General features: G+C 38.3%; 1 protein-coding gene across 2 annotated transcripts; it reads right to left on the minus strand.

Moving 5' to 3' along the window:
• Positions 1-23,701: 23,701 nt before the first annotated feature.
• VCAN (versican) lies at positions 23,702-121,652 on the minus strand (the record flags this gene model as incomplete). 2 transcript variants are annotated; one of them, XM_080805046.1, is made up of 14 exons in its annotated part: positions 23,702-25,671; positions 25,817-25,999; positions 33,349-33,493; positions 49,600-49,682; positions 50,951-51,109; positions 56,212-56,325; positions 57,880-57,993; positions 61,328-66,547; positions 84,192-87,209; positions 94,184-94,477; positions 111,493-111,620; positions 111,705-111,879; positions 115,485-115,862; positions 121,583-121,652. In XM_080805046.1, the coding sequence occupies 14 exons, from the start codon at positions 121,650-121,652 to the stop codon at positions 25,544-25,546; spliced, it is 10,209 nt and encodes a 3,402-aa protein (XP_080661172.1). In that variant the 3' UTR covers positions 23,702-25,543. The 2 variants fall into 2 exon arrangements, with proteins under 2 accessions (XP_080661172.1, XP_080661173.1); XM_080805047.1 differs by lacking the exon at positions 61,328-66,547.
• Between the last annotated feature and the right edge of the window lie 244 nt (positions 121,653-121,896).

Consider the following 121,896-nt stretch of genomic DNA (forward strand, 5'->3'; position numbering starts at 1 on the left):
GCGCCGAGAAAGCAGGAGGCATCTGAGTGCCCTGGCCAGGAGCTTTGAGTTCTGGAATCAGAAAGGCTGCCTGGGGCCATGTTTACTAGCTGTGTGGCTTCAGGCAAGTTATCGTCTTCTCTAAGCCTCAGACAAAATAAAGATTATTATCCTACAGTCTATCTAGGTGTGCAGTTGTGACACGATGTAGGTCAAGTGCTTCATAGAAGCATAAAGGAAGTAGCCAGTTAGTGTTATTATGTTCCAGACGCAGAACAGGATACTAAAAATTAAGTGTACAAGGCCACAAGGCTAAACATATACTTCCAAGGTGAGAATCCAGGGCTGCCGACTCCTTAGTTCGTCCACAAAATAATACAGAAATGAAAAAGGAAAAGCCAGGCACACTTTATTTACTAGTTATCATCATGTTTACCCTGTGCCAGGTGCTATTTTAGGCACTTTATAAATACTAAGTCACGTAAGCCTCATAACAATGGATGTAGGCACGATTATTGCCAAGTTATAAATGAGGACAATAAAAACAGAGAAGGTGAGTGACTTGCCCAAGGTCACCCAGGGTCAGTGGGTACTGTGCTGTATCTCAGGGATCTGAGGCAAATTAAAAAAAAATAAATAAGAGTGTCATTATATTTAGATCATCTCTCTAGAAACTCATTAACTAAAACATACTCTTCTTTTTTAAAAGTATTTTAATTTTTTTGAGACATTTAGTAAACTTGATGGCATGCATAAATCTGAAATTCCCAGTTATCCATGAGTAAAAATAAGCCTAAAATTTCAGCCTGTGGAACATAAATTGATAGTCCACCCAGCTGGTAGAAGTTCCACAAATTGCAAATGCATTTCTGTAAGACAGCTTGTCTTCCGTTAAACAAGCCTTACAGAATTTACCTTATAAACCATATTGCTAGGCTCCAAATTTCTAAGTTCCTTAGAAGTTATTTAAAAATTAATCTCAAATGTTCTAGACATCTAACACAAGTCATAGCACACATAAATTCATCTATATTTGATGACTTTGGTCTTGCCTATGACTTTCTGTATCTGTCCTACACCGTGATTTCAAGGCTCACAGCACCTGAAACCTCAAACACCCTAACGAAAAAGACCCTGATGGGCTCCATAACTGTGCACTTGGCCCGGGGCAGAGCAAAGTAAGGTCGTCATCCAGCAAAGAGATGGACTCTCGTAAAGCTGAAAGACTAAGCAAAAGGTGAGCTATGGTACCCTGGTGTAATGTGAGGGAAGAATTCAGGTTATGCCCAAGTGCCTGGCAAGAACTACCCGGCGGAGCAGGGAGGCTGGGGAGAACCATGTCCTTTACTGAGACACAGAACCCGGGAAGAGGGGGAGGTCAGCACACAGCACAAAAATAATTCAGCTTTAGACATACTAAATTTGGAAACCCTGTGAGTCATCCAAGTGGAGATTTTTAGTAGACCGTTCGATCTAAGTTGTGAAGCTTAGAAATGGGGCCTGGCCTGAGAATAGAGACTGAAAGTTTCCAGGATATCGTGGCAGTCGTCAGATTTCAATGAGATCACCTACAAAGGGGTTATGGAGTGAGGAGGAGAGAGCACCTATCAGAGGGCGTGAGGGGCCCCAACACGGAAACGTTGGATAAGGAAAATTAAGTCAACATATAAGACTAAGGAAAAACGGTCACAGAGGTAGCAGGAATTCCAAGAGTGTATGGCAAGAAAGCCAAAGACAGGAATCGGTCAACTGTGTCAAATGTTACTAAGAGAGAGAGTCGAATAAGGACTGAGAGTACCCACAGGAGAAACACCTTGGAAGCCATGGGTGATCCCAGCAGGAAGCATCCCAGGAGGAGTGGAATGGAAATTACGTGACAGGGAGTTGAAGAGTAATGGGGAGCTTGTTCCCGCCATGGCAGCGTCTGTCGTATGGGATTCTATGACGGGAGCAGTCGTGAGAACTGGATAAAAGGTACAAAACAACGGCTTGGGGGAGCCGGCAATATAGGTACTGTAAGCCTTGAGAAGAAAGCATAATATGTGAGCTCCACATTTCTCTGAGGTAGTTTTCCACATTCAAGCATGGGGGAAATAGGGCCCGCGTAGAAAGTGGCTGTCTTGCGGGGGTGAGGCGGGCCAGAAGCAATTTCTGGACAGTGAGAGAAATTCAAAAAAGGGGCCCAGAAACTGATGTACGTTATTTCTCACAAGCTGTTGGGCTGTGTCTAAGCTGTGCAGGAGTCCAGCGAGATTTCTGCCAAACCAGATGAAAACAACAGCTGGAAAGATAAAAATCTGATCACAGATTTCAGCAGCATGCCGTACAGAGAAAACAGAGGTTAGAATTTAAGCCTTACCAAGGAGGACATGCATTAGTAAACATTATAAAATTTTAGTCAAGGCTTCAGAAGGGGCATGCCTTAGTAGCAAAGGGAACCCGCAAGAAATAAGGTCAAATAAGGTAAAAAAAAATTTAACAGTCTAGCCCTATGAAAGCCTAAAATCACACCTCAGCAGGATCTGTCTGCCTGCCAAAAACAAACAAAAAAAAACCCCAGCTCTTTTTGAAAGAAATCACAGAGCCTCGACAGTTCTTTTTTTGATCCACGATATCCAAACTTATGAGGCGTGCTAATACATGGGACACGTTAGGTTTGCTAAAAACCAAGAGAGGGCAAAGAAGATCCACAGGTAATTCACATATTAGAGGAAAAAGTTGGTCAAAGAATAGAAAAGACTGAGCATTAAGCAAAAAAAATTGGAATACCTAAAAAAATCAAATGGACATTTTAGAATCATGGAAAAATACACTATTTGAAATTGGAAAACTGAATAGGTTTTACAGCAGACAGAACACAATATGAGCCAGGGTTGGAGAACTAGAAGACAGGTAGATAAGAATATGTGAAACAGGGGTGCCTGGGTGGCTCAGTGGGTTAAGCCTCTGCCTTCGGCTCAGGTCATGGTCTCGGGGTCCTGGGATCAAACCCCGCATCGGGCTCCCTGCTGATCAGAGAGCCTGCTTCCCCCTCTCTCTCTGCCTGTCTCTCTGCCTACTTGTGATCTCTCTGTCAAATAAATAAATAAAATCTTTAAAAAAAAAAAGAATATGTGAAACAGAGGCATAAAAAGAAAAAAGAAGACAGAAAGTAAGAGACATGTACGGCATAGGCAAAAGGGATAAATCTGTGTAACTGGTGAATGGGAAGACAGGAGTAAGGGAAGGGGACAAAGGCGAAATTCAGAGAGAATAGTCTATCCTACCATCTTTGCTGCCTTACTTCCAAAGTCATCATTGTATCCTGAAGTGACAAGTTTTGCTCGAAGCCTGATATCTGGTAAATAGTCTCTTGTATTTTTGAACACCTGCTCTCTTAGTCAGCATGGGTTGCTCTAAAAAAATGTCATGATTGAGAGGCTTAAACAACACTCATTTATTTCTCACAGTTCTGGAGGCTGGAAAGTCCAAAATCAAGGTGCCCGCAGATTCAGTTCCTACTAATGATCCTTTCCCTGGTTTGTAATGGCTGTCCTCTTGCTGTGTGCTCATCTGGTAAAGAGGAAAAAAGAAAGCTCTGGGTTCTCTTTCTCTTCTTAAAAGGACACTAACCCCATTCTGGGGCCCCATCCTCATGACCTCATCTAAACCTAATTACCTCCCAAAGGCCCCACCTTTATATACTATTGCACTGAGAGTTAGGCTTCAGCATATGAATTTGAGGTGGGGCAGGGGGGAGGGCACAAACATTCAGCCCATAACACCTGCTGTGTGCACTGTGCACATAGAGTTGAGACTGAAGTACAGGTCCATCTGATGCCAGAGTTTAGTAATTGCTCTTTGCCAGGACCACGCTGTACCCCTCCTCATCCACTTGTCCCCACTCCAAAGCTAATATATCCTCCATATTCTGTCATAAAGGCAAGCAAACTAGAGCCTGTGTCCCAAATCTAGCCTGCCACTGGGTTTTGTAAATAAATTTTTACTGGAGCCGAGCAGTGCCTCTGTGTTTCTGCCCCATGTCTTGCTGCTCTCATACCACACAGCGGTGCTGAGTATTTCCAAGAGACTGCCTATGGCCAGAGAGGCTAACGATATTTACTCTCTGCTCCTTCACAGAAGAAATGCTTGTTGACTCATGCCCTAGCTCACTGTAAAAAGGAATTTGACTGTGGCAATGTATGAAACTATTACTGCTATTAATTTCTTCATTAACTAAGTACCATCAACTTATCCCTCCTTAATATAAAGTGAGTGATGCTGCTGATTCTCTGGGAGAGAAGAAAGTGGTCGGTGCTCAGGATAGGAAGTGGTACAACGTTGGCCATAATGACCAACGCGCATAATTAATTTTCGACCGAGAGGGCAAAAAAGGTCTCGGAGGATAGAACCCTTTAAGAATGCGGAGGTGATTCGACAGACATCATCATGTCTCCACATTGTGGATCCACTATCTCTCTCAGGTCTACCTCTGTATTATCTCTATCTTTTTCCTCTTTCCCTGCTCTCTCCCACTGCCGTGCACATGGTCTTGCTGTTGTCTGCTCGCAAGGAATCACCCATCTTTGAGCCTTTGGGCTGACCACTCCCTCAGCATGCAACACCATTTCTTCTGATATCACTGGAGTGAATGCCTCGTCTCCTTCAAGCTTTTGATCAAACCATTCTTTTTCCATGTGATCTACCCAGATCCATTAACAGGGCTGGCAGCTTGCCTGCCCCCACCACACTCCCTATTATTTTCCCCCAAAGTTTTATCACTTTCTCTACCTTGTCATATACTCAGTTATTATGTTTATTTGTACTGTGTGTCTACCCATTAATAGGACCTAAGCTCTATCAAGGCAGGAATTATAGGCATTCTTGGTTTTGTCTACTGATACTTCCAAAAATCACCTAGAACAGTGATTGAAACATTGTTCCTGCCTATCGTATATTTACATATATTTTGAATGAATGAGTGTACATTCACATTTTGTTCTAGGGTCCCAGAAAAACTTTTAAGTCGATTTTTAAAAATAAGTTCATTTATTAATTAATTTATTTTTCAAGTGGGAGGGAGAGTGAGAGAGTGAGAGAGGACGGAAAGAGGGAGAGAGAGAATCTTAAGTAGGCTCCATCCCCAACACAGAGCCCAATGTGGGGCTCGATCTCAGGACCTAGAGTCCATGACCTGAGCCGAAATCAAGAGATGCTGAACCAAACGAACCATTCAGGAGCCCCTAAGTGAACTAGAACTAATAATTTAGGATTGGCCCATGTAAGCTTGACTGAGAAAATGATTTTTTCCTTTTCTTTCTTGTCATAATTCTCCCTTTGTTTCCTGCCCAATGATAGCAAGTATCTCCCAGAGATTTCTGATGAATGAGATTTTCACAAGTCAAGCTTTCTAAGCAGCTTATTAACCAAAATACTTTAATGAAGCTTTTAATCCAATTTACTACCTAAATGCTGGATGCCAATGCCAGGCCATTGTGGTTAACCTAGCAGTATGGAAGAGTAAATTTTGTATTCTGTTTACATCTTTTTTTTAAATGAAGATTTTTATTTTTATATATTTGAGAGAGAGAGACAGAGATAGCAAGAAAGAGCAGCAGCTGGGAGGAAAAGCAGGGAAGAGATGTGGGGCTCTTTCCCAGGACCCTGGGATCATGACCTGACCCAAAGGCAGATGCTTAACTGACTGGGCCACCCAGGCACCCTGATATTCTGTTTACACCTAAAATTCATATTACGTTATAAAAAAATCAATAGTTGATATCCTCCACTTGTATTAGAACTAGTTGTTCAGTCTAAATTAGATTTTTTCCCCTCCTTCCAGGGTATTATTATGTTCTTTATGCCTTACAAATATAATATTATAAACATAATAAAAAATACATTAAAAGTATCTAACACAACTTCTTGGAGCCAGATTAGGTCTGAATGCAGAAACTGGCATCACATACTAGAACAATTACCAACAGCAAGTTCTTTTTGTTCTTTATTTTGATGACACAAAGGATTAAATAACAAATAATTTTCTAGGCTATAATAATATTATCCATTTTCAGCCTTTTAACTGATGGAGAAAATTTTTTTGTTCTAAATGAAAATAGAAAGTCTAACGGCTAGTGGATGACTTCATATCTAATTATCCACATCTTAGTTGTAGAAAGGCAATTCCAGGTTATTTAAGTTGAAATATTTTGCCTAGAAATCAATGTAATAGAAGCCTGATTTTTCTATAAAAAATACTTTTTTTTTTTTTTTTTTTTAGTTTTGAACCATATTCCACACTCTAAGCACAGATTTATGGGATAAATTTCCACATCCATTCAATTTTAGCATTTAAATATATTTCCAGGGTGAGAGATAGGGGCACTCTTTTTACAACAAAAACTTTAGTATTGACTGTCAGAACAATTAAATTCTTACTGAGATTACCTTAGCATGTTTCATTTCTAGCACTGTCTGGTTTAGGGAAAGATTAACAAGAATTGTTCAAAGCACCATGTAGGGTCTAGACACATGTTGGATTTGTGGTCTCCCAGAAGCATCTACTCTGGGATCTGCCCTAATTCTCCAACCAACTAGATCTGAAATAACAAAGATGAGTGCTAGGAAAAGAGCAAGGAAATGCTAAATAGACCCTTCTAAGTTTGCATCCGTATAACATCATGCACGGTATCCCAAGATGGGAGCATATTGACTTGGGTATCAAGGATCTGGGATACAAATGGAGAGAAAACAAAATAATCTGAATGAATTGCCTTTATCGAGATGCTCTCCATTTGTTAAAATCCATACAGAGAACAGTCATTTGGAGCCATAAGGGTCACATATGTGGAATTATTTCGTTTCCACCAAGACAGAGAAATGAGGACCAGATTTACTCTATAGTTTTAAACAACAACAAAACAGAGAGAATCTATAAAACAAGGGTTTCCAGATACTGAATGACAGGCAGCACCTGACAAGAGCCCCTGAGAAAGGAGAGACAAATGAGACAACTAAAATGATGCCTTTGCACCTGTATGGCTGAAAGTGGAAATAATTCACAACCTCTGGGAAAACATCTTCAATCATTCTTCTTTCATTTTTCAGAATATGTAAAAGAATCCATTTATTCTACAATAGGCATTGAGTCCCTTATAATCCCTATAGGCTGTCACAGCCAGTAAAGAAGACAAACAAGAAACAAGTAAACAATGAAATAAGTAACACAATTTCAGCTGAGAAAGAGCCTAAAGCAAACAATAAAACAGTAAATGATTCGTTGGGACTGAGGACAGAGTATGTGCCTGTTTAGGCATGATAATCCTGAAAGTCATTTTTCTAAAAAAAGATTTTATTTATTTACTTGACAGAGACATAAAGAGAGAGCACAAGTAAGCAGAGTGGCAGGCAGAGGGAGAGAGAGAAGCAGACCCTCCACCAAGCAGGGAGCCCAATGCGGGGCTCCAGCCCAAGACCCTGGAATCATGATCTGAGCTGAAGGTAGCAATCAAGACCTGAGCTGCCTAACTGACTGAGCCACCCAGGCACCCCCTAAAAGTCATTTTTAAGAGGCATTTGAGCTGAGAGACCTGAGAAGTGATGAGCAGAGAGCTATAGAACAAACATTCTGGATATGAAAAACATGACATCAAAAGACCGTGAGATGAGACTGAGACTGAGACAGAAGAGCATAGTAATGACAGGAACCTGGTAGAAAATGATTCCAGAATGGCAGGCAAAAGCCAGATCATGGAAGGCCTTAAGGCCCATGGAAAAAACTTGGTATTTTATTCTAAGTGGATTTAATTTAAATCTAAGAACGTTTAAAGCAAGTGAATGACATGATTAAATTTCAACAAAAAACAATTTACCCTGACTTCTGGGTGGAGAATGGATTATACTGGGTTTGGAGTGAATACTAAGAGCCAACATAGAAGGCAATTTGAGGAACAGGGCGAGAAACAATGGTGGACCCGAGTGGCAGCTGTAGACGTGGTGAGAAGCAATTAAATTCGGAATACGTGTTCAAATTTATATTAAAATATTTCCTACGCTGCAGATATTGTTCTAAGTACTATCATGCAATAGCTCATTTGATACTACAACGACCGTATAATGTGGGCACTATAAATATCCCAATTTTACAGAAGAGCAAACTAAGGCACAGAGTAGTTAAGTAACTTGTCAGATATTACAGGTTAAGTAAGAGGTGAAGCCTCTCACAGGGGTCTGGCTCTAGAGTTCCAATCTCTTTACCATTACACAATGTTGTAGAACCCACAGGAACTGCCAATCTCTCACCTAAATCACACTGGCTTTCTTTTGGTTTCACAAAGTTGTCATAGTCTTTTTATTCCCCCGGGGACTTCATACGGGTTTGTTTTCTTTCCCTGAAGTACACCCCACCAGACTTTATGTCCTGTTTTACTCATTCCTTCTCATCCTTCACACCTTCTCTCCGCTTCAGTGTCACCTCCCTACGGTGGACTGTTCATCCTGTCTGGAGTTCCCTCCCTACACTGTTTTCCTTTTTATTACACTACTCCATTTCTGCCCTCGTAATCTTTTAGTACAATCTCTGGTTTACTTGTATTTGTGTCCTTTTTCTTCCAGTGTCTTTCTCCAGCATCCGTATGATAGTCTCCATGACACCAGGGACAGTGTGTGTTTCATTACAGTATTTTTCGGCACCCAACACAGTGTTGGAAACATAGCCATCACTCAGTAAGCAATGAATGAGAAAACCTGAAAATGGAAGCCTAGTTTTTGATAAAGATAACAGACAGATAACGAGGAATAGGGAGAAAGAGCATATTAAGAAACAGTTCTGTAAACCAGGTCACACATTGCTCAAAAGTTCAGAAGAACCGCATATAAGAAGACAGTTGTTCTTTCATTCAACGGGTATTATTGGCTACTTCATAAAGGCCAGGTGTACTTGGGTCACTGCAGTACTAAACAAAACAGACAAAAATACCTGCCCTCATGGACCATACAATCTAGAGGGAGGTAATAAACAAAATCGATAAACAAATGATAGGCTAAAAATGAAAAATAAATCAAAGAAAGGAGCCAAGGAGTGTTGAACAAGGGAGCTGGGATTTTCAGTAGATGTTCAGTGAAGTCTTCACTGAAAAGGTGACATTTTAATACAGATCTGAAGGAGATGGAAGAACAAGCCAAGCAAGTATCTGGAGGCAGAGGGGTCCAGACAAACAGAAGAGCAAGTGTAGAGTGCTAAGGTGGGAGTGGACACAGTATGCTTTAAGGAACAGCAAGAAGATCAGTACGGCTGGAGCCGACTGAACGTGAGGGAGAGCAGTAGAAAAAGGAATTAGAGAGGTATAACTGAGGCAGGTGTACAAAGACGCTCCACAAATTTGGCCCATTTGTGGCCTCCTTTCCAAGAGATATGGGGAGCCACTGGAGGATATTCAACAGTGGAAGAACATACTCTGACTTAGGTTTTCGCTGCTCTGATAAGATTAAACCAAAGTGGAGTCAGGATGGACCCGTGAATCCAGATAGTAAGTTACTGCTTCATCCTGACAAGAGATAACAGCGGCTTGGACCAGTATGTAGCAATGGAGGTGCTGAGATAGGAAAGATGGTGGAAATATGAGACAGAAGGGAAGGGAAGGAGTTTGTATTCAAACATGCTACATTTGAGATGCCTAGTAACATTCAAGTGGAGATGTAAGATGGGCAATGGTCTTTGTGAGTCTGGAGTTCCAGGAAGGCATCCGGGCTGAGTCATAAGTATAAACCTGACATTTACAGACACAAGAGTCTGTATGAGATTAACAAAAGAAAGAATATAAGCAGGAAAGGTGTAGATAAACCAACAAGGAAGGAAAATACCCAAGGAGTAGAAGATAAAAGAGGAGAATGTGATTCCTGGAAGTGAAATGCAGACAGTGTTTACAGGTGAAGTTTCAATGAATAATCAATTGGGTCAAATGTTACTGGCATAAAACACAACCATTGTGTCCTTCTTGGCTGGGGTTCCTTTGGAAAGCCTTGTCTTTATCAATTTTTTGTTTGTTTGTTTTTAAGTACTAGAATTATTATCTATCTATCTACCTACCTATCTATCTAGGATAGCCAACAAGAAGGTCTGGGGGCAGAAAGATACATTGCTTCTTTTTAAAAAAAAGATACATTGTTTCTTTGCATAGTTATAGCTACAAATCTTTACAACTCTGGTAGGTTTATTTTCATTACAATTATAACTAGCCTTATAGACTGTTGCTCTTATAGGAAATGAAATACCAGAGGTTGGGGTTCTAAAGCCTCCATAAGGATGTCAATGGTCTAATTGGATTTTGCTACCAATCCCCCAATGCAGATAGATGTCAGAGGAAGTTAGAGCTGTTATTTTCACTGCAGCATGGTGAATTTTACTGGAGAAGTGCACACTACAGAATCTGGAATCTTTTCTGTAATTCATGGACATATGTTTAGCAATAGTGATTACTTGGACTATACTTTTAGAAATCTGCACATTTTTTTCTGCTCTTCTACAAGATGCATCATCATAAATGATGCCATGCAGGGTCCAAGTTTTCAGATGGACAATTTCAGAAGCAAAAATCCAGGATGAAAATTTATGGATACAGATATAGACATAGACAAATAATTTATATGATATGCAAATATTTATTTTACAGTATCTATTTTTATAGTTATATTTTTATTATATTTACTTTAGTGTGTACATCTCACTGTTCTAATTAGACATTTTTGCATTTAGAAAACAATCAAGTGTGGGGTACCTGGGTGACTCAGTCAGTTAAGCATCTGACTCTTGATTTCAGCTCAGGTCATGATCTCAGAGTTATGAGATCCAGCCCCGTGTTGGGCTTCTCACTGGGCATGGAGCCTGCTTAAGATTCTCTCTCCCTCTGCTGCTTCCCCCCGCCCTCCAAAATTTTAGAAAATAATCAAGCGATCACATTTTGTAAGATAATAACATCCCATTTGAAACTAAAATGTAATTTCATATTCTTTTGAAAGAGTCACCATTTCCACGGAGGTTTGCATTGGCAACATCAGAGTATTAATTCAGTAAAGAAAATTAAATATTAATAAAAGTATGTGATAGATCATGTTCTTTATTTCTTGGATTCAGAGCTTTGTTCTGCTTTTTATTTCAAGTACATGAGGTGAGTGCAGATAAAATAAAATGAAACATAATTTTAAATAAAATTAATTTTAAATAAATGAAAATAGATATATTAGCATGCTCTAGTTAATGCCAAATGACAAAAAATAATTTTTGCAGGCTAACTTGAAATGAGCTTTTTTGGACCCATGTAATTATCTGCAGTTTCAATTTTATTTTTAAACACTAACTGCTGGGGCTGACTTCAATTGGCTTCATTTGTGTTTTAAATAATTAGTATTTAATAATGTATTATGCATTACAGGGATAGTCGCAGAGAACCCAAGTTTCAATTACCTGCCACTTCAAATTATAGACTCTCAGTAATTAGCTTCTGCCACATAACCCATAATGGAACAGACCAAAGTTAATAGAAAGCAGGAACAAAACTACATAGCCAGTTTGGCATGAGTAGATTTCAAAATAAACCAATTTGTGTACCTTTTAATGTATTTCTCTGCAGGAATTAAAAAGCTGTCTGGCTAACCTTCCTGAGTCTCCCTCATTTGTAATAAAAGAGATAATAATGAAGATAGTGTCTGCCTCGTAGGGATGACTTGTTCACCATGAGAGAGGCGTATAGTTTAGATGTCAGGATTTCATCAACTCCAGTACACAGTATTATATTTAGAATAAAGTCCGAAGTCCTCGAGTGACCTAGGAGACCTTTTATCCAGGGTTCTCACAGCCAACTGGACAACAGGATCAGTGGGGCGGGGGGAGGGGATCAGATCAGATTCTGTGAGAGCAGGGTATGGGGAGGCGGCAAGGCTGGAGAGGGCTGGAGGTGCCTAGTCTCAGTATGCTTTGTAAGTGTACCCAATGGGCAGGTTTGAGAACCCTTGTCCTACAAGATCGTGTCCGGAGCTCCACTGCCTGCCAGCTTATAAGAAATGCAAGTCATCAGGCCCCACACCACACCAAGTGAATCAGAAGCTGAGAGTAGGACACAATGCTTTAATAAACACTGGCAGATTTTGATATCCCCTAAAGGATGAAAACCAGCGCTCTACGCTCTTGCCATTCCAAGTGTGTTTTACCTTCTTTCCAGCAACATCAGCACCACCTGGGGGCTTGTTGGACTTGCAGAATCTCAGACCTATCCCAGACCTCCTGAAGCAGAGTCTGCATTAGAACAAAACCCCCAGGTGACAGAAGCACTACTCTGACATAATGGTTCTCAACCTTGGCTACAAATTGGAAGCATTTGGAGGAGCTATAAAAATTACAGATGCCTGGTAGGCTGAGCAGGGAGCTCCTGGCTCTCCTATTTCAACACAGAAAGCTCTACCTTCATCATTTTGCCATAAGCTCTCATTGTAAGAAGGGCTCTACTACAACTAAATGCTTTGGGCTTCATCTACCCCATTTTCACAAGAACAGCCTCACAATGGCTGAAATAACTCACTTAGTACAACTCTTGCTTCTGTCTATGCTCAGAGGGCCTCGCAGTATCCCTAGTTCCCAAAGCAGCCTCTGGTTCTTTCTGGGAGTCTCGACACTCCCACGGACACTGTGATATGTTCCCTAAAGCCCACACTCTCCCAGAGCCACTAGATTTGCTCTGCTCTTCTCCCCCTAACTATGGGTCACACGTCATCCCTTTTAGCCCAAAGCCACAGCACTGCCAAAGCCTTGGTTTCAGAGTCTCTAAAAAAAAAAAAAAAGAAAAGAAAAGTCCTTCAGCTTCAGTGGTAAGCATAGATGGGGTAGATCCTTGTCCTCCCACTTCCTCACCAGGAACAGAAAAGAAAAACCTTTCCCTTTAGTTTTCAGCAAAATGAGAATCCCCCATAGCAAGGTACATGATTGCCCAGAACTATCCCTTTGAATGTATCAGACACCACCAGATCCTAAACACCAGCTTAGGTCGTGGTAGGAGCAGTTATACTTTGGGAGCAAACTGAGTCCTATCGGAACCAAGGCTCAAGAAGCCCCTTCCAGAATTGATGGAGATGCTGGAGTCCACGTTTCCACAGGTGCTGATCTCAGGGAGATCTGCTTCCTGCCATGCCTAACCTGCCACTATTGCCTGTGGTCTGACAATCCCTCCTCCCCCGCACCCTTTGGGGAGTTAACTTAGGATCTTTCCGTGGTGTTCCAGACACAAAGGGGGTTTTCCCATCCACTTGGAGCGTTGAGAACACAGTTTCCAACTCCCAAGCAAGGAACTGGCAGACGTAAATACATCAAGTTGGGCCAAAACATTGTTTGGCACCATGTCAGTATACTGTAAATCAACTTACAAGATGGCAGAAGACATGACTTTAAGAGAAATATTTGAGACAGTGTTTTCAAGAAGATTCTTATTTACCACAGAATTATCACAAACTACATGCTGCTTGAAAACAAATCTTCCTTTCCACACTCAAACATTTATTTTCGTTCTGAACTCCCAGGCTATTTCTAGTTTCCAGCAAAGTCTGTTTTGTCCCAAAATGTCTTTAATCCTGAAGGAGATAATATATATTTTCAGTGTGTCACTGTAGATGTAGGATGTTCTCAAATCGTTTCTGGAATGCTGAAAACTTTCAAACTTTTCAGGAGCAACTACTGAAAAGCCAGAGGTACCTTGTTATGTTGGCATAACCTTGTAATAGAGACCGAAATGAATCAAAGAAAGTCAGTAGAATCGTTCCTGGGTTATAGTTTCAGCTCAAAAAATATTTGTTGAATGAATGAAAAAACTGGTGTACAAATGGATCAATTTCTGCTTTTACATTTTAGCCTAAACCTAAAGAGATTTCTAAGGGTTATGAAAACTTGGAGCACATTACTTCCCTCATTATTTTCGTTATCTTTTCTTTGAAAGTAAAAAGTTGGATATTTTATTTGACCTCTATTTTCACTTCAAAAATTCGCATATTCACATACTTACATAAACATTCTCAGGACACGTGGTAAAAGTATATCAGGATTTCACTATTGTGCATGCTATGATGTGGGCTATACTTGCAAATTTCCCCCAATACTTTCTTGATCTCTGGGATCAAGTTAAATGGCTATATGGAGATTTGCCCACATCTTTCTGGAAAGCAAATTCTGGTTCAGTTCTAATGACAAATATTTCCTTAGGTTAAACAGGCAAGAGTGAACGTCACGACGTACTGACCTCCAGCAAGAAAGGACACTGATATTTACTCTGACAATGTAGGCTTATAGAGACATGAACTGCACCTGTATTTTTCAAAACATTCATTTCTGTGATAGCCTACAAATCCCAATAGTCCATATATCCTCATCTGCTAAACCATTCAGCCACTTACCTTAGGTGGCTGACAACCGTGGATGGCATATTCCTGGAGCAGAATGGTGAGAGACAGAGAGACAAACAGCTTCACGTTTTTCTTCTTTTGTCCTCAGCTTCTGAAGCTACTGGTTAGTAGAACTGCTCAGTGAATAAAACATAAGTTCTTGATGGTACCTGTGGCAAAGAGGTAAAAAGTTTCTGTCTTAGTTTTGGTGTGGTGTTATTAACATCATCCCACTGACCTTAATTTCAACAGGCTCCCCCCTCTACTCCCACACCTAAGGAGTACAAACCAAGAGTATTAATGAGCTCCAGAGTCCAACTTCCTGGGTATACATCCTATCTCATGCACTAAGTGACTTGGGGCTGTCACTGTAACCTCCCTGCTCCTGTTCCCCTGTCAGTAAATAGGAATGACGGTAACGTCAATGTGAATCTTAAGGAAGGTGGTTTAGTCATCCATTGAACAGATGTTTACCGAGCGCCCACTGCATGCCAGGCACTATGCAGGTGTTTGGGACAGAGTGATGATCAAGACAGAAAAGAAAGTCCCTGTGTTCATGGAGCTCACGTTCTTGTGAGAAGAAACAGTTGGAAATACACTTAGGAGAGTGACAGGCTCCCAATAAATAGTCCTTCCGCGCTTAGTTACTGAGCGCTCTTTGGAGCCATGAGGGTTAAAAATAGTGATCTCAAGCAAATACGCTCTTGAACATTTTCTTTCCTGGTTATGCTTTTCTGTATTTTCCAACACGTTTACAATGAGCGCTGGTTACTTAGATAGTAAATTAACAACAACAACAAAAAGAGCAATGACATAATTTAACAAATACCTCATGGTGTCTACTGGAGAGAGTGATGGTTCTGGTAATGATTCCATGAACATCCACTGCCCAGGCTCTTTTCAGCCCTGCGTGCTTTTCTGTTATTTCAGTATCTCTCATCCTTTGGTCTAGTCTCTATCCTGAACCTCCTCCTTTGTGGATGGACAAAAGTGTTATTTTTGTGTTTTCAATCCTGCATTTAATAAAAAAAAAAAAATCACTCCAAATTTTTTTCATCGTTATACAACGAGAAAATCCCAGGCAACTATTTGCCCTATTGCTAGTGAGCTTCAACTATTTCTTGTTTTTTTCAGAGAAACTGTCTTGTATCTTTAGCATGAATGCTTTGTAGTATTTGTCTTCCTTAACTATGGACGCTAAATGTTATAATCAATATTTTTCTTCTTTCAGCCTTTCATTAGAGCCTCACCAAACCACAACACCTTCTTTTTAATGACACGTTTTGGCTCTACCTAAATTAGTACAACCTCTAACAATCCCAGCAAATGATCTTCCTTTCCTAAATCCTTTTCCAAAACCATGATATTGTTGTGTTACTCTCATTCTGCGGAAATTACTTGGCTATTTATTTTCCTGGGTTACCTTTCTGCTTTGCTCATGACGTTCCTTTTTAAATTCCCAAAGTACTCTTTTGTTCTACACATCCTTATGCAAAATAAAAGTATCTGTTAATTTCCACAACACTCTCAGGAGAAAAGATTCAAAGTTAAAAGTCAAAAGTATTGCCACGTAGTAAGCATTGAAGATATTACTTATAAGAAACCCTATGTCATACAGATGTTTTTAAATTTAGGTTTAAAAAAATTGCACCTCCTTTTAGCGCTGAAACAATATTCCTAAGACCACATGGTACTTGAAAAAATTACAGAAAAATTTTAGCAGTCTCCTTTCCCCCAACATTCATGGCACACCGGTATGTTTCATAAATCCACCTTGCATGTCACTTTGACCCCAGCAAGTCTGATACCATGCATATGATGGCAAAGCACATCATACCATCCCTAGGTGGCGAACTAGGACTGGAGCTGATTTCTCCCTCTTCTTCCCCAGTGAGGGAATGGCCCAACTTTTACTTCTGAGGTCCGTTAAGCCTTAACAAAATTATGCCGAGGACTTGAGGGAACATGAAGATTTCTGACCCAGTCAGGCAACACTTAAAACTGTGTATTTTATTGGACTACTTCCAGAGTTTATAGGCTATTCCACTGAACTCTCTTCCTTTCAGTACATCTATCACCTCTGTTGAAGAGGGAAGCCCTTCTACTAATAATTTTCCAGTCCTTGGAATCAAGACCTCAGAGAAAATGAACAGAATATTTCTTGGGGTTCCTGGTTCAGTTAGTTAAGTAGCTGCCTTCAGCTCAGATCATGATCCCGAGATCCTGGGATGGAGCCCCGGATTGGACTCCCTCCTCGGTGGGAAATCTGCTTCTCCTTCTCCCTCTGCCTGCCACACCCCATGCTTGTGCTCATTTACTCTCTCTTTGACAAGTAAAGGAATAAAATCTTTAAAAAAAAAAAAAAGAATATTTCTTAAAATAAAAATTTACTCTAAAAACACAACATTTTTAGAAGAAAGTAACATCAACTTCTTTTTTTTTAATATTTTATTTATTTATTTGACAGAGAGAGATCACAAGTAGGCAGAGAGGCAGGCAGAGAGAGAGAGAGGAGGAAGCAGGTTTTCCACTGAGCAGAAAGCCTGATGTGGGACTCGATCCCAGGACCCTGAGATCATAACCTGAGCCGAAGGCAGAGGCTTAACCCACTGAGCCACCCAGGTGCCCTAACATCAACTTCTTAATGGAGACCACCTCAGCTTTTCTTTTTTACCAATTCATTCCAAAGTAGGTGCTTATCCTTCAACTTGTAGAACTCAAAGTCTTACTGAAATGGGTGTTCCAACAACAAAGGGGAAGAAGTCTTCTCTGAAGGATAAAGGCATGCCTCTATCCAGAGAAACAAGAGGGGCTGACAGCTTTAAAATAACCTCCCTTCCCTACTCTTCACACTTTCCCCATATATGGCCATAACACTTTCAAAAATATTGGGGTTTAGCCTCAGAGAAAGTTGTTATGCACATGTGTAACTTGACTCCTACTCTTTTCTTCACTCCTAATTGTAAGACAAGCATTGAAAACCAAACCTGCTTATGATTTCAAGCTAAGGAGTGTCATACTTTATTTTGGAAATTTAAGGCAGAGAATACAACCTCAGGACCAATCAGTTGCCGTGTGGCTATGTTTATGCACAACTGGGGCACAACTGAGAAGACTGGCAGTTGCAACAATTGCGTGGTTAGTGTTTAGTGGTTGTAAGGAAGGAACTAAAGATAACTGCATAAAAGCACACAATAGGAAGAAACCAAGAGGAACTGACATATAGTCTTCCAGACTGTAATGTAGTATGTCCATCCTATGATTGATATGAACTGGGTTACTGCCATAATTTCTCTAAAGAAATCTAAAACACTCTGCCAGGGGCGCCTGGGTGGCTCAGTGGGTTAAGCCTCTGCCTTCGGCTCGGGTCATGGTCTCAGGGTCCTGGGATCAAGCCCCGCGTCGGGCTCTCTGCTCGGCGGGGAGCCTGCTTCCTCCTCTCTCTCTCTGCCTACTTGTGATCTCTCTCTCTGTCAAATAAATAAATAAAATCTTAAAAAAAAAAAAAAAAACAAAACACTCTGCCAGTCAGGAATCCAGTAGGAAACAGATGGCATAATCAAATTGGATAAGTTAAAGATAGTTTAATAAAGGAACTATTTATAATGGTGGGCAGCTTAAGGAAACCACAGTTGGTAGTGCAGTACTAGTGGGCCAATAGTGGTGAGGTCTTACTGCCTCAGTCCTGAAGGGTCAAGAAGAGAGAACAGTTGGGAACCAGGAGGCAGAGAAGGCTATCTGGAGATGGGTGCCTTGTAGAAGCTAATGACATTATTGCAGGGATAGGGCAGCCTATGAAAATCCCACAGTGTCGGGAAGAAGCCAAGAAGAAACACACGCTAATGTCAGCCTTCTCTCTCTGTGATCACCCACCATTGGTTCCCATGGCTGAACCTGATAGGAACAGTCTCACAGAGTCTCACAGGGCACAAAGCAGGAGGAGAAGGGTATAGAGCATATCTGGAGGGGTAAACGTATGTCTCTCTAAGTCAGATAGCTTTTCTGGTTTTCCATTTCTGCCTTGTACACAACTGGTACAAAGGGAGTCTGACTTTGATCAGAGAATGAACAGGAAGCCACACTGATCTAATAGAAAGAAAAAAAATAAATTTAATGATTGATTTACTTACGATTTTTTAAAATTAATTCCTCCATTCTTCTTAGGCACATAATACCTAGAACAGGGTTTTTGGTTTTGTTTCTCCTAAAACATTTTGGTATGCATATGAAATTCGATTTCATTTTGTAGGTCATAGGTTCTGAAGAATTTTGAGCTGGAGAATGCCAAGCTCTATTTGCATATTTTAAAGAATGCCTATAGTATTGAAAAGCTGATTTTGAAAGTGGTGCATCTAGAGATAGTAATACTCTCTGTGATATTGAGGACAGTTGGGAGAAAGAGAAGGCGAGGGATATGAGAAATTTGCAGAGGTAACATTAATAGGATTCCATCCCTAATTGAATATGAGCATTAAATTATGAGTGCAGACTGACTCTTAGACTCCTACTTTAAAAAACAACAAACGTGTAGATGGTTATTGGGAGAGGTGGATACTGATTCAATTTGGGACATATGCAGCTAATGTGCCTACAAAATCCAACCAACTGGATACATACCCATCACACACAAGAAAGAGATATGGAAGTTATCATAATGTAGGAAGTTGTTAAGGCAAAGACGATGGTAGAATCAGGTACAGATGGAGGGGAGCACAAAGAGATGGCCAAGAATGGAGGCTTTGGCCAACAACATTTTGAGAAATCGACCTCTTCCTGTTTTAGTGCCATTGCAAATCTTTCCCATAACTGTAAGCCCCATCAGGGACAGAGACTTGGCCTGTTTTGTTTCTCCTCAAGATCTAGCACAGTGCCTGGTATATGGTTAAGCCCTCGCTACATATTATTGAACAACTGGTGGGTTCAGTTAGGCTAATGGGCACAGGAGAGGGTGATCTGATTTGGAACTGGAGTTATTCCGAGTTCCAATTCACTCCTAAGGATTCTCCCACTTCTGCCTTTTTTGGGGCTCCCCACTGAATCTGAAGTTCTTTTCCTCAACTCAGTTGCTGGGAAGTTACAATATATCTTCTTTGCTTCTATTTTTCAATTTTTAACTTTGTCATCAGAATGATTCATTGAATAACGTAGTTTTTAATTCCTGCATTTCAGGCTTCGTTTCAGGCCTATCCTTAAAGAAATAAATATTTTTAATCATGCTGCTTTATTCAGTTCTTTTTGTTTTTGTTTTTTTGTTTTCTGTAGAGAAAGATTATCTCACTTTTTTCTTGTAAAACCAGAGGTCCATTCAAAGTTTGAATAGTAATCATCGCCAGACTGATAGGACACATGCTCATAAATATGGAAAGATCATGTACCAAAAATCACAAGTACTTTAAGGACTGTGTATCTTAAAGCAGAGGTCTCCAAACCAGGGTTGCCTACCCTGGGAGTACCCCCAACACCCCCCAAAGGGTATATGGGCACAAGAGGGAAGCAATTTCCAAAACTCCCAGTTTTACTTGGCCTCTTGCCTAAGACTCATCTCTCTAAGAAGGTGTCTGTGGTAGAGGCTGTTTGTTCTCTTTTTGCATCTTCTTTACCAGTTCTCATAAACTTCAGTATGGATCCAAAACATCTGGAATTCTTGTGGAAACCCGGTTGCTCTCCCATTACCAGAATTTCTCTCATTACCAAAAAGTAGGGTAGGGCAGGGTCTTGCATTTCTTTTAAGTTTCTAGGTGGTGCTAAAGGTGTTTTTTCAGGAACAAACTTTGAGAGTCAAAGGTTTCAGACAATTAGCCTTTTCCCACTTTACAAAAAACAACCACCACATCAAACACACTTCTAATCCATCCTGAATCTTAGGATGCATTTCCATGGAACGTGAAAAACTATGAGCAAACAGGACAAACCAAAATTAATTATCCTGATGATAGTGTACAAATCAAATCATTTTTTAAGGCAGGTGTTTGCAAAAATATTAAGAATGACTTCACTGAGCGGTCAGCTGAAAGATAATTGAAAACAACTTTCAGTAGAATGCTATGGGATTTTTGGCACATAATTCAGAAAGAGGTAAAAAAGCTGAGTAGCATTGCACAATAAAACTATGATTTCCATCATTTCCTTGTATGTGAATAAGTTGTCTCAGTGTTTAAATCTGTAAAAACAAAATAGGAACAGAACTGAAGCTAAGCCTGATATATTTCTAGTTCTCAAATAATATTTACTCACAGAAATCTGAATTGGGAAAAACAGTTCCAATCATCTCACTGAGATGTATTTCTCTTTTTTTAAAGATTTTATGTATTTATTTGAGAGAGAGTGAGAACAGGAGAACATGAGCAGGGGGATGGGTAAGGGGAGAGGGAGAGGGAGACGCAGACTCCCTCCTGAGCAGGGAGCCAGAAACATCTCTATCACAGGACCCTGAGCCAAAGGCAGACGCTTAACCCATTGAGCCACACAAGCACCCCCTGAGATACATTTCTAATAAAATTTTACAATTTGTATAATTATCTTTCAAGTTCTGTAATAGCGTAATATTGTTTTGATCAATTATATAATCAGTAAATTGCAATGATAATTCAATATGAGAGAAGATTTTAAACTTTTGCACTTTACGTTCATAAGAAAAATTAATTTTCAACTTTTAAATCTAAGTTTTGATCTATATATGTTTGATACCTAAATCAGTAGAAGACTTTCAGGCATATAAATGTATAGTATTTGTATAAAATTCCATGGGGAAAACTGAAATTAAAAAACAAGTCTAGGGGCACCTGGGTGGTTCAGTGGGTTAAGCCTCTGCCTTCGGCTCAGGTCATGATCTCAGGGTCCTGGGATCAAGCCCCGCATCGGTCTCTCTGCTCAGTGGGGAGCCTGCTTCCCCCTCTCTCTCTACCTGCCTCTCTGCCTACTTGTGATCTCTGTCTGTCAAATAAACAAAATCTTTAAAAAAAAAAAAAGTCTAAAAAAAGAAAAGAAAAATATAAAATGTCTGACTGTTAAAAGTCTTTTTCTTCAAGCATTTTAAAAATGGATAATAGTAGGTATGAAACCACTATGGTATTTAGATTCCACTGAATATACTTAAGAGTAATGTTACTTGTTTATTTTAGAATGGCAATATTTAAAATATGCCAAATATATCATCCTTCACAACCGTTTGACTTTATGATGAAAAATGTTTTTGTTGACAACTTAAAATGTGATGGGCATATAAACTTTAAAATTTTATTTTAGAAGCAACACTACCAAAAATCATTTCAGACTTCCTGCTTTCAGGCAGTAAACTTTTAATCTTTGGCAGGGATCATTTGATAGGCTCAGACAGAACTCTGAATTAAACTTTAATTAAAATCCAAGCTTTGCTTATTCTGTAAACACCTCAACAAAAACCATTTCTGTTCTTATTTGGCATTCGCTCTTTCTTGTCCAGCTGGGATCCAAACATACAGAAATGAGTAATAATGGGAAAAGATTATACAATCTTGAATGACTCACTCAAAGACCTTTATAAACTTCCTATTTAGACTTGTTTTAGAAAAGAATCACTTTCCCGAAGTTTGGTTTGTTTAGCAAATGTAAATTGCACAAAAAAAAAAAAAAAAAAAGCCCAGATATCAGTACAAAAACATTGCTGTGGGCATTTTTCTTCAAAAACCATTTCACTGCATTTGTAATGTTAGGAAACACAAAAAGAAACGCATTAAAATACATTGACATCATCAAGTCTGTAGCCACTTGATAATAACATATTTCTTTTTCTAATATATATGTTCTTTGTAGATTATTTTCTTGGGAGACATTCATGCTCAGGTTAGGCACAAAATCTACTCTGGACTTTTTGCAAGCTATTACATCTTTTCTGTCCAATTTCCCAACTCCCTAACTTTATTGTACATGATATATGACTTCTGGACAATTAGCCCAAGGCTAACCCAGTTCCTATTTCCTGTACTGTATTGAAAATTCACTTAAGATTAGCAAAGGTCTACCGTCTATCACATTAAAATGATATATCCCTCCCTGTACAATCTCTTACCTCTTTTTGATTTTAGCTACTCTGGAAGATTACCTCTTCTCAATAGCCCTCAGTGGTAGGGACACATTCTTCTTCCTGATACGCAGTCTAGCCTTTAGAAACAGAAAACCACCTCTGGCTGACTTTGAGTGCTACAAGCCTCCTTAAACTTCTCACTCTGTCCCAGTATTCTGAGTACTAGAACATCCCACAGATTGCATTATTTGCACCTAGATCAATAAAAACTTATGTGATGGGCTTATAAACATCTAATAAGAGTACATATGCACAAGTAATGAAAATTCTTGTCCACTCCCTGGGGTAATTTCTGTTTAAAGCTGTGGGTAAAAGGTATGACAGACTGGATTGCACATTGTAAGGACAAGCTCAGCAAGGAAAAGAATCTCTTCTGCATCTATTCATGCCCGACTTTCCACATATATTTGACATTCCAAGAAAAAAACCTCAAAATAATTTTCAACTCACCTTTGTCCTTTCTGATTTCTTCTATACAACCTTAGAACATATCATGGATGTGTTCTTCCAAATTATCGGTAAACATATTGAAAAGAATGGGCTGTAAAATAATCCCCATGGGATGCATGCAATATAAAAACTTCCTGTGGGCAGAGACCTGTCTAACTCATTCATTGCTGGATCTCCAGGGCCTAGGACAGTGCCTGACGTAGCAAGTACTCAATAAGTACTGAAAGAATCCAACATGAAGGAATGGACGGAAATCTGGGTGGACAGAAACTTGATGATATTTTGGACATCTTCTGCTCACTTTTTAGATAGAACCTTCTAGCCAGTAAATCAATCTCTTAAATGTATAACAACTGGAACATAAAATTTTGTATTTTTCTTGAGGATATCTGCAAGCTCTGGAGATTACTTACATTGACTACAAACTAATTATGTGACTTTGGACCAAGAACTTGAGTTTTCTACAGCTGGTCTCTCATTAATCAGACAGTAACAACAGCTGTCTGATAGGCCTGTCGGGAGATGATACACATAAAGCACTTGGTGCGGTTCACAGGAAACACTCTGTAAATCTGTATCACTTCCCCTACTGCATGTTTCTTTCACATTTGAGATTAATGTCTAACCGCGTAGATGTAAACACTATCGGAATTACTCTCTCAGTTTTCGCAGGTATGTATATAATCACTTCTCTCTTAGCCACAAAAATCATTTCATCCAAGCCATCAGCTTGAACTTTGTGATGGAACTAGAACGTAAAAATGTCGGTGCACATTAGCATTTACAGTTGTAAATAACCAGACCAGTCACAGTATAGTAAAAGAAGGACTTTAGGTTTCTTTGGTGAAACAAAAGCAGGTATAAAAAGTTACAAAGGTTTTAGATTTTCATTCACAAAGGAAAAAAAAAAAAACAGTCATTCACATTTTACACTATACACGTTATAATATAAATACAGGAACGTATTATGTGCATTGTAATGAAGGAGAAACATTGAAACCTAAGAGGTCAACACAGTATTGTTCTGTGCTCTGGAACACTCAGAGGTGGGTTATACTCGGTGCAGCAACCAAGGGAACTTGCTCAAAGATGCGGAGGATAATGGGAGCCACTGTTGCTCCTTCCAAGCCAAAGGAGGTTTCATGAAAACGAATCCGTGTTGGGTCTGCTCTTTTTGCGTTTTATTTGTTGTCTACTCTTCTCAAGGTTGTTCTAACTGAAACTGGGGAAAGACTCGTAAATGCCTTCTTTCCATTACAGGGTTTTCCTTAAACGTTAAGTGGATAATGATTCGAATTCATCTTCAGCAGTCACTTTATTCAAATAAAGGGGAGAAAACACAGTAGGAAGAGATAGAGAGAAATGTCAACACGTACACTCCACCTAACAGGAAGAAATACCCACACTCCATGCATAGCTCCTTGCTCAGAAGGGGCAAACACCATTTGCTGAAAGCTATACATTTTCCACTCTTCTCAGAATAAACACTGGATGCGTTCTATCCAACACATTATTTAATCAAGGGCAAAATACCTAGATTATATGGTCCCAAACGGTGTGGGGGAAGCAAAAGGCTAACACTGAAAAATAACTAGCATACTAGGTCAATTTTCAGGTTTGGGGGAAAATAACATCCAATAAATTAAATCAGTATGGCTTACTTCATTTATTTATGTATGCTTCACAGCTGCAGCATTCATACATGAACATTCAAAACTTTATAAAAGATTAAAATGGTTATATATACAAAATTTCTTTCTTTGAATGTGTGTGGTTGTTTTAACAATCCCCCACCCTCCAGAACCCTTAGGTCTATAGCCACTTGAAATGTGTTGATCTGTAACCTTGCAAGTTAGTGTTATGAAAGCCATTAAAAAGGAGACCTGGTTGAGTTAATAATTAGCACTTTGACCCCTAAAAAAATGCTCCTGGTCCTAGAAAAGTCCTCCATTCAGGCCTTTCTTGTAAGTGAAGAAAAAGGAATGCAGCAAAGAAGAGTTCCACGGTGCAGTCCCTAGTTCTGTGGGGATCCCGTCAGCCAGGCTTCGGCGTCACATGGAAGCAAATTGCCCTTATGGCTGACATGGCGCAGTGACCTACGAGACCTTGCGTTTTTGTTAGCTGTCCAGAAAAAGCCGTCCTCAGTCTTGCTGACAAAGGGCAAGTGAAACCGTTTCCAGCCTAAACAAACTACAAAAAGCAGCCGAACCAATGATTAAAGACCTCTGAGGCTCCATAATCATCATTAAATACGCCCAAACTCTGTGTGACTTTTTATTTTATATACAGGATTAAAATCAACATTAAATCATCTTATTTACATTGCCATTGGTGCTGAAATGGAGCTTTTTAAATAGTACAGTAGGCTGGTATACATTATAAAATGCTCTGCACTGGAGGCAAATAGAAAACTAAAGAAATTAGATAGGCTGGAAACGGTTACTTTCTGCCCTCATTTTCTTTCATTTTGTTAGCTTTCCTTCTGAATGCCGATACTTTCATTTAAAACGTTTTGGGAGCACAGCAACCCCAAATAACTGTATGGTGGTCCAAAAATCCAAACCAACTGATAATACTTCTCGAGGTGATAGGAAAGGCACAGGAAGTTAGGACTTTGGCTGAAATGATGAAAACACATGTTCGCCATTTTAGGGATCAGCGCCTGGACTCCTGCCACCTCCGGCTCCAACGGTGATCATGTTTTGATGTATTTATTGAATTGTCCTTTGCTGATGAGGAATTTTTAAAGTATTTCTTAGAGTAAGTCCTTTGGTATGCAGACGCTACATGGAAGGAAAGAAAGAAAGAAAGAAAACACAACAATATTACTTGCTCCATACCCTAAACTACCAATACCGTAGTCGTAAAATGAGGGTGTCTAGTGGTTGTTATAGCACGGTTGTCCATTCTTTCTAAAGGACCACTTACGGTTCATGCAGGTAATTTTAGGCATAGCCCATCTTCCATTTCCTAGGCAACGGATAGTTGGAAGGTGGCGTTGAATGAAACCATCTTTGCAGTGATATCTAATCAGGGAGTTGATTTCATAACGAGGTTTCATCTTTCCAAAGGTCTTGGCGTTTTCTACAACAGGGGGCTGGCCGCAAGCAACTAAAGAAAAGTAAGTTAGGTTATTGCCAAATAATCTAAATATTTCTATTAGTATGGATCTTTATTTTTTTTCTTTTTCCCTTTTTCTGCTACCCAACCAAGCACCCTCATCAAAGGCAATCATTTAGAATTAAAAACCAGAAATTTTTCAAGAGAAATACGAAATACTAAATACTCTGGGCCTAGTTTAAATCTCAGATTATATCACCTTCAGCTGTGTTTTATTAAAGAAACTTTGGGCTAAATGACCATATATGCATCTATCCATCTGGAAGGGTTACTTTGCCGAAAAATTCCAAATTAAAAAGCACCTGTCTCATGCCAACATGTGGCTTGTTGGTATTGTCTCCATCAAGCATCTTAAAGTTTGCATTTACTACCCATCTTCAATTGGAACAATAATGGATTTGTGACAATTAACTATCACAGTCATCTCCCTTAAAAGACTTATAATCTATAATAACATGCAGTTTTGTAATATGGATAAATATGGACAAAACATGGATTCCTAAGTAGAAAGAAAAAATATTTGGTTCCCTTTATGCTTATTTTCTCTGTCTGTCTTCTGCCTGGAAGCAGGGGGAAAGTCAGGACACAGCATTCATGTCTCAGTTTTATAACTCACTTATAAATTCCAACTCTTCAGGAGGGTAAAATAAAGGTAAATCTTGGAATATATAACCATCATTTAAATTTACAATGAAAAATTCTGAATATCAATAAATGTATCAATGTAGAAATAACAAAAAAGAAATAGCAGTAAAAGAAACCTTGTAATTTTGAAACTCAAAAAGCTGGGAAAATTGATTCAACTGAATTTGTATTAAACTTACAGTTTTATTCAATATTAGTGCATTTGTTTTAAATGATATACTTCAATAATTAACTTTTATTAAGTTATTGTGTTTTGCTATATGTCTCTAATAAAATATAACTTAACTTCAATATAATTTCCCTAAATGGCACTTCCTTTCCAGTTTACTTTGAGAATTCTGATATCACAAAGCCCATGTCATATGCTCTCACGAAATAATGAAAGTCTTCTAAGGGAGAATGATTACCGGAAACCTTCGTACTAAGATGTTTGGAAGTCAACATCCTAATATCAAAAGTTTACAAACATTAAATTTATTTACATATTCAGAAGGCTGTTTACAACCATATTCTTTTGCAATGACAAATGTGGTTTCACTTAAATATTTTTTCCTCTGATTTACTTCTCCCTGGCAAAACAGCTTGGAACATACTGACCTCCTGACAAAGTTATCTTTAAAGAAACACAATCCAGGGGTGCCTGGGTGGCTCAGTGGTTTAAAGCCTCTGTCTTTGGCTCAGGTCATGATCCCAGGGTCCTGGGATCGAGCCCTGTATAGGGCTCTCTGCTCAGCAGGAAGCCTGCTTACCCCCCTCTCTCTGCCTGCCTCTCTGCCTACTTGTGACCTCTGTCTATCAAATGGATAAATAAAATTTAAAAAAAAAAAAAGAAACACAATCCGAGGGTATCTTTTTATTCACATAAGATACTGTCACTCAGATAGAATCTAAAAGTAGATTATGAAGTCATACTACCTATAACAAAGAAATTAAAAATATTTGTGCATGTGAATATTTGATCTTCACAAACTCCTATAGGATAAACTGCAATGTCTATAAAAATATGTCATTTTCAGTTAGTAAACAACACTATGTATATGGATCAACGATAACTCCAATCTGGAATATCTATAGCTGGTCGAGATACTAGCAAGCATCAGATAGAATGAAACCAAAGAGATAAAAAAGGTTAAAAACTATCAATTAGATAACTCATTTATACTTGATTCTGTGCTATGCCAACAAATTAAAAGTTGTCCTTATCAATGTATAGATTTCTTCCAAAACTATATATGAAGATTTATGATGAAGCTAAAATAATTCAGCGAGTGCAGTATTGGGAAGGACAGGCAAATAGACCAGAAATAGATCCACACATATATGCTCGATACTTGACAGAAGCAACATGGTAGAAAAGTGGGGGAAAGGTAGTTTTTTCACTTGGACAACTGGGTATTATTATGGATAAAAATGTACTTGGTTTCCTACCTCAAAGAATATATGGGAAATGAATTCTAGATTATTTAAATATAAAAATAAAGAAGGCAAAAACTATAAAACATTTATAAAACAACATAGAAGATCTTTCTGACTTTAGGGTGGTAAAAATTTCTTAAGACACAAAAAGATTTGAACCATAAAGGAAATTGCAACAAAATGGAGAATCTGTTCATCAAAAAATACCACAGGGTAAAAGTAAAAACAATGTACAAGTTGTGAGAAGATATATACAACATATATAATTGTCAAAGGATTACTAACTCGGATATAAAAAGGATGATATATGATATGTGATAAATCATCATATAAAAGAGAAGCAATCAATTTTTAAAAATAAGGAATATACATGAACAGAAACTTCACTAAAGAGCTATAAATGAAAGACATGTAAGTATATGAAATGATATTCAGGGAAAAGCATCCAAGAAAATGCAAAATAAATCACAAGAGATAACATTTTATACCCACTAGATTGGCAAAAATCTCAAAGTCCAATAATATCAAATGTTAGAGATGATGTGGAGTAACAGGACCTCTCACATATTGCTGGTGGGACTGCAAATTGGTACAACCACTTTGGAAAACAATCTGGCATTTTCTAGTAAATTTGATGGTACATATATCCCATGACTCAGCAACGCCACTCCTGGAAAAATATACTACGGAAGCTCACAAAGGGCTTCTAGGATCAAGTTCAAGAATGTGGATAGAAATAGTGTTCAGGGGCGTCTGGGTGGTTCAGTGGGTTAAAGCCTCTGTCTTCGGCTCAGGTCATGATCCCAGGGTCCTGGGATTGAGCCCCATGTCGGGTGCTCTGCTCAGCAGGGAGCCTGCTTCCCCCCCCCCTCTCTGCCTGCCTCCCTGCCTACTTGTGATCTCTGTCTGTCAAGTAAATAAATAAATAAAATCTTAAAAAAAAAAAAAAAAGAAATAGTGTTTATAGTAGCAAAAACACTCAAAATAACCCAGTGTCTACTGACAAGAGAACAGGTAAATAAAGCATTGTATAGTTAGTTATACATAAAATACTGTAAGCAGCAAAATGAAGAAATATAGCTAAAAATATCAATATTGATAAATCTCACAAATGATGCTGAAAAAAAAAGCAAGTCACAAAATACATATAGGATGATTCTACTTGAAATTCAAAAGTGTGCAAAACGAAACAATTTGTTGTTTACAAATGCAAGTATGTATGATAATACTAAAGAGAAAAGTGAGGGAATTAATAAGTCATTATCTATGGTTGGAATTGGAATGGGATTGTAAGGGACCTGCAGGGTGCTCCAAAGATGTGTGGACAGCATGCACTGTGTTCTTTAATGAATACACACACACACACACACACACGCACTTTGAGGGTGATGTTACCAAGAACAACTAGCATCTATTCAAGAACAAGACACCACTGAGAGATTCTTAGTACTGGGAGGTGAGGCTGAAACCCCTGCACCACAGAGACCAAGACAGACTACATTAGCAGATAACAGAGGGGTTAAACGTTGACCACTCTGCCCTTTCCCCAGGACTGTGCAGCACCATGTACAGAGGTCTTCCCTGAGCTGCTTGTTCCCACAGTTGCAAAAAAGAACCCCCAGAAGATAATCAGCCTGCCCCAGCACTATGGGATGCTTTGTGGGAGCCCTACTCTGCTCTTAAACCGCAGGGCTTACAGGGGGATTTTGGGGGCCCAGCCACTGGGAATCCAACTGTGACTGCTAAGGGGGAGGGGCTTGAAACAACCAGCACTTATGAAACTTTGGCAGACTAAATTCATACCTGTACTGCGTAAGTAGTAGCCCCAGGCAGCAGTTTTGGTTACCTGCTGAGGCCAGGCAGAGGCACACTCTGATCATGGATCTTGGCCGGATACAGATCTGCCTCATTCAGATCCTCACATGAGTTTTGCCAGGCTAGAGGCTGGCTTGCCCGCATCCAGGCAAGGTGCTGAGTCACAGTGCCACCTGCTATGGAGAGTGTCTTCCAACTCCTCTGACCAGGAGGGCTGATGACAACTCCAAACAACCAAGTTTAAAAAAATGAACAAAGGGCCTGAAGAGACATTTCTCCAAAGATCTATGAAAGGCCAAGAGGTCCGTGAAAAGATGCTCAACAGACTGGTCATGAGGGAAATGCAAATTAAAACCATAATGACATCACCTCGTGCCTATTTGAAAGGCTATCATCAAAAAGACAAGAGATAACAGATACTGGACAGGATACAGAGAAAAGGGAACCCTTGTGAGATTGTAAATTGGTACAGGTACTAGGAACGTAGGGAGGAGGTTTGGGGGATCCTCAAAAAATTAAAATAGAATTGTCATATATCCAGCAATTCTGCTTCTGGGAATATACCCAAAAGTTACAAAAGCACTAACACTAAAAGATATCTGCACCCCCATGTCTACTGCAGCATTATTTACACTAGTCAAGATGTGGAAAAAACCTAAGGTCCATCAATGGATGACTGGATAAAAAAGCTGTGGTAGATGTACATACATGTACAATAGAATATTATTCAGCCATAAAGACTGAGGAAATCCTGCTATTTAGGACAACATGAATGGGCCTTGAGGGCATTACGCTAAGCGAGGTATGTCAGACAGAGAAAGACAAATACTGTACGATCTCCCTTACATGTGGAAGCTAAAGCAAATCTAAAATCTAATTCTAAATATGTGAAATCTAAAACAAACCAAAAAACAGGAAGAAGAGGAAAAAAAAAAACCAAACAGACTCATAGAAAAGGAGATCAGACACGTGGTTACCAGAGTTGGGGGTAGGAGGTGGGGGAATTGGAGGAAAGTGTCAAAAGGTACAAACTCCCAGTTGTAAGATAAATAAATAGTAAGGATTTAATGTAACGTGTGACTTCAGTTAACACTGCTGTATGATACATAGGAAAGTGGATGAGAGTAAATCCTGAGTTCTCATCACAAGTAGAAAATTTTTTCCCCTTTATTCTTCTTTCTTTTCTTTTTATTTTATCTATGTGAGAGGACAGATGTTAGCCGAACTGTGGTAATCATTTCATAATATACGTAAATCAAACCGTCACATGGTACGCCTTGAATTTATACAGTGATGTCTGTCAATTACCTCTCAGTAAAACTAGGAAATGTAATCTTCTTTACAAGTATTTAATTCAAGTAAAATTACTTGATTCTGTATGTTTAAAGATGCATAAGATCATCCGAAAGGAGAAATGAGCCTTTTATTAAAGTCTATAGACATTAATAAAATTCCCCAGAGTACTGATTAATAAAGAGTTAAGTCTCTATGACTAAAATGATAGTAGGATGATAAAATACAAGAGTCATTTTTGTTTTGTTTTGTTTTCCCTTTGATGAAGTGGAGCCCCTATTTTACAAATCTCTTTCCCCCTCAGAAAATGCAAACCAGAGTGCTGTTTTTGTGAAACATTTGTAGCTATAGGGCTGTGGTGGTCAACCCGGGGCAGCTCTTTTCCTCCCCCTCCCTCCCTGGAGATAGGGGGTAAAGCCTAGAGACACTCATGGTTATTACACAGCAAAGGAGGAGGGTCTGGAGGGGAGGAGACTGTTACTGGCATTCAGTGCACTGAGGGCAAAAATACTGCAAAACCTTCTGCAACGCACAGGACCGCCCCAACAGCGAAGAATTATCTGGACCAAAGGATGAACAGTGATGCTGTTGAGAAATCCTGCTCTAGGAAAAAATAACAGGGGAAATAGAAGAACGCTCTCAGATCACAAAGGGAAAAGCATGACTCCAGGGAACATCTAGATATGGAAAAAGACAAACATGACATTCAGATTAAGGCGAACAGTTCATCAAAGACTTCTTAGACTAGGAACAGGGAAAACAGCAAACATTTGGTTTGCTATCTTCATGAGTCCCATTGCAAAGGTGCGGAAGTAATGCACGTAGCCGGGGAGGCTGCTCATACAGAAAGGATATTTAGAGTTGGTTCTGCTATAGGTAAGAGAAGAGCAGAGAGAGTGACAAGCCAGTAGCTGAGTTTCATCCGAGCTCTGTGTATCTCACTGTTTTCTTTCTTCTGATGGAATTTCTTACTATTAGAGTTGAAGTCTTTCCTAAAATATCTACAGAGTGTATATTTTTAGTTGATTATTTTTTATCCAGAGACAAATAAATCGAATGGATTTCATTTTTCGCATTTGTATTCTCACTCAATGAAAAAGTCTGGGTAAAGTTAGAGGCAAAATTTCATGTTTTAAGACCATTATCAATTATAAGCAGGTTAAAAAAAATGTGATGGAATTCTCATTTGTTAAATGAAGAAGTCTGGACAGTGTGCCTTAGAAATTCAAACATATTGGTCAATAATAAAGACTTTTTAAAATCAGCATTTGTAATTTTATCTATTTAATGTCAACTGAGTAATTTTTATTACAGAACTTACATTTCAAGTGTTATTATTTTATCATATGTTGAAGGTATTCAGCCAGAGAGAGAGCAATGCTGTTTTGGGCTATTGTTTACACCCAAGGAACTCCTAAGGCAATGATGAAAAAATTCAAATGCCTGCCTACAAAGACCAGGCACTTAACCACAGTGAGGGAAGGAGCAAAGAGCTGGAGACTGTAGTCCCCACGGAAGGAGGATGGTGGTTTTGAGCACTCATAAATTTGCACATGGACCAAATGGTAACAGTTCTAATTTTTTTACAAAAGTAAAAAATCCAGATTATTTTATAATATATCCCAATTTTTTTGTTGTTCTTTGTTTTTATTTAACAGAGAGAGAGATCACAAGTAGGCAGAGAGGCAGGCAGAGAGGGGGGCAGGAAGCAGGCTCCCTGCTGAGCAGAGCGATCCCAGGACCCTGAGATCATGACCTGAGCCAAAGGCAGTGGTTTAACCCACTGAGCAACCCAAGTGCCCCAATATATCCCAATTTTTAAATGTCGACAGTTAATTTTTCTTAATGTTCTCCTCATCAGAATAAGCAGGTGGATAGTCTCTTGGACAGCACTTTGTTTTTCTGAGAGATATTGCCAGGTAGGGTTTTTTTTTCTTTCTTTTTTTTTTTTAATATAAATGCTACATTGTTATCTTAGCATGTCGCTTCTAAAGTAAAGACATTACCGAAAATAAACTTTTCAAAGGTACTGGAAGAGTGGAACATTCCAGAGGCAGCAAGAGATGCCATACATGACATCCAGTTCGTGTCTTGAAGTGACGAAGTTTATTCTTCCTGAGTTCACTCGATAACTAAAATGCAGATCAAGTACATTATTAATTAATCATTACCTGTTCCTTTTTTGCAGGTATAGGTGAGATGATAATTGCAGGGAACATCATTCCACTGGCCGTTCTCATGCCAAATGATTACGACACAGTCTTCTCCAGCAGAGAAGAAGCTGTCTGGCTGGTTGGGCCTCCAGTTCTCATATTGCTGTGAAAATGGAGGAAGAACAGAACTAACTACTTGATAGTTAAAAAGTAGCAAATGATAAGACTGACAGAGACACGACATCACAACGGAATTAGAAAGACTCAACTTTGAAACTACCTAACTGAAATTATTTTAATGGTAAAGAAAAAGACTTCTATGCTCCAAGTGGAAAACATCTGTATCTCAGTCTCTCTTCAACAAATATGTAATTTTTTTTCCTTTGACAGTAAGATAGGTCTGAGAAATTTTGTTCTAGTTATCTTAGATGTTTAAATATATAATCAATGCTCGGCTTTAGAAATGTAATCATGTTATTATTATTAGATGTAACAATATTAATGGAAGTGGAAATAGAAGAAAATCCATCACTCGTCACTCTGTTGTGCTTTCTCTCGGGCCTTATGTCCAGGTATAATTTTATGTAGTTGTGATTATAGTGTAATAGGATTTTTATTCTTCCTTTTACATCTTTATCACTATAAAATATGTTTTCTTGCCTTATTTAATGTTATTGTTTTTATCTAACAATGAATTACTAGAATATATTTGGAAAGATAAAGTCAGAGAAGAAAGAACTCTATGTAAGGGTAAGGCAATTGTTTCCAATTCAGGGCATGTCAAAAAACCAACCAAGCAACCAACCAACCAACCAAACAAACAAAAAAGCACAATGGCTACTTTGATGTCTTTTAAAAAGTATAATAAATAGATTAGAGAATATCTATATTTTTTTCTTTCTTCTCAGAAAAACAAATAGCTTTTAAGACCATTAAGTATGGTAAAAACCTTGATCTTTGATAAAATAATTTGTGAGAAGATCTAAAGTTTGAAAGCCTCCAGATTAAGAGACCTTCTACTTTTCCTTCAATCTCTTTGCCTAGCTTTGCTTTAAAATCCTCCTCAATCATGCCAAAATTAAGATAGGAGATAAGAGATTCCTGCTATGTAAAAAAGAATCTTTGGAAAGTAATAAAATTGGAAAGAACCAAGATAAGCTTAATAAAGGTACTGTGGTGTTTTAATTTTTGTTTTGTATTTTTGTGGGTTTTTTGGTTTGTTTGTTTCTACCAAAACACAGAATGAAGGGTGTTTTTATTTTTCTGGTGAAAATCCACAAATTATATGGACTGAAATCCAATTCTAGTAGTCTGAATGGTACCACTGAGTTGGCCTTGGAAAGGATGCCCACAGGACCATACTCGCCAAAGCGTCTTTGACTGACAGGTCGCCCTGCAACCAGGAACTGACATTTGCTCTAAAATGGGTTTCCAATTATTTCTCCATTTTCCTTCTCTTTGCTAACTGACCTCCCTTATCATCCCTCACCCTCCACCTATGTTTGTTTTTGTTTGTTTTTTTGCTACTCTTTTTAAGTAGATAATAGAAAAGAAAGCAGAGAAATAAGTCATATTCAGCCTATTGCTGGTCTATATAACTAAGTGGCCTTTAGCAGATAAATCAAAGCAGGATCAAAATAAAAATTCTTACACTAAATGAAATTAATAAATAAAGGAATAGGAATGCCTTGAAACTAACAAAGATCTGTATTTAATACTTTCTAATGGCCAAAGGTTCCAGAGTTCCTGAGATACTTACAGATTTTGGAGCTCAATAATTTCTAGGTAACTTTCTAATTAACCTCTTACATGAAACAAGTAAAAGTCCTCAAAGGTGGAACATTTTTGAAGATCTCAGTAGAATGTGCAAACTATGCAATGCTCCCTGCTTCCTTGTCCCTACCACACTGCTCATGTCTCTTCCTTGCTTTGTCTTCATAACAACTATTAACTTCTCATGTCCCATATAATTTATGCATTGTATTGTTTTCTCCTTAGTAGAATGTAAGCTCATTGAAGACATGAATTTGGGGGGCGCCTGGGTGGCTCAGTGGGTTAAAGCCTCTGCCTTCGGCTCAGGTCATGATCTCAGGATCCTGGGATTGAGATCCGCATCGGGCTCTCTGCTCAGCGGGGAGCCTGCTTCCTCCTCTCTCTCTCTGCCTGTCTCTCTGCCTACTTGTGATCTCTGTCTGTCAAATAAATAAATAAAAATCTTAAAAAAAAAAAGAGAGATGAATTTGGGGTTCTTCTGTTTACTACTGTATCCTCAGTGCTGGGAATTATGCCTGCACACACCGGTACTGTTTAATAAATAATTTGATATTTAGGAATAATGAACAACAGCGTGTGTTGCCTTCTTCCTTATTCATATCAACTTGTAATTGAAGATGTTGCTTGCTGCTACCAAATGCTGGGTGAGACAGGCAGTACCATTCAGGAAAAAAGTTGGTAATACATATCAAGAGCCTCAAAAAGTTCCAACCCTTAGACCCCCTAATTCCACTTCTAAAATTCTATCCTAAAAAGTAATCAGAGGTGTGAACAATAGTTTATCCAAAATATTATTTATACTAGCAGTAAATGGGTAAAAATCTATAGAGTGAATATGTATTCAATAAACTATGGTCAGACAAGTAATATGTTATATAACCATTAAATTACTTGTCTGTGAAAAATATATAAGGAGACAGAAAATATTAAAAGATGTGTTAAGTTAAAATTAAAAAGCAAAATACTAAAAATACACAATGATCCAAATTTTACACATACTCTCAGATATAGCTGTGTGTATATGTGTGTGTGCACTCATGCACCCATGTGCATGTCTGTGAAAGACCAAAAGGAAATGCAGCAAAATGTGACAAAGTTTATATCTGAGTTATATGAGACAGAGATAATATTTTATTCCATATATTCTTATATATTTTTCATTTCCCTAGAGTGAGCATAAATTATTTTTCAAATCGGTGAAAATGAACATTGTAAAATGATCTATACAGCAATCAGAAAGAACTTGTAAAATTCTTAGCTAAACTTTTTCTGATCTAACCTCAAAAAATATCACTTCAAGTTACCAGTTACTTGACTGCCATGGATTTTGCAGCTGACATTTCCTCCTGATCTGAACAATGACCGTCTCATTTTCACACTGAAGTGAGATTCAGATTCCATGCCACTGAAGTGATTCTCAGGGCTTAAGCTGCCCAGACTCAGACCTCTGGTAAAAGATTTAATTGTTTTTGGTAGGAATTACATTTGGCTTGCAATAGTGATTTAAAACCTGTGTTCTGTGTCATTGCTTGGGCAGAACTGTGGCTTAATGGTGCAGGACCAAACTTTGGGTCTGTGGTTTTTACAAGAATGTCTGATACCCACAGGCATGTCACACTATTACCTCATATCTGATAGCTCCATTGTGCAGATTTATTTTGGCTAGGATGCTTTGATTTTGCTCCATGTTATTGCCTAACTAACTTAGCAAAGGAAACTTCACTTTTCTGAATAACTTTCTTTGTTTCCCCCTGAATTCTTTATAGCTTTATTTTTAATATCACTTGCAGGGGAAAGGGTATAAAAAATAAATCGTTGACTTCAGGTTTAATAATGTATTTTTTTCACTAAAGTTAAATGTTAGATAGAGATCTCTGCTCAGGAAATCAATTCTGAGTTATAAGAATGTAATAGAGCCTCTCTCATATAGGCAGTGTCTTATACATACAGAAACGTAGATTCCTGGAATGAGCAGAGAAAAATACTCCCACTCCCATCTTGATATTTTTTCTCTTCATTTGGAATTCTAAGCAGACATCCTGGGTGATCTCCCCTAAATCAACCCTATTCTAGGGCTGGATGGGCAAACTAAGAATTATTCCAAAAAAGCCAGCATGGTTTGCAGAGAATTCATTTTAATACCATCAACAAAAACCAATGCTGATCAGACCTCTGAATGTCTGTCTGTCTCAGAGACTCATGTGCCCCAACCCAAACCCCAAACTCTCATTGCCTCCCCAAGAAAGCAGAATTAGGTGAAGACTATATCTGAAAAGAGAACCCTAAATTACTTTGCATTTTCATTCTCTTCTACGGCAAAGAAAATCATGGCATAAAACTCAAGTAGTTGATGTAGAAGAAGCCTCCTCAAGGTAGAAAATTTTCTACATGGTCTATAACAAACTTGTATATTATTTTATATCAGTATGAAATTGCTTCATGTTGTCTATTATATGACAAAGCTACTCCTAGAGTTCCAGTTAAATGACTCTTCTCTGTATCTGTAGAAAACAAAAGTGCCAAAAAAGACAACTATTTCAATTAAATTGGATTTAGTAACTTTTCGGTTATTGCTTTCTCTTTCTTTTTCCCCCAAATGGGTTCAAACAAGTCAACTGCCAAAAGCATAAAATGATTCAAAAAATCCTGGCCACAATCCAACAGCAAAGCATGGTTCTCTCACATGAAAATTGTCTCCACAAACCAGAGAACTCATTTTGAATCAGTCCTGATATCAAGAAGAAAAACTCAGAAGAGACTGAAGTTATTCACCAAAATCTATCAAACTTTATATATGTTTAGCTTGCATTGTTCCAAATAATCTGTATTTTACTGTAAAAAATTTGTTTCTGTCTCACATTAACATAAAACCAAAGAATTAACCCGCAGGTCCTCTGGAGCACACAAGAATTCCCTGTCTGCCAAAACTTCCTTCTCAGCAAGTGACCTCAATTCCACAGACCTACAAGGGACCTGACTCATTCTTCTCAAGCAGCACGGCTAAAGAGATATTTTCTCTTCCCAGCGCTTTGCAAGTCTCCAACTTGATTCCATAAACACACTGAGAAGGATAAAGTGTGTGTGTGTTTGGGGGTGGAGGTGGGGTCTCTGCTTTGGAAAGTTATTAGCAATCTACTCAAGTTAGATAGGGTTGACATCCCTTCAAGGTGAATCTCTGGTTATATAGTGTCTAGGAATCCCAACTATCATTCAGAGATATCGGACACACTTTTTATCTTTAAAATACACACCACGTGGCCATGATCAATGGCCCTAAAATCTCAGCAGATAACTGGTATCACAGGCATGAACAAAACAAATTGATGATAAAAATGTAATGAGTCTAAATTGACCTTCTCCATATGTGGAGATGGATAACTGCCTTTTTTTCTGAGGTTAAAAAAACATTATTTCAGAAATATACAAGATTTAGAAATAAACCAGGTCCTTTGCCTTGCTTTAGAAAAGGAGTTTCTTGGGTTCGGCTTTGAGCATGGCTCTCAGTTAAAGAAAAGAAACAAGATATCCAGTATTAATCAGTTACTGCTGGGACAGTCACAACCCAGCTGGTCCTTTACTTGATACATATATAAGCAAATCCATTTAGGAGGAAAAATGCTAACAGCTAGGCGGTGAAAAGGAAAGACCGGAGCAAGGGAGGTTCTTGAAACACAGACTGACTTAGTCTTATCCCTCTGTGCAACATTCCCAATAGTATGCTTGGAAAAAACAAGTTTTAAAAAAAAAAAAAACATCTTTCCAAGAGAGTGTCAATTCAAAAACCAAAGTTTGAAGGTACAAGCTCATTTTCAACCTCTAGTGGAGAAATAATCCCAGAAACATTGAACTCTTATTTTTAATTTTAAATTTAAATCCCTTCTATCAGCATCTTAAAACCAAGAAGTTTTCAAAGCAACTGGTCCTATCAAAACTTCATTGATAATTAACTCTTCTCCATATTTGACCCATTTCAAATTTTTTTCACTGAGTTTTATGATTTCTTAACTTGGACAAATACCTATAAAGAATAATCAGCGGCACTAAGTATTTCTCCTAAAAAGTTAGATACTCTTTAGAATTTCTTGATTTCTTTTCCTCTTTACTAAAAAGAAAGCAGAATTTTCACAGATACTAAATAAAGTTGAAGTTCATCTTTTTGTGAAAACAAATGTGAGATTTACCACTATCAGTCACAAACATAGAAATACAGACACACACAGACGCACACACCCCTACAAATACAGTACTTCTTGGCACTAGAGAAGAATTATCTAGGATAATTAGAAATGCCTCCTATCTCCACAGACCTGTGTGGCAGATAGGTTCCACCATAAATACAATACAGAAGATCCAACATGTTTAAATTGATAGAGGAATAAATAGCAATAGACCTCTTGAGGTGCTAAAATCAAGCTATCTACTAGAAAGACAGAGGTAATTGAAGAATTCTTACACAGTAGTAAACAACTGAGTATGGCTCAAATTTGTACCTGAGAAAGAAGTACAAATTATTTCATATTGTGGATCTTTAGGGTCTCTTGTTATAACTGAAACTGCAAATCTTGAATCTGCAGCCACCAAAGATCTACTCTATCTATTTATATATCAATCTATCATCTATTTATTTATCATCCACCTATCCACATATTTAGCTATAATTCTTCAGCTTAGACAGAGTCACTTTTTATTCTTTAAAATTCACTATAATTTAGATTATCTTAAAAGGCCAATTAAAGCCTCTATGTTTTAGAACTATTATGGATTTTGCCAAGTACACTTAATAAATCATACACATTCCATTGATAAAAACCATTCTTGACATTTGTCCAGTGAAGCTGTCCTGTGACATAATATATTATTGTACTTGTTGGGAAAACTTCCTAAGTCTTCCAGCTATAATTTAGAATCTTTTTCCATGAAGAGTCTAGTCACTGCTTTCTACTTACTCTCCCTCCCCCAAACACTGCTAATTTAATTCACTGTAAAAAGTTTCATAAGAAAACCAAAAAAGTCCTCTAGGTTCACATACCAGTGAAACTGGCCAAGGAAAACTTTCCACTGTGTTCTCTTACTGTGTATAAAGTGAAGATACGGGAAAGACTGGATCCAGTATTTGCCTCAGTTGTTGGGACCTTACTAAGCATGTGACTCCGTGTGTTAGCCTCACAGTGCATTTGAAAAATCATCTAATTTCACATTTAACTCTTAGGTTCACAGTATATTGCAAACCACACTAGAATTTTTGCACTCAAAACTACAGGAACTTAATTCACGGGGAATACTATTTTTAGTAGATCTAAGCGGAGTTCTGGCTATGTGGTTTGAAACACAAAATACAATATGGCCACTAGGTGGTGATCTCTATCCATTATTATATTACGAATTACCAACCAAGTCACTTAACAGAATTTACAAGACCCCCCCCCCATCATGATTATTTCCTTCATGTGGCAAGATTAAAGGGTTATCTGAGGTATGTCCTCTCAGTTTTGTGAGGGAAAGCATGAAGAGAATATTTTGCTTGAAGACAGACCTCAGCTAAATAGGATTTACCCATGAGATTGCATTCTCTTTTGTTATAGGTCATGGCTGCTATAATCTGAATTTTCTATCTGATTGGAAAGTTCATCTACAATAGTTGTTTTTCTCCATTTTGCCTTTTAAAGTTATCAGATTATTTATGTTTACATCAGTGGTGAAACTGCATCAGAAGCAATGCCAAATATATACTCTCCACCTCAAATCCTTATGACAGGGCGGATCATAGACAAATACTTATCTGTGCACGCAAATTAATGTCTGCAGTGTGATTCACATGTTTGTTTTTAGGCAAAAACTTACCCAGACTAGCCACAAAAAGTGGCACCTGGATTCAGAGCTGATTTCTCTGTGCAAAGCCCTGTCATCACCTGGGACTGAGGGTGCCATGGCTGTGCTCTCACAGCTCCAAGTAACACCCAAACACAGGCGATGCCAAGGGGAAACAGATAACCACCAAGTATAACAGCAAACTCCACAAATAGAAAATGCTTTCCCAAGAGGACTGCTTCCCCATTTGAAACATACGCTGATAAGAAACCACCTTTTCACAAAATACAGAACTCAGAATAATCACTCTGGGTTACCCCCAGCCTTTCAGAACAGAGGTCAAATGGTTATCTGCAAGGAAGTTAGGAGGACTACTTATTACAGAAATCAAAACATTTGGTAACTTTAAAATGCCTTTGTCCCCCCCCCCCGCCCCCCCCAGATGGCTGTGGTACACAATAGGCGTTTGTTTCCAGTCTGTGGAGGGTATATTTCACTTTGTTTTATTTAACTCTTGGGGGCAAATGACCTGCCTTTCAGGAGAGATATACCTCTTCTGATCCTGATACTTGCTTAAGGTTACTCTGGCCAGGGTCTACTTTATTTATGTTTTAAGGGAGGTTACGGTTTTCCTGTTGTCTTTCACACCAAAAGGAAAAGAGCAGCTTTGTTTTTAATGGAGAAAGAGACATTTGTTTTGGTGTCATTGCCCTGGGTCAGCAGGCTGGAGTTGGAGCCTACAAACTTAAATATGCTGAAGGGAAGAAAAACTAACTTGGGGTCTCCTGATAGTTGTTAAAGTGCCAATATGCCCATTATTTTGCTAGCTGGCAAGTGTCTGTGCGGGAGAGACAATCTGGCAGCTCTCGAGTCCAGCACTAATCTCGTGTAATAGCGTGAGCTCACTGGCCTGCAAAGCTGTAATTATCAACAGCATTTTCCAAAGGATGTGAGTTCCCCCACTGTGGGAGCACTTGGGTCGGGGGGAGGAGGGCAGACAGAGCCCCAAGGAGCCCTTTGCATTTAGCCCCCATCTCAAATGGTGCTGGTGGGTTCCTTCACCCCAAGTTTGTTTGCAGAGGTCTTCAGTCAGGAAGTGCTAAGGATCCCATCCGCATGCAGTGGGAAACTGCCAAAACCCATTCTACATTTTTGTTTGCCTTTTCCATGAATTGCGCGTTAAAGCAATTAGCAATTAAATGTAAATTTCTGTACGGATTTTAGAGGTTCACAGAGCACTGCTGGAAAAGCCTCCATGAGAAGGAACTACTGCATTGATAATTTTCTGAAGGGTAATCTCGTCAATGATGAAATGATTTTCCAGTGATGGGTAAGTGTTCTTCCAGCTACCTGACCTATCGTTCGCTATCTGCACTCAAGGAAAGGCAAGGCAGAGATGAGGGTTTTGTGTTCCGGAACCACTCTGTGACTTGTTTTATTTTACACGCAGAATCACAAGAACTAGTTCTTGGTTTCCAATCAAGCTGAACTGCAACACAAGTACGAGTTTTTATTAAGAGCTCAGTGGTCTTCTGCAGAACAGAAACAGAATTCTTCCACTCATGAGTAATGTGTTAAAGGATGAGGAAACAGCATATGTTTTCCTTGGCTTTTAGGTTAATATAATGAAGCCTGTGAGGTTTAACATAATTAAATTAATGTTGATATGCAGTGTGACTTGTTCACAGAGAAGTAGCATTGGACTCGGAGCTCAAACCACACCACAGCTGACACACATCCATCTGCAAATAATTTTTCGAAAGTCTTCTAACATTTTCAGGTAGAAAAAGTAAAACTTAAGTTTTTGGTTTGGGGCTTTTGCTTTTCATTGTTTTCTGCCAAATTATGGGCAATCTTTTCAAATGAGCAGAAACATACAAACAAGCTTGGAAAACAGTGGGAATTAGTTCATACTCTTGATTCTCTTTTCAATGTCCAAGACATCTGGGAAAGGGAGGAGGATAGGAACCTTTGTGTTTATAAAAGGGGAATAATGATACAGTCCTGCAGAAGAAAAATAATGGTTTATGGCCTGCGACTTGTTACTCCTTTTCTCTGCCCCTTTTAAGTGTCTCTTCCTGAGTTAAGGGCTATTTCTTTATGGTTTCTACCTTTTTTCAAAGCTGGGTTTTCTCACAATACTTTGTGTGACAGACTGACATGTTTATTTATGAAAAAAGGGACGTCTGTATTTGAAGTCAATCCACAAATCTGGCTCTTCTCATGCATCAACTCTAACCAGGAGGGTAACCCATTGTCCAAATTCCAGGTGTGCAGCTTGCCAGTGCTGAACCATGCTTATCCAAAAAAAAAAAAAAGAAAAGAAAAGCAAAATTCACTTATTTTCCAGAAATAGCTTTCAAGTGGGATATTTTTAAGTGCAAAAGCCTACCAATTAGCCTTTTGTAATCTGTCTCATAACTATCAGGGGGTAAGATGAGTTGGTTAGAGCTAGAAAATAAGATATTTATGGTTCTGTGAATTAGGAACTTGGTTTGAGAACTTGCTGGGTGGAGTGAAACAAGTGCAGAGGAGAGGAAATTTTTGTTTCCTTCAGCAGTATGCTGGAAAGTGAAGGAGGCCAGGACTACTTCCTGGGAAGCTGACAAACCAGCAAGCAGCTTCTTAGGGCAAGGCAGAGTGCCGGCAGAATAGAGATGGCAGAAGGAAATGCGAAAGGGACATAGAAAAAAAAATTTTTTTTTAATGCCTAAGAATAAAGTCAGGGATTTTTTTTTTTTTTTTTCACCAAACAAATCAAACTTTCCAGAAGTTCTTCAATATTTTTAAAAGGGAACTGGATTGTCAGTTCCATTCAATCCTCAACCTCTGGTCAACACTATCTAAGGTGACGTTTTTCTTTGAACTGACCGCTTCTGATCCACTGAAGCATCCAATCCCCAGTGGGGAGGGGTAAGCTTTGATGGTGCTGCAGAAACTCACTAACGAGAAGAGAGAAGGGACCAGATTCTCCCCTTGTGAGAATTTCTTCCTGAGGGTCAGAGAGAGGAGGGAGCAAGACAGTAACAGTTGTCATCCAAGGGCCACAGGTTGATGTTAAACCATTGGCTGCAGAGATCTGTTATAAAAAGTAGTGTCATGAAGGCACCTAATAGTGTCCAGTCCTTAATTGTGCTATCCACAGACACACCATAGTCTATAGTTGAAAAGAAAGTTGTGGAAATGATTTTGCTAGGAAACACATAGACAGGGCAGGATAAATGACTCCATAGTGTTCCTGATGTCTGCCTCTCTCTGTGCTTAAAAGAACAGACTCAGAGAGAAGGTGAATAAATGAAGCTCTGTCCAGCCTCAGGCAACCAATTCATTCTTGCTCAACCAATCTATAATAAAATGATCTGATAACATTCAGGAGTAAGATTTTCTATTGCTTGTTTTTGGATAACAAGGTTTTTTTTTGTTTGTTTTTTGTTTTTTAAGTCATTTTTCTTTAGAAAGTGCAATGACAGAATGTGTGCCTATCTTGAAAAAAAAAAAAATCCTCTTCTAAGTTTTGAGTAATTGTTGGTTTCCTAAAGTATCATGGAAAATCTGTCCTGATATAACTCAAACCCGCAGGGGTGGCAGAGGCTGAAAAGTTTGCTTCCCATTTTTTTCTTCCCAGAGCTTATTGTAAATGTATTCTTGGGACAACCATGGACAAGACTGTCATCATTTCCAGTAGGCACATCTGTTTTCCTTTGGGTTAATAACTTTTGTAAGATGCATTATGCCCAGCTGTATATATCTGTTTGGGGAGAACTTTTTTTTTCTTTTCACCATTTTTGAAATCTCACCTACTATGTTTTAAGTTTTTCGTATTGGTACAACATTAAATAAAATATTTAACTTAGATGAACAAGAATTGTCACAAAGAGAGTCTGCTAAAAGACTTAATTGGCCATTTAATGATTCAAAATGTAACAGTAAGTTGGTTAAGCAAAGTATAAATATTAATTATCATTAAAAAATTATTAAGTATCTATTTTTGTCAACAATTCTGCCAGGTGCCAAAAAAAATAGAGATGAAAGTTACTCCCTGATTCAAAAAGCTCAGTGGTAGGAAGTCAGCCCCACAGGGGATGGTGGTAAGATGGGAAAGGGACACATGGGGCTTCTGGAACACAGTAGAGGAGCTCTTAGTCACACCCAAATGGGTAGTCTTCCGAGACGAAGGAGAGAGTCAGCTAAACATGGCATTTGAACATTAATTAAATAAAATTAGGACAAGAGATAAGAACATTCTAAGCACTAGGGCAAGGCTATGCAAAGAACTTCAGGAGTTAGGTGTCATGGCTCATTCCAGGAACTGTGAATATTTTGAGATGATATAGCTTAGGAAGGCAGGTGGAATTGTTGGGCTGGGTATAGCACACTAATAATCAGAATTTTATATTGAAGGCAAGAGGAAGGTACGCAAAACTTCAAAAAGAGAGTAACAAGAGTTCGTAACACAGGGAGAGGCAGGTCATAGACACTGGAAACCAGATCTGGAGGAAACACTTCAGACTAGTCATTCATTTAACAATTAGGTTGAAGAAAGAACTTAAAAGTCAGCTAAAAGTATAGAAGCTAGATAAGAAGTGTTTGTTTAAGTTCGCCAGCTTTAATGTGTATTTAACTTGGATGGCTTAACTTAGTGTCTTTGAAGACATTACTTGGGTGACAAGTAAAGTAATTCATTATTGAAGTTATTTGTCAGTTTCTAATAAAGCACTTGGGGCATTTCACTGTTAAGAGATCAATAGTCAAGTTAAAGAATAACTCATTAGTAGAAAACCAAGGGACAAATCGAAATGTGACTAGTTATTTGAAAACCAAGTGACAAAATAAAAACTGAAATGTGTTAGGAGAAAAGAACCTTAATGGAAATCACAAGGGTAAGGCTAGAGCCAGTCTCTGCATTGAGTACACTTTTGTGAAACTTATTGGGTAAACACCCCAAATAATAATAAAAAAGGACTTCAAAGATACAACAAAAGCAGGAATATGGCACGTTATCAACACCATATTATATGGGCCAATAATGTGGAGTGGGCCAATCAGAATCTGAAGAACAAGGGCAATTTAGATAACTCGGCCAAATAACATTATTAATTTAGCATAAGCATATAAATTGATTTAGTCTAGCTATACAGCATAATCATGTAAATAGGATATAATCATACTGCAAGTTTACTGGAAGCACAGTTAAATTATTTCAAGAAAAGAAATTATCGAGACTGAAAAACCTAATATAAACTGGTTTGTTTTTACTGAATTGTAGGACCGGATAATAAAAGATGATATATGTTAACTAATAAAGGTTCTTTTGATTTTAATACTGCTCTACCTCCCAAGGAGAATAAGCTCTACTAAATCTTTCAAACAAAAAATGGGGGCAAAGGGGAGAGGGGAGAAATCACTTTAAAACATAAACAAAGTCCTTAAAATTGCACACAGTCAAGGTAACACCATTTCCAAGTGTAAGCAGATACTGCTTTCCCTTGAAGACGTAGAGTTTACTATTAGGGATTTTTTCAAAGGCAAGACACTGGGAGTAAACAGCGAAACAAAGAAGACCTATTTTATTCAAAGCCTGCAAACATATGGAACCTGTTAAGGGGATGGTGGCTGCAGAAAGAACTACAAACGAGTTTAAGAGACACCTAGGCCGTCTCAGAAAGGAAGGGATAGAGGCAGTCGAGGGTGGTTACAAAAGCAGAGTGGGCCAGAGATCAGTCAAATGGGAGGGAGACAGGCTGCTGGGCAGATGGTCTTTTCTGTTCCAAAATGTTCAAAGTTAGGGACACTCCTTAGCACACTTTTATTTGACACAAAGAGGGAATTAAGAAGAAACCAAGGGTCGGTTAGAGTGCTTTCTGGATTTGCTTGTGTCATTTCTTTATACACTTTCCTTGTTTATGTAATTCATCTGCTGCCTTCTTCAAACTGAAGGCTTCCCTTGATGCTCTCTTCATAACCTTTGGGTTTTAATGTAAAAATGTAAACTTATTTAGGGTAAGGTTCACACGAACACGAGGGATGTTATCTTCCTCTGGAAAATTTCCTGGGAAGATCAAGATTTGTGTTTTGCAAAGCGTAATGCTTGCTTCTTTACTAAGGTGAGGACCAGTCTAGACTATGGAAATGGCAATGAAGTTATTTTTTTACAGTATTTTTCACAGTCTATTAAAAATTAATGGACACAGGGAAAAAAAAAATCGTTGGGTTGGCTTGCTTTGGCATAGTGGAATAGTGACATTTGATGAGTGAAGCTCCCCTGAATGGCACCTGGCAGGAGAGACAGGTTCCCTGAGATGTTTTAGAGACCCCTACCCAGCTACCAGCTACAAGCCGATTTCAGTGTCATTAACCAAGCTCATAGGTAGTATAGGGCCTTGTCCCAGACACCATAAGAAAGAAAAAGCAAGCAAGAGAACCACTTCTTTGAAAAGCTGAACTGCTAATGACCAGAATAAACACCTAGAAATATACAAAAATGCCACGAATGAAAACAAATCAATTCTATATAATCAACAACAGATTGGAAGTTGGGGACTTTGTCTAATCAGGACGGTATGTAGCAGGTGACGGACTTTACATGCACTATACCTGGCCAAATGCAGCTATTCCAGGCTCAGGGCAAGGACACACATGGACACCGTGAGATAAGTTGTGGTCGAGGTCTGCAAGGCACAAGTAAGTACCAACCAGAGCCCTACCTGAGTCCTTGGCTTTCTAGTTTCTGTAATATGGTTGTGACCTCACAGGACCTGCACTTTTCAGTGGGCCATGTATAAGGGAAAGTGTGTGGGAGGAAGATCAACAGAGGGTCTTCAGACCAAACAATCCCATAGGAACAAAATATTCTTTCCACAAAAGAAAACTCGACAAATGTCTATACTATGTAAAAACACATCAACAAAATTATAAAAACAGTTTTAACATACAGGGAAAAAAATCCTTTAGTTTTTATGTTCACATATAAATTAAAGTAATAAAAGCAAAATAGTCCATCTTCAGTTAAAATTAATATAGAAGAACTCATGGCCTACCAGCCTATTAATCTAACTGATCAAAATTATTCCCCCTGAAATTATTATTCATTTTAGCCAAATAAAAATAAGCAGATGCAACAACTGCAGATATACCATCCAGTTAGAACAATTATGAAACAAGGAGTATTGATCCAGAGAATGTGGTTCACATATTTTCGTGGGAATGTATTTCATGGACAACCTACCCTCCCTGTTTTTTCTGCATCTTGCCAAATGACCTACATTTGGACCTGAGTGACAACAGTCCAGATTAAAGATAAGGCGTGATGACACAGAGAGGGGAGGCCAGATTTTATTTCAGGGTTGCTAAAGGCAAAATGTAATAAGGGATATCATTTCAAGTCAAGGAGGTGCCAGCCAAAATAAAGCATGGCTTTGGAGACTGGCTTCATCACTTAATAGCCCTGTGACTCTGGGCAAAAATTTCAGCCTAACTGACCTTCCCTTTCTATACCTATAAAACACTTCATACCTCTCTTAGAGGTTATTGTGGGGAATACACGAATGCAAGGTGCTGAGTATAGCAACCGACACAAAGACGAACTGAGCGGTACGTCCATAAGAACACAGAAAAGCTTTATTCAGCAGACAGAGTAGAACATCCAAAAGCAGAAATTCCTTTGGCATCTGAACTTTACATTTTGCCAAACTCATTAAATCCACATGAGTGGCAAGTAATGAATGAAATTTAGGCACCTAAATAAATTCACACAAAGAGCTTAAACATTATTTTCAATTCTTCCTGTTATTTATCTAATTTAGAATTTAATTTATACTTATTGTCCAGCTCAATGGATCCCAACTTGTCTGCATTTTAGAGTCACCTGGAGAACACGTGGAAAATACAGCCAGCCACCAGGGTTTTGTTTTGTTTTGTTTTTACTATTGATAATTTTTAAAAAGCAAAGTGGGGTTTTGCTTTAATGAATTTGAGTTGATGCCTAGGCACTAGTTGTTAAATTATGTTCCCAGGTGATTCTAATGAACAGCCAGTGCCTAGAACCACTAGTATAGAGCTAACCACACTTGAACTATTTTTAAAAAATTATACTCATATGTATTCAGAGTAGTGACTCAAAACAGGTTCAGATGTCCCAAGAATCTTATTTCAGCCAATTCAAGTTTGGGGCCAGTGTTACCATTCTACTCCTTTCTTTAAGAGGCAGAAAAAGCTTAAAATATATAATTAGTCAGCAAAATTTGAATGGAAGAAAATCCACAAGATCATAATTCAGCAATCTTTTTTAAGATGAAAAAAATGAACATCTTGGTTTGGATAAAAATGAACCATGCCCCATAGATTTCCAGTGCAGTTATATAAGAGGGAAAGGTAGACTTTTTTTTCAAGGCCTTTTCTCTTACATTTATTCTTTCCCTTTCTTTTTAAGCCATAAAAAGCAAAGATAACCATCTGAAAGATAAACCTGAGGCAATTCTGCTACCGATGTGGTTTTCCAGTTCAATGGACTCTGATACACTCCTCTTTCAAAGAGAGTCACAGTGACTCTATTCTAACACTCATCTATCTTACTGAGTGACCCTGAGCAAGTCACTTAATAGGTCTCAATCAAATACACCCCCTGTAAAATGCAATCAGCACATGCTACCAAGTTCCCAGAATTGGTATCATTTTTCATGAGCAACTTACCAGTGTGCTGCCATCAGTCCAACGGAAGTCATGTTCAAACATCTTGTCATTGAGGCCTATCCACTGATAGTCATGGCCCACGCCTAAGAGAAGGGAAACAACAGATATTTTTACTACCTTTCCCATATATGGATGAAATGTATCAAAATTATTTTCAGAGTGAATCATGCATCCTCTTTTCTGGCTGGATTTTTATTTAGTTGCTCATAAAAATCTCTCATAGTCTAGCTATCTTTTGTTCTTTTGCCCAATGTGCTTTAAACTGAAAAGCTAATTCACAAACATTGAGAAACATTAAAATATCAGACATAAGAAAATAATTTCCCTAGCAGTTTACTATAATTAAATATTTTTCCTTCCTTACTCATGATAAAAACTTTCCATTTTTTTTTAAATTAAGCTATGCCATTGGCAAAAATTCAGTGACCCAATAAAATGTGACAGATCATTCCCATGCTAGCCTCACTTTGGAAGCCACATGTTTCTTCTTAAAGCATTTTAAACAGTGAATACCTAGACCAGACAGTTCTACAAAATTGCCTTCAAAAATAATTAATTTCATCATGAGATGAGTCACTGACAAGAAAACCATGCAAGAAAGTTAATTGAGCCTCCATACAGATTGCTACCTAACAACCAAACTTCTGAAAGGCAGCAGGCATTATGAGAACATATTTAATAGGGCATTGAACAAAGCTTCATATCAAAAAAACTTCTACATATTTGCTACATAAAAGCTAGCTGCCCTCCTCTTTGCTATAGTTTAATAAGTTATTCAGCAGGGCTTGTAGTAAGTTTCATTAGCTTTCATTCTCCATTTGTTCATGTTCTTAATATGAAACCCACTTTCTATGGCCTAAAATCATTAGCAGCATGGATAAGAACCAATTTTATGCAGAGGGTAGGATTAGGGTGCTATTGACAATTCAATTTTAATTAGTGGGATAAAAAGAAATGAAAGCGATTTTCTCTTTAACTCTGGACAACATGTGCACATCTTCAACATAGAACTATGAAGGCAGCCGTGACAAGAGTGAGATGGACCCATAAGAAGTGGCCATTTTCGTAAGTCAGAAAATGATCAAGCAGCAACACCATTGGACTCCACCTACAGCATGCCGTTTCACCCACTATTGCCAAAGACCAGGAAATGCTTTCCTCTGTTAGAGGTGAGTGTTTCTCAAAGTGGGGGTCTCACGTAGGAGAGATGGTTTTAAGTAGTTCAGAAGAGGGATTTAATAAGTCGAACTGCAATGGAGGAAGCTACATCTTTTTGGTTAGATATAGAGAAAACGAAGAAGATGGGACACAGAGCGAAGCTTCAGGAACCCTGCGTCTATTTGGTACATACGGTTCACAAACATCTGTTCTTCATGAGACAGGATGCTTGTGAGATGCGCGCCCTGCAGACGGCACTCCCGTTCAGCTGCATCCCATGTGCGCCGATGGGCGAAGTATTTGTAGCACTGCCCTTGGAATTTGTGCCAGCCGTAGTCACACGTCTCTGTGTCTGGAAGAAACAAGGCAGGGGCTTAGTAACTTCACCTACGTCATTCAATCTAGCCTCACGGATCTGAGCGTTGGTAAGAAGACCTAAGCCAGTATCAGTGCAATGTCCCTGAAGTTACATGTTAATAAATTTGGTCATGATGACAAAGAAAGTATGATAAAGCCAGCTCGCTGACTCCTGCCAAGTGGGTGGCTGTACGTCTCTGGACGGAAGAGGCAGTATCTAACTGCAGTTTCCTTGTTTAGAGCCAGTGTCAGCAGGAAAGAAAACTGGCAGAGGGGCCAGACAAAACTTCTCAGGATGCAACATCTACTGACTCACTTGTGAAGCAACCAGGGCTAAATCCTCACCAACACAACTTTTCTGAAGAGAGCCATTCAAGTGATAAGATAAGAATTCTGGCTAATAGGATTATGAATGCCCTATTTGAATAAGGACTTCAAAGGCTCAGTAAGTAGTTCCTTTACCACTTCCCAGAGAGATCCGCTGGGTGGCCACAGGATCTTGTCAAATAAGATTTACAAAGAGAAAAAAAAAATTGTCATCAGTAGGCAGCTTCTGGGATATAGCTAGGACTACAGGCCTTCCTCTGAGGGAGAGGGAATATAGGTAACTCCCTGTGCAAATGCATCAGGATTTTAAGTTTCTTAAGAATTAAATAACTTCGGTACCTGGGTGGCTCAGTGGGTTAACTCTCTGCCTTCGGCTCAGGTCATGATCTCAGAGTCCTGGAATCGAGCCCCACATAGGGCTCTCTGCTCAGCAGGGAGCCTGCTTCTCCCCAAACCCCCCGCCTGCCTCTCTGCCTACTTGTGATCTTGCTCTCTGTTAAATAAATAAATAAAATCTTTAAAAAAAAAGAATTAAATAACTTAAGTTCTTCAACTTCGTGCCCCACCTTCCACCAAGCCATACACACACACATATATATGTGTGTGTGTGTGTGTATGTATGTATGTATATGCATATTTTCTCTTTTATGACAGCACACTATAACCAGTGTCCTGGTGGGATGTCAACATTTTTCAAATAAATCTAAATTTTACGCTGGCAGGAAGCTTCGGCTGTACTTTCTAGATTCTAGCGTGCCAGTTTGTTTTTTTAAAGATTTTATTTATTTATTTGACAGACAGAGATCACAAGTAGGCAGAGAGGCAGGCAGAGAGAGAGGAGGAAGCAGGCTCCTTGGTAAGCAGAGAGCCCTACGTGGGGCTTGATCCCAGGACCCTGGGATCATGACCTGAGCCGAAGGCAGAGGCTTTAACCTGCTGAGCCACCCAGGTGCCCTAGCGTGCCAGTTTTTAAATACTTTTACAGGAAAGCAGTTGGCTCAACGGTACGTATTCAATGATGATCACTGGAAATAATTTTGACTATCACAAAACATACCTCACAAACCCACTGAACTAGTTAACACACAAACACTAACAGAACTGCAAAGTTTATAGAATTTTAGGCACCAAGAAAACTTTCCAAATCACCTACAAACTGCCCTCCCTTACTCTAATCTTCCTGTGATGAAGGAAACAAAATCCTTTTAGATGAGATACATGCTTTCTGTATACGGAAGACCTGGGGGCCAAACTGATAGATCGTCTCCTGTCTGTCACACCATTTGCTCCTCTTTCTGTAATTGTGGGAAAGTACGCATTCTGAGAGATTTTCATGTTTTCCTGGCTCCAGGGATTTTGACCATCGTCATACAACAGATGCAGCTTATCTTGGAGAGCGGGCTTTATTTCAGTTTAGTCTATCCGGCTTCTTGTTTGGTTATGGCCAGCTGACTAACTGGTTTAGATACTGCGCCCTGGAAGTTTGAGTTTTACTAAAGTGTTTCTGGAGACCACCAAATCTCACAGGAAAAGAACCAAGGCACAGCTAGATGATTTGAGATTAAAGTAGCCCCCAAGGATGAAGTGCAGTTGGGGGACTTAGATGCTATAAATTTCCCTTTGCGATGTTCCCCGTGGAAGGATATTTAGAGGTGAGGTAGGAGGGGTGGGGAGGAAATGGATCTTCATATATAAGGGAGTTAGTTTATAAAGGAGGAGAACTGGCAAGATTTTTTAGAAAACTTTACTGCCAAAGTCAGTAATGTGATATTATAGCAGCATAGCTTGCCTTAACCATGGAAATTAATAATATTTTAAGACACAGCTTAAAATTCAAGAGGATCCCTACCTTTCTGAATAAGACATTAGGAAAAAAAATTCTTCTACGCCCTTATAACCTCTATTAACCCAATGGTTTAGTCTGATCTTCTTTCTTTGTGTTTTATCATTAAAACAGATTATCATTAAGTATTTTTTTCTCTTACACCAAAAACCCCAAAGGATCATAAAATTTAGATGCATCACCACATCATTGCTATAACGCCTTCTTCAGCTAACAGGTGCCTATATTACTATCAGAACACAGGTCCAAATGGGACTGCTTGTTGGTTTTTGCTTATTTTTTTATTCATCTATCCTACTGAAACCATAGACTTATGGTCCTAATGATTATGAATATATGTGCAAACACTACTTAACAAAGTGACTCTTTATTGAAAAAAAGCCAAATATCCACGTGGATTTACTTAATTATTATTCATGAATTCACTAAATATGTAATGAAGGACTAGGTGTCCCACAGCATCTTCTAGGATGCTATTCTGATAGCAGTTATTAGAAGCAGTGTGCTTTTCCAATCTCACCTAAAAAGAGCATGATACACATTTCATTCAATAAAAGCAACACACTTGGGTGATATTTTTGTAAAACTCATCCGACATAAGGAAATACTTCTTACACTTTAAGACTACTAACACAAAGACCCACATTTAGTTGTGTGTGTGTGTGTGTGTGTGTGTGTGTGTGTGTGCTGGCTGCCTGTGTGTGTTGTAAGGGAGGGTGTGACAGCTCCCGTTCATCACTACAGAAGCCAAAACTATCACTTTTAAACAATTTTACTAAAAATGTATTCTCTTTATGTCATGTAGGTAATATTTTCAATATCCGGGACACAGAGCTGTCAAGCCTTAAGAAACTGTTAACATTTTGGTGCTTTTTGCTGGTGAGCCCTACCCCTGACTTTGGTTTGGGGCAACCTGTGTGTACAGAATTGTCTCCATACTGTTCTAAGATCCCCTTCTAGAGTTTATATTGGTTATCACTACCAAAAGAGGTCCCTTATTCCAGAGTTGCTGGGAGTTGGGAAGTTACTAATGCAGAGAAGAAAAGGTCAGCTGAAGAAACAACAACACAGTCATTGCTGAAATTTGGATAGAAAACTGTTTAGACAACAATGCTGCTGTTAATGAAAAAAACATTTGTTCTTAGGCAACCTGCAAAGAGGAGAAAAAAATCTCTCAGGGTCCTGGCAATAAATCACAGAAGCACAGCTGCGTTGGGTAAACAGACCGGGGAAGCTATTTCTCAGCAAATAATGGCAATGAACGTATACTAGCTTTAAGACAAAACAGAATGTACCTGAAAACTAAGTGGTACTACAAATGAGAGAAGAAAAGCAAAACCTTTTTAATACACATGTAAATAAAATGCCTATCTGTGAGAGTTACTTTGAAAGTGTGAAGATACTGAGATAAAACTCGGCCTTATAAGGAAGCCTAGGTTCATTTTTCCTACTCTCTAATTTACTAGCTATGTGACCTTGAATACATCACTTTTCCGAACCTCAATTTCTGGCCCATTTAGCCACACAGAGATACTGTCAACTAAACGAAATGATGTACCTGGGAACATTTGATAAACTATAAGGCATTCAACAAATAGCATCTCTTTATTCCCTGCCAAGAATTAAGTTGAGTCACCCAGACTGGGGATCTTGTCTAGTTTGCTCCAAGTTCTACCTCCAGTACCCAGGATAGCACTTGGAAGACAGTAGGTGCTCAGTAAACATTTGCTGAATGAGTGATTTTTTGAATTGCTGCTCGGACTTGGAACTAAGGGAAGCCAGAATCGTTATAGCATATGCGATACTTCAAGGATCTCACCCTTATGTTTTCTTCAAGAAATGGCATCTTTCTTACTGTTTTCCTTAAGAAAAGGATGAGACTGGTCCGTTTTCATATTTACCTTTTAAATTCTAAACAGACTTATCCTATGAAACTAGGAAAAAAAAAAAAAAACTAGAAATGAAGCCATTACCTACCCTTTTTGATTGGCAGTTCAATACGTGCTGCTTTCGATTTTGTTCTAATTGTGGTGACATCTGGATTAACACTGTAAAGCAGAATGTGGGGCCAGACCAATGTGTCTGAGTGTCTAATGCATTTTCATTCTGTCTGGTGGAATGGAAGTTTGGCACTGGGCATTTTTGTCAAAGCCAAACCACTGTATGACTTTAAGTAAAGTAAATCGAAATTTCAAAGCTGAGTATATAGCTGAACGTGCAATCTGTTTCTGATTGATGACTAAGAAATGTTACCATTAACCACCTAAAATACATTCTCAGGTTGGCCATAAAATACCAATTACAGGGATCACGAGATTCAAGCAATCATGAACACAGGCCTTTGTTTCATTCAGAAAAAGCAGATGCTTCTTGTAGTAGGAAAATTCCCCGTTGAGCAGATTTACAATACCTTTTATGTAACATTTACCAAGCCAAAGCTAATGCATTCTAACAACTATACCAATGTATTCTCCAGAGATGACTGATGATGAAAAATAAGCCCATTGACTCCCAAGTGCCTAGGAGGAGAAAATAAAGGCAGCTAGCACTGAATTCGATACTACTTGGTACAAGCTACACAGATGGATTAAGGTCAATGCTTAGTTTGTCCTCAGTAAGAATACTGACAACAAGGTTCCTTTTGTGAGCTAGATGTCCTTAAATTCAGCTCAATGTGCCTGTCTGCAATTCTGTTCTATCAGCAAAACAGCAGTGATTAAATCAACGCTGTTTTCCATGGGCCATGGACACATAAGGACACCGAACGTACTCAGGTAACCTGTGAATTTCCTTCGCAGGAAAAAACATGCAGTATGGCCAACATTGCTGAAAACATCCAAATAATTGTGCCAAAAAGCCGTCCAGAAGTAACATTTGAGATGAAATAGCTATCCTGTTCATCCTACAGATGTTGCATTAGCTCTTACCTTGTTCACAAAGTGCACCAACATAGCTCGGAAGGCAGAGGCACCTGAATGTATTAAAACCATCAACACATGTGGCTCCATTGCGACAGGGGTTAGAGTGACATTCATCAAAATCTGAAATAAAATCATAAAAGGCCACAAAAATACTTTCAGAAAAAGTCAAAGGATCCTAGTTAGTGTAAGGTTGCCAGATAAAGAACAGAAAGAACAGCCAGTTAAATGTCAGTTTCAGATTTAAAGAAAATAATAATTTTTTAGTATAAATATATCCCATGCTGTATTTAGGGCTACTTACACTCAAAAGTTATTCTTTTCTTTTAACCTGAAATTCAAATTTAACTGACCTTCCTGCACTTGATTTCCTAAATCTGGCAACCCTAAAGACATTTCAAATTTATTCATAGGAGGGTCATTTTCTCCATTGCTTTTAGATGGGCACATGAATCCCAAAACTGACAAAGAAATCCCTGGAACATTCTACCCTCAATCTTAGCTCATGCTCTGATTACCCTACCTGTGGAATACTGAGAATATGTAACTGGCCTGACTGGGCCTTTTCCTCTCCAATCCATCCTTCATTCTGCTGACTGTCATCTCCTTCAAACACAGACATGATAATTTACTCTTTGGCTTTCAAACCTTCAAGAGATCCCAACTGCCCAGGGCAGAGATCTTCCAAGTGTAGTCCCTGGACCAGCAGAATCAGCATCACCTGAGAATGTCAGAGAGGCACATCCCCAGGGCCCCCCCAACCAGACCTACAGAATCACACCTTGGGACGGGGGGATGGGAACAACTGGTATTGTAGAAGCCCTGCCCATGATTTTGATGCCCACTGATGTCTTAAAAATCCCTCTACTAGAGTAGGAAGTAAATTCGTCTGTACATTGGATTCAGAACCTTCTCAGACCTACCCATATCCACCCGGCTTTCAAGGACTTTCTCCCACAAACCCATACATAGGCATGCCTGAACACTCGCAGTCACCTAAATGTATTCTGCCATCTGTGGTGTCTGTGTCTTTGTTTGCTGTGTCTAAGTCCTGTCCCACCAGCTTTTTTATTTTTTAATTTTTTTTTTTAAGAAAAGGAAACCTAAATAAAAGTGAGAGTAAAAGGAACTGATTTAGTAAAGAGACAATGAGACTCCTTGAAACCCAAAAAGAAGAGGACAACAACCTCGAAACTTACGCAGGTAGAGGTGCGTGAGGCTGGCCTCTGGAGAGAACTAGAGAAGGATCTTACCCATCCGACCTCAGAGGAGCAAGTTAACTCAAAACACAAAAACTAAACTCCTTCATTTTTAAATACAGCTTTCTAAAATGTTTTGTGTATTTAAATTGATTATTGATATGCAGATTTGGGGAAAGACATTAAAATATTTCCTTACTATTTAGGCAACTTGACATTTGTAAAGCCTATCTGTAGAAACTACAAAAAGACACTGTTCACCTCACTAAGCTTCACTGAGTTTTGGGTATATTAACAAAATTCAGCAAACACCTGTCCCCATTTCCCAGACTCCACTTAAATTACTCTATGATTTTAACGTCATTTAACAAATAATCCTTTTACACACGGGTTTCTCTGAAATCCTTTGAGCAATATAAATTCTGCCCCATATATTTTCTGGAAAAGCATTACACTCTTTCAGACAAGAACATCTTACCAAGTTCACACTGGTCGCCACTGAATCCCGGCACACAGGTGCACACATAGGAAGTTTCAGTAGGGTAACAGGTGCCTCCGTTAAGGCACGGGTTCGTTTTGCAACGATCAGGTCCTACCATATTCAGGAAAGTAAGAAAAGCAATTAGGCTCATATCCAGGTTTCCATGTTTTGTAGCATAAATTGCCACTGATTGCTACCATAATATAAGCTTTACCATAACAATTTAGATACTATGCATAAAAATTAACATTAACTTTACTCTCTGGAGTGTTTCTTGGCATTATAACTAATTGTTACAAATTGCATCTATTCATTTCTGGGATTCAGTCATCATTATTTCTAAGCAATATTTTGTACAGTATCTGGCAACTAATATATTCTACTGCAGATTTAGTCGGCATGATAATGGCAATTGATTTTAGTAAAAAATGATTACACATATGTGCACAGTGAATGGAAAATGTATTCTTTTAAACGAGGTTAGTTCATGTGAAATGGTTGGATACACAAAACATGCATTCTTTTTAGCAGTTTGGCTTGTTATCATCATTTGAATTATTATTGCCTTTTACCACTTAATGCTCAGAAACTGTTTTTCTTCGAAAGTGTGCACTGAAGTCTCTTCTGCTACATTAATATGCTTTTTCCAAAAACACGTTCCAAATGTACTCCTTTAAACTATACTTGAAGAAAAGCAACACATAAATTAAGCTCTACTGTATAAAAACAGACCCAAAGACAAAAATCTCACCTAAAGTGAGACCCCCAATATTTTTGAAACCCCCAATTTTTATTACAGTTTTTCTTACTAGAACACAAATAAAATGGACACTCCTAGAAGATAAATATAAAGGCCAGAGACACAAATTTCTGAGAAACACTTTAAGATATGTTTCCTAAAGGCAAATATTTTTACAATACTTCAAGCACATATATTATTCTGTGGTATTGCTTGGATAATTGTATTTAAATGAGTTGCTTCTATTTATTATTTGAATGAGTTTTCAGAATTGCTTTTGTTTCAAAATGTTTAAAAATCCAGATGAGAGTCGAAAGTCTTACAAAATAATTGAGACAAATAGGTTATATATGGAATAAAAACCATATTTTCAAGAATCTTCAGTCCTGAAACCCTGAAGTAATTACACATGAAAAAAAAGATATCTACTTATGAAGCACAAACTTAAGGAACATTCAAGTAAGCAGGCACTGCTCTAGAAGGTAACTGAGCCTTTCCACACAACAAAGTCAAACTCAAACTATCTGAATGTAAGGTAAATTCTGGACTATGAGAAAGACTTGACAGATAAGACATTCACATGCATGAGTTCAACATTATAATCAGGTTGATTCAGATGCTTACACCTACTGCTTCAAAAATGACCCTAATTTTTCTAAGACTCTTTCTCCTATAGTTCTAAAAATATGCAAAATCTCCCTAGCCATTTTAGCCTTCTGCCTTTGAAAGGACACTGCTTCTCTGTCAAGGACACCATCCACAACACATCTACATGCTGCCCTCGATGCAAAACCAAAATGACATGTATGTGACAGTGCTTGATAAAACTGTGACGTGCCACACAAATGTGAAGTATTATTATTATTCCCACCACAGACTCCAGACACCATGCTGAGACTATGGACAAGGACTTGGCAAGAGAGTGGGTCCTCTGTGAACCTAAAGTAGTTTAGATTAGAAGAAAAGTTTTGTTTTGACGAATTCTGTTCTTCCCTAACCAGTTTGTATTACTCTCTGAAAGTTGAACCTACTAGAGAGACACCAGGCAATCCAATGTGAGCAACTGTTTACCGAATTCGCCTAAGGTCACAATTTGCTTTGCAATGAAGACGCAGGCTCTCATTCTAGGTAAATCCTGTGGTCTGGATGGATTACTGGCACACATTTCTCATCCATCAGTCAAACCTAACTCTCTATGACTTACCCATGATTTCTGTATTGTATTTCATCAACCTGAGGAACTTTCAACTAAATTATAAGAGAATAAATATTGGCCAGATTACTAGGTTATCATTTACAGACTAAATATAGAATGACACCACCACCAACAAAAATCCATCAATCACCTCCAATTAACTGTATTCACAAAAAACTCTGAGTCATTTATAAAAGTTGCACTTTATGATTGATTATTTTACTCTATCTGAAGCACAACAAACAGAGAACCATTAGTGGCAAAAAGATAACATTGAAACAATGGGGAGAATGATTCCAAGTATAGCCATGCTGTAATATATTCATTAAAATAAAACATATTTTCAACAACACAGCCCTTGAAGTACGGCTTTTTATTTATTTTCTTTTTCACTAGGTCACTAGGTGGTAATGGCTATTTGTGGATTCCACTGACATTGTTATTTAAGTAACATTATTAGAAAATACCCCGTTAAAGAAGACTTGTCAGCATTATCAAGCTAGATTAAAAGGACAATAAATTCTACAAAGTAAATATCCTAAGATATCTAGTTTATAAATAATTAAATACCAATTATTCATTTTTATACTATATTAATTGGTAACCAGCAAAGAGCAATGAGAAGACCATGACTTTGGAGTGGAGCTGATCTGGGTTCAAATCCCACCAATGCCATGGTGTGTGTGGCTATGCAACCCCAAGCAAATTATAGAACTTCTCTGAACATCCACATCCCACCCTTCTAAGTAGAGATAATAATATGGGGATGATGATAACAATAACATAGCATTTTTGTGAAGATCATGTAAGAGAGTCTGTCTGAACCAATATCAAATTCATGCTTGCTGTCCATTCAGTTAAAAGACAAAAAAAAGAGGTCCTCTTTTGACAGGCAGGATGCAAATATATACCCCTTCCCCCTTCCCTGCCCCCACCCCTGGCTAGGCACTGTGCTAGAAGCACTATACAGATTATCGGGAATAAGGAAATTACACAGAAGTATGAACTGATAACTGATATTGCACAAAGTATGTGGATGTTTATTAGAGTTATTTACCACTCAAAAAATTTTAAAGACTGACAGATTTTTATATTGCCATAATAGCACCCGTCAATGAGAGATTTTTAAAAATGGGATTCCCCCCCCACCCCCGTTTTTAAACTAAGATGTGTAACTACAGGGCATATGACAAAGCAATATTTTAGTTATAGGTAAAACTAAATTGAATTTTTATACCATTAACAATTTCACTTTTTCTATGTCATAATTGTATGTTGTTTCTAAAACCCAGAAGAATACAAAGAATATCTATAAAGCCCAGAAATACTCTACACTTATTTTCTTTGCCTCTAATTATGGACTCAGTAATGTGGCCTGTCCCATGGTTATGTGAATAATATAACAAGCTCCACTGATTTAATATCACAATAAAAACTATATGCATAGATGTGTTAGGATCAAGGGACTGTTTCCAAGCTTGGAAACAGATTTATCAATGTTGTGACCTTACCTGGTAAATAGACTGCTGTGCCTTCCACTGACTCCTCATTAATGCCAATCAGGAAACCGGTTTCATTAGAAGTTTCCAGAAGGGAAAATGATGGTGTTGGAAGCTCAGTATTTAACTCTGCAATGCTTACTGTTGCCTGATTATTGGAATCAAGAATTCTTGTCGTTACTTGCTGTTCTGATGTTGGTACTGTGTAATCCTCCCCTCTGATCAAAGCTGCATGGGTTTCAGGGTTTATTTCCAGAGAGGAAGGAACGGTGGGCCACTCAGAAGTCTGTGGGCTGGGCTGAGGCACGACATCTGCCTCAACTCCATAAATCGCAGAAGCAGAAGTAGAATGTGGCCACAGTGTAGCACCTTCTAACTTAGTTTCACCTGCAGTTGTGACCATAGTTCCAGGCTCAGGGGTTCTAATATTGCTCGTCATTGTTTCTCCAGAAAGTTGAATATTGGCTTGGGTTTGGGAATCTTGGAGAATCTCAGTTCCTTCTTCAGCAGTCAGTTCTGTGGAAGAAGCTTCCATTTGTTCTAATAACGTAGGATGACTTTCATCTTCTGAAGGTTCTAATCCAGTGTCAGGAGATAAGGATGGAAGCTCGGTTATGTGAAGGAGCTCTTCATTCAATGATGTGAAAGTCACTTCCATATCCGCCAGACTTCCTGGAGACCTCTGAGATGTGGCAGCATCTGTGCCAGGCAGAGTACTTGCTGCATGGTCCTCTGCGTGTTCAGAGGCTCCACTGCCTAAGTAGACAGTGAGCAGAGATGATGGTGTCTGAGAGGATAACTTTTCAAAAGCTGAAACTGCTGATGTTGTGTCAACGTAATCCGAGGGATTGGATCCTTCCATCAGGTTAGGTGCCTCTGTTAAACTCTGAGCCATACGGTGGACAGTACCAATACTTACGTAGGGTGTAGGATCGATCAGTGCCTCCTCAGATCCTGATGAGAATTCTGGCTGAAAAGAAGGACCTACATTTTTCTTTTTGTCATACTCATCCTGTGTCTCCAATGTTGATATTACTTCACTTTGGTCTGCAATAGCTTGACCATCAGACAAAGTACTTGATTCAAAGATGTCATCTAGGACTTTTGCTTCACTTTTCGGTTCTTCAGTCTCTGGATTAACTGTGGCAGATGTACTAGGAAGGAGCAGGGATGTTGCTGTGGGAAGCAAAATATCTAATTCTGCTTCTGTGCTAGGAAGAGGGAGCCCAGGTGTGAAGGTAAAACCCATGGGATCTAAGTGGCTTCTGTCTTCAGAAGGCATTGATTCATTATGTGTTGTCTGCATGTAGTTAGCCAGAATAGGGTCACCAGAACCCTCGAAGTTTTCTTCAGTTGAAGAAAGGTTAACAGCTGCCTCATACTTCTCTTGAACTTGAGTGCTTTCTTCACTACTGCCAAGTGGTCCTGATAGTACCTCTGGATCTATGTCCGTTTGCATTCCAAGGATGTCTACATATATAGGTTTAGTGTGATCAATATCTATGATAGTATTTTTATCTGATGTCAGCTCAGGCAGAATTTCAAGAATGGTACTCTCTGTAATTGTCAATATTAAATCCTTGTCCTCTTTGTCCAGATCTATAATGATGTTTTCAGTGGTTTTTCTTCTGTTAGGTTTTACGGTGGAATCCTCAAATCCTCTGAGATGGTCTTGGAAACTATCTGCAGCATCTTCTGTGGCCCTCTCATATGACACTGTATTTGACAGTGTGCTAGTTGGATCAGGGGAGCTTTCATTCTGCTCTAAATGAAGAGGTAGCAACATTGAAACTGTTGGGAATCCATCAACAGTAACAGCTTCAGCACTTGGAACCTCAGGATGTTTTTCCAGGGATCTATCAGAAACAAATGTGGTGCTTCCTTGCCTGGTTGCCTGAGTAGTTCCAGAAGTGTGGACTAAATCAACCATATCCAATTCCCCAGATCCCTCTCCAGAATGTTCATAAAGCAAGTCAGATGGTTTTGGTGCTGATGTAACAAATCCTGTTGCTGTTTCAAGACCGTAAGTTCTAGCCAGAAAATCAGAGGGAGGGACTGGTGTTTCTTTTGTTTCCACTGTTGAAGAATTCTCATCAGAGACTTGTTCAGTCACTGGTTGTGGTCTACTAGTCTGGATTTCTTCCGCCTGACCGTGGGTCTGATTTTGAGGATGTTCAGTATCTGTGGAGAAAGTGAGAGGTGTCATAGAAGGTCCTTCAGTTCTGGTGTCACTTAAAATTTTTAGTAAGGTTGTGCTGGATGTTGTCTCACTATCTTCAGAGAGGCTGTCTGTTTTGGAAATGGGTGGTCTAACTTCATTTGCTACATTTTCCATTTTCTCATAGTCTTCTGTGGTATCGCTTATGAGGCCGGTTTCTAAACTCTCCATGCGAGAAGCCGGGGGAGAGAATGTGGTAATGATTTGCTCCATTTCAGTAAAATTCACTGATGCTGTAGTAGCCAAAACTTCTTCTCCTGATCCCAGTCCGGAGAATAAAAGATCAGCATCTGACTCTATCATTGTTGGCCTCACAACTTTGGGAAAAGGTTTTATAGTTTCCTCCTTTTGGATTGAAGAACCTGTAACTGAACTTTCAGCGGATACAGATTCAGTCACTGAGGTAGTAGCTAAGAAAAAATGGGATTTTTCAGTAACTTCAGGGAGAGCAGTATAGCGTTCCAAGCCCTTTAACCCTGGATCTGGAGTAGACACATCAGCGAAGGAAATGCCTTCCTTCTCCATTTCCTCAGCAGTACTGTCAGTCCTCTTCACTGTTAGTGTAGAATAATCTGTGGATCGGAGTTCAGTTTCAGTAAATGTCTGTGAATCAAACATTGTTTGTTCTGGTGCAACCGGACTTTGAGGGGATTCAAAAGACTTGGGCTCCTGAATCTTTTCCTCTGATGCTGTCTCACTTTCAATTCCTTGCTTTACAGGGTTGACTTCTTGCATGGACCATAATTTGGCTGGCTCCATAGTCTGGGGAAAGTTCACTGAAACTGTGCCATTGACTGTCATTTCCATCTTTTCTGTTGTGGCTTCAGTACCTTCAGCTTCTGCTGTTGGCAAAATCGTGGTCCTTTCATTGGCTTCATTAATAGCATCTTCTTCTCCCAATCCTTGGTCAATGAATGGGGAGTGTGTACCAGAAACATTCCCCACAGCACTAGGAAACACTTGGTCCACAGAGCTGCTTACTGAGACCAGCTGCTCCCCTGAGCCCTCAGCTGAGGCTGTGAACTCTTCCCAAGGGAAGGTGGAAGTGCTGACCGAGGTACTCCTCGGTCCTTCAGAGTCAGCTCTGTGGTTGGTGTGATCTGAAGCAGGTATTACAGATGATGAACTCTGGGTATCCTGAAATGCTGCATCTCCAGAGCCTTCCATCATTACCGTTCCTTCTTTTGCTATGGGATAAGTTACTGTTGAGTACTCTCTAAAGTCACCACTGAAATCTTCTTCCAAAGGAAAATCTGTAGAAAAGCCCTCTTTTCCTGGCCCACGATTTTGTTCTCCTGAGACTTCTGAAATCAAGTTTTCTTTGGATGTTTGGCTTACAATTTCAGCAACCTCTCTGTCCATTATAGTACTCAAAACCAATCCTGTTGGCTCAAAAGGGAATATAGTTTCCACATGGGGAGACAAAGTGCCAGCTGCTTCCTTCCTGGTTGGACTTTCAGACTCTAAATTTAATGAAAATGAAGACACAGTGACTGTTTCTGGGTCAGCAGCAGCTTCTCCAGAGCCTGGCTCCATAGGGAGAGAGGCGGGGCTCCCTGGAATAGTGGACAGCCCCTCCTGAACCTCAGGTTGACTGCTACCGCTGGGCTTAGCAGTCTGTGCCCCCAGACTGTCTAAAACATTTGATTCTGTAAAGACAAGAATAGAACTTGTCATTTCATTTTCAGACTCTGTGGGTTTTGTTGAGGACATAAAACTGTTTCTGGTAGCAGATACTGAATCGCTAGATGTTGGTTCACTTGAGCTTTCTAATTCAGAAGGTAAAATCAATTGATCTGATCTTGGTGTCGATGAATATACCTGAACTGAAGAAGCTGTACCTCGGGTTCCCTCCTCATCTTTCCTTTTCTTTCCTTCAAGAGATGTACTGAAGACCCACTCAGAAGTGTCTGCTTCCCCTCCAAATTTGGTAGGTGCTATTTCTGCAGAAGGTTGTTGAGAAATGGAATAAAAGGTCGTTGCAGAAATATCAAAAAGACCTTCTGTGATCATGATCTTGCTGGTGTCTAAAGTAACCAGTGTATCTGTAGTATTTCTCTGTGATAAATCAGTTGTCACAGTGAACATTTTCTTTTTATCTTCTTCGGTTTCTCCAGAGCCTTCTGGAAATGGAATTGAAGGACTCCCTAAGAGCTCTACGTTTTCTCTAGGGGTTGTTTCTACCCAGCTTTCTACAGTTGACAATGGGCCATCAGGGAGGGCATTTCCTATGAAGGCAACTGATACTTCCTCTGAAACATCTGCTGACACAGAACTTGGAACTATACTTGGAGTATATGCAATAGAAGTACTTTTGTCTGCCTCTTCATCAAATGTTCCTTCAGTAGCCCTTGAAAAGATTTTTTGAGATTCTTGGTCAATGGCAGCATCTCCTGAAGACTCTTCAGAAAACAGAGTTACAGGTTCCATATGTTCATGGACCAGATTATCAAGTTGAGGCCCTCTCTCTGTGACCGATTCTGGCCCCTCTGTGGCTTCTCCCTCATGGAACGGGACTGTGGGGAAAACATCAGGCTCACCACTTGAAAAATGTTCGGGTGTTTCAGGGTAAGTCTCGGGCTTCCATGTAAGTTCAAACGACTCAGTTGTTTCTTTTGATTCATTAGGCTGTATGGCAGTAGACAATCCGGTCTCGGTGATCACAAACAGATGTGTTTCACTTTCACCGCTGTCTGAAAAATTTTGAGAAGGTGCAACACTCTCAAACTGGCCACGCCTAGCTTCTGCTGCTTCTGGGTCCTTGGGCACGGTGGTAACTAGCTGTTTCCCGTTAATGTACTGCACTGATGGGGTGGTCGTGACGTCCGTAGCGTTTGCACACTCTTCATCTTCCTCTTCGTCTTCTTCACTGTGGTACAGATCTATTTCAATAAACTCGGGTAAAATTTCAGCAATTAGCTCGTGCTCTGGATCTGTTTCTTCACTACAAGGTTCATCTTCTTTAGATTCTGAATCTATTGGATGACCACTTACACTCAAATCACTCATTCGACCTGAAAAAAACAAAGAGTTTTCACAATACTTGAATAGAAGATTTGGCAGTGTACGACAGAAGAAATCGACAGCAAGGCTGGCTGATCACACTCATGCACACAAAGAAGGATTCAAATCTTTTCACATAGAGAGCAACTACCCTTCTACATGTGGTTCTCAGTCTCCAAATTTGTGGATTCACATTAACAATCAGAAAAACAAACCCAATATAAGATTATAGGAACAGGTTATGAGAACTCTTCAACATGTTTAACAAAGCAAGGCCCTTAAAATGAAACAAGGAGTCACATATATACATTGTGATTGTGAAATGTAGTAATTCATATGCATGTGAACTGAAAAAAAAGAGAAAAAAAGAAAAATTAAGACCATTTCACCAAATCACACAGAAAAAGTAAGCGATTATTGTTTTATGTAAGGGGAGGCTGAGACACCCTCTATTCGGTAAGGAAATGAGAAGAGATTCCTTCTCTTGCCATAATTTGTCCTAGAGAAGACTGGTTTCAGGAAAGTAAAACAGAGGTTTCTTTACAGACCTTTCACAGTGCAACCACGGCCCCCTCCCCCCCGCCCCCAGTGTAACAGTGAGACAAGATTTAGCTGCAAAGGCTGTCGCCATGGGCCTGACACACGGGCAGGAAGCCATGCATGGAGGCTCCATGCAGGGAGAGCTCACTGAGAACACCAGGAAGGAAGGGCCCACCACACTTCACACCTTTGTCCTTCATGAGAGGTGATCTGGATTGGGTCAGTTACAGTTCTTTTTATTAACATTTTCTCCAAGGGAAGTTCAGGAGTCACATCTCAACATCTGAACTAGCACACTTTAAATAACACATATCCTGAGAACACTCTCTTGTAAATTGTAAATTGCTATAAGGTACCAACCACTAAGCTCAATGGACTCTTGTGCTTTCAGAAATACAACAGCCAAACGCCTTGTCTGGGCACCAGGAAGGAGGAAATTCTGGGTCATCACTTTTATCAGAGTGTAATTCAGTTGTCCTAGGAGAGATTTCTGCCAGTGCAACCGTCCTCGTCCCGGGAGTGTCACGGGAGTGCGAAAAGGTACCTGTGCGTGCAAGGGCCCGTGAGAAGACAGAGAGCAGCACGGAGGATTGCACAGTGTCTCACTCTCCCACCCCAGGAATACTGTTGCAGAATTAATTTTCAGTCGAGCCCCAATTCATGCCACATACACTCAGGTGAACCCGAGAAGCTTACAGAAAGAATAATTATGACGGAGCCAGCCCTGTCCCCCTTTGGTAGGAAGATTGTTCCTGTAGCAAGAAGCCACTTCTTTCCAAGTATGAAAAGATCAACATCAATCATTTACTGATAAGTTAGACGAGAAAAAATGGGTCTTGCTTGTATTCCTTATGCATCAAAATAAATTCAGCAGTATAGGAACTACCAATAAAAACTCTAAGAAGCTCCACTATGTTTTTAACTATGGTTTGCTTAGGAAACGAAAGACCACGGAACTTTTATGTAACTGGAAGACATATATTATCTACCTTTATCCCTTTCACCCTACTAAAGGCAAAAAAAAAAAAAACAAAAAAACCAAAAAAACCCTCTTCTCTGTATCCCATCACATCTTCACTGCGTAATCTCCATAAAATATTACTTGTATAAGGCTGGATTGTTCTTACCCTAACCATATGTCCTATAACCAAATCTCCCTCTCATTCTACCTCAGACATTCTGCCTTTCAACTATGGAAACAAAGGCTCATGGGTATTCAAATGAATAAAAAATTCTTCTACCATAAGAAAAATGAGATCAACACATAACTCTAGCATATTACGAAAATATAAAATGAAGACAAATGATTTCTGCCACAGATGCTGCAACAACTCCTAGTTGCCAAACAAGAACATGACTAAATGCCTTAAGTTTTTTCAAAAAATATAACTAGAAGCATAAGCTCGTTCAATATTACATCACTGAAGTTGTTATTGTGCTCTTACAGTGTCTCATGGTGTGTATGTTTTAGAAGAGGACACTTAAAATCTTCAGATAACATCTCTTAATAGTGCTTACAATGAAGCCCACTGTTTTGCTATGAAAAAAAGTAATAATATATATGCATATGTACATATATGTATATGAGAATACATTTTAAATGCCTTTGTACAAATGAATCTTTTCAAATATCATATCAGCAATTTTATCTAATAACCAAATTAAGTAGTCTCTCATTGCTAATACTATTTTAACATAGTCAAGGTAAGCCAGACTCAGGAAAACTATTTTGTACAACTTTATAGCATCTAACTGGAGCTTCAAAAGTACGCCTATCTTCAACTGCTAATATTCTCATTTTACATTCAACCTTTTGCATTAGATTTCATGAGGTGTAAATAAAACTAGGATTCGCTTCAAGAAGTATCACACACACGGACACTAAATTCACACAGAATCTTTCATTTAAATATGGAAAGAATTTTAAATAAGAAACACAGGTCTGTGTCAAGCATAGAAATAATCCCCACCACATTTTTTACTGTTTTATAAATAATGAAGGTAAAACTAACCATTCAGCCAAGCTTCTTCAAACAAACATAGGATAAATAAGGAAATGACTGCTTGATAGTGTTTATTTATAAACTTCTAGGCCAGGAACAGGGTAAATAATACTCATCGCCTGTATAGGTTTATATAGGTTTCTAAATAAATTCCTTACTTTAAAAATTAGTAAAAAAAAGAAAAACCGATTTAAACATATCCCATCACCTTCTTAGTGAGTATAAATGGAGGTCCCATCAATGAAGGATGGTGGTAGCTCTAAAAATAAGTGGGGTGAAGAAAAGCAGAGAGAGAGAGAGAGAAGACACTAAGGAATGTCACTGCATTAACTCTCAGCGTGTCGAAGGAACTGACATGTCATGATGTTCACTTAAGTGTTTTACAAAGGAATGAATAATTTAAAATAAAATGTTTTTTTTCCCTAGAATAGAAAACAAAGAAGAACTATAATTGTAAATCAACAATTTATATACTAATTTCATTGACTATCAATTCTTATTAAATCTACTTAATTCAATTAATAAAACACCCTGGCATTTACTTTATATTTTTCTAATTTTAGTTCCAGTGAACAAAGTGTAACACTGTTTTAGTCCAGTTTCCACTTAGATAATGAACTTCCACATTTCGTATTGCACAGGAATCTATAGGGACCTCCCTTAGCACTTCAGACCATCATATCAGAATATTTTACCCAAAGATTCAACTTTTAGATGCAATATATTCCATTTTCTAACCTAAGTAAATATCACAATATTTCAATCACAGCAATACAAACATAGCAGAGTTGGCCTTTGCATCTTGGTTTTTGCACATAAAATTAAATTCACTACCACAACCACGCACGCCACCCAACTGTATTATCCTCCCAGAGGACAACTGACTGCATAAAATGTACTACCTATTATGTGTCAGACTGTATTGCAAATGCTTGAAACTCTGTAGAGACCTAGAACCTCCAAGAATATCTTCCAAGTCTGTTTGTCTGCCTGCCTACCTCTTTTTCTTTTTCAAACAAATGCTCTTTCCAAGAGGTTAGAAAAATGGCCTTACTACACTCTTTTCTCTTAATTTGAAAAGGAAAATTTGGGGATGTACATATTGCAAATGTACCAATCATTATATTTAATCTAGGATTCCTTCTTGCACCTGCCTCCCAAGTGTCTGATCTGACTTGCTCTTAGAATAGTAGAAAACACAGAAACATCTTAAGCTGTTTTGTCTTATGCTTCTCATTGTACCATGAAGCCGGTGACCACCAAAGAACTATCAGCACATTACACTAAACAGTGACTGAGAAGAAGAGATAGATTTTAACATGTGCTCATTTGATCTGTATCACAAAAATGTTCTACTAGAGGGGAATTCTTAAATAAAACAGATACAAAATAACAGTTGAAATTATTTTGTTTCCTTTTTCCATAGTCTCACAACTAAGTGACTAATATTCATTGTTTAACTAAGTTGTGTCAGCTTCCAAATGCTTTCATCAGATTTCTTAATATTGTTTTGAGGGTAAGGGAAATGTTCATTTTCTAGGGCTTTAAACATTTTTTTCCACGAACGGATTCTCTACAGATCAATCTACATTTTATTCTGTCAGTGTGGCTAATGTATTCCCAAACTTTAAAAATCTCACAGGAGGTGTGGAGCTCTGAAATCTACCCAGCATGGATGGGCAAGTTCTTTCCCACCACCCTATATTCCTGTTATGGCAACCGGACATCTCACCCAGATTCCCCTTTGCTCCTTTTTATGATTCAGTCTTTAAAATTATTTCTTCATCCCTCTTTCTTGTTACTACCACCACCCACTACCCATGTTATTAGACAGTTATAAGTACTATCATGATTGCAAACCATATAAGTTTCTTTGTGGGTTGTGGTGGGGAGACACCTGTGCATTGTAAAAGCAGGTATCTTACTCCAAAATCATGATCTGCTCTAGTTCCTATTAACAGTGCAACCTAATGGAGTAATTAACATTCCCAGCTCTTAGATGAACAAATCCTTATAAAAGACTCTCTATTTTAGAATTTTATTCTAAGGATAATATAACTTTTATTTGGATTTCAAGAGTCAAACCACAGAACTCTACACAGCATATGTATAATCTGTTCTATGTTTATACAAATGTATTTTAACAGCTTGACTTGAATATACTAGTACCACAGTTAATAGATTTTTTAATGGCATTTCACACAACACTTAATTGCTAGCCGACCTCAAATTATTCACCAAGTATTTTTAAGTACTTCAAGGCAGAATTTTGTGGACATAGCACAATCTTCCAGTCATGCTGTTAGCGGAAACAAAACATTGTTGCTAAGATGCATAGGCAGCTGGCTAAGGTTCACATTCTCCTCAGGGAATTTTACAATTTAAGTTTAAGAGCTTTTAATTAAATATAACTATATACCAATTTACTCAGCAGAGATATATTAGGATCACATTTCTTTAGTAAAATGGATTTGATTTTAATGTGCAACAAAAATAGTTTGTTCCCTTATTTTAAAAATAAAATAGGCAACCATACTGAAGTGGCTGAGCAATACCTGTAGAATTTAAATAGAGAAAGTCTGAAGTTCTTTAAGATGTTTATATGTTTTCTGACACTTATCTATAGGTCCAACAACCAGACAGAAAAAATGCCTCAACTTCCTTCATATTTGATGTGTTCTTAATTTAAAATAAAATGCTGGCAGCTCAGGGAGCAAAGAAAATCACCTAACGTAAATTTCTTTTTTTTAAGATTTTATTTATTTGAGAGAGAGACAGAAAGTGAGCACAAGCAGGGGGAGGGGCAGAGGGAGAAGGAGAAGCAGGCTCCCAGCTGAGCAGGGAGCCCAACACGGGGCTTGATCCCAGGACCCTGGGATTATGACCTGAGCCGCAATCAGATGCTTAACTGACTGAGCCACCCAGGCGCTCCCACCTAATAGAAATTCCAATCAGATTGTTTCAGATATCCTAAACCCCCCAACAGTCTCAAAATTTGAGACACTAAAAATGGTACTGACTCAATATGCTACAAAAATTGATGTTAGTAATCGAGATATATACACCCCCCCCAAATCTCTTCAGATACGTTTGCACCCTTAATTACCTCAATAACTGAAAATCAAGTGATATTTACATCAATACTCAATCTCCTCAGAGATGAGAGAGACTAATCGGAACGTTGGGAGACCACCACTGGACTCTGTGACCCATACCTCCCTATTAACTCTGCTAGCTGAGGTTCATTTGGTGTATCTCCCAAGCATGTTACCGTAGACCGGCAGCCTACTCCTGCTGAGCGGGAGCTTGATATTTCTTAATTCATGAATTTTACACCCAGAAAGGGTAATACATGTGTATGAACAACGTAAGCATTTCTGATGGCCTCACTTTAAAGAGGCAGACATGTTATGAGGATGATAAAAATCATCTCTTTTTCCCAACTTGAGATAATCCCCTAATAATGCTATTCCTTCAAGCGGAAAGAATGTGTTTAGATAGAGTCATCTGGTCTAAGTGTGCTCAAAGAGATATCACCAAGTGTGGGCTCTTCTTACTTACAGAAAAGCCCTAGGGGACTCTGCAACTTCCAATATTTAAAGAGCATGGGCTTTCCTGGAGAACAATCAAGTAAGTTTGGGACCTTCAAGCATTTCTGAACAATGAGATAAGATAAAGAACTATATGAAAGAGAAGTAAGCCAGGTTATTTAGGTTTCAAAGTTGCTTAAAAATATAACAAATAAACAAGAACCAACTACAGGCAGTATATTTACTTTACTTCTCCAACATTGTGAAAGCCTTTGACAGATAATAGATAGATAGATACCAAATATCCTAACACCAGGAAAATGCTTTGGTCAGAATCAAGGATGTAAAATTTAAGTAAAAGCTTTGAGTAAAGTAAAACAAATTCCTCTCATAAATATGTTTATACTTCTTTTCTAAGACCTCTAAATTATCACTGGTAAGGTAAACTTTACCAGACACCATTTTATTTTTAATTATATTACTCCTTTCTTCAGTAGTCAATAGCAGTTTCTGCTCACCTCTTCTATCTGACTTCTTCAAAAGGGCATTTGAACGGCCCCATGAACTGTCCCATATTTATCCTCTTTCTTCAGTTCTCTGTTAGAATTCTGTGCTCTGCCTTGGAGCCCAGCAACTCCATGTCCCCATCTTATTATACTTCTCATTCCTGGCTCAACTTCTGTTCAAGAAGAGCCCTCCAACCCCCAACTTGGAATGCTTCTAAATCCTCCTTTGAACTTGACCTTGCATTTATGAATGATCCAGCTAAAGCCCTCGGTTCTCCAGGACATCTTCCCTAAAACTCCTCAGCCCAAACTGGTTGTATCTTTGATTTGTATGCCAAAGGACTTAGGTCATATCATTTCTTATTTGTAAATTCCTTAGCTGTGTTTGTATTTTTGTCTCACTGCCCATTCTAAATTCTGTATTCTGTAATTAAAGTGAGTGAAGAGATCCTTTAAACATGAATGCCCTTCATACTCTTACCACTCAACCCCTCTTTGAGAATTTTGTTGGCAGAATGTCTGCTCAGCTTTTTATCATCAAGAAGGAAAACGTTAACATTCTATTACAGTTCGATACTTCCTTTGAAAGATGTGAATTTTGGGCTGAAGAAATAGTTGTCCTTTGATTGCAGTAGCAGATCGAATTCTGAGATACAACTAAAGAATCATACAGATAATGCAAACAGTAAAGACTCTTCTGGATGTAAAAATCCAGATAATCTAAATGGGAAGACACAGTTTCAAAAAAAAATTTTTTTTTTAATCATTCACCTTCTTTCCAAATCCAGTATTCCATATAGGCTTACATCAGGGTGGTAGTCACCATTTTTCTTAATGTAAATGTATAATGAACAAAGTTACTTTGGTAGTAGAGTCAACAGAATCCCTAAGCCAGGGGTGCCTGGGTGGCTCAGTGGGTTAAAGCCTCTGCTTTTGCTCAGGTCATGATCCCAGGGTCCTGGGCTCTCTGCTCAGTGGGGAGCCTGCTCCCCCCCACTGCCTGCCTCTCTCCCTACTTGTGATCTATGTCTGTCAAATAAATAAATAATAATAATAATAATAAAATAAAATCTTAAAAAAAAAAAGAATCCCTAAGCCATAACCATATATATTTTCTTCTAGTTTCCATGTTGATATAGAGAAGGTAACATGGATACAGCAAAGTGAGGTATGCAGTCTGGGTAATTCAAGACATATTTTCCACCCCTTACCATTACTTCTAATTCAATTACAATTATTCCTGAAGCTTTTTTAAAAAACTGTATTTTAGGGGTGCCTGGGTAGCTCAGTGGGTTAAAGCCTCTGCCTTCAGCTCAGGTCATGATCCCAGGGTCCTGGGATCGAGCCCCACATTGGGCTCTCTGCTTAGCGGGAAGCCTGCTTCCCTTCCTCTCTCTCCGCCTGCCTCTCTACCTACTTGTGATCTTTCTCTGTCTGTCAAATAAATAAAAATTTTTTAAAAATTGAAAAAAAAAACAAATATTTTAATGATACTTAATTCTGTTTTCTTCCTTACTTACAGATGCCAACATTCATTTTAACACTTACGACAAAATCTACCCTTCCCAAAACGTGATCAAAGAACACCATTTCACTCAGAGGAGAGTGAATCAGACATATTCTTTTTCTCCTTAAAATTGGTAAAGTATAGCTTAACTGGCAGAAGCTTAAAGCATCTCCTCCGCAGGACTGCCTACTTCAGCCAGCTGCCTGCAGGTCAGAAAGCCTTTACTTTACTGATGTTCAACGCTCACCGGGTATCAAAATCACATGAAATGCTTTTGAAAATACAGATATCTAGTAATGAAAAATAAATGAAGGAAATTTAAGAAAAGAAACTAACCAAAAGTACAAATGTCTGAGCCCTCCCACTAGAAATCCAAATTCAAGTTGTCTGATGAGGGATGGGGACATGGGCATTTTTACTTAGAGGCTCCTGGGTCATTCTAATAGACAGCGAGCGTTGAGAAGCGGTGTTGGCAATATTTATGCACTGGGCTATTTCCTGGTGTTTCTCAAACCCCCGTGCTCAGAATGGCGTCACTTTTGGTTAGCTGCCTGGTGCCTGGTTAGTGTAGCTCTGGGCCCTCCCAGGCAAGCTGAGTGGTTGCTCAGTAAGGGAATGAGTGCCCAGAGTTTCTTGTGAAGCAAAATCTAAAGATGCTTCTTCTATTAATTTATTTTGTATTATGTCTAGTTTTCTCTTTTTACTAAAACAAGCAAATAGTCTTTATTATATGTTTTTGCTTACTAATTATTTCAAGTTGCCTTCCCTGTTAAGCAATAGATTGCGTTATCTTCTTTTCTCCAGCCACACAATAGCTTGACTGAATGACTTTATTTCAACACCTCCAATTATTTCCTGGAAGTGAGTGTGAAGAGATGGGAGGAGAATGTTTCATCTGCAGACAGTAAAATGGCTTCCCTACAGAGCAGAGTAAGGTGAGTGCGCAGCATAGTGAAAAATGGTAACTATAGTATATTCCATCATACTCTACAGAAATATACCTTAATATATTTCCTTTCCTTGTTCAACTTAGGAAAACCAAAATCTTCAGACACTTACTCCTTGCAGCACATGGCCAAAGCAACTAAATCACCCTGTGAGAAACCAAGAAGACTACAGGACAAATCCAAAAGATGAAGCCACCAGAAGCCAGTCAATTATACACGTGTGCAAGCACATCTGGGCATAATATCATGACACAATAGGTCAAATTTTTATAGACACAGATGCTGAAATATAATTAAACTTTCCCTCTCACTCCAGAGAGTCTTCCTTTCTTACTTACACTTAAAATTATTTATGGAGAAATACTTTCTCCACTATTACAATAATTCCAACAAGTATTTAGAAGGCTTATCATAATTTATTTTCCTCCCAAGAGTCGAATCATTCTTTTTACGATAACTACAGCCTTCTTATCAACAGATAGGTGTTTTCCTCCTGATTCGTACTCAAAAAGTCTAAACACCCACATATTTCTGTAAGGAACACCATTTTTAATACAATAAAAATAGGTTCTCAGTTGTTCACATGATGCTCTGGGATGAAAGACTATTTTACGTTTTCTATCACCTCAATTATGGTGTTAAAAATTCAAAGCACTTTGATACAAATGAAAAAAATATATACAACCGTTTTCACCAAAACACATCCCCAATCCCTACCTCTTGGCCAACGTCCCCTTCTTGGAATCATTCTACCAATGAAGCAGCTAAATAGGCAACTCTTCTCGTACCTGACTGACCTCCCTCACTGAGGTGTAATGTCACACATTTTGTAAACTGATACAAATAGGCAATGCCTTACTAAAAACATATAGTTTTCAGCTTTATGTCATAAAAATGAACCATCAGAGAGCATTTCTTTTTCCTTTTCTTTTATCCCCTTTGCTCCTCTCACGATGCGCGTCTCTCCCCTTGGCTACATCCCTTCCCTCAGAAATGTTCTGAACACTGTCTGGGCCCATGAATACATTTTTTATTCATTGCACAAATGAATGATCTAAGAGCTATTAAGAAAGAAGAATGTAATCCCTGTGTAGAGAACTGGGGGTTTCCTTGACAACAACAAAAAGACAGCAGGGAATGCCCATGCATTCCATGAATATGCAAGAAGAGACCAGGCCTAGTACCTGGAAAAAATTTATAAAGAATTTGTGAAAAGATCTTTTTCTTTGGAAAAAAAAATTAAATGGGTGGTTATCAAAGTCATAAGCCCAATTCTCACACATGAAGAAATAGCAGAAAGCTAATGAATTCTACATATAGGTGCTGTAGAATCAATACTACATTTAAATTTTAAATAAGGGCTGCAGCTGCCTCTGATTTGCACCCAAAATGGCATCACCCTAGACAAACACAATTCATAGAGGATTAAAATTTTAACAAGCTCTTACGGATCCTATAGTATAGTTATATTTGGCTCCCTGTGGGTCTAAATCTGGAATTTTTAAGATAATTTAATTTTTTTTTACCTTTTTCCAGTACAAAACAATCTATAAGTGTCCCTACACGTAGAAGTCCAGAATAAAATAACTGCTAACGCAGAGAGGGGATTAATTTGTACTCAGTAGTCCCCATGTGCCAGGCACTATGCGGAGTCCTTTGTGGTCATGGGAATATTTGTGTGATGTGCCTACCACAGCGACCGACAAGCCCTTGAAGAGATCCCTTCCTCCTCCAAGAAACCTGGTGAGTTTGTGGTATTATTATACATTTTAAATGTTATAACAACTGAGACCTCCTGAGATAAAGCAATTTTTAAGACCACAGAGATGGAAATCACAATGCTGACAATGAACCCAGGCCTGTTTCCAAAGGCTCCTTTCAGCATGTCAACTACCTCTGCCATTGGTCTCATGGGGCTAACTGACCACCCACTCACATTCATTCAGAGAATCACAGAACTTGCTTCAAGAATCCAGTTCTAGTGGAGAATCTTATGTGTGGTCATTACTTGATTACTTGTTGAATAAAAGAGAAAACATATATCTGTGTATTTTGTGTATAGGTGTGTATACATGTATGTATGTGTACATATACACACGTGATCATCTTGTTTCATGATCCCTCTGATTTGGAAAAAAGAGTATGTGTCAATGTTTAGGAAACATTCCTTCTATACAATAATAGCCATTAGGTCTAATTTACTGGCAAAAAAATTCTGACGGTGAACCTAAGAAATTTCTGGGTCCACACTGCAGATAAGCAAAGGAAAGACTGACTCCAGACTCACCAACTTCTAGCACTTGCTTCTGTAATACTACTGAATGAAGATGGCGTAAACCTTTAGTTCACCTTTTAGAGTACACAGCCCACTCTTTAAAAAGCAGTTCCATGCCATTTAACTTTACAAGTTATATGTGTAACTCTGAACCATGATACTTCATCGGAATATATTTTGAAAGGTTAAACATACTTAACCTACAGGAGATGCTGTATTTGTCAAAAAGCATGAATCACTGAAGCATAGGAAAGTCTTATGAGAGCACTCCCTCCTGAAGAAGTTGGCTGAACAGTTGGTTTGCACCCACCTGCACAGGTTTCTAGGTGAACACTAAGAAGGCATTCATCTTCTGGAGTGCGCCGTGCCCCTCTGTCATCCAAGTGTGATTTAGAAAAATGCCTGATTATACTTGTGGCTCCTTAGCTCCACTGATGTGTCTCTGCTGGGCAGCAAGAGGCTGGCTAATAACTGGCTTCCAGTCATTTGTTTTTGATCTTCCTCTCCAACAAGGACTAGCTGAAGTTTCTCCCTTCTCATAAAATAGTCTCTGGCTTCCTGTCTTCATTGATTCCTTCCTTCGCTGATCTCAACTGCCATTTATAGTTGGTATCACGTTACCTAGTATGTAACTGTATTTTTCTGTACTGTAATTATATCTGATTGTGTTAATGCTGGCTCCTCAGAAAGCATTTAAAGTCCTTGGGAGCAGGGCCTATGGTGTATGTTTATTTTGTGTCTCTTTTAATATCTGTCAGAGGACTAGGCACGCTGTAGCTTTAACTAAAGATATATCTTGCTTGACCATGCTCTGCTGGAAGACAGTGTGTGCCTTTCTCTCGAGTTCATTGCCAGTGACAGCTAAGTGGCATTTGTCTTTAGATAATGCCCCACCTCAGTTGTAGTTTTGAGAACTCCTAAGTTGTAACTACAAATGCTATTTTTAGAAAGAAGAGGCTCATTTTAGGAAGACAACAAAGGTCTTTTTAGCTATCTGTGGAACATGTCTTTTATTAAACTTCAACCTGTGAAGAAACAATTTCAGTTTCTTCAATTTTTCCTCGAGGTGAGTGGGTTAATCAAACATTCACAGAGCATTTTAAAAATTGAGGGTCTACTGTGTGCTTGTGTATATGTGACTACATGTGAGTGGTGTGTGCATTATGCATGACACACACAAAATACTACATTTAGAAGGACTTTTTAGAAAGGTAAACTTTGATCTGCAATACAGGGTTAAACTCACTCATCATTTAGAAACACTAGGGTCAATTCTTTTCTTCCAAGTGTAGAAACAAAGGGAAGATAGAGCCTCTTCCCATTTCATTTTATTTGACTAATGGAAGAGGTACTCAGTCCTTTTCCAGATTTCAGGCAGTAAAGGAGGGATTGGAAGAAGTCATCCTAATTCCCTGCAGAAAGAAATGTGCTTCTCTGGCAGGGAGCCACAGCGGAAGCCCAGCAAAGAGAACCACTCATGTGTGCAAGCACCAGCCCCAGCCAATTTCAGGGATGTGCTCCAAAATTCTACTGGGAAGAAGCAGCCCAGACCCAGTGCTACCAATTTCAGCGTGCTGTTCTCTTGCCACAGCGGGTATCTGAACAGCATACGTTGTCCCCCATATTAGCAGCAAACTAAACCTAAACACGTGCCTCCATTTGCCCACTGGCAATACCTTCCCTAGTTGTCTCACAACCCATCTCCAACACTTAAACATGAAAATAGATGTAAATCCTGCCCTGAAAGTATCAAGCTCTGCAAGCTTGATGATGATTGAGCTCTGCACATGCATGTGATATTGTATCTGAAATGTAACTATGATGATATATAGGGATCAGTGAGATTGAAAGTAGATTTGCAGGTGCCTGGGTGGCTCAGTAGTTTAAGTGTCTGCCTTGGGCCCAGGTCATGATCCCAGGGTCCTGGGATGGAGCCCCGCATAGGGCTCCCTGCAGGGAACCTGCTTCTCCCTCTCCCTTTGCCTGCCCCTCCCCTTGCTTGTGCCCGTGCTCTCTCTCTCTCCCTCTTTTAAGTAAGTAAATAACATCTTTGGGGGAAAAAAACACTAGATTTGCCTAATTTGCTTTATTCAGCATCATTCAAAGTTATTCAAAGGTAAATATCAGTGGATGCGTCTGATGATAGTGAGATAAAGTATTGATAATCAGACCAATTTAAAAAATGCTTTTACGTTAAAAAAAAAATCAATTCATTCAGGAATGAATAATTGTTGCTGATTGCTTCTGAATTAGCTCGATGACAGTATTCTTTTTCTAGCCGTGGTCTGAGGTACTTATTATTTTAGAAACTACCACAAGTTAAGAGAGAGGTCCCGAGAAATTGAGGGTCTTGATCTCCTTTCTCAAATGTCAACCAGAACAATGCAGCGTTGCTGGTATAGTGGTGAGTATAGCTGCCTGTCAGATATTAACCAGGGGAGCCACTTTTTATCTCCTCAAAATATAGTGTTCCTAATAAGGTTTTGTTTGAAGAAAGGAATCTGCTCCTATAATAAAAAAATCTGAAAGTAATTTTTCTACATAATCAATTCTATCAAAATGAAAAATACGTGATTTTGAAAAGTTATATGAAGCAATCTCATATAAACATTGCCTTTTAAAAAATGACGATTGTGAATGCAATGAGATAAATACTACCATTTTGCCAGGTGTCTATTTCCTGTTCTCAGAGCCAACGCCCTTATTCTTCATTCTCTCCCCAATGCCTTCAGCTTTGTGTACATTTCTCCAAAGTACAAACAAAAATGCAGGAGGAATTAATCATATAAGAGTTATTTCTCAATGATATAAGCAATAAGGTGCCATAATTTTCGATACAGAAACTGAGCAAAATGAATTCTAAGATAGAGGCCAAAATTATTTCTCAACATCTCATTAATCTCTGATATCATCACATTAATAATTTCATCAATATTTTAATATCTGTATCATTTTAGTTTAGTATTGGCTTTGTGCCTGCCCTGCACTTAGATATAAATTATAAAACTAGCAAAAACGAATGCTTGATGAAACAAATAACATCGAGCTGGCCTGACAAATAATATGTAGTATATATAAACTCATTAAAAAAAACTAATAAATCATCTATTTTAAGGTTATAATTATGAGCATTTGCATAATAATGTTTGAATTTAATATCTGTACATTTCCAAATAATTCTCTGGTTTAATGATAACAGCACACCAGTTTTTAAAGACATTCACAGTTCTGTCACACCAACTTGTGACATTTTTGATGATTTAGAGGAGCGTTCTTTAAAAAAAAAAAATACAGAATTGAAGAAACTATTCCCACACCACTAAATCCTGTAGACTTCATATGTGTTCACAAAGAAAGCCTTTCAATAATTTTTCAAAATGCAGGTGTGCAAATTACTCCTGAAGTAGACAGGAGTCATGTTTTCAGTATCCCCTGAACCACTGTTAAACACACCCCATAGCATTTTTCAGCTCATAAAACTTTTATGAGCTGAAAAGTTCCTTCAGATTTTTTTTTTACTGCTAACTACAGTTGCCCTCCAGCAACAGTACCTTAAGTTGCTATTAAGATCCATTTCAGCAAATATAACATAAACGTTTCTTGAGTAGCATGTTTCGTTTCATGGTAGTTAAAAAAAAAGTCAAGATTTATGAGACTTGCTGAGCATAGCAAAAAATTATGAATGCCTCGGTTTAGTGTAGCATGGGTGGCATTTTTGCTTGCTTGGATATACAGTATATGTAGAGGTCGGTTCTATGTTTGTGAATAGATTTATACAAGTTCATACATGAACCAAGGATTTTCCAATCTGGAAAAATGTGCCTTGACACATAAAGAAGTTGGTTTCCAGGCACATATATATTTTTCCTTATTAATGTACACCTGCCTTAGAACCCATTAATTTAACATCTGCTTTAACGTTTTCCCTTGCCAAAGTTCAAGATGCTTGAAAATTAAATTTCTCATAGAAAACAAGTAAAATTTGTAAAAGTAAGCAGCTGGTTCTGAGTAAATCTCATTGTCTTGTCAAGAAATAATCAACACTTTCAGTCTTCAGAAGAATGACATATATGAAGTATACAAAAAATGACAGATGAAAGAGAGAGACAGAGAAATGAGGGAGGGATCTAGATAGATACAGGTTCTACACCGACGCACCCCACCACACACACATTGGAATCTGGTCCTGATGGGGATACCCAACAATTTCCTTCCCACAGAGTTTTCTGACCTACTGTTATCGACGTTGAAGAAAAACTGGTTCAAAAGCAAATCATGATCCCATGCTTTAAAAGTGGAAGAAGGAAGAGGACATACCTAGGCATGTCTCTCAGACCCAGCTGAACTAAGTTAACAACTCCAATATAAACACGCACCTTTGTATAAATGGGTTCTGGATCAGGTGACTCAGACCCTCCATTCAAGTCACCATTTACCAACTTTGCTTTTTTTTTTTTTTTTCTGATGACTGTCAATGCTTCCAGGGAGATCAAGTTGCACATCTTCTGTTTTATAATTTGATCACCTTAACCTTATCACAGTTTCCCATTTTAAGAGATTTTAAATGCAGACTAGTTTTTACTGTTTTCTCTACTATTGGATTCAACTTAGTATCTACACTAACTCGAGAGTCATCTAAATTGGAAAAAACTTCTGCATAGTCATTCACTCAAGCATTTTAAAAAATTCTAAAATTAAGTGCTAGTAGTAATTCCCTTTCACTTTGGCTTTTTGTTTTTCATAGTAATATCGTCTTGTCACTTTTCCAACCCTACTAACATCAGTCCTCATTTCCACTACTTGGCAACTCATATTCTCCCTCTGATCCCAGTTTCAAGAGGTGGAAAAGGAATGTAAGAGACAGGAGATGTGATATAATTTCCAAGAAACAGCTTCATTAGCAGGACAGTGATGTCCAATCCTGGCCTCTTTCAACCATATGAGAAAGTGGAGATTAACAGTAATACCTGGGAATGTATTTCCTTCTATTCATTGCTCCGCAAGAGCTTTTACACAAGCACATTCTGGTTACTAGAAGCATGAAGTTTCCACCTACAACCCTGGAAGCCAGCTGACGCAACAACAGAGCTACCTGTTTGTTTCCAACAGGTGCACTCCTGAACACTCTAATGAGGATAGCGACACTCTTAAGAAAATGACACCCCAAAAGGAATATCCCAACAGTAAGAGAGAAAATGTGGTGCTAAAAAAAAAAAAGAAAGAAAGAAAGAAAAAAAAAATTCTTCTAGGCCAACCTCTTGGACCTCAGTCAAGGAAAAAAATAACGATTCATTTTTTCAATTCACATATTCAAACTAGAATACAGCAACTTCACTAAAATCAGTGATCTCAACTTCTAAATTAAAAAGATACAAACCTGAATTGATCTATTAAACTGTATTCACTATGTGTACTCAGCTTAGCTTACCAAAGTCAAAGATGGTGTGGTTTGACCTTTAGGAAGGAATAAGTTATGTTCAATAATGAAAATTGCAAGTATTATTCAACGTTAAGAAGCAGTTTTTAAGAATTTTTGCCGGAGAGAAAAATAAAATATTTGAGCAGAATAGAAGGCAATCGTAAAAATTCCTAGAGATGAAATAATTAAATCATAAAATAAATAGCATCAACAGCCTGGTTTTTAGGGAACAGAGGTAATGCTGACATACCCATATCTGAAATTATATATGACACAATAAACTACAGCATTTTTTTTTAGGACTGAGCTAGGGTGCATTTGTTCTAAATATGGAAAGCCTCATTAAAATACCCAAGGACAACAGCTTAACAGTACGCTGAACTGGTATTAAAATAACATTTCAACTACAGACCTGGTACCCACCCCACAAGCTATACAACAAACCTATAAAATCCTGGGAAAGAGAGAAACCAAAGCAAACCTTTAGACATCCTTCTACCAGCCCAAGACATGTGCGATACAGTTTTAGCTGTCCACAATGTAAGTATTGAAGGTTAATAGTTAAAGACCAATGGAATGTTAACACAGTCTAGTACTACACTTGAGTAGTAATGCATGGAAAGACACTGAAATTAAAACACTTTGTTCTGCATGTTCTGAAGTGATGTAACAGTGATGATTGGTTATATTAGATGACAAAGCAGGGCTTCTTAGGACTTTTAAAACACAATCGTATCTAACATTCTTCCAAATAACATATTTTTCCAATTCTTGTACAAATATATGAAGCTAAAATACAGAATTTTTTTTCACACTCCAGTTATCTTCTAATGGCAGCATTTGGCATGTTGATTTTTTTTCCCAAAAGTAATTTTCAAGATAAAATGCTGATTGCTTTGACTGGCATGTCTAGAAAGCAAAGACTTACCTGTCTTATTTTCTCTGACCTCAATAATATAAACATTAATGTCGGGGCGGAATTTTGTCCCTGCTGGGGGTTCTGGAGTGGAAATTGCCTGAGGTCTGAGGGCCTCTTTGCCTTCCACAGTGGGTGGTCTTGCTGGCTGTGTAGCAGAGGGAGTACTTGAAGTTGTGAAATACTCTCTGTCAATATCAGTTTCTGTTTCCTTCCCTACAACATCCTCCAGGGTAGTGGGAGGAACACGAGATGTTGATTCTCCGATGATTACCATGTCACGGGTTGTTTCTTCTCCAGGCTCCCTGTCAATGAGAGGCAGTTTCTCAGTGGGTCCTGGGGATGGCTTGGATGCTGACGTGATGTGGGGTCTCTCTACTGAAGTGAAGGCAGCCGTAATGTTACTTGGAACTGTGGCTTTAATTGTTGAAAATTCTGGGAGTTCTGTGGCTGTGGGCTTTTCGAATAATCCTGAGCCTACATCAATATAATCTAGGGATGGTTTCTCTCTTTTCTCAGTAGTGGTTTCCTCTATAAGCTGGGTAACGTGGGTGCTGAAAGGTGATACAAATTCCCCTGGACTAGCACTTTCTGTCTCATACTTCTCTTCAGGCTCTGGACTCAAAGATACCGTTGGCCCTACGCTTGGTGTTAGGGTTACCACTTCATCTGTTTCTGCTTTGTGCTCAGGGACAGCACCAGGTGGATAATACATACTGTGCTCAATTTTTCCAACTGGAGTTGTTTCGACAACTGGGACTCTCTCAGAAGCTGTCACCAACCTGTCTTCAGAGACTATGTATGGTGGCCCGTCACGCTCTTGTTTACCCACAGCTGTTGTTGCCTCCTCAGCTGTGGCAGCTGTAGAACTGAGAGTAGGAACTGGCTTCTCTGTGGTCGCTTCTTTCCAAGGGAATTCTTCCTGACCTTTTCCCTGTGTAATTTCTATTGTTGTTCTTACAGTTTCAGGGGAAATGGTTGCTTCCAGGTGAGTCTGATTAACGACATGTATGTCTTGAGAGGGTTCACCTAGAACTTCACCTTCTGGTGGAACAGAAGGTACCAACACTCCCCATTCTGTCTTGGGAATTACAGGAAGAGGAATGGTATGGGAGCTGTCTACATAAGCAGTAGGTTCTTGGGTGCTACTATAATTAACAAATGCCAATCCTTCCACGTCTGAAGTGTCTACAAATTGGGGGACAGCAGATACTGGCTTAGAGACATCCATATCTTCTCCTTCCTCCAAAGCACTTCCTTCTGTGGTTGCATAAATAACTTGGCCTTCCACACTTGTGGTAGGTGGAACTCTTTCCTTGGTTGTAGAAGCTCTCAAAGTCGGCTTTTCTGCAATACCAGTTAATGTAGTTGGCTGAAATCTAACTGTGACTTTCCCATGCATGTCTGTTGTATCTTCCTTAGTAAACTCTTCTAATGGCTTTTGAGTACTATCTGGGATAAGAGTAAATTCATCTCCTTCATCTTCAGTGAAACTTGGGATTTCCTTATCCTTCCCACTCACTTCTGTAGGGGTGAGTAAGGCAGGGGGCAATTTTGGAGGACCTTCATCTTCTGTGGGTTCTAAAGGCTTCGCTGTTGTATTATCTTCATCCCATGCCCATTTTGATACAGTGACCACCTCCACAGTTACAGTGCTGTGGCTCACATTCAGTGTTGTAATACCCTCATCATACTTTGTAGTATCTTGATAGCCATCTGTGTCCAATTCAACCAGTGTTGTTGTAGAGTCTTCCTCCGCGTCTCCTGCCTCTGTTGGCACCACATGTAGCTTTGCTGTTGTCAGTGTTGGGGAATCAAAAGATCTGGTCATTTCCACTGAAGGCTCTGTAAGATGAATTTCCTCTGAGGAAGCTGTAGAGAACTTCATTCCAGAGAAGACTTCCTCCTCTATCTTTCCTATATGTGGATCTTTGGTGATCTTTTCCTGTATCTCATCATCCGTGTAAGTAACTGTTCTCATCTCTGGACTAAGTATTTCTGTTTTCTCTCTTCCTTCTGCCATTTCTGTTTGTGGAGAGGGATAAATAACTGTGGGTATTCCCTCAACTAATATTTTATCACCAGAATAAGGAAACAATTCTACTTCTGTATGGTGCTGTGCTGGGAAAGGTGTGGTGGACACATACTGGCCAAAAAAATCTTCAGTTATCCTTCCATTAGTTTGTTTCTCTTCCCAGTTGTCTGTGGATGATCCGTCACTGTCAGGCATAGTTACAGGTGAAATAATTGTAGACTCTGAGAATGGCTCCCTGTCCTCTAGTGGAGTGGAGGTGGTATCTTCTGAAGTCTTTGACACTGTAACAACTTCGGGTATTTGGCTAAAGGTCAAGGTGCTCTGAGCAGATCTAACTGTAAATGTTCTGTCTTCACTGTCATCTTCTCCCACGGTGAATCCATAGCGGCTTGTGGTCAGAGATTCAGAAATAGGGCTTACTGTTCTCTTTTCAGTTTTGGAATCCAGGGTCATTGTTGTAGACACAAATGGTATTTCAGTTACAGACAATTCCTTGGAAGGAATGTGCTTTGAGATTTCCACTGATGTTACCAAGGGACCCACTTCTATTTGTTCAATCTGTGTAACTGACTCTTGGGTTTGTATGTCTTCCCTGATACCATCCCATGAATGGGTAGCATGATGGGAGATGACAGTTGTACTCTGGGGTACTTCTTTCTGAATTTCAGGTATGTCTGGCTTTCCAAGTGGTTCTAAAGCTGAAGGTGAGTAGTAGTCCATATCCAAAGGCTTCATGGTAATCCCAGCAGGTGTGGATGATTCGGTGGCTAATCTGTGTGTGACAGCTTGAGCCTGAACTATGGTTTTCTGCTCAAAATTGAATATATTTCCCACAGGAGGGGACTTTGTTGTAATGATAGGTAATTCGGTGATTAGAGGGATGATTGGTGTTGTTCTTTCAGGTACCATTTGTAGTTCTTCAGAAAGATTGGATGATGCAGTTTCTGTAAGAATATTCAGTTCGATGGTTGTAGCCTCTGATATATTCTGTTTAGCTAGAAAAATAATTTCAAAGAGTTGATTAGACAAGTCACTAATAAAAAGTTGTATGTCCAGTGTTTGTGAAGTGCTGCTGTGTATATTGGGGTGACCCAGAAGTGTTCTGTGATGAAGGGCATCTAGAAACTATAATTATATTAACTCAAGGGCAGACAATCGAACATATCATAGTCACAAACTCATCACTTGTTTTACATGGTAAGGTTTATCACTGCTTTCATCCATAAGGATGAACGGCTGCTTTCGGTTAAGGAAAATGAATACGTTGTAGTTTTAAGACAAGGAGAAGTTCAAAACCATATAAACGCAGAGTTTGGAAACAGTAGCTAGGTTACTTATCAGAAACTACAGCAGCAACTTGGGGCCTACTAGGAAAACGTGGTAATACTGTTCTGAAGGCTTCTTCTGTCCGCCGCCTCTTCTCCCTCCTTCTCAAGCTGCGCTCTGTCTCAGGGGAGAGGGAGTGCCTCAGATTGCAAAACAACAAAAAAGCCACATCAAATGCACCCGAGTTACATATAAACTATTACATTGTCCATAATGTGGAGGGTTTCATAAAAACAGGATATTAAACTTTTTAGTACTGCCCTTCACTTGAGTCCCGGTGTCGGGACATTTGTCTTCACCTTCATTTCAACTCTGCAGTGTAGTCTTGGGTTTCTAATAAACGATAAGTCATTTCTGGCAGAGGCTGCTTGGCATTTGTGATAGATCCACATTTTGCTCTATGTTCTACACACTACGTTTGTAACCCTTACAAGGGTCTTGGTTCCAGGCTTACTTTAGCATGAAACGCAAAAGTCGAACAGGAAGTGAAGTACCCACATGATATATTTTAGGTCTGTAATTACAAATCACTGGAAACAATCCTGAGCATCAGAAAGAATGGGCTCAGGCAATAAAAAGTAACATGTCATCATAAAATGCTACATTATAATACCTCCAGATTTACAGAGGATGGCCTCTCCTTTTTAAAGAAATTTAAACTGAGTAGCAAAGTGACAGTGTTGTAGACAACAAGATTCTTCTTCAACATAGGGAAAATGCAGCAGAGCTTAGCATGCAGAGATTTTGTTTCTTACGAAAAAATTGGATTTTCAAAAATCAACAACTAGTCACCACTAAACTCAGAAAGAACTGTTCTAAAGAAACCTGTAGTCATTGTCTCACCACATCCAGTATGACTTAAAACTAGCTGTATGGGGAATACCACTTCTCCCTGATGAGAGTTGTCACATCTGTAGTATCTGTAGTATCCATGTCTAACTCTCAATAATCCCCAAACAGTAGTCCTTGGAAAACTAAACTGGGTATCTTTACACTCTGCCTATTCTGTCAAAACTTAATTATATTAGGGCAGTGAAACTGCTGTGTCTGATACAAGAATCATAAATATATGTTGTTATGTAATTGTCCAAACCCACATTCTTTACCTACTATGAACTTTGATTATGGTATGTCCACGTGTGTTCATCAGCTGTAACAAATGCACCATTTTTGTGGGCAATGCTCATAATGGGGGAGGCTGTGCATGACAAGGGACAGGGGTACATAGGAAATCTAACTACTCTGAAACCTAAAACTGCTTTAAAAACTAACATCTATCATAATAATTTGAGGACAAAATGATGTGATTTTGTTGTAAATCAGACTTGAGTTATAACAGGTTCTTTATTTTTGGTTGGGATGAGCTGTTATTTGCTGTTGTCATTCCCCAGACCATTCTGAAGCCCAGATTCACTAATTTTAGAATGAAAACTTGGTGGCCATTTACATTATGGTATCATTTAAATATTCTCCAAAGTCTGTCACTATTTACCTGTTACTATTTTATGCCGGAACAAAACTAAACAAAAATAATTGGACTCTACGGAAACATTAAGTAATTTTTTTCTCCTCATAAGAAAATCTTTTTCTATATGCATTTCCTGGAAGAAGATTTGGTCTATTTTGATTGACATGAACAACTTAAGGAGCCAAAGTGTGGTTGATGATCTCTCTTTTAATTCAATTCTCTATCCTCTGAAATTCCACAACTATTACCTCATTTCACTGCCAAATATTATGTTCATCTTCTAACAGTTTTCTTTGGGGAAATAGTTAAATGTACATACAGAGAAAGTTCCCGTGGAAACATAACATAATCACTTATCACACTTCATATTAGAGAAAAAATAATCATATTAATGTTAATAACCGCAAAAGAGCCAATTTTCCTTTTTTCCTCTGAGTATTTCCATGGCTGATGAAATTAACTTAAAAGGAGATAATATGGCATTAGGGCCAAACAGAAGGCCTGTGTATCAGGTTGTCCCATGTTACAATCCAAGTTCTGGGCTACATCTTCTTACAATGCTATGAAAATACTTTTGTAGTGTTTTAAAAATAAAGGATTCAGATTTTAAAATCTAAATTGTACGTCATTGCCGATTATTACTGCATCATTGGTGTTGCCTTTGTCTAGTCCTGGAACATAGTAAAGTGACAGCAATATGTCTCAGAGAATCTCCCTTACAAAGCCAGGATTTATGCGACTTTGTTTTCAAAAATAAGGGTTTTTAATAATTTTAGAGCTCTGTTTAAAAGTCTGCTTATAATTAAGTTAATTAATTCTACTATTTGGAATGGAAAACCTCAGACTTCCTTGGGGTTGGGTGGCTTTTTCATCAACTTAACAGCTGATTTCCATCATAACTCAGAATATCTGATCATTGTTTCAACCACTCCAAAAAGAGGAAATAATTTTAAAAACCACAAGTATCTACAAAGAGATATCTTAAGGATAAATGCTAATATATTAATGGTGACTATTACAAAGGTGAAAATGCAACTCCAAGTTATTCCAAAAGTGTCCTTCCAAAAGAATTCACGTGGAGAAATTTTTGAATTGGAAAACTACCAGTGTTCCTTTAGCTTCATTATTAAGGAAGCCAACAGAAATCAGCATATTTCTTTTCCCACAAAAGCTCCCTTCCAATCTTTGCAGCTGTCTGCCACACAGATGTTTTGCATCACTGTACTTATGGTATTTTATGTCCTATGGACTCTCTTCTCTGTGCTTCTGTTATAAGACATGAGGCAGATTTTCCCAATAAAATATAAAGATCCTGTTAGCAGCATGATAGTCGATTTAACGCACACCCGTACCGCCCACATTATATGAAAGTGACTAATTTCAAATTAGTTCTTCTATATTAAAAGGTTTCCTATGTAAATAACTGTAAACATGAGAATTCACAAATAGAGTGGATATCCAATAAGTTGATTCGGACTTCATTGTTAAATAAAGAGTAAAGGCTGGAACGATGGCATTAGAATGCAAACTCTCATTAAAAAGTTTTACGAGTGGGACACCTGGGTGGCTCAGTGGGTTAAAGCCTCTGCCTTTGTCTCAGGTCATGATCCCAGGGTCCTGGGATCGAGCCCCACATCAGGCTCTCTGCTCAGCAGGGAGCCTGCTTCCTCCTTTCTCTCCGCCTGCCTCTCTGCCTACTTGTGATCTGTCTGTCAAATAAATAAATAAAATCTTTAAAAAAAAAAAAAGTTTTACGAGCAATTGAATGCCAACAGACTGAAATTCAATGAACAGAAAACATATTTAAAATACCATTTAGGGAAGGATTAGTTTTGGTGCCTACAGTCAGATTATGGTGGAGGGCACAAAAAGGATCACAAGCACACCGTAGGTTAGAAGGACAGTTCCACTTGGAAGTGAACAAATATGTAAGAAGTATAGCATATGAAGTGGTGGGAAACTATTTAGCCTTCTCTAAATCATAATCCTAGTTCCTAGCTTAATCAGACAGAGGGATTAAAGAAAATGAGGGTTCAAAGCTAGATCACATAGATGACCAAACGCTTACAAATTAGGATTTCAAAACAAGAGAATTATTTCAGTTGAGGAAGATGCTGAGGGACAACGGAACAACTGTGTTCAATAATAGAAATGGGTGTTATTTAGAGTCTGGTGTCCAACTGAAAAAGGAAAAATGGGCTCAAAGTCCAATGCAATGAATTTCGATAATTAGAAAAACTATCCCACAATGATGGTAATAGAATATGAGAATGGGTTTTCCAGGAAACATGCTCTATCTCTCTGTATTGGAGAGCATTAATAATATAACATGAGAGATTATCCTGAGTCTTGAGTGGCTCTGATTCACTTAAATTTGGGGATGTCTGGGTGATTTTTCAAAACCCTAACTCTCTTTGGCAGAACTTGCTTAACTCTGAAGTCAAAGAAAAATCAAAGGTGCACAATTTAGTTTAATCATCACAGGGAAATACACAGGAAAATTTCATTTCACAAATGCACTAATTTCCTTGTTTTTCATTCTGCTTGACATGAATAGATTCTAATTATGCTTGTCATCGGCCATTGTTAATATTCTATTCAGTGATGGTAGAAGGAAAAGAGAATGAAAGCAAAGTGAGGTTTGGTATTGTTCATTCACTAAGAAGTGTCTTTAAAAGCCCCTTTTACATTCGGTAAAAAGCAAGCAAGAGAAATATGGTTATATTTCTAAATTCCTCTACTTAACCAACCAGCAGTACATCTCTGAAATCGCATTTGGAGCTATTGCTGAGGTCACAACTCAAACACCTTACCCTAACTATTTAGCCACCACTCAACTATGTGGGAAAAGTGAATAGCAGTCAAGTCATTTTGAGAATATTTTTTAAATTCCTTAAAAGATATACACTAAGAGAATCCTTGAAAAAAGAATTAAGAAATTTTGGGAAGCTGTTGGCACTGTGTATGGTTTAAGAAAGATTTTTATGTTATGACTAAGCCTTCTAAATCTTTTAGATGCTGAATACATTTTGAATATAATAGGTCTTAGGGAAGAAATAAACAGGAATCCAACCCTTAGATTAGATTTAGATTAGTTTAGATTGTGCTTTGGTTTGGAAAAAACCCAAACTTTGAACCATGATATTTGGAAGTTATATATTTCCAAATTCTATAGATTCAAATGAATTAGAAAAAACTGGACCTAAACTTTCAAACTTTTGTCAGATTTTATATAGGTTTTTAGCAGGTGGTTACTGTATTTGAAACTAAGTATCTTGTCATTTCTTGTGTTCATGTGAATTCCTCATTTAAATAAATAATTTAAAACACATCAGGATGAATTGTTTGTGGCTACAGACAGCCTTCGGTTGAAGTTTTACCCTCAGGGAGGAAAAAAAAAGTGTTGTTTAAAAGTTCTCTCTTGGGGCACCTGGGTGGCTCAGTGGATTAAGCCTCTGCCTTCGGCTCAGGTCATGATCCCAGGGTCCTGGGATCGAGCCCCACATCGGGCTCTCTGCTCGGCAGGGAGCCTGCTTCTCCCTTCCTATCTGCCTGCCTCTCTGCCTACTTGTGATTTCTCTCTCTGTCAAATAAAAAATTAAATAATTAAAAAAAAAATAAAAGTCCTCTCTTGCCAGTTTTATCAAGCACAAGAAAATACAATTGAGCAAGGTAGTCAAGTTGGATAATTCCACTCCTTCCCTAATTAAACATCTCTAACCCTGCCCCCCGAAACCAATCTGACTTCAGTTCTTAATCATAGTCACTTAAAGAAAAACTGATTTTACAGCTTCAACTACTTGAAAGTCACTGTTAAAAGAATGTCTATGTTTCTACTTTTAGAGATAGGCTTTCCTTTTTAATGTTTCTTTTGCTGAAAATAACTAAGGAAGAACTTTTCTGTTGTTTCAGAGTCTAGGGACAAAAGTCAGTATTTTCAAGTGGCTTTTTATGGCCGGCTTGTATTGCACTGATACCCAACACATGGCTTTCACACTGAGAAAGCTGAGTCCATGGGAGGGGATGTGGGCAGAGGCAGCTCAGAAGGGAGGCAGCAGCACGTGAGAGCACGCTTTTCCGTCACACTAATGCCTATTCTACTCAGACATTCTAGTTGTGACTTTTTGGTTGATCTAAAGAATGCTTGTTTATTTCACTTTAGAAACCAATTACATAATAAGCTAGTATATTTTCTATTCATTTATTATGTATTGCTAAAACAAAATATATTGGGAACTTGGTAAAACCTTTTACTATATTTCAATATAATGTGGCTCTACTTTGAACATACTCACCCCAAATGCTAGGAAATCTTTGTTTAGCTGTCACAACAATATAGATCCTTCAGTAAAAATCACAATGAGACTCTGGATTACTCGCTTGTTTGATCAAGCATCCTACAAGCGCGATATTATATCAGATGACTACTACTGCTAAAATAATTTAAGGACATCTGAAAATTCTAAATAATTATATCATGAATGTGGAGAGATGTTACTTAAGATCACTTTTAAAGAGCAAACCTAACTGAAGATAGCCTACATTACACCTTTCAAAGAACACAGACCGTACTTCAATATGATACTAGAGAACTGGTGATTAGAAGGCACATATTTCCATTACTTGAATTAAAATCAGATAAAAGGACATACTTATTTATAGCACAGTTTCCTGTTAGGTATTAATTGAATGTTATGATTATCCATCTCTGTTCCAAGTACTCACCTGCGATTACTGAAACTGGAATTCTCCACCATTTCAAAGAAAGACATACCAAAAACAAAATAAGCAAAATTCAAGGATTCAACTCAGCCACAGCTGGCTTCAAAATTACAGCACCAACAATCTAATTACATTTAAGGACTGCAATTAACGTTAAAAAGAAACACAAAAAAACTAATCAGAAATATGTTCTAAGGTTCTAGGTACAAAGGAGCACAGTTAAGACCCTAACTTGACATTCCTCATCACCTCTAAAAGAACATCTGTCAAACTTCCTGTTGTTTTAACCGTATCACTGCCATTTATTGCCTTTTGAAAGTCACTGAACTGTTTCCGTTCTGTGCGTACACTGCAAGACGTGGAATCCATTCCCATTGCTAGATGAACACCAATGCCTGTCTTCGAAGTATTTTTTTAAAATCTGTAATTTTTAAAAAGGTATCAAACACTTACGTTTAAAGCAGTAGGCATCAAATCTGCTATCAGGGGTAGGGAAGCCTGTCTGGTTCTCAAAACGATACAGGGTTCTCACCCCAAGTAAACCACCTCCACACTGGGCCCTGGCCACAGTCACAGGGTGGCGAACGCTGGCGTCGGACAGCCACCCATAATCGCACTGGTCAAAGCCATTCCTCCAAGCGGCTTGGAGTTCCCCCACTGTTGCCAGCCGGGCGTCCTGGTTTTCACACTCTTCTTCAGCCTCCTCAAAGGTAAGTTTATCAGGAGCAGTGATATGGAACACCTCACCTGAAATAAGGAGGGGAAAAAACACAACAACAAACGTTAAGTTTTACTATTCATTCCCTTCCACTTTAGGGGTGGACGGGGGGAACAAGAAGAAGGATATAATACTTTTTTCATGTCAAGGCAGCAGCTTCTGATACTTTAAAGCAGTAAACAGCATGGTTACTCAATTTTGTCACTATTAATGTGACACATACCAGAAAGGTTCACATATATTAACTTTATTATCAAATGACTGCTTCTTTGGGCCATGGGCATATGGAAGCAACCATTTGATAATAAAGTTACAGTCAGTTCTTTAAAATGAACAAATCTTTTCCATTGATTCTTTGGACTACTATCTGGGAAAAGAGTTTTCTCTTCAGCAAAAGAGCAGGCTGGAAAGGGAAACTGCACCAAAATGTCACCCAGGTTATTTCATGTTGTTTCACCTGAAATCAAACAGTAGCTCTTGAACCCTCCTTCTCACCTATCATTACCATAAAATGGATGAGCTCCCATCAAATTAAACAACAAAACAAGAAAAACTCCAGGGTTTAAATATGAGAAGGGACAGAAGCAAGATGGGTTCCACGATTGCTATGTCAGAGACTGAGTGCATGGAGGCCAGCTAACTTAGCTCCCACTCAAGTGGCCCAAGTGACCAAGGTCACCCCGGAGGAAGCGGCATTTTTTTTTTCTTTTTCCTCTTTATGTATTTTTTTTAATTGTGTATATTAGTCACCATACAGTACATCATTAGTTTCTGATGTACTGTTCCATGATTCACTGTTTGCGTACAGCACACCCAGTGCTCCATGCAATTCGTGCCCTCCTTAATACCCATCACCAGGCTCACCCATCCCCCTCCCTTCCAAAACTCTCCATTTGTTTTCTGGAATCCGTAGTCTCTCATGGTTCATCTCCCACTCTGATATCTCCCCTTTCATTTTTCCTTTCTCCTAATGTCCTCCATGCTATTCCTTATGTTTCACAAATAAGTGAATCCATATAATTGACTTTCTCTAATTGACTATTTTATTTATCTCACTTAGCACAATCTTCTCCAGTCCCATCCATGTTAATGAAAAAGTTGGGTGTTCATCCTTTCCGATGACTGAGTAATATTCCATTGTGTATATGGACCACATCTTCTTTATCCATTTGTTTGTTGAAGGGCTTCTTGGCTCTTTCCACATTTTGGCTATTGTGGACATTGCTGTCATGAACATTGGGGTACATATGGCCCTTCTTTTCACTGCATCTGTATCTTTGGGGTAAATACCCATTAGTGCAATTGCCAGGTCATAGAGTAGCTCTATTTATAATTTTTTGAGGAACCTTAACAATTTTCCAATGTGGCTGTACCAATTTACATTCCTACCAACAATGTAAGAGAGTTCCCTTTTCTCCACAATTCCTCCAACATTTGTTGTTTCTTGCCTTGTCGATTTTTGCCATTCTAACTGGTAAAAGGTGGTATTGATTTTGTGGTTTTGATTTTAATTTCCCTGATGGCTAATGATGATGAACAATTTTTCACATGTCTGTTAGCCATTTGCATGTCTTCTTTGGCGAAATGTCTGCTCAAGAAGACACAAAAGGATGGAAGAACATTCCATGCTCATGGATCAGAAGAATAAACATTGTTAAAATGACTATGCTGCCTAGAGCATCTATACTTTCAATGCCATCCCAATCAAAATACCAATGGCATTTTTCAAAATGTTGGAACAAACAATCCTAAAATCTGTATGGAACCAGAAAAGACCCCAAATCTTCCAGAAAAATGTTGAAAAAGAAAACAAAGCTGGGGGGGGGGGGTCACGTTGCCTGATTTCAAGCAATATTACAAAGGTGTGATCACCAAGACAGCATGGTACTGGCATAAAAACAGACACAGACCAATGAAACAGAATAGAGAGGCCAGATATGGACCCTCAACTCTATGGTCAGCTAATCTTCGACAAAGCAGGAAAAAATATCTAATGGAAGAAAAGATAGTCTCTTCAATAAATGGTGTTGGGAAAATTGGACAGCTATATACAGAAGAATGAAACTGGACCATTCTTTTACACCATACACAAAGATAAACTCTAAATGGATGAATGACCTCAATGTGAGACAGGAATCCATCAAAATCCTAGAGGAGAACATAGGCAGTAATCTCCTTGACATCGACCACAGCAACTTCTTTCAAGACACGTCTCCAAAGGCAAGGGAAACAAAAGCGAAAATGAACTATTGGGACTTCATCAAGATAAAAAGCTTCCGCACAGCAAAGGAAACAGTCAACAAAACAAAGAGAGAACCCACAGAATGGGAGAAGATATTTGCAAATGACACTACAGACAAAGGGCTGATATCCAAGGTCTACAAAGAACTTCTGAAACTCAACACCCAAAAAAACAAATAATCGAGTCAAAAAACGGGCAGAACGGGCACATTTTTATTTGCTACTCACTCTGCCCAGTTGCTACTCACTCTGCCCAGGGTGCAACCTCTCACAATCTGTCTGCTCAGAAGAGGGGCCCTTTTCCAGGTCTCACAAAGACACCATATGTGCTAGCAGGGGCTCTAACCATGTTGGAGAAACTCTTCTATTTGCTTACTGATTAACAAAGAAAGGCTGAACGTTTACTTTGTTCATCACCCAGCCCAATTAGCAGAAAATCTGTTCATAATAACTTAACATGTCACAATAAAATATTCTGGAAATGCTAGAGACTTTGTTAAATTGGTACTTAGGGAGCTAACAAAACAACTGGCAGAAATAAATTCAATGCAAATTAAATGATGCCTCTCACATTTGAGCACAAGTGGCTCAAAGACAGGCAGGATGAGAGAGTACCTAAGCAAATAGAGCAGGCAGAAGGAATAGAAAATGAGGTAGGGAGGAAGCTAAAATATTGATAGCCCATTACTACAGCAGCTACGGGTCCCGGTTTGCCTCTCACTGAGACCACTTTCTGATTCTATGATATATTAGACAACGGGGACTCCAGAGCTCTCAGGATTCGGCTCTTTTCACCTGACTGAAGGCAGATGTAACAGGCAATTGTTTAAAATGAATGAGCCATTACTCTCTCTCAGTGTGCGATAGCTTTATAAAACAAGAAAAATTAGTGACGGGAAAAATGGTCAAATCACACACGTCAGCTTTTGTCACTATGAATCTAAAATGGGCCAAATCCCTGTAAGAGCTATTTGAAGAGGAGAGAACAAAATGACTTCTACCTGACAAAAAAAAGTAAGGGAGGGCACCTGGGTGGCTCAGTGGGTTAAGCCTCTGCCTTCGGCTCAGGTCATGATCTCAGGGTCCTGGGATCGAGTCCCGCATCGGGCTTTCTGCTCAGCGGAGAGCCTGCTTCCTCCTCTCTCTCTCTCTGCCTGCCTCTCTGCCTACTTGTGATCTCTCTCTGTCAAATAAAATCTTTAAAAAAAAAAAAAAAAAAAAAGTAAGGGAAAGTGGGAATGGGTTTTTGTCCTTAACTGTGTAGGTTGGCAAGGAAAGTAATCTCAAATCCAAAAATACGCCATAAGAACCTAAGTTGCTGCCCCCCATTCCTGCACCATCTCCCTCCCTAAGAAGTTGTAAAAGCATAAGGGTCACAGTCCCACTTACGGAGTAGATCTTCAATAATCCTCGCTAAGTGAATGGTATTTCAAGTTCTTGTTAAGAAACAAGGTGCTCTTTTTCTTCCACCCTCCCCAAGCAGCACATTCAAAAAAGCTGCCTGCTGCAGAGCTTTGGGGAGCTGCGGTCCAAGAACAGCTGATTCATCTCACCTATGGATTTGGCTTAAAGCAACAAGGGGAAAGGCAGACAGAGAGACTGTGTCTGTATGCTCCTGAGCAGCCTCATTCACTTCAAAGGAAGGCGAGTGTGAAAGAGGGCAGTGCGCCAAACTGCTTGCCTCTAAGGTAGAACACTTGCATTTGTTATTACAGCTGGAATATCTTTCTGTGGCCTTAGTTCCCTGCATTGTGATGTACTGCAACTTCGAGGTGAATGATTGCTCCTTTACAGTAATGAGAGTGATCAGCCAACCAGAGCAGGCAGAGAACTGGAATTGGGAGAGTGAAAGTCTGCTACTGCAAACAGCAGTGTCAGTCTGTAGGTGGGGGGAAATCAACTTCTCCAACTGTAGCCAGACCAAAGGGCTAATGAAGCAAAATGACAGCATGATTTCATGGGTAACTGGTGTCCCCTCTTAAACAGCAAACATGTTTGGGGTGTTAAAGGAAAGAAAGGTTTCAGAATATGCTGATAGGTTAAAAAGAGAATTCCCTTATTATTATTAAATCTATACAGATCTACTTATATAATTTTTATATAGACACTCATTAGATCTGACTATATTGCAGTCAATTATTTAATTCACTTGTTTGGAAGATATAATTTTCATCCACCTATCCAGTACCCATAAAATAATTATTTTACCTATTTGATTAAATTCTATTATCCACAATGCCACCTGTTTTCCTTTATATGTAGGAACTTTTCAAACACTGAAAATAAAATTTAAAAAAAAAATTGAAAAAGCTATCATCATTGGGTTTCATTCAACTCAGATTTAAAAAAAAGATTTAACTGGCACTAAGTTTAAGGTGAAAATCAAAATAATTCATTTATAAAGATATATATGGCTAATTATTTTAAGAAGATGAAAAGAAAAATATTTATTTTAACTCTCTTCCAAAAAGTAAATATTAAGACCTCCTAAATCATGATTCTTTAACATGAACATTACTTTGCTCACTTAGAAAATCTAATAATATAGTAAAGCACCTACAGTATAGAATTATCTTACTGTATCCTGAAGCTGTTACAATTAACACTCAATCCATACCAAAAATGGCAAGTCAAATAACCAAACTTTGCTCTTCATATGTATTAAGCTCAAAATATTAAGGCCAGGACATCTTATACTTTTGAAAAGTATGCAAGAATATCCTAGCATCTGTTTTATACTGAAACCCAAACCAGAAAATAGAAAAGGTAAGTCAATAGGTAATGCAGAGCAGTAATTGAACTAATCCATATTACTAAGTGTCTTGGATTCCTAAGACATCTGTGACCCGCTGAGAAGTATTTTTCTGTTGTTGTTGTTCATTAGATGCTTGGTTTTCCTTAATAATCCTTTGACATTATATATCTTTTATCTAACATAATACAAACATAGGTGTCTTATCTAAAGTCCAGAGGTAAGGGCAAATAAGTCACCAAAGAACCAAGAGAAAGAGAAAGCAAACCTGGGAAATTAAGAAAAGCCACTCAGTGCATTCACTTAGTTTCTCTCTCTACATGACTTAAGTGGTCAGGTTGTGTAAGTGCCTGCTCTGAAGGTATCTTAAAAGCACCTTTTTGCCTCAGATGTATGTAATGAAAGTTCCTTCTGAATCACAGTACTGCTTTAGAGAGGGAGAGGAAGCAAATCTTTTGTGAGATAAAATGCCTATCTTATTAGCACAGGACAAGGCTGTGTTCTCTTCCTACCTCTGCATACTTGGAACTAAGCCATTTAATGTACCTTAGATTTACTGGATAGTTGCATTCTCGGATGGCAAAAATTACTTTCACAAGTTGATAATGAGTCCACTCTCTAAGTTCCAGAAGTAACCTCTTCAAGGTAGCTACATCTATAAGACACTTATCATCAAATGGTAACTAGAGTATAGATTTGGAACCTGTTTGTAAATGTTATCTACCCATGAGAAAATACTTAATTTTTCTCTAAAGAAAACAAATAAAGTGTCAGGAAAGAAATACACAAAATGTTTACATATCATTATTTAACATAAGAGGTCAAGTTAATTTAAGTTAGCATAAGTAAGAATTCATTGAGGTATATACATATATGCTCACTTTAGTACACAAGTGAGATATAATAATGCAGAATGGAGGATTGCACACATAGGATAATTTTTATATTCATCTGAAAAACATATATGTGGTATCTTAATGCATATTTTCCCAAAATCTCAAGTTAAATGTCACTGGTTTAAGTTATTACTGTTATTTCAACTTTCTAGGGATGTCCTAAAAGAAACTGGAAGACACTACTGGTGAGACTTTAATATCTGGTGACATCCCACAAACTAAATTTACCTTAATCATGGGAATTAACATCATCAGAAATATTAAGGAAAAAAATACTTTATTTGACGAATAACTGCCTCAAGACTCCCTGGAAATTGGACCATGCATGTTCTTTTTTCCACACTTCTGATTGCTAAATGGAAAAGTTGTTTCTTGGCAGACTAAAAAATGACACACACTAAAATGGCAAGCAATGATGAAAACAAATCAAACATTAAAATGACCCACACTGTTCAAAAGCTAGAGTTTATAACCAGGAGTAACTCAGAACAACTATTAGAGAGCCTGGTTCTAGAGCAAAGTGAAGGTAAGATCTTTCTCTCCTGCTGACAATTCCCTGTGAATACCAAGAGAAAAAGGGAATTGGCAGGGGCAGGACATACGTAATTACTCCATTCCCTGCTGGACTCAGCAGCCAGGTAGCCAAAACCAAGAATCCCACAATTTTTCTCACTGGGTATATTTGCTGGGTAATGTGATAGGTGTTTATTGTTTGTTTCTGTTTACTTGTGCTCATAACCCTTCTATCATGAACTGTCCAGTCTGAAAATAACTTCTTATAAACTAATCATATTTCCCTTTAACCATTTAAAAAAGAACTCTCTGATTTTTTTCCACTTTAAGGAAGTTCAAGATTTGTAAATGTTACTACATTGTCTTGCTATTTAAGTTATACTAAAGTAATAAATATATGTAACAGTAGCTACAGTAAGTAAGCCGGAAGCAGTCACCTGACATGAGCTTCTAAATGCCGATATAATAAAATCATTTATGGCAAGTATCCTGATAATAAAAGCAATTCAGCATAATTATTACTAGCTTTGAAGTTTTGGACTTTTAAGTTTCAAAGGAGGTTTCTTTTTTCTTGTCTTTCTCTCCATCTCTCTCTTGTCCTCTCTCACTCTTTCATTCTTGCTCTTTTTCTGACTCCGTCTATATACACACAATCAAAGCATTGAAGACTAGTGCCCATTATATTCTGGATCACAAAATCCATCAGTTGTACATGTTTGATTAACAGCTAACATACACTGCTATATAATCTTTTGAGGGCCGATATTTAAAGATAATTCTAAAGCATGTCAGTTTCCCTGACATTTGATCTTTAACCTGCTCGGAGATCAAACGATGACAAGAAAACCTCAGGGGCTGCCAACATAAATTTGTTCCATCTCTAGTGCTAGGCTGGCAGTGTTTCCAATATGGGGGCAATGAGATTGGAAAGACAGATCAGCACCTTTCAGATTTCTCACTTGTCTTAGGCTGAAGGAGAAGCATGATGTGGCTTAGAGCATAGATAGAATTTTGAATTTTTAACTTCTAATTACTAAAGAATTGTCATCAACTGGCTCTGATAGTCAGTTAACATGCTCTAAGTCCGATAACAATTCGTGAGAAAAGGAATCCATGTACTTGTCAATGTGTTATTATACAAGATCTTGTGTATGTCAATTTGAAGGGCTTAAAGAGATAGGAAGTCCCACTAAAATTTAAACATATTTTTATGGTTTTTCAGGATGTCGGATCTCATTCCTTCCCACTGACAGAGCAGTAAGATTTTAATTAGAGTGAGAAAGAAGTTCTAAAAAATTTCTGGATGTCTGAGTCTTCAAAATATGTGAGATTGAATGTGTTATTTGATTTGACAGGCACAGTATGGCTGCAGGTCAACACAGGACGATCAGCCTAGTTTGGCTTTTTTTTTTTTTTTTCTTTTTACTTTTCACAGCTGAAAGGTAAATGGCCACTGTATTTCCTAAGAAGCTCTTTCAGTTCAGAACTCCAAAAGATCCTGACATCAAAACCTTAGAGCAAACAACTGTCACATGCTTCAAGGGATGTATATCATGACAAGTCTACTTAAGGTAAGATTATAAATGCAAGGGTCTATATATAGAAAATCCTAAGAATGCCATTAAAAAGCTATTAGAACAAATAAACAAGTTCAGCAGAGTTGCAGGATACAAGGTACAAGACCAATATATAAATGCATTTCCAAATACTTCCCACAAACAGAAAAAGAAATAAAGAAAACTCCATTTTCATTTGCATTAAAAATAACAAAATATTTAGGATGAAATTTGACAAAAGTACTGTAAAATTTATACTCTGAAAGGTATAAAACACTAACGAAAGAAATTAAAGACAGTCTTAAGAACAAGAAAAACATCCCATATTCATGGATCAGAAGATTTAATATGGTTTAAGATGGCAATACTCCTCAAATTGATCTAGAGATTCAATGCAATCCCTATCAGAAGCCCAGCTGGCCTCTTTGTAGAAATGGACAAGCTGATCCTAAAATTCATATGAGAACTCAAGGAACCCAGAATAACTAAAATAATTTTGAAAAACAACACGGAGGTCTCATACTGTACAATTTCAAAATTTACTACAAAGCAGTAGTAATCAAGACAATGTGGAACTGACATAAGCACAGACACATAGATCAATGGAATAGAATGGAAAGTCCAGAAACAAACCCATATATCTATGATCAGTTGATTTTCAAAAAGGTGCCAAGGCCATTAAATAGGGGAAAGAAAAGTCTTTTCAACAAATGGTGCAGGGACAACTAGATGTCCACATGCTAAAGAATGAATCTGGACTCTTAACTCATACTACATACAAAAATGAACTCAAAATCAATCAAAAGAAAAGTAAAACTTAAAACTTATAAAACTTGAAGAAGAAAACACAGAAGCAAGTCTTCATGACTGAGGATTTCGCAGTGTTTTCTTAGATATAACATCAAAAGTACAAACAAACAAAGAACATATAGCTAAACTGGACTTCATTAAAATTCAAAAATTTTGCATGTCAAAGTACCCTACTGAGAAAGTAAAAAAGACAACTCATGGAATGGGAAAAAATATGTGCAAATCTTCCAAAAAGACGCTTTAATCTAGAGTATATAAAGAACTCTATGACTCAACAACAAAAAGACATCCCAGTTACAAATGGTAAAAGGTTCTCAACAGACATCTCTCTTTTTTTTAAAGTGAGGTTTAGTTGACATACATTATATTCATTTCAGGTGTACAACATAATGATTGAATATTTGTATATATTGCAAAATGATCACTACAGTAAATCGAATTAATATCCATCACCATACATAGTTACAGATTTTTTTGTGTGTGATGAGAACTTTTAATTTTACTCTCTTGGCAACTTTCAGATATGCGATATAATATAATTAACTATGGTTGCCACGGTGTATATTATATCATCATGACTTGTTCATTTTATAACTGGACTGAATAGACATTTCTCTGAGAAGATATATAAATGGTCAATAAGCGCATGGAAAGTTGCTTAACATCATTAGCCATAAGAGAAGTACAAATTAAAACCACAATGAGATAACATTGCATACATGTTACGATGGCTGCAGTCAAAATCTCAGATAAAAACAAGTGTGGGCAAGGATGTGAAAGAACCAGGACCCTATTATAGTGCTGGTGAGAACTGAAAATGTTGTGCCCACACTGGAAAACAGGCTAGCAGTTCCTCAAAAAGTTAAAAACAGAATTACCACTTAATCCAGCAATTCTAATCATTACAACACAATGAATAAACAAATCATTACTCAAGAATTAAGATATTCTTATGGGAGAAATCAGAGATTTGGGAGAGCCTGGAGAACATTTTCTCTCTTCTTGGCTCTTAAGACTGTCTACTGCTCTGCTGGGGTATCTGTGGTGGCCAAAAGAGTTTACCACAGTGGAATAGGAAAAAGGGCATATCCCATTATGGCAAAAAGAAGAGTTAAAAAAAGGAAATACTTGGAGCACCTGGGTGGCTCAGTAGGTTAAGCCTCTGCCTTCAGCTCAGGTCATGATCTCAGGGTCCTGGGATTGAGCCCTGTGTTGGGCTCTCCGCTCAACCGGGAGCCTGCTTCCCCCTCTCTCTCTGCCTGCCTCTCTGCCTACTTGTGATCTCTCTCTCTGCCAAATAAATAAATAAAATCTTTATTTAAAAAAAAAAAAGGGAATACTTGATAAGGTTTTCACAAGGATTGAGTTAAATAATAATACAACCAAACAATAAATGGTTTCTTTCCTTACCTTACCCATGGAGCTACTTCACAGTCAGTCTATGGAAATCATTGTACTAAATGAGGATATCATTTTCCAGAGGGGCTGCCATTGTGCCATGCCTGGTCGCTTTCCTCATTGACTCTTAGCTACACTGTTCAAAACTCCCAAGGTCAGTTTCAGGTCCCTAGCAAGACATGTTAATTTCCAAAGCCTATGTAAGAAGCCACAGCCACAGCTATGATATATGATTCTACACATTCTACAGAGAATAAATGAAAAGATTTCAGCATCTTCTAGCACCAAACCAGAGTGAACTAAAGTGAAGAGGTTCTGTAATCCAGAATCAATATTTGAATCATCCACTGAACCACAGTGAGCAGGAAGCTCTTCTAGCTGACATGGGACTTTTTAACTGAAAAAGACCAGTATCACTAATTCTTAGATAACTCCCACTGGTGAAGTATTTTGTAGATTATATGCTGTGAACCCCATAAAAATTAAAAGTCAATCTGAGAGGAGCGCCTGGGTGTCTCAGTGGGTTAAAGCCTCTGCCTTCGGCTCAGGTCATGATCCCAGGGTCCTGGGATCAAGCCCTGCATCAGGCTCTCTGCTCAGCGGGGAGCCTGCTTCCTCCCTCTCTCTCTGCCTACCTCTCTGCCTACTTATGATCTCTGTCTGTCAAACAAATAAATAAAGTCTTAAAAAAAAACAAAAAAAAAAAAACAACTCAATCTGAGAATCTACAGGCAGGAAGTCACACAATTCCCAGATCTGATATCTGATTTTTGTCCAATCAAAACCTCCAAAAAAAGCCTGAATCTTTAAGCTCTGCTTAAGACCTGTTTAATGACATTTGGGTCTTTACCTAAATTTTTAGCTTTGCATATCTAAAGGAGAACATATGATAACAAAAAGGAAAGGTTATTTTTTGGTTCTAGGCCAGACACGAGCATGGCATAGAAGTATTACACGGTCATGAAGGTGATAGAACTATCTTGGATTTTGACATGAGGAAGCACTATAAAAATTAACCTGTAAATTGCCAATAGGAACAAAGGAATCAATCCCAGAAAGGATGATTGGCTAGGGTGGCAAAAAAGGAAAATTACTGTGAGAAGCTGGAAAAGAGAAAAAAGTATCTCTAGGAAGGAATTCTAACGGACGCCACGGAAAAGAATGAGAGGAGCAATTCAGTGAGAAGAATTCGTATCATGGTGATCCAATAAAGATTACAAAAATCGATTCTTAGTAAATTTGGTGAACAAAGTGAAGCATTTTTTTCAAATATTATAGAAATGGGAGGGTAGTGGTATTGTATCCCAAAAGAGACAAAGTCTAAAGAAATAATGCAATTACCACGAAGTATTTCTTGAGTAACTATTATGTTTGTATTAATGGAATAGGTCTTTCATCGTGATTGAGAGAGGTAGAGAAGATGTTTATGGCCTTATCTCTACCATCAATTATGGAAGTTTTGCAACACAAAACGAACAGATCACATTTTGCATTCTGTGACTAAAAAGCAACTAAAGGACAGTTATACGCCAAACACGTGGAACTAACTCTATGAGAAGACCAGTTCAGACTAAGGGAATCATGTGATCTGGTAGAGCCAAAGATAAGCTCTTGGAGGTAGTAAGTTTTCAGGCACAGGGAAGAGCAGAGTGTTGGAAAGCTGAGGGGTATATGTTCTCGGAGAGGACCAAAGCAGAACTGCAGGTAGGAGCAAATGCAGGGCCTGTGGAGGGCCCGTGCACATGTCATGTTGGAAAGAGGGAGACAAGGTTGAACTGGTTATTCTCCAGCCAGGTTTGAGGGACTTCAAAGCTCATGCAGTGTTTATGCTTGAGGAGGAAGATGACAAAAATCCCACCACAGGATGTTGAGTAGGAGAAGAACATGGACATAGTGTTTGAGCGCTTTGATGGTTGTGAAACAGGCCCTTTGAAGGTCTGTCAAAGGCACAGGGATTATCTGTGAGAATCAAAACCACAGATGAGAAACAGAAATGATTCACAAACTAGAAACATGGGTATGGAAATCAGAAGAGGATTCAGGGCTAAACAAGCAAAACCAGAAACTAATATTTCCATTTTCACTTATTTGTTATTTTGGTGTACTTTCATGCCCCATTCATTCCAAAAGGCATTTGATTTATAGTTTACCTGCAAGAACAAATATGACATTAAACAAACTAATAAAGACACTGGAGCAATGAAAATTTGGGAAGCAGGTAGAGTAGCAGTTAAGCCTGGAGAGGGGTGAAGTTATCCAAGGGGTAAGTGCAAAGCAAAGTGAGTAGAGTGGGCACTTTGAAGTTGGAGGTTAATTCAGTAATTCAAAGTTTATTCAACTCTATCTGTGGAGCATGGACATACTAGGGATATACATGGTTCCTTCCCTCCTAGAAGCCATAGTCTTTTTTTTTTTTTTCCTTAAGATTTTTTTAAATTTTATTTTTTATTTATTTAACAAACAGAGATCACTAGTAGGCAGAGAGAAGGGCAGAGAGAGAGGGGAAAGCAGGCTCCCCGCCAAGCAGAGAGCCCGATGTGGGGCTCTATCCCAGGACCCTGGGATCATGACCTGAGCCAAAGGCAGAGGCTTTAACCCACTGAGCCACCCAGGCGCCCCTAGAAGCCACAGTCTTATGGGAGAGATAGAGGCATATGCAAACATTTGGGGGTGGTTATAGTCACATATTCAAGGTTTGGAGATGTAAAGGTGAGAAAGATCAACTAGGACTCAGGAAGAGGATAAGAGATGAATGAGAAAGCCCATAATACAGACACATCAAAGTGCTGGGAACCTTACGTGAAAGCCACGAAATCAGAATAGTAGGGTAGTAGTATTCCAGGAGAAGTAACAGCCAAAGGGTAGAGTTACAGAGAAAATACAGGCCATGGAAGGATGAGATGTAAGTCCCCAAGTTTGCCTATATCAGAGGGGCAAGGAGCTCTTAGATCAGTCATTTGTCAGGTCTAGGGATGAGACTGGAAGTATTGACTCATTTGCAAGGAAACTAAGCAGGTCACCCGGGAAAATGAAAGCAGTCTGACCTCACCTATCACCATTCTTTCCAACATTCTCTTATCAATCTTATTTAGGATAGTTTTTTGTTTGTTTTGTTTTTGTTTTATTTTTCTATGACACACATACTTCCTATCAAACTGCCAGTTTCAGCACAGAAATGCATTAATTCACAAAGCACTCTCAGAATTATTTAAATGTCCCACTGGCATGACCTCCTACGGGGAATCAGATACTAGATTAATTCCTGAACACTGTTAGTCAAGAATATAATATTCTAATCAGAGAATAAACTGATTTTAAACTATTTAGGAGGGCTAACACAAAAGAATTCTCTTTTTGCCATTGTATTAATTTTAATTCTTCAGTAATATTTAAGCAATTTATTGTATTCAAAATGCCTTGACATTAAAGTCATCCTTCTCATTAAGTGAGCCATTTCCAGTTATTTTCCATATACTTCAAAGTACCAAGACTCAGACTTTGACAGAGCTTTGTACTCAGAACATCTCAGAAAAATTCTAGTTTGTTTTTTCAAAGTTTTTTTGTTTTTGTTTTTGTTTTTTTTAATTTGACAGACAGAGATCACAAGTAGTCAGAGGCAGGCAGAGAGAGAGGAGGGGAAGCAGGCTCCCCTGCTGAGCAGAAAGCCTGATGTAGGGCAGCGGGGCTCGATCCCAGGGTCCTGGGATCATAACCTGAGCTGAAGGCAAAGGCTTTAACCCACTGAGCCACCCAAGAGCCCCTGAAAAATTCTAGTTTTAAGAAAATTCAAGAGAAGAAATTTTACAGTCTGTCAGGATTGTTTCTACATTTTGTACAAGTATTCATTACCAGAAAAATTTTCCTTATATTGAACCTAATTCACAGAGTTGCAATTTTAAGTCATTTCTTCTTTTTATGAATTCAGAGGAAATAAAGAACCTTTCATATAACCATGAGCTATATTTATTGAGCAGTTAGTTTGAGACACCCACTGTGATAAAAACTTTACACATTAACTCACTTCATCTTCATACCCTAATTAAAAAGTAAGTATTCTAATTGTCCCCATGTCAGAGGAAAAGAAACTGAAACAGAGGTAAAGTCTTGCTCAGGATCTCACAACTAGTAAGTAACAGAGCTGGGATTCAGTTGAAGTCCTTCTTGTTCTTAATCACAGGGACCCTAACTGCCTCCCTAGACTCCTCTCTCAGCATTGTCTTGATCACTCCTAAATAACTCCAATCCTTTACTCAATTTTCTGAACTGTATAATCATCTCAACTCTATTCTAAATGCTCTCAAAGTTTTCCAAACCTACGTTTCCAGGAAACTCAAATTAAACTTTCTAATGAGGAACCCTCTCAATGTTTTCCAAAGCTACCTCACCAGGAAACACAGATTAAATTTTCTAATAAGGATTATTTTGTGATTACATTATCTTAATTTCTAGATTTCCCACTTTAGAATCTTAATTCCCTTAATTTCTTGGTAACAGTGTTCTGTTACCGAATCATGGCTAATAAGCCACCACAATATCTAGACCATTTCCAAGAATACAGGCTAATACTGGAATCCTGGCTTGTGGATATAGCTAATACAATAGCCGTTTTACATTTAGTAGGTTATTTTTTAAAATAGAATTGAATATCATATTTGTATGTTTATCTGTGCTATAATCACCATCTTAGAATATGAACCAGATTAGTTTTTTTTTTCCTCCCTTAAACTAGCTAGATCTAATAGAGTATAATTATTTGACTTTTATAAAGAAATATATACATCAGAATGAATATGACATTATTCAACAAGAAAGAGGGGAAAAAAGGGTTGACATTCTGCCAACTAAATATCTTTCATTTTAAATGACTAAATTAAAACAAATTAATTACCTTTTAAACCTATGCTTCATTTTATACTTCATTGAGTTTTTCATTAGCCATCTGGAATAATTTGGCTTCTGATCTAAAGTTATTGCACCTTAGTTCATAACTGGCTATGTGTTCCATCACATGCATTCTGACTGCATCAATATCTCTATTTTTTACTGTCTCTCACACACACTTAGCTGTCAAAAACACAATAAAATAGAGGTGGCAATTATGATACCCATGAATATAGTGATAAATCTCTCTTACGAGGAATTTTGGCTTACTTTCAAATAATCTGTCATCGATGTGGCAATTGAAACATCAGATGTAACTTTATATAGTCAACTTTCCACAAGAGTTTTTATCAATTCAAAGTTCAGCCAATGGCCTTTACTTCAAAGAGAGGCACACACTTCAGTAAAGGAAGGAGGGAGACCTTTACAAGAGTGATCTTTTGATCTTCCTCATTCATCCCCAGTCGCAAAGACCTTTCTAACCCTCCCCACCATACCAGTCCAATTTCAGGTCAAGAAGGAAAAGATCAGTGTCCAAAGATTTGCAAATTATTCTAAGGGACAACAAACAAGGAAGAGAAAATTTCCAGAACAATGTCATTGTAAACACACTGAATATCCTTCAAAACTGTTAAATTCCTTCTATAAAACAATGAAAAGCCTTTTTACTCTGCTCACAGAAATTTCAGTCAGTGCTTGAATAAGTTATACTGATTCTTCTGCCTTTCTCTTTCAACATTTATGTGCCCAAACAAAAACATTCAAATTCTGTGTACATATACACATACATTTTATATCCAAAATTCAATATACATATCATATATATATCATAGGATGGGTTTGGTATGTTTTCCTTTTGTCCCTACAAAAAAAGGAAATTGCTAGTATCTGAAGTTCTCATTTAGAAAATACATTTATCAGTTTTAAAGGATAGTTATAATAAGAATGTTAAGATGCTAGGGAACCACACTTAAGCAGCCTTCTGGTAAGCCAGCCTGCTTATTCAAATTTAGTCAGGGCATTAGGAAAATACAAGCTGCTTAGTTCATAGCTTTCAGTCTCTGAGGTGGTTTATTCAAGTCACAGAATCACAGAATTTTAATGCTGGAAGGGACCATGGAAATTATCTAGTCCAACGTCTTTATTTTACACATAAGAAAATTGAGATTATCCTTTCTATATGTATCCAGCCAAAATTAAAAGTGTAACTCAATTCAAAACTCCCCTTTATATAGTTTGACTTTAGGCTGCCTGTTAATAAAAAGGAGACCCTATTTCAAAAGTCACAGAAACTTCTGTTCCACGTGTCTTACAATAAAACTGTATTGTGCCCCTTGGGTGCCACCATTGAACTCATACCTGTCTTTAAGAACCTCCTAACTCATGCCAAGTGAGAAATAAGAGTGCCAAAGTCAGTCAGGCTTTAGACCTCTTAAAAGCAAGGCCTCTGTCTTACCTGGCTTCATATCCCTAACAACTAGCACAGCACCCAGCATATGGTCGGTCGCTGGTTTCTTTAATGAATGAATGATTGCTCTGAATATTAGTGCAGCAACATTCACAGAAGAACTTGAGAATCCCTCCCGGGCTAGTTTCAGCTATTTAGTCGAGGTTCGGGGTGTTTATCAGCCCTTGGATTCACAGTGGTTTGTCATCACAGGATTTTACCTGAAGTTCTCACAAGAATAGGTACCACCCGTACAGCCTTCTATTCTTAAGGCTCTAAAAGTGTATTGGAAACAGTCCAATAGCAGCATGCCTGAAAGAAAACCTGCCATTAACTGAAGACATTTCTAACCTGCATAACCATTTGTACACTCCTCCTTCTCTTTCCACTTTAATTTGAGCTTATTTCACCACAATCATACGGTAATTTAAACTAAATGCTGCTGTTTGGAATCCAAACAAGCATGAAAACTTGTTCTATTCCTACGTGCTCCCAGTCTGTCTTCAATTTTCTTAGTTCGAAGGAAGCGTTAGAAATTTAAACATCATACCATCCAGGTGGTCCACGTAGCAGTACACATCGTAAGTTTCATGAGGTGAACGGAATCCGTAGGTCCTGACTCCTTCCTTCCCCATCATATCTCCATAACAGCCTACTCGGGGAGCCCGGATGGGATACCTGGGGAAATCAAGGACGAGTAAGTAGCATTTATCCTTCCTCTCAAATTAATGAATTATAGCCTGTGGCCCCCAGACCTCTCACCTGACCGTCTGATCAGAAAGCCAGCCTGCATCACACTGCTCAAATCCATCTTCATAGGCGGCATAGAGCTGCTCTGGGGTTGCTATGACTGCTCCAACATCCAAACAAGCCTTCTGTGCAGCCTCAAAATTCAGAGTATACCTGCTGGTCGCCGCTCTGTAGTGAAACACAACCCCTGCCAAGAGAGCAGCAAGCAATTATGGGCAGGTTCAAATATCCCCCAATACTTCTCAAAGTTTTATATTGGAGCAATACATCAGATTCATTGCTCACATGGTGAGCAATATGGTGATCCTTTATTTTCACTTGGTGTAGCACTACAAAAAACTATGGTGATGTGAGGAGCCCCAGAAATGCCATTCACCCAGGTGCCAAATTCTGCTCCATTAGAAAGTTTCCCAGACAGGAATTTTATACTCTCATGAAGACAATCTAAGAAAAAGATTTAAGCGACTAAATGCCACGTGGTAGATAGTTGTTCTAATTACAGGTAGTATTCACACTGTCATGGGAACACTGGACAACCAAAGGGAGTCAGTTCTGCAGGAGATATAAAGAGTCAAGGGGGCCACAGGATCAACTTGCCCTACTTCATGATTTTACACTGGGCCAACTCAAGAGAAGCATGTGGAACATTCACCAACCACTTCCTCCAAACATAAAACATTGAGATATTTACTTCCAGAAACAATGTACTAAGATGGAAAAGACACCGGAATGTGTATGAGTGAGAAGGCTTATTCCTGTCCCTACTTTGTTCCTTAACCATGTATTGAGTTAATCTCCCCCCACCATAAAGTGTGATGGATATTGCTTATGTTATCTGATATGAAAGTCAAATTATGTAAAGACTTTAAAAATGCTGGATAGGCTACTAACCACTACCCAATGTTCATCATACTTACCATCTGACTAGCATAACTGAGAGTTTCTACTAAGACAAATAAAATGTATATATTTTTAAAAGATTCTAGTTATTTATTTGACAGAGATTACAAGTAGGCAGAGAGGCAGGCGGGCGGGGGGGGGGGGGAAGCAGGCTCCCCACTGAGCAAAGAGCCTGATGGGGGACTCGATCCCGGACTCCGGGATCATGACCTGAGCCGAAGGCAAAGGCTTTAGCCCACTGAGCCACCCAGGTGTCCCTAAAACATATGATTTTTATCTCAAAGGACTGAAGCAAATTTCCCAAGACTCCCCTGAGTTGAAGCTAGACATCTTGGTACTTGCCTCAAATTCCACTTTTGCTGTATGTTGGGAGTTGCTATAATCTAGTGGTTCTTGAACAGTGCTCTAAGGCTCAAGGAATTGTCAAAGAGCTAAGGGAAGAGCAGCTGAGGAGTGAGTGGGGGGGGTGGAGCTTTGGTCCTCTCCCGTCATTTCAACAGGAGCATCTCCATTTTTAACCAGAGTAAATATGGTGACTCATTTCTACAAGACTTCAAAGTGAGTCAAGGTAAAGTAACTGCGAAGTCACTGGAAAATAGAAATTGGGGCAACTGGGTCTTATGGATGAGACTTTATTAAGAATTATATTGCTGGGACATCTGGGTGGCTCAGTCAGTTGAGTGACTGACTCTTCACTTCAGCTCAGGTCATGATCTCAGGGTTATGAGACTGAGTCTGGTGCCAGGTTCTATCCTCAGTGCAAGTCTGCTTGGGATTCTCTCCTTCTCCCTTAGGTCCCCCCCACCTCAAATCAATCAATCAATCTATCTTTTTTTTTTTTTTTTTTAAGATTATATTGCCTAGGACCACTTTTATTTTATTATGCAGAATGAATCTGGTTCCCAAGATACCTTCCACTCTCTCTCTTTTTTTTTTTTTCCTAGTAATTCCCTGGGGATAACAACAGTCTATATTCCACAGCCTGACTTCTAGCTCTAAGACTGTCTTCCACATGCCCATCCTTAGATTGTTTCCTTCTCCCAAGACAGGTTTGTGCCAATAAAATGATGCAGGAGGACAGACTAGCCACATCACAGAAAAGCACCTCTGGTAAGTGTCAACACAAAAAAGACCTGCATGGTCACCAAGTAGATGCACTGACAATTAACATTCATTTTCCCATTTCCGATACTGCAATGAAAAATTCATCAGATGCCTTTCAGAAAATCCATACCTCTATAGAACTACTCTAAAATTGCCAGGATGTTTATATCGTGCTATCTGGTAAGTATGAGATATAGTTTATAATGATCTCTAAGGCTTAAGTAAGAATTTGAATGGTTTTAAATTAGTCTTATGTTGATCAAAGCTTCAAATAGTCCTCTTGGTAATTAAAAATCTTCCATGTCCACTGAACACTGGCAGTAAGGGGGCACAGAGGGGCCTCTAAGAGCAGGGCAGGGAGTATCAGTTGGTATAAATATCTGCAATTGTAGGGATAATTTGAAGACCTCATGGGGCTAAGGAGATTAAGTGGAGGATTTTCATTGTTTCAGAGGGGCAAGGGGCAAATCCACTGCTAATTCTTTAATGATGAAAATAGGAAGAAGTTGTTAAACTCCCATTCGGGATTTGAAAAACATATATATATATAAATGTATACATAGTGTGTATCTACCACTACTATATATATTTATAATTTATTAATAATCTATATGCTTATACAAGATATAAAGGTAATATACACACATATAAACACACACACAGAAATAGAAAAATATCAGTAGAGCAAAACAGTCCTAGGCTAACTAAAATAAATAATAAAAAGGTTAAAAGAATGAAGAGCCCAGGATATTTTGTGGATGCGTGGACAACATAAATCTCCTAGATTGGTAGGAAAGAGTAACAGAATCTGAACATAAAAGGATGTACAGAAAATTAATTCATTGCATCTGAAATTCAAAGTATTTCCTTTTGGCTACACAAGAAAGTTTTAATAAAACCCTTTGTATATATTTCTGAAAGGTAAATATTTTATAGGGAAATGGAGGGATGGAAGAAAAATCTGTTCCATCATGTCTGGGTATTAGAATTTTGCTTAATAACTTGCCAAAATATTCTGTTTCCAAGAGCTATGGTATTATGTGTGTACCCAATTAAAGCAATTTTTCTTTGCTTTGTTTCCTAACTTAAATTCAAATGACATATAAGCCACCACTGAAAAGGGGCTAAAATGGAAATGCCTCATCGCAAGACTTAATGTATAACAGCTAGTGTGTTACCCTTTAAAAAAATTCACTGAATTTTATTTTGATCCAATTCAAATGTTTATTAAGTCCTGGTCTTTCTAAGGCACTGAGAAATGTACCATGATACTTATTAAGTGCCTCATTTCTTCAACATAAGTTAAGATGGAATTTGTATTTCTTAAAAACAAACTCAAAGGTTTTAATAATCATGCTAGGACACCGAGAAAAAAGGAGAAAAGGTAGTGTGTGCATGTGTGTGTGTAAATGCACATACATACATATCGTAAAAATTAAACTGTAGATCAGCCTTTATGGTCTTAAAAAGTCATCATTGATAGGTCTCAGTAATGAAGTAATAATTCTTGAGCTATTTATCTTATCTCCAGGTATTCATTATTCCCATGATACTGCACTTGACTGTACTGAGTCAGTGAAGTTACTGTGCAAAAATTCCCCTTCCTTGACCCGTGTAGAAATAACAGCTCAGTTTTGCTGAAAGGCATGCACTATTTAAATGACTGATATTTCTTGCATTTGTCCAAACCCCGAACTATAGTTACTTTGGGTACTGTTTCATAACACTTCATAACATGACACCAGGTATCATGTTACACTACTGTCTTCTAGATCTGGAAAGCCTTACCATCCACCGCCAACGACACTGTGTCTTGTGTGTCTTCAATCCCGTACATGACGTCACAGCGGTACAGACCCGCGTCACTGGCGTGCAGTTTGACCATGGTGAGTGAGGCATCGCCCACTACCTCGGAATGTGTGGGCACTGACACTCTTCCTTTATAGCCTTTACCAATCTTGATATTGCCGTTTTGGGCTACAAGAACAGTAGTCTCCTTCAGATCTTTCCCATTCTTGTCCAATTCGATCTTAGACCATTTGATTCTGAGAAATTCGCTGGAGGTGTTGTAACTGGGTGGTAAGGTAGGCATGGTTGAAAAATGACAAGGTAGGTTGACTTTTCCAGAAAGGGAGCCCTTGACAGGTGGGCTTTCTTGCTCTTTGACTAGAAGAAAGAGAAAATACCAAATTAACAGTCCTAGAAAACTCAGCTGAGTCTATTAAATAAGTGAATGGAGGGGTGCCTGGGTGGCTCAGTCGTTAGGCCTCTGCCTTTGGCTCAGGTCATGATCCCAGGGTCCTGGGATGGAGCCCCACATCGGGTTCTCTGCTCAGCCGGAAGTGTGCTTCTCCCTCCCCCACTACACCTGCTTGTGTTCCCTCTCTCACTATGTCTTTCTCTGTCAAATAAATAAATAAAAATGTTTCCAAAAAATTTATAAATAAGTGAATGGATAAGAAACCCTTGCCTTGGTTGGTTACATCTTCAATATGTGAGGTAATTAGGATGATTTTATATATAAAGAATAGTATACAATTTTAACAATGTTTTACAGCAAAGACGGGAATTCAAAATGCTCATCTTTATGTACTAAAACTATGGCATTTATTTTGAAGTATTTGTAACTTGGTGTTCAACAGGAACAGAATAAGTGATAGAATAAGGCGTGTGTGTATAGGAAAGCAAGCAATCAAGGGCAAAAGGAGACCAGAATCAGTAATGCAGGTTTCAAAGACTGGACCAATGTCAGGAAAAGCAGTTGAAAGGCAAATTTACGTCTACAGGTCAGAAGAGGAAAAACGTTTAAGATAACTGCCACATTACCTTAGAGGAAGTGAAAATAAAATCCAAAGAGGAAGTGAAAATTTTAAAAATGCACTTCAGTAGACTGGAGCAGGAGGAAGTCTAACACTTGAAGGACCCTCATTTGGTTCAGTGTTTGAACCAAAGGCTTTCATCATAATGACGAATCCAGCTGCAATCACTTTGCAGTGAAACATTACCTCTCAATTATATCCTGGGGGGAAATTTTGGTCTGTTCATCCAACCCATGTAAAGTATTATTCTGCACAATGTCTTTCTGTTTAAACCCTTAAACTTTTAATAAGAAAGAATACCTTGACTGCAATTTAATACTATCACATGCAAAAAAAAAAAAAAAAAAAAAAACCAACAACAATGTTCTTTTATTCTTACAGGAATCCATACTTCTTTCTTTCCTCTTCCCCTTCATCTTCCAGTTCCTACTAATTGGCTAGACAATGTGTTGGCAATAACAATAGAAATTATGTCAATACACAAGCAATCCTACTTCATGCAAATATGATGAACAAGTTAACAGTAGCCTCCAGATGGAGTGAAATAATATTTCTTAATTAACAAAATGACATGTGTCTAACACCTAGTGTGTTAGTAAATGTATTGACAACATACATCTCAATAGAGACATGCATCAGAAATGATATAGCTGTCAACACAGCACTGAGGATTCAGGTGGGGATATGTCATTTTGAAAATTGCAGGACAATAAGGAGATACTATGGACTTTAAGAAAAAAATAATCTCTACTATTAAAGATTGAAATTTAATTTCAAGATGACTGGCCTATAAAACCTTTCATAGGATACAAATAAATCTAAAGCAATCAATACAGTATTTTATTTATTGAATTTGATAGAAATCACTCACATATTTCTAATTTATAATAGTCATTGCTGTCATGCATTTCTTTGTCATCTTACTAATCTATATATAACTTGTCCCAAAACACTTTTTTTTTAAAGATTTTATTTATTTATTTGACAGAGAGATCACGACTAGGCAGAGAGGCAGGCAGAGAGAGAGGGGAAAGCAGGATCCCTGCTGAGCAGAGAGTCCGATGTGGGGCTCAATCCCAAGGACCCTGAGATCATGACCTGAGCCGAAGGCAAAGGCTTTAACCCACTGAGCCACCCAGGTGCCCCCCAAAACAGTTTTTAAGGCACTTAACAAAATTAAATAAAAATAAAATATACTATTAACTGCACTAAGTTCTTCTTTAAGATGTTACTAAGATCATTATCATCCTGGAATATAGTATCAAGGGAACAATTCCATTCTATTAAGTCCTTGGTTTACAAAATAAATTATCTTACTTAAAGCTAACTCTCAGAGTGAAACTAGCCGAATCACCTACTATGGCTGTTCCACTGAGAGGAAGTGACATTCGAGCTCCCAGCTGGCTGGTTACAGACCTGGGTGAGAACACAAGTCTCCTCACAACTAATCAAGGAATCTTTCAGCTTTGGTATTTACTGCATTCTTCCCCTATCCCTAAATTAGTTTTTTGTTCCTTTGCAGGGTCTATACCCATCCAATTTCTATCCCACCCTATTTCTATTCCATCCTATTTCTTTAATTGCAATCAGCACTGACAGCTTTCAGTAATTTCATGATCTTTTACATAAATCTATAAAGTCCATAGGGGGCTTCCTACCTGATTCATAAATCTTTAATTTAGGCCCCATTAAGGAGATGATGACAACACAAAGCTTTCTTTTGCCAAGAAAGGGGTTCTGAGAAGGGAAGGGGTGAGAATTCTATGATCTAAAAATCTCCTAATTTACATTTATCATATGTCCTAGGAAATCCCATCTTCCTTCTTGAAGAATTATTTAGATGATTAACTTCACCACAAACAAAATATTGCTCTTTTAATGGAGAATAAACAGTTTTGCCACCAACCTCAATTATTATTAAATTATGAGACTCCTTACCACTACCTTAAAAATGAGTTTAAGATAAATGAAGTTCAATTCTGTAATATTTATTACTAAATTTTAATTCTTCTCACAATTTTAGATGTGTAGAGGCAGAAATGAAAGTCAGTCAAATCTATTCAGTTGTGTGGTTTCTGAGAGCATTGCTCAATAACTGTACTATTATGAAAAAATATATCAGAACAAAATGATGTCAAAAGGCAAATTTCCCAAGGGTTATTTATTGTTCTAGATGTTTATAGATATAAGAAAATTAAAAGCTTCAGTTGGGTACAAATATATATTCATGTAGAATCCAGTCTTAACAACAGGATTAACAAGAAGCTGTGTGGTCAAGTCTTTTGTGTATAAAATCTTTAGTCTTAATGCACTGGGTCGCAAGAACTAAGTTCACTGAATCTAAATATTTTAAGGAAGAAATTTAATAGTTCAGAAGATAATGTTTATAGACCATGCATATTTTTAAAAAATGTTACCTGCAAGAAGTTGTCTGAAATTATGAACAATGCAAGTAATAAAAATGAATGTTAACAAAAAGTTCACTGTTCCCAACAGATGGTTTGTGGTCCAAATGAGTATAGTGAGGGAGAAATCTCTGAATAATGAATGATCATTTACCCTTCTTTCTCTGTCAGTAAATTCTGTGGAAAAGAATGACGTAAATTCCATCTACACAATTTGACCAAACACACACACACACACACACACACACACACACCTTGGCCAAATAAATGTCAGATTGAGAATATGGGAATTTATTATTCTCTCGGGTGATAAATATCACTCTCTTGTTCATTCATTTACTCATAACTGTGCATGTCTCATTTACTAATATTAGAGGAATATCCAAACAACCAGGTCAACACTAGATAATCAGTATAATAGATATTGTCAAAGCTCAGAGCTATTTTTACATTAAAATAAAGCCATTAACCAGGGGACAATGTAAATATTAATGTTAGTTATTGATCTTTTGAGTGTCTAGGAATAAACAGAGAAAAGCTTAAGATGACAATACTTGTGTTGACTCATAACAAGTTACTGCAGTGTATCCCACTATGACCTTGGCAAATCTGTTTTATGTGGATATGTTTTCAACTCTTACCTGACATATGAAAAAATTAATTTCTGAAATCAGCCCCTAACTAATTACATCTCTTAATTATGATCACAGATGTGCAAAGAACTTGATTCTTGGCATAAAGTATAATACAGTGGTTAAGAGCATGGACTATGGAGCCTGACTGCCCAGGTTCAACTCCAGGCTTCATAACTAAACTGCTGTATAAACTTCTATATTAGTTATGCCTCTAAACCTTTTGATAGTACAGTTTCCTCATCTGCCAAATGGGGAAAAGAGAAGCATCTGTCTTATTGGAAAGTTAAGATTCAATAAATTAACTATGTAAAAAACTCAGAAGAAGGCCTGACATGTAGAAATCATTCAATACTGCTAGTTGTTGTTGTTATTGTTATTATTATTATTTTAAAATTCTATCAAGGAGCTATATCACAAGTGTTTTAGGATTTTCCCCATTGTTTGTGTGAATTCTTGCTTTGTTTTAAGCAGAAGATCTAAACTATTTTAAGTGTCCCTCAAAGTTCTCCCACTCTTTTCTCTGTTATTCCTCTTCTGTTTTTACCCAACTAAACCAACTCCATTTTCCATATTTCCTTTCTGTGTTCTCCCTTGTCACTGGATGCTATTATTCTTCCCTGCCTGTGACCTTCACCTTTACTTCCTGAAAACACTGAAGAAGACAGTGCCTGGGCTGTTCATAGGTTGGTGGAGCCCAAACTCTGACAGCCATCTTGGTCATTCATATCTCGGTTTAAATGTTACTTTCTCAAAGAGGTCTTCTCACCTTCCCCCAACCCAGGCCATTCTTTATCATATCACTCAGCTTTATTTTCATCAATCTGAAAGTACCTGGATTGTTAGTTTCCTTCTTTATTGCCTGCATCGTATAACTAGGAGACTGAGTTTAATGAAATCCAGGACAATGTATGTCTTGTCCACTGGTATATCCCCAGATACCCATAATGTAAGCTGGCACATAGAAGGTAATCAAACAATTGTTAGCAAGTAGATATAGGAATGGGTAGGAGAATGCATTGATGAATGAACAGATGGATAGATAGATAAAATGATACTTAAGTTTTGAGTCTTGAAGAATGAACTGAAGAGGAACTGTAGAGAACAAGAGAAGGGTCTGCCAAGCAGAAGGAATTACATGTCAAAAACCAGGGAGTCTATGGTGAGTGCTGTTAAGTGTGTAAGCCTGATGATTCACAGACCTGTACCCCTGGGGCTAATAATACATTATATGTTAATTAAAGCAAACAAACAAAGGGGAACAAAGGGGCGGGGGAGAAAACAACAACCAGGGAGTATGAAAGTCTATGCATGGAATTGCAAATTAGTTCAGAGAGTCCGAAGCATAGAGTAAGTATGAGAAGGAACCCGAAGCTGAGTCTGGAGAGGAGCAGATCACTGAAACTCAGGGCAGTATCTTTTCTCATGGACTACGGTCCAGAAATTTGGAATTATAGAACCTTCATTAAGTAGATATATAATTTAAAGCTGAGAAAAACAGTGCATGTGCACTTACCCAGTTACTTCAAAAAGGAGAGAGAGAAGAGAAAAGAGAAGAGAAGAGAAGAGAGGAGAAGAGAAGAGAAATACAGGTGTGGGTAAAAACTTGGTTGTCAGCCTGTTCTTTGTGGGTTTTTTTGTCTTTTTGACTTCTCAAACTCTGGCCTCCTGAGGATTTGATAGGCTTTCTTTTCTTTATAGGAAAGTCTAGAGTATATTGAAGAAGACAGATTTTAAAAATATGTCCAATGCCATATATGAACCTTTTTGCAGTTTAAAAGTAATCTGGGAATTTACTGAAAACCCATTTGCTTCTTTAGCATTCTATTCATTATTTCATTTTGACTGATTTGTTTAAAACCATTTATTAGATAAAAAATGAATATTTCAGCTGAGAGTGTTTAGCACCATAAATCACTAAATAGATAAAAAATTAATTCTTTATTCTAGTGGCCCCATATTGCCATTCAATGCCTTAGTATTTATATTTTTATTTCACTAAGCACCAAATAAATTGTTATCACACTCACCTTTATGTAGTGCATGGGTTGCTATTAAGGTAGAACATATCCATAAGATGCTCTTTATATTTATCAACATCTTGTCCTAGAAATAAAGAAAGACACAAAGGAAATCATAAGCATTCAGGTTTGTGGTGGGCCATAAATCACATGCTATTTGCGCAGTGTATGTAATAAGAGTACAAGAAGCAGCTCCTCTTAGATTATAAAAACAAGAGAGAACTTGTAATAGGAAAAGTCATCCGAACACTTTAATTATTAGTTTGACTCTCACCCAATGCAGTTGTTACCAAAATAACCCCAGAACCCACTTTGGGAACTTA

This window comes from Martes martes (assembly GCF_963455335.1).
Source record: "Martes martes genome assembly, chromosome: 5".
In the NCBI taxonomy this organism is placed as follows: Eukaryota; Metazoa; Chordata; class Mammalia; order Carnivora; family Mustelidae; genus Martes; species Martes martes.